The sequence below is a fragment of the Equus asinus genome, chromosome 7, assembly GCF_041296235.1.
Source record: "Equus asinus isolate D_3611 breed Donkey chromosome 7, EquAss-T2T_v2, whole genome shotgun sequence".
NCBI lineage: Eukaryota > Metazoa > Chordata > Mammalia > Perissodactyla > Equidae > Equus > Equus asinus.
This window is the reverse complement of record NC_091796.1, coordinates 8,341,132-8,474,451: the sequence shown is the minus strand read 5'-3', so window position 1 is coordinate 8,474,451 and position 133,320 is coordinate 8,341,132. Positions and strand designations below refer to the sequence as shown.

The 133,320-nt window shown below is 40.0% G+C and overlaps 1 protein-coding gene across 7 annotated transcripts; it reads left to right on the top strand.

The window, feature by feature from the left end:
* The first annotated feature begins 41,393 nt into the window (after window positions 1-41,393).
* SOCS6 (suppressor of cytokine signaling 6) lies at window positions 41,394-81,930 on the top strand. 7 transcript variants are annotated; one of them, XM_070512871.1, is made up of 4 exons: window positions 41,394-41,710; window positions 46,966-47,151; window positions 67,784-67,869; window positions 76,287-81,930. In XM_070512871.1, the coding sequence occupies exon 4, from the start codon at window positions 76,412-76,414 to the stop codon at window positions 78,017-78,019; it is 1,608 nt and encodes a 535-aa protein (XP_070368972.1). In that variant the 5' UTR covers window positions 41,394-41,710; window positions 46,966-47,151; window positions 67,784-67,869; window positions 76,287-76,411; the 3' UTR covers window positions 78,020-81,930. The 7 variants fall into 7 exon arrangements, with proteins under 7 accessions (XP_070368972.1, XP_044630797.2, XP_044630798.2 ...); XM_044774863.2 differs by lacking the exon at window positions 41,394-41,710 and adding an exon at window positions 42,058-42,276; XM_044774862.2 differs by lacking the exon at window positions 67,784-67,869 and having other exon boundaries at window positions 41,395-41,710.
* The last annotated feature ends 51,390 nt before the right edge of the window (window positions 81,931-133,320 follow it).

The following is a 133,320-nucleotide window of genomic DNA, read 5'->3' as shown; positions in this document are numbered from 1 at the left end:
CTGAAGAGCAAAGCTCAGTTTCATTATCAAGGGAATTATACCAGTATCATTAATCACAGATATACAGCTTGAATTGTTTTTGAACATCAGTAGAATTTCAAGACTATATTGAAGTTTTAATAATTAATCAGAAATATGCAATGTTAATGAAGCCCAGTATACTCTGTATGACTTGTTATAACACAGCATGGGCATAGAAAAGCATGCATCACACTATTTAAATGAGACCACAGAGTTGGGGAAAAACCCACTACTTGCTAAGGCGACATCTTCTCTCTTAATTTCAAGCAGGTTTGCATCATATTTTTGAAAGCAGAGTAAAGTCAAAGGTAGGATTAGCCACAGAGAGCTATTAAGTACATACTCAAATTATTATAAAGTGTCTTCAAAGTAATATTATTAATATCAATAGTGATATCCTTTAATTTTATTTATGTTAAACTATGAAAAACTATTTTCATTTGTGAGAATATTTTTTGAAAGATACATGTCAAGATTTTAACTATCTTATATATTTGAAATAACAGTCATTATGTATTTATCAATTCATTCATTTAAATTATGTTTTTGAAGAGATACAAAGTCAAGTTACTGCCTCTGCCCCAATGGAACTCAGACTTCAGTAAAATCTAAGATTGTACCTCTATCCCTCATATGTGTTTATCTTTTTTATGCAATCTTTGAATATAATTATTTGCCTGAGAAAGCACCTGATTTTAGATTGAGATGTAATATTCGCAAATTTTGTCACGATGGTACTCATCTGGTTTAGTCTCCGCATCCTGCCTTAATGAACAAGCCCTATGATATGTTATCTAGTTAAATAACATGTTCAACCACTGTTTACAGAGTATACACAGGGTTATAGAAAGAGTTAAAGCACTTTTCAAGATCAGTAAAGCCAAATAAGAATTTCTTGGTCACATTGCATCATTGATCAAATTTATCAGATGATCTACCCGATGAGGTAACTGAGCCACAGAGAGAAGGAAGAGTCTTCTCTTCCATTTGTATCTATTCATTTTAATTAGTTTGTGATTATTGTGGTTGCAGTAGGAACTTTTAGGAACTTGTTATTGCTAGTAGCAGTAATTGAATCTAATTAAGTTTTACATAAACATACACAATAATCGTGCCAACAGGTGAGAAAGATTTATTTTGGATACTTTAAAGATTGTACTTCTTTTGCAATCATAAATTTCTCGCATTTGTAGATGACAGATTGATGTGCAGGCTGCCCAGCCGTAATTGCATACCCAATAGTGGGGTATTAGGATTTCTAGAAGATTACGGAACGATTATTAAATTCACAGAAAGGCTCTCCATTTTGACAACACTTGTTTTTAACAATAACTATGACTTAAAGTGAATATATGTGTGAGGTCCATGCCTCAATCCCTCATTTAATCCTATAGGAAGTTGTTTATACACGAAGACGATGAGTTAAAAAGCTAAGACATTTGTCTAGGATCACACAGCTAATAAGTGACACAGTTTCCTTCTTCCCATAGCAGCATCTGAGAGCTGGTTTTCCTTAGAACAGTTTTATTTTCCCACAGTTTCAAGGGGACACTGTACAAAGTTAAAACTATGTAAAAATCTGGAACCTGCCAGGAGCAAGAGAATCTCTTGGTTCAAAGCCTGATGTTGAGCCACATGTTGAGATCCTGTGTGCCCAAAAGAACTCATGGCTTCATACCTGGCATCACCAGAGGCAGGAACCATTCATCTGTACTGGTAACCATCATGACGGTGTGCAATCCAGACTCACACCAGTCTTTCCACAGATATTCCCTCAATACTCTCAAGTTCTGAAGGTAACTCTCCTATGCCCAATTCCCTCTTCAGCAGTCAACTTAATCTCTGCTAAGGTTTCAACTGATATTGTTAGGTGTGGTTATTATTAGCTCACGAAAGGAGCTCCTCCGAGGTCTAGAAGGTCCAGAAGCTAGGTAAGCTTTTGATGTATCTCCAGCTTCAACCAGTGTACTTAACTCACAGTAGAATGTGTTGAAAGGATGAATAAATAAATGAGTAAGTGAATGAATGCAAGTATGTCACAAAGACAAAGGAAAAGTTATTATTTGGAATTTACTCTAAGTTTCGCTTGACAACCAAGATTAAAGAGAAATACCATCTGCTACTCCTCATCTCTTTTGGTCATTTGTTCGTTTTTTTCTGCTAGAGCTCTAAGACAGAGACCCACTCCCGACTCTCTCTCTTTTGCCCATTCCAACAGACACACCTTCCTACTAATTAGGGAGTTAGTACAAAAATCGGCACATCACTTCTAATCAGTGGTGGGCTGGCAAGTGCTGAACAACCGGCTGGGGGTAGCAAAAGGCACAGTGAGGGTCAGTGCAGACTGCTGCAGACTCCTGAGAGAACTGAAGAGCGTAAAATTTTAGAACTGAAAGACCTTTGGAAGTTACCGAATCCATGCTGTCTCTGTTTTACAAGAAAAACCTGAGATCTGCAAAAGTAACTCCTCAAAGTGGCAGAGTTAGTGGCAGAGCTAAGACTGAAAACCAGGTCCCCAATTCCTCATCCTTATGCGTGGTTCCCAAAAGTTGGTCCACAGATATTGCTCACTGGAGTCCTCTTTCCACAGCATATCAAAAACGATAAGTGTGTTCACTAATTTTCACTTATTTTAGCAATTCTATCCCTCATGAATAACATAAAATCCAGGTGACCCATTCTCTTCACATCTGAAAATATTCTAATTCCACACCACTGTGTAGCATGCCTATCATTAGTCTTTTTTTTTCTTTTGGTGAGGAAGATTAGCCCTGAGCTAACATCTGTTGCCAATCTTCTTCTTTTTTTGCTTGAGGAAGACTCACCCTGAGCTAATATCCAAGTTGATCTTCCTCTATTTAGTATGTGGGTCGCCACCACAACATGGCTGACAAGTGGTGTAGGTCCACGCCAGAGATCTGCACCCATGAACCTGGGCTGCCAAATGGGAGCGTGCCAAACTTAACCACTACACAATGGGGCTGGCCCCCCATTAGTCTTTTAATTAAAGTCAATACTAGGTCTGAGGTGGAAATCAATTGCCAAGATGGAAAAGGAATAAAAATATGTCAGTGTCTGGTAATAATATCTTTCCTTGACTTTAAGTAATCTGAGCATAAGCCCACCCATGGTATTTTTCAAGACTCTAAGGCAGTTTTTACCTGGAAACCAGAGAAAGTAAGAATCAGACTCTACCTATCAGAAGTAGGTATGAGAGTCCCCCAAATTCTCTCATTACCTTCCCTGGCAATCAGTTACAGATTCAGGAGAGAAAGGCAGGTATTTACTCTTGCTATTTATGTCAACATTCTTTCTGGTCAGAAGCTCATCGACTCATTCAAAAAGAACAGATAATTGAAGTTAAAAAATCTGAATTCAAGATCTAGCTCTGCCATCTCTGAGCTGGGGAAGTCAACATCTCTGGACCTCCATTTCCATCTGGATTGTGGAAATGATACGAACACTCCTTATTTTTCAGTTTTATGGAAATCAAAAGTGGTGATGCATGAGAAAGATGTGGTAAATACATTGCTTTAGTGTTTACCATTATACCTTCCAGAGAAGAAAAGTAATGTGTTTAAAACAGGCCTTCCTTTAGAGAATAAGTCAAAACAGCTTCATTGATAACCTGCCTGTGAAGTATACTAATTTCCAGTGTTGAGAATTGATCATCACAGAGAAGATAAGCAAAATATGATATACCCACCTGAATTGAAGATCAACTTTAGCTCAATTCACTCTCCTTTGGTCAAATACAGGCAAATAGTAGTAACCTCCTTAAATGTTTCTGAACTTCTCAAAGATCTTACAAAAATAACTTTATGAAGAATAAGACTTAATCACTGTATATTTTAATAGCCTGTCCTTATTTTCTCTATTCTAGGACCAAAATGCCCAAATGCCTAGCTAATAAGTATGCCATATATATTTTCATGAATATCAATGCTGATGAGTCTGTTAAAAAAAAAGATACTTTCTTTTTACCAAATGGAAGAATCACATAAATCATTGTGGCAAATGCTGTTGGGAGCCACCCTCCCTGCTCCGTGTCCCTCCTACCCTTCCTTGCGTTGTATCAGGGAGATGAGACCCCTCAGTCCTGGGTGGGGGTGGAGGCTGGACGTCCATTGGTCATTCTGCTGGCCAAGGCTGGCCAGGAGAGGGGATCTATAGAGGCCTCATTCTAAAATAGGACATGAGAAAGAATGTGCTCTTCACTGTCCATCAGCCTCAGAAGACTTTCTCATGAGCACATGATGTTTGAAGCTGCTGCACCCAACTTGTGACCATGGGGAGTGGCAGGAGGTGGCTCAGTGCTGTGAGGAAGGCAGAGCAGGAAGATAAAATCTTTTCCCTCCACAATGTCTTGAGCCTCCCTCCAGCCTGCTGCTTACGGAAGAGTTTCCCCTTGCCTTTTGAGCTGGGTGTTCTGTTCCTTTCAGGCAACACCTTCACAGCTGATACTTGATACGGCCAACAACCAATTAGTCAATTGATTGATTTTTGGAGTTGAGTACCAGAATGCTCAGAGTCTAATTTAATGATAAATCATTACCCTCTTCTGGTCCTACCTCTAACAGAACATCAAATTAACATTAAGGATGGTGGGGGGTTTTCCCTCAGTTCAGTCTAGACAGACATACACCTAGAACCTTCACCATTCAGATAAGTAGAAGTAATAAGAAGCTTTTCTCTTCTCCAGTCTGCCAAGTATTCCCTGCCTCCTCTAAACTCTTCAGTCCTTTACAGGCAACTTGGGTACTGAAGTGCTGCTGACTACCCTACTCCTTCCTGAAGAGGGAAATGAGGTGCTGCATATCTCAGTGCCCTGAGGGGAGGCCTCCTCCTTCTCTGTGCCAACTCTCATTTCCCATGCCAGCCACAGCCCTGCTCATATTGATAAAGTTAATTTGTATATCAGGACCCACAGAATGGAGGCCGCCCCAGAGGCCCGGTCCACATGACAAATCTAAACCCAAGTCAAGAAACAAATGTCGAGGAAACCTAACATACACCAAACCCAATCCTCCAATTCAGCTTTAGGTAGCTTACCGCACTGTATAAAACAGGACCTCCTCGCCCATCACACCCTGTTTCCACACGCCTCTTCCAACGCTCTATAGAACCCGCTCTTCAGGAACAGTGCTCCGCTGCTTGTGACACACTGTACTGCCCCATCCATGGACTGTGTTCCCTTGAATAAAGGACATCAAACTTGTTACTAAATTGCTTTAGTTTTTTCATTTGACACTATTCATCTTTGCCTTGTTTCAGGTGGAAATCCTGAGTGGATCTGGCATCTGGCTGACACTCTTATCACTTTCACTCCGTGTGCATGAAACTGCAACTTTGCCTCCTTTATCTGGATTTGATTTCTGCTCAGACCCTGAAAACCGATTGACCAGGGTAGCTAAAGGAATTTGAATTTAATCTAAATGGGATGAAAAGCCATTGGCTGGTTTTAAACAGAAAACCTGGCACAGAGGAGCAGCTGATTCCCAGCGTGCCTCTCTCCCCATCCAGCTGGTTCCAATCACTTGCCTAACAAGTCTCTCTGGGCCTTGGGGTTTGTGACTCCTGGTGTAGGAAGCAGCCGGGCTGGGAAGTCAACCCTCAGTGAAATGCTAGCTCTGAAGCTCACTGATGGGAATTAACCTGGGCAACATGACTTACTGTCTTTCAGCCACAGTCCCATTTAAGTCAGGTGGGGACGGAAAGGAAGTAGAGGCAGAGGAAGGGAACCAAAGCACAGCATCTTCCACTCCCATTCCTAATAAAAAGTGAGTGGGAGAACTAGTTAAAAGAAAAGGCAAAACACACCAGCAGTGATCAAAAAGAGCACAATTTCAAGACAAAAGGTCGCAGTTCAGTTAATAAGCAAATCCTAGAGAAATTTCCACCAGTCATCAAGAGTCAGTAGAAGTATCATGAATAGATCTCCATTACAAGAAATATATTCTGGGGATATTTTATCTTTCTTCTGCTGTGTGTGTATATGTACGTGAGTGACTGTTGGGAGGAATTCATAAAATGGTGGAGGAGGGGGAGGGGGCTGCTCAGCCTGAAGCAGAGGGTGAAGAGTGTTGTGCTGGATTGGAGGAACTATCTGAATCCTGGGCAAATCTCCCCACGGGCACAGAGTACATCCTGCTTGCTCTCCCTGGGTTAAAGGAACAATTGGGTAGGACATTTAACAAAATCTGAACAGAGAGAGTCAAACTCTGTAAGTTCAATTTGTAAAGCATTCCATTGGCCATCTTAAATGACTGACTGGTTGGAAAACAAAATTGAATCTGAGATAAAAATCTCTTTGAAGGGCACGTTCAATAAATGAATGAAGGTATTTGGCAAGGGACTATTCCTATCTGAACATTTATAGCCATTTCAACAACTGCTCTTTCATTAGAATAAACAAGAAATTATTCTCTATTCATTAAAGCTTTATTTTATTGCTTATACAACAAGAGTGTCATTACTCAATGGTAAGATTTTATAACAAGGAAAAAGTGACAGTACATCCTGCATACTTTTCAAAGGTGTGCCTCTGTTAGTAAAAACTGGCTAGGGTGTGGTGGAGTCCACAGTCCACATGAAGTTAAAGGCTTATAAAAATAAAAGCATTAGAGGACAGCTCACTCACAGACAAGGGAAAACTCACAAAAGAGTGCACTGCTTACTCTGACGTTCGGATGGGAGCCAGAAACAAACAAACAAAAAATAGTCTTATTGAAAGTTTTGAAGTCATTCTTTTTAAAAAGGTTTTTTTTTCTGTTTAACAATGATATGTTTCTTTACACAAATTTGTAGGGCATTACAATGCAAGGCAAAACATCGGCCAAGCTTGAAGGAATTCCAAATAATACAATTGCCTGGATTTGTGTGAAGACCGATAATTAACAGTTAATATCAAACAAATGATATTGTTCCCTAACTTGGGCACACAGCAAAACGTAATGGAATCTGGCTCATAATTGTCAGAAGAAATGCCCTATTTACCTTTCCCACATCCAGAAACAAAAGATCCACACATGATTTAACTCTGCTCACAAATAAAGTAGTTGGTGCTTTATTTCATGGTTTACTCAAATTATTTTCCTCAAAATTTAATTACAGTGGTGCACAAGACGAGGTCTGCAGCATAAGAGTCACTCCCTTTCACCCTAGCAGAGAACTTTTTTAAAAAAGACTATCACAGGAATTTCTGACAACGTTTTGGAGGAAAAAAATGCGACATTTTTTGAGTAGCAGTGGAATGTTTTTTTAGTGGGTGGAAACAGTAACAATAGATACTCAGAAACATAATACTTTATTTTTTTTATTTAATGGACAATGCTTTTCAAACATATTGCAGTTTATCTATAGAAAAATCAATGTACAGAAAAGTGAAATGTATTGCTAGTTTTCAGAATCATAAAAATCAAAAACATAAGAAACTTTACATGGACAATGTAAGTATTAAACATTCTAATGCAAAGAAGTATTCTTTAAATAATCATTGTGTTAAGGTGGTTGGGTAATTAGTGCTTTTTTTTGTTTTTTACAAATATTTTGATAGATGGATACATATGCAAAAGAACAAATTTATAGAAATGGTTTTCCATATGTATATTTTAAGTATGGCAGTGCATTTAAAACAGAATCACTGATTCAACTGAAAGCTGTGTTGCATCATGCATAGTCTACTTGCTTAGGATCAGAGGTAGGTTATTGATATAATTATCAATATCTACTAGATGGCCACAGTACTCTACAAAACAAGTACTCAGACATTTTTATGCCAAAAATGCATTAAATGAAAAAAACCCCATGTATTCCAAGCTTACCATTTCCTTTGTGTAACACCCACCTTCCTATAATGTCATACAGGAAGACTTCTGCAGAATTCCTTTCATTTGGCCACGAAGCATTTGCTGTAATTCTTATTATAGCCAGTATTCCAATATTCCGATGAGAAGGGAACGCAGAAATTAGAGAGTGGTCAGTGGTTTCAAGTCTAGCTGGACATCAGAACTACATTGGAAACTGTTTTTGAAAATGTTTACAAAGCCGTGAAAAGTATAGAGCTGTAAGAATTAAAAATTCGAAGTGTCTATTTCTTTCCTACTCCCCACAGACCATTTCCTAGAGATAACTGCTGTCAACAGGCCAATGTTTATCTTTCCAAATATGGTGTACGCCTATATAAACACACAGGAGGTATATGCAGGTAGAATGCATGCAAACTAATTTTTAGATAACTTGACTCATATTATACATATCTCCATTCTGCAACTTTCTTTTTAAACATTTGTTTCCTCACTTCATCTACAGCAAAGACTACAGGTTTATTCATTGAATGCACTGAAGCAGAGGGCTTCTGGACTACAGATTTCTGGCACAGCCAAGAGCATATCAGGCCGGGTCTTGGCAAGAAGCAGATGGCACCCTCTCCCCTGTACCGGAAGGAGGAGGAGAAGTAAAAGTCTTCATTATGAAAAGTGTGTCCCCAGTTCCTTTCCCCAGAACACAGGCAGCCATGTCTTCCCTTGTGAGGAAACTGACCAGCCAAAACAGAAAACACAAACAAAAAAACAAAAACCAAACCTTCAAGGTAGACCGTGCCTCAATATCCCTACATGATACTCACAAGACTAAACGCACTGCCCAAACACACAGAGCCTCCAAACAAGACTGAAAGAGCCTCATTTTAAAATAGGAACAGACCATGAGGGATCACTAAACGTTTAAAGAAACCCAGACCTGAAAGATCAAGAACAAAACAAAGAACAAAGAAACAAAGAACAAAGAAACTTGCAGGGAACAGAGAAAGCTCAGGAAGCAGAGGAGAAATTAGAGAGAGAGTCTCAAAGTTACATGAGAATATATTTCTTCTGTGAAACAAGAACTGATCCTGTAAAATTAATTTTATAAAGAACTGATCTATGAAACAAGAACAGATTCACAAAACAAAACAGCTCTGGGAAATTAATATTATGATAGCAGAAAACACACAGTAGAAGGATAGGAAGATAAAGTTGAGAATCTCTCTCAGAAAATTAAAAGGCAAGAGATAAAAAATAGGAGAGGGGCTGGCCCGGTGGCACAGGGGTTAAGTTCTCACGTTCTGCTTCTCGGTGGCCCGGAGTTCCCCGGCTTGAATCCACAGTGTGGACATGGCACCGCTTGGCAAAAGCCATGCTGTGGTAGGCATCCCACGTATAAAGTAGAGGAAGATGGGCATCGATGTTAGCTCAGGGCCTGTCTTCCTCAGCAAAAAGAGGAGGATTGGCAGTAGTTAGCTCAGGGCTAATCTTCCTCAAAAAAAAAAAAAAATAGAGAAAAACTATGAAAAAGTAAGGTCAAAACAGAGATCAACATTCAACTGGTAGGAGCTCCAGAAACAGGAAACAGAAAAGAGAGAGAAATATCACAGATATGAGAACATCCCCCCAAACCAAAAGGTAAGAATGTTTAGAATTATGGGCCCTACTAAGGGCATACTGCAATGAATGGGAATAGACCAACATCAAAGAATATCTTTGTGAAATTTCAAACTACAGGGATAAAAAGAAAACCCTAAATGCTCCTAGAAGGAAAAAAACTGGTCACATGTAAAGGAGGGGGAATTCAAATAGCTTGAAGACTGTGAGGCCATACCCTCACACTTTTGAGGAAAAATTCCAACCTGGAATTATAAACCTACTCAAAACTCAACTAAAAATGAAAGAATGATGGTTAATTTTATGTGTCAACTTGACAGGGCTAAAGGATGCCCAGATAGCCGGCCCTAATGATTGTTTAGACATAGTATGTTCAAGACCCTTATTTACTGGCATTTTATTTTTCTTCTGAAGTAGGGACATGTATTGCTTAAAATGATAATTAGTTTTTCATTCTCCTAAACAAGAAGGAAGTTGCAAAATCAAGTAAACAAATGTTTCTTGAAGACAGTCTATGCAAAATTTTGTGTATGTGTTTACCTGACAGAAATGAAATTAGATAGCAAATATTACACAGTTTTACACAATTAAAAGTTAGAAAGATATAAGCTAATTATCTTAACAGTAAGATCAAAAGTGAAAATCGATACTGTTTCTTGGTACTACCAATATAGTTATTCAAAATTGTATATAGATAAGGCTATTTATATTTTATAGATAAAGAAATTTAGTAAGACTCAACTAATTCAAATAAAACAATTACTTTCAAAATTATAAATTATATATTGTATGTATGTATGTATCTATTTTAATTACTAGATTACCAGTTTATTATAGAAAGATATAACTCAAGAGCAGCCTGATGGAAGAGATGCATAGGGTAAGGTATGCCCTTTCTGAGTACCACTCTCCCCAAATCTCCATGTGTTCACCAACCCAGAAGCTCCAAATACATATTTTAAAAGGTGTTCATGGAATAAAGGAAAGCTTTGTTGATAGTAGACAGTTATGGAGTTGTTTTGACTTTGTATGTAGTTGCATATATGTATGTATTCAGGGTTGCCAGTTTTAGCAAACAAAAATACAGAGCACACAGTTAAATTTGAATTTCAGATAAACAATGAATGCTTTTAGTATAACTATGTCCCAAATATTGTATGAATACGTACATGCAAAATTATTTGTTGTTTTCCTGAAATTGAAATTTAATGGGGCCTCCTATATTTCATCTGGCAACCCTGGTGGTATGGCTATTAGTAAAACTGGTTACCATACAAGCAATCCCTACTTTTTACTTTAGTACATTTATGAAAATCACATCAGAAAACTGTAAAATAAAGATCATTTTAATCTTACTAAATGTAAGTTTCTACTTAGCCCGAAATCACCATTTGTATTATCAGATACCACTGTACATTGGCCAATTAAAATGCAAATGGAGGCCATTTGTCATGATGAATATACTTCAGAGATGGATAAAACTCATGAATAACTGATTAATGGTGAAAAATGATATGTGGGTTTAATGGCCCTGTTAGATAAGTTAATCAGTGAAATTGGAAGCAGGAAAAGGAATAAATGGTTGTATAATTATAGGATGCTCTGTGGATTATACAACAGTAAGCCATCTCCTTAGGGGAATTTGGTACACACAGGACTATTTCTAGGAAGTATTGGGGCACAGATAATCATATTAAGTGTTTCCTTCTCTTCCTAACCATCAATTTTGTCCAGCTGAAATCTAGTTAAATAAATTTCAAAGCCTCCCTAGAGGAAAAAGAAAAGCCACAAAAAAGGCAGAGGGAGAATAGTTTCCTCTTTTGCTTTAGAAATTTGGGGAGAAAGGATAGAGTGAGTGTATGTGCTGATCAATTTAGCAGTAACCACTGGGGAGAGGAGGCAAAAAAAAATTGAACAAACCTCTATTTTCTCCTTTACTTCTCCAACAATGGACCCCTCTAAGACAAAGGACTGATGCTATCCATGGCCTAGGGATGGCTTCAAACATGAAATCAAGAAACTGTAAAATATGGCCAGCTATCATGTATAACTGAGATGTCAGAAGTTCCAGGAGTTACAGATTTTAGGCAGCAAGAGGCAAGCCATTTGGTACTTAAAAATAATAGACATATCTTGACTGTCAACAGTGTGCAAAAGAATCATCCCCAAGATATGCCATCCATCAATTCCTGAAATGCACTTGTTCTCATGGCTTGTTGATGTTGTCTCCTAACCATCTCCCCCTTCACTCTACACCTGGCTTCAGACACAGCAAGCACCCGCAGCCCTTATCTGGAGTCCAACCTTTTGAAGCCAGTCACACTTCCCACACCTTCCTTCTAATTCACCGCCCACAGCATTGAGAACCGAGAGCTGGCCTTCCTTCCCATTTTTCACTATTCTTCTCCATAAGAATTAATTTTGCTCTGGCCTGTGGCTCTACGACACAGAGGTCAATGGATTATATGAAAGTTTTGTTCTGAGTAAATATCAGAATGTAACAACTTGTCTTGTATTTTTGATATATTGGTTATCAATTTTCAAGTTTGAGAGATAATCTTATACTTAAATGGTGTTAAATTTATGTAAGTAAAGTCTACTTTCTTTCCGTTGATAGAGCAAAAGTAAAAGATTAATGATTTGAAGAGAAGTCAAAGTACAGAAAAAGCAGAGCCTACAAGCAGGTTAGGAGCTGTAATGAAGTCACAGGTGACTAGTGTGAACACAGTTGATCACACTTGATCCTAAAGCTAAAGTGAGTATCAAATCAGATTTATATAACATATACCACATAACTGATATTTTTCCCTAATGAGACTGGGTTTTTTGCTCGTTCAGAAAGAATCCATTTTATTAAAAACTTGGAATTGTTTTTACTTAAGATAAACTTATGACAGTAGTTTCTCTGACGTAATCTCATTTGCAAGGGAGGTGCCTAAGGAGCAGAGTACTCAGGCATGATTCACACATTATTGCCTAAGAGACCAGCAAGCACAAAGACATCTCTGTGCCTCTCTTAGAACTAATATTTTGTACAAACATATTCATAGATTTTGTGTTTGTTTTACTTTAACAAATTGTTTCTAAAAATATTTGCTCCTTTTGTCACACCGATGCTACAGTTCCTCAGAATACCCTTCTCACCTTCACAAGTTGTTCTATCATTGTAGGTTGCACATGAATAAATCATTTCTTTCCTTCATTGGCTTCCAATACAATTTCCTGAAGCCCATTATTGAATGAAGGGGTCTATATTTTTTTAATACCGGCACTTTAATATTGACTTGACAATAATTAGTCTAGATTTCTCAGTAAACAAAATCGGACATATGTAACACAAAAGATTTACATGGAAATTTCAAATAAGAGCAGATCACAAAAATTATATCTAGCCTGAAATGCCACTATCAATAATAATCCCTTTACAACCCTCTCACTCACTTTTCACGTTATCTTATTAATTTTTTCAACCATTTATTGTTAAATTTTAAAACACAAATTTGAAATAATAGTATGATAAACCACCACACTGCAAATATTATGACATTTTACCTCAATTTCAACATGTAGCTCCTAAAAAAGGGTATTCTCCTGCATAATCACGATATTATCACACATGGGAAAATTAACAATAGTTCCCTAATACCCAGTCTATTTTCAAATTTCCCGCAAAAACTTTTTACAGCCGCTTTTATTCTAGCTTTTATTTTCAAATGAATGTAATATTTGTGCTAATTGAAAGTTCTGTGCCAATTTTGTATGTAAATATATAAATATATGTTCTGTTTTGTTTCGGTATAAAGGTTTGATTAGATTCCATATGCATATTTGCAGCCATTTTACAGGTGATGTGTGTAATTTGTGTTGCATCCCATCAAGAAGTACAAAATGCCAGGTCACTAGAAGGCACTTCAGACAGGCAGAGTCAGATCTCTCTATGGGGGTACTTCCAAACTTGGTGATTAAGAAGTAGAGTGAGTCATTTGTAACTCAGTAAATGTGCTCCTAAAAATCATCGGCTAAGCAAAATTACGAAATATAAACCACAGGGTTTATGGGGAAAACTGGTTTAGAGGCATGAACCACAAAAACTTCATCAGCGACACACTAAAAAAAAAGAGAAACCCAATAAAAATGGTAGCACAGTTTTACACATGTTAAATGGTGAAGAAATACATAAACACTATATAAACATTGCACTTTCTCCTGAAACGACCTGAAGTTTGCACGTGGGTGTCAGGAGGATGACTCTTGTAGATGAAATCACACATAATAAGCAAGTGTGAATTTTGTGCTATGCTCAAATTGTTCCATAATATATTAATCACATTGGAACTAAACCGTGGTTTCAAAACAAGTGCTAAGCAGAATGTAATCTGTGGGTTGATGTTTTGACACCATACACATATCCTTTTTCTCACCAACCTCGCTCTTCCTGGTTTCAGCATCCATTGATTATCTCTGCCTGAGTCAAAGATTTCAATGGCAGTTGCAAAGTGGTGACTTTCTGATTGCATCAATCCTTGTACGTTTGTAAACTAACATTGATCTGCACAAAGAACTTTTCCTCTTCTATACAGAGGACGATCTGTGCTACCCCTGCGGACTATGCACAAGTTTAATTCTTCTTTTCTGGCTATCCTTCAAATGTTTTAAAGTCATGATTTTAGATTTCCTCAGTCTTCTTGTCTCCCAAGCTTTAGTTGTTTCTCATATCACATGCTTTGGAATTCCTTTGCCATTCTGGTCACTTTCTTTTGAATAAGCTCCAATTTGCATACAGAAAACATAATTTCCAAGTGGGATCTGATTGAGTGGATTGAGACAATTTTCACTCTGGACATTATAGTTCTAGTAATGCAGACCAAGGTCAGCATGGTTTTGCTAAGGTCACATCTTATTGTTGATTCATATTTTCACTAAAATTGTTGAGCTAAATTTCCTTCAACCTCACTTGTTCTTTTTTTTTTTTTAAGACCAAGTATCAAGAACATATTGGGTTAAATTCCATCTTAGCAAATTCAACCCAATTCTCCAGATCTTTCTACACAGTTTCTTATACTAGCTATAAATCTAAGGGCTCTACATTTTCATCCATGTCATTCACAAATTTGATCAGCAAAGGGCCAAGGACAAAGCTTGCCCTTGATTATGACCATTTGACATTTCTTGATTATGATCATCCATCCAGAGCTCAATCTATCAAACTGTCCTTGCCTCTAGCTAACATTTCTCTGTCTAATCCTCAAAAATATCATATGAGAGACCTTGTGAAATGCCTTGCTGAGGCCCAAATACCCATCCACAGCATGCCCCTTAATTACCCCTTTAGTCACACTGTCTAAAAAAGAAATAAGGTTAGTGTGACATCACTTGTTTTCAGCGAAACCACACCATAGCCTTATGATCCTGGCTTTCTTTCCAAGGAGTTCACAAACTGCTGAATATCAAGCAACTCATTCATCAACGGAACAAAAGATGTTTTAAAAAAGTAAACATGAAATAAGTTTAGGGAGAATGATCTTGAAGTTCAGATAAAATATTAAGTTGTAATGCTTGCTTATTTAAAATTTTCTTAATTTTCACTGTGCTCTGACCATGGATGAATTTTGTATAAGCATAAAAATATAATAAATGGCAATACGTGTTGTTAATTTTAAAAGAAATCCTCTTGTTATGTTTTTGATGTACTGTAATTAGTTTAATTGTTATACATTTTTAAGAAGTTATTATTTTCAAGGATTTGCAATTTAAAGGAAAAAGATGTTGAAGTCAGTCGTATTCTCCAAACCTGCTTTTAAAATTTTAACATTATTAGTTTGTAACACTGGCTGTGCAGCCTCGTTAAATAACATTTCTACATTACTAGCTTTATGTGATGTTTGACAGGCCTATAAATCTATCTAAACAGAGAGAGGAGGAATCAGTCAACAGGGTCCAACTAAAGGGCTCATCAGTGGTTTCATGGCAGACAATCTGGAAAACAGATTGGTCTGTGTGAAAATTTTAGCACTGCAAGTTACATTCTTGAGTGAAAATTCATGTAGTAGAGTCAACGTAATACTACTTCATAAAATTAAAATATCAGTGAGGAAAAGGCCAATGACTATTTATGTATAGCCTTAGAATACTAAAGACATGCTTCTGGCAATAAATTTTCCTCGACCTAAAACAACGCCATCTTTGTCTTTGAATTCATGTAGGAAAATCAGCTAAAATGTCTCTTGTAAGTTAGAGCTGTTGACAACCAACAGAGTGAGGCACGTGGTCAAAATGTTAGAGACATATAATATACTCACACTGATGCAATTAAATGTTTGTTCTGTTTATTTGAAGATATTCAGACAGTTAAAGACCTAACATCCATGCTTAGGGTATCAGGAATTAAAAGTAAATATATAAATAACTCTAATATGGACTGGAATGCTAGGAATTTAACCCAAGAAAATTAATATGCTTGATATTATCACAATATGTGAAAAGATTTCAATGTTACAAACCAGAAAATATTGAAATCAACTTCTATCAGTTCGAAAGGAATGAAAAATCAATCCTATTTAAAAGAGGCTAATTTAATTATTTTGTTTTCCTGAAAAGGATATTAGCACTTTACCTTTCATTTATTTATTGCAATTCCACCAGGAATCTAAATGTTACTTGTAATTTTCAGCTTGTGTTGAAATAGCAATCTTTTTTCCCCAAAATGTCCAATAATTGTTGCATTAAGCAAAGAATACAACTCATAAGGCAAATGATTCCTTCCTTTCCCTCCACATTGAAAACAGAATGGAAATTGCCTCTTTTTCAGTGATTTTTTAAAAAATCTTGGTAATTACTACAGTTTGGGTATTATTATTTATCATGCTAGCCTATATTTTAGGGAATTATGGAATATATATCATACAAATGAAATCGATTTGTTAGGAGTAAATTATACAAAATGTATTTTACTATGGAAAGTTTAATGTTAACTCCAGATGACCTTCCCATGAATTTATTTATTTCTCTCCTTTTCCCTCACCCCATCTAAACAAACTCTATGTTAATTACAAACTAGGCTCTGGCTCAGGAAATGACTGACCACGCTTTTCATCTATTTGGACAGGACTATAAAATAAGTGGAACAGAACATTGTCCAGGTTCTGTGCCAATTACTTTTAAAATAAACATCTTTTAACTAAAATGAACACTGGGCCAATATATGTATTTGATTTAGAAAATGATTTTTAAAATTAGAAGAAAGTCTTGGCTTAGTTTCTATAATGGTCTAATATGACCCAAATCCATTATCCTCTTCAGATTGATGAGTTCCATTGTGGATGGCATTTAATTAAATAAGATAACGCATGTTCTTATTAATATGAATGTTCTTATTTATCTCTTAAGAGGGAGTTCACGTAGTAAAGAAAGTCACATTTTGATGGTTACATTAAATAATATTTTTCAGGCTGGTGAATATAAAAGGCTTTTGAAGTATAATTGTTTTCCAAATAATTATTGTGCTATACTCAGTTAATTACACAAGCTGACAAATTAAGATTCTACCTTTGCTCCTTTCCATTTCTTTATGAAATAAACAAAGTTCTTATGATTCTTAGAAATGTTGGTCATGTTTATTATATTTATCTATACAAAAATAAACTTTTTTCCTTTTCTAATATAAAAATATTTAGGTACAATCCACAACATTACATGATTCACAAAAGCAAAGACATTCACAGAAAGGAAAGTCCTGACATAATTTGTTCCGAACGTTATTTTCTAACGTGTCACATTTTCTATCAGATATGGGTATCAGACTGTGAATATACTCTATGCATTAGGGTCTTAACTTTGAAGAATAAATTCCATAACAAGAAAGAAAATAGGAACGTAGCCACTTCTAGAATATCAAAAAAGAAAAGACTAACTAGGACCCTTTGTTTCTCACACACAAAGGACATGGTTGACATAATAATGAATTTCAGATATGTGAAAAAAAAGTCTATAAGAAGAATATGGAAAATTTTTCTGAGATGGCAACGGCTGTCACTATCAGAAATGAGCTCACGTGGAGGGATTTTTATTGGCCTACTGAAAGAAGGTCTTTACCTTCCACTGATAAAACACTGGAATGAAAGGAGGGTGCTTACGTGAGTAGTTTCATAAAAGAATAGATAACCCCCATTTTCTGACCAGTTTAGACATCCATAAACTAAAGAGGAAAAAGGAGAGAGAAAAAGAATGGGATTAATACAGATAAATGAGATGCACAGGTCATTTAAAATTTATAAGTTAATGATTTTTAAAACGTTTTCACAAAACCAATAACTATCAGACAATAGTTTGAGAGAACAAAATAGCTAATTTGAATTTTAGTTTAATTTCCAAATCTTAGCCTCTGTGAGGATGCTAATGACCTCAAAGCAGGCATCCAGATTGACATTAATTAGTTAATTATGTTCTCAAAAAGAATAGGATTTCAGTGGTATTTCTAAGATATTTTACAAGGTAATGAGGCTCTGGAATCATAGTTGTAATGGCATTAATAAAGAAGAAAGATAAATAACAGAAAGTATTTTATCATCTAATGTACATATAGGAAGCTAAAAGAACGGTGCTATAAATATGTGAGGGTTTTACCAGAGACGCAGAACCACTATATGTATTATTTTACAAATATTGATACAAAGATTGACCTTACACAATCATGGGAACTGGTTAGGCAGGCTCTGTAAGGCTGTGGTCTTTCTGTCTCGTGTTTGACCTTCAGTCTGCAGGCCATGGGCAGGTCTGGAAGGCAGTGAAAGTGGAGGAGAGTAAGAGAAACTGGAACCCATAAGCATGAGCTGGAGCCCACAAGGACAGACTGGAACCTGGTGAGTCTCTCATCACTGCCAATGCTAGTGATGCGGTGTCCTGCAGGGAAAGCTGGCACTTTTCATCTTAGAGCTAAACTCACACCTGGCCCAGGCATCAGAGAAGCGAAGGAAGGACATGGGGGTGACAGAGCAGCTGCAAGCCAGGTACTGCCCACACCAATGAGGTGAGTCAGCAGGAAAGTGACAAGATGAGTGAGTTGCCCACAATACCTGTGCTTCTCCACTGATCTTCCCAGCATCAGAGTAACACAACTCCTACTTCACTTCCCCTTTTCAAATGTCTTTGTGGCCTGCCATAACTAGAAATATACAGGGACAAGAATTCCAGGAAATGTTGCCCAGCCTAGCCAAGTTAGCATATTGCCAGGCCACCAGAGTATGCTTAGGGATTATCCAGAAAATCAAATGACAGCATGGTTCTAAAATGTATGCTCCAGCAAAACTCCTCCAAGCTACAAACCTGAATTGCATCCATTTTCAAGCTGTGTAAAGAAGAGGTGCCATATCAATCAGAGTGCTGGCAGAAACAGAAGGCAGACCCAAAACGTTTAACCAAAGAAGGCTTAAGAAAAGGACAGTACAGAGCAGTGGGCAGAATTAAGGAAACTAACAAGGGATAATGACACCCCAGAACCAGCAACCCAAAGTGGCCGGAAGTGGCAAGAGGAGGGAACAGCACCAGTGGGAGAGGGAGTGGCAGTGGAGAGGCCTCTCAATGAGACCCAGAGCCAAGGCAGGCAGCCTCTGTCCAAACTGCAGCCCCGCAAGGAGGGAGCAAGGGGCACAAGCACTCTGAATTCTCTCTGTTCCAGATCTCCGCTCACATACCATTTCCTAACTTTGCTGGACCCAAATGGACACCAGTGGGCAAGGAAGCCCAAGCGATGCTGCCATAGAGGGCAATCTCCTAGGACAAGCACAGGCCAGAGAAGGGTGGAGAATGGAACTGATTGGAAAACAGAGAAGCAGCAGCACACATGATCAATCTAAACCAAATTGGCTCTTTCATAAGTACACGTTTTTCCTTTTTTGTTTATTTATTTATTTATTATTATTTTTTTTTTTTGAGGAAGATTAGCCCCAAGCTAACTACTACCAATCCTCCTCTTTTTGCTGAGGAAGAGTGGCCCTGAGCTAACATTCATGCCCATCTTCCTCTACTTTATACGTGGGACGCCTACCACACACAGTATGGCTTTTGACAAGCGGTGCCATGTCCGCGCCCGGGATCCAAACCGGCAAACCCCCGGCCTCCGAGAAGTGGAATGTGTGAACTTAACCGCAGCACCACTGGCGGGACCCCTTTTTTTAAATGACATTTGCTGATCCTAGTGAAGAAGTTGCCAGTCAATAATAGAAGTGTGTAAAGATTACTAAGGGTAACAAATTTCTGGGAAATACTAAATTATTCAAAAGGTAATTGTTCCTAAGGGTCTGTCTCTCTACCCATCACGGTGTTTTTATTTGCTATTTAATGTCATACTCCTTCGGGCACCAGGACACTTGCAAAGCAAGTGCAGACCCTCACAGGTGCCCCCCCCCCACTTGCTGCGTGTGCAGCTCACCAACTGTTGGGTCCCCCCTTCCACCCCAAGTCTCTCCATCCTCCAGCATCAAACCAATGTGCCTTACCTGCATTTCAGGGAAGTCGAGGCAGCATCTCTCCTGCCCAAGGGTCTGCTACCCTACCCAAGGGTATTGCAACGTCTGCTCAGGTACCAGAAACGAGAGAGGGCAAGAGCCTCACCCCACCACTCAACCAGTTTGAGCCACAGCGCTGCCAGCCCAAGCTGGGGCGGCTTCCGCCACGCCCCACGCCAAGATGCTGTGCGCATGTGCTTCTGGCCCAGACCCAGCCGACTTCGGCGCCAAGGTGGACCCTAGGTTGGTATCAGGCAGGGGCGAACTGGTGGGCCCCATGGCCAGGGCGAGTAGAGCAGGTGACTTAGAACCTGACCGGAGGAGTCGGTGGGAGATGGACCACCTGTGAGTTGAGGCTCCAAGCCCCCTAGAGCATGCTCCTTTGTCCCATGGGGCTTCACTTACAAAACTCAAATTCAAAGAGAATGCGATTCAGAACTCCATGACGGAGCATTAACCCACAGTCGTGGGACCCTTCTAACTGTGGGACCCTGGGCAACCACGCTGGTTCCAAACCGGTGAAGCCAGCCCTCGGTAGGGCTTTACACTAATTTTTTTTCTAGAAGTTCTCTCAGGGTTGAAATGAAGCCAATTTCCTGAAGAGATCCCTTGTGTCTGGAACATCTTGCAAATATTCATGAAATGAGACATAATTGTTGAATTGTTGGGTGTCTTGGACCTTGAGATAAAGATTTTTTTGTTTTTATTTTTTTCTAATTTGATGATGGAGTTTTCTATTTATCAATGAGACATTAAGTGATGTTTCCTTATAATCTGGTGATGTTTCTGACATAGGATGAGACAGATTGTATCTTGAAAGACCCTCGGGATTCTTGTAAACCTAGGGCGGCTTTGATAGCCAGTTGGAAGCTATTTTACAGAGCTACAGTTTTAATTCCCACTCTAAAACAAACAAAAAACACTATTTCACTTCTTTCCAAAGATGTTAAGATTTTAAACTGTTACTCTGACACTGATAAAGTGAATTACTACTCTTGGACAAGTATTTGGCTCTTTTTTAAAGAAAGCCTAAAAATAGAAGATCCCATGTAAGCGTTTCTACAACCTACCTGAGTTTCTCATAGCTGAGCTATTGGTATTAATTAATTAGAACTGAATGTCAATTTCAACGTGTGTATTTCCACTGATCTGATAAACTAAAAGGAATTGTCAAAGTTTTGCCTACCATTCTTTCATTTTTAGTTAAAAAAATTAACGGGAAAGCTCTGATTTTGCCTTATAAAGTATGAATTAGTGTAAAATAATTTGAAATTTTTCTTTCCTATCTTGGAGTAATTACTGTGGAAATACTTCATTCTTGTAACAGTCTTGAATTACAAGATGGAATTTTTTAGAAAGTATACCAGGTGATTGATTTAAAAGCCTTTGATGTAAGAGACTAAAAGGTATAAATAAGAGTAGGGAGCAAAATGACTTTCAGATTCTTCTATCCCCTGATTTAAAATAAAATAAAATAAAAATTCAACCAAAATATTTTGAGACAATGGGTCATTCTAAATGGGCAATGTTAATGTTAAAATATTTCATCATAGTATTTCTGAAAACTAGCTGTTATCTAAACCTGCATTTGTATTTCTTAATTTTTGCTATATGTATCCTCACCTCCTCTTTCAAAATAAGAAGGTACACCAAAGTGTATAATAAATAAGAAGCAGTAATTAAGCTCTAGAAAATACAAAGAGAATTTATTTTATCTCACAGAAAATGTCTGAGTTTTGTGTTGCTTTACAAATGTTCAAGGGTAAAAGTTTTTGCCATGTTAAAGCATGGATTTAAAATTTGAGACTTCTGTTACTTGTTGATAGGACAAAGCAGAAGTAAAACTGTTCAGGGGTATTTTGGCCCTTCCCTCAGGAAGGCCCTGGGACAACTTTGGGCCAAGGTTGGAAGAATCTTCTATTTAGATCTTGTCTAGTTCTTCAACTTTCACGTGGGGGGGGGGGGGGGGGGGGGGGGGGGGGGCAGGGCAGGGGGGCTGGCCTCCTCTCAACCTGTCTAAAAGTTAAGCTTATTTGTCTACACCAACTGGCAATAAAGACTTACATACACTCCAGCCGTTTGTCAGGAATAAAATGTTTATCCTACTGCCACTCAGTACTTAGCGGCGACTCAGTTGAGAGATATTACATATAGTCAGTAACCTGTCAGGGATCCGAGTCCTCTGGAAAGAAAAGCTAAGTCCTTGGACTGCTATTGTTTGCTCCACCATCCCCGTGGAATTGTTTTCAAACAAAACTGAACCTGAAAATACTCAATGACAGAAGGAAATCTGAATCACACTGATGTTTCCTTAATAGCTCCCTAGGTCTTTTGTTGCTTTCTCTTTTTAAGTTAAACCCTGGAGTTGCCAGATTTTTCCTGCATTTATGCATACTCAGCAATACTTTAAAGGAGACTCTGTTAGAAAACTATTCCAGATCTCAGTCAAAATTTCTCGTTAACTTTTTTAATAGATATTGGTTTGCTATTACAATGAAGTATACATAGATGCCAATGAGAACGTAATATTCTGTCAACTTGCAAAAACAGAAATCAGTTTAAGAGGCAAAGTGTTTATTTGGGATCAAAGAACTGCAATTCGGGGAGCAGAGATTCAGGTCGAAATCCAAATAGTGTCCCGATTACAGGAGAGGGGCTCAGGGTTTTTATGGGAAAGGGAAGAAGCGTGAGTTGTATTAAGGAAGAGTTTATTGGTGCTAGATGAGGTAATGCAAGGTTTGTATTTCATAGATTGGCTTGAGATTCGGTCATCAGGCAAAAAGCTAGACTTTTACTTCATTGACTGGCTAGCAATTTGGTCATCAGCAAAGTCCAATTTCATCAGTCCTTACAAGCAGAATATTCTTGTCCTTACAGACTTCTTGGAAGGTTGGCAGTTTGGTCCAGTTTGGAAGATAAAGAAAACAAGACGTGCGAGTCGCTTCCTCTGAAATGACTGCTCCAACTCTATTTCAATATGGCTCCACTCACGTCATCTCTCACCATTCAATTCGGTATTTATTGATAGGCATTCATTTATTTCCTTAAGTAGTGAAGAACCGTCTTTAGCCAAGTGCTTTTCCTAAGCTGATGCACAGTCTCTTCTATTTCTGGGTCTCATGTGAAGTCACACTTTTTCATGATGACAATCTAGGGGTAATAAAAAGAGTGGAAAGAGGAGCATAGGTATTTATCTTGTTTTGATAATTATTTAACTTAGCATTTATCTTGTTTTGATAATTATTGATATATGGTGTTTTTTGATATATGTGATAATTATTAACATATAAATAATGTTATTTTATTAATATAAAAGTTAACTCCACCTTCCGGTTATTCCCAACTCCTCTTAATCAAAAGTTTAGGAATGAGATAATAGTGAAAACTGGCTTGCTCCCCGCCTTTTTCATGTAATTGTTGCATCATTTCTTCCCTACAAAATATGGTTACCATGGACATGGTAAGGTGATCATTCTGAGGTCAACAGTAAAGAGAAAATGGGAGAGAGAGATTAGCACAAGAACATGGTCAGAGGGTGCAATTTCCTTTTATGAGGACACGGGGTTAAGAAATTAAGTAACATATATTTCGAACCCCTCTCACAAGTGGATGTTGAATGTTATTTTCCTAAAATGTTATAAACTTCATTAGATTATTTAAATTAAACTTCCAGTCTATTACAAATTAAATGTTAATAATTCAGGTTAATATTAATAAAAAGAGAGGTAAATCAGGGCAAAAGAAAATGTTCCCTGCACAAAAAGAAAAATTTTAATGAAAAGAGGACACAAGAATCTTTATTATAAAATATTCAGTTATTATCAGCTTCTAAATAAGTGCAAATACGTGGAAAGGCCTATGGTCAAAAAGTAATAATCAGTACTTTCTGCTCAATTTTGCTGTGAATCTAAAACTGCTCTAAAAATAAATCCTGAAAAAATAAAATAAAATACTGAACTTGGGCATATTCACATACTATTGGCCACTTAGAAATCCTATTCATCCCCATGCTGAAGTCATGCCTCCCTTTCTTTATGAGGTAGAGGCACAGTGTGCAATGGTTAAGGAGGGGTGCTAAACTGGACGATGTGAGTTCAAACCCTGGCTTCACCACTTTTAGCTGTGTGACACTGGGCAAGTTATTTAACCTCTCTGCGACTTAGTTTTCTCATTTGTAAAGTGGAGTGTACCAGTATCTACTATTGCATAACACATCACCCCAAAACTTAGTGGTTGAAAACAATAAACATATTATCTCACAATTTCTTTGGGCCAAAAATTCTGAAACAGCTTCATTGGGTGGTTCTGGTTTGGGGTCTCTTGCAAAGTTGCTGTCAAGATGTGAGCTGGGTTGCAGTCATTAAAGACTTGTCTGGGGCTGAGGCTTCCGAGATGGCTCACTCATGTGGTGCTGGTTTTTGGCTGGAGGCCTCAGTTGCTGCCCACTTGGGCTTCTTCGGGTTGCTTGAGTCTCCTCACAAGATGGTGATGCTTTAGCAAGAATCCCCCTACCCTTCATGTCTCTTAGGAATTTTCCATCCACTGAACCCCCTTCACTCTGCTTGTTGGCTATAAAACCCCAGCTGTCTTTACTGCATTCAGAGTTAAGCTCAATCCCTCGTCCCTATTGCGATAGTCTTGACACGGATCACAATAAAGTCTCTCTTGCCATTTTAGCAAGTATTAGAATAATTTTTTCTTTAACACACTCCAGGGCAGAGTCCTTTGTAAGTTACCTAGTTCCAGCTCATGTCTACAGGTCCACAAAGCCCAGAAGTGTCTCCTGCATCCTTGGCCTGACACACTCTGGGGGTGCAGGCCCATCTCTTGGTTCTGCTGCTGAGTTAGGACATGTAGATTCTCCAGTATTTTCTGCTCAGGGAGTCTGACATCACCCTCCACAGCTCAAATACCAAGGGCACAGGTCAAGCTCTCTGGTTTTCTTGAAGCTTCCTTTCACTTGGCTTAAAATGAGGAAGAAACAACTCCTTCTCCCCATTGGTGGAGAATGGGACATACAGGCTTTTCTCTTTGTACCCTGAAGCTAGGTAGGTTGGCTAATTCAGGCAGAACAGGTTTGGGAGCCACTCCTTTTGCAAGTCTGGCATAGATTAGCACTTAGCATAAGGGTACCTAGCACCTATTGTGCCCAACCTCCACCAAAACTCTGAGCCAAGGGACATTAAAATGGATCATGAGGGGAAAGCCAGTGACTGAAAACACTTCTACAGTACTCCTTTCAAAGGGAGTGCCTTTTGATCTCAAGTCCCTTGGTGGGCCACTGCCAAGATGTGACTCTGGATAGGAAATTTATACCTACCAATTCCAAAGGTGTTTGTTATTGTGATGCAACAAGACATTTGAATGACCAGTATTTTTCCTTGCCTTTGCACAAATCTCGCACTTTTCAAATATGTCTGCTGTTAATTGAAAAGAGTAAAATGGGATCTATATAAATTATACTCAATCTAAATGCTTTCATAATCACTGATGGTGGCCTTGTGTGTCGTGACTTACATTCTCTATATTTGTCTTGGGTTGCTTGCTCAATGATGTAACACCACATTCCTACAGTTCCTGTGTCTGCCCCTTACAGCAGTCTTTCTCTGATGAGATAAATCTCACTTTCTGCAATTTAAGATATTTTGTAATTTGTGACTGGTTTCATTCTCAAGAATGTATCTGAACAGTAAATTCTAAGACAACGACCCTAAAATAATTGTCGTCAATCCAGCAGTTTTTAACTTTTGAAGGGGATCAGTATATGCCACCTCAAAATATACCACTTTGGCATATTGATTATTTCGAGCTGAAGGCAATTGAGAAATAGCAGACCCCGGAAGAACTCTCTGCCCTCCTCCTTTCTGCCTCAGAGCAGAGCATCCATTTCCCTCTGTAAGGGTGACATAACTTTCTATTTGTAAAGGTGTTCCCCTCTCCAGGAAAACTGAGATGAGTCTGCATAACAAACCTTGCTAAACAACCCTTAATTACCATACATTTCTTAGTCACAATTTATTGCCCCTAGGGCCCAAACCCCCTCTCCTTGTTTAGTCACTTCTCTACAATTTATTGCCCTTTCTTAAAAGTCTAACTGCTTCTTTGGGTTTTCACTTCTTTTCTGTAAAGCCCTTGTGAACATAAAAATATTAACATCAATAAAAAAAGTATACCTTTTCTCCTGTTAATTAGTCTTTTGTCAGTTTAATTTGCATGCTCCAGTAAAAGAATTTAAAAGTTTGGAAGAGAAGCTTTTTCTTTGTTACACTTTGGGTTAATATCCTCTTAAAAATAACTGGAAAAATAAAAGATTTAGTAAAGAATTAGGCTTTTATTGATGGAGTTCAGGACATGCTACCCCACAATATGGCACCTTGACATAGTGATATTTCAAGTTGAAGGAATTTGAGAAACAGCTCAGGCAAGGAAGGAATCTACGAGTTTCCCCTGAAGCAGATCATAAAACCTAGGAAAGACTTTCTGACCTACATCTGAAGTGGGTCAGAGGTGCCCTTCCTAAATGCAGAGAAAAGGAATGTCCCTATCTCCAAAGACAAGGGGACAAGCAAAAACTCTGGTAACGTTCCCCCCGTTTACTACATTTAACTTGAACACTTTGTCCTATCATATCTTTCCATGACTTTCCACTATTTATCATATCTAGCATGAAAACACTCGGGTTTAACCATTTCTTCAGGTCTTCATTCCCTTTTGAAGGTTCTTCCTGTGTCACATAAAACTTACATTAAATATATTTGCATGCCTCTTTTTTGGTTTAAAGTGAGTCACAATAGTCAGCCCAGATTCATGGGGGGAGAACACACAGAAGAAGTGTCAAAGAACTTCTGGATATGTTTTATTTTTTAATTCTTTTTAGATTGGCACCTGAGCTAACATCTGCTGCTAATCTTTTTTCTTCTTCTCCTCCCTAAAGCCGCCCCCCCCCACCCCAGTACATAGTTGTAGATTCTAGTTGTGAATGCCTCTGGTTGTACTATGTAGGATGCCACCTCAGCATGGCCTGATGAGCGGTGCTGTGTCCGCGCCCAGCGGCCGAACTGGCGAAACCCTGGGCCACTGAAGCAGAACACCCAAACTCAACCACTTGGCCATGGGGCCGGCCCCTGGATGTGTTTTACAATCAACAAAACTGCTTTAATTTGCTCTTAAATTAGTTGTACTCACCTGTTAAACTCTTAACCCCAACCAAATCCATTCACCTTGACTCTAGTCCAAATTGCCATGGCCCCTCACCTGGCTCCTAACTCTTTTTTTTTTTCCCTAGTTCCAACCTTGTCCTACTAAAATCCATTCTCCATTCAGCAATGAGAGAGATCTTTTAAAAACGTAAATTAGTTTGCATCATCTCCTGATTAAAATATATGTTATTTCTCATTACTCTTAGGAGAAAACTGAAACTCCTTACCTATAAGGCTTGAAATGATTTGGTCCCTGCTCCCACTTCGACTTCATCTCCTATCTGCCCATTATTTTCACCATGTTCCAGCCATACCAGTCTTTCTTTCTTCCTCAAATGCGCCAAATTCTGTTACACCTCAGAGATTTTCCTAGAATTCTTCCCTGCCTAGATCTTTGCATTGCTGTCTCATCCTCATCTTTCAAGTTTCAGAGCAAAGATCACTTCCTGGATTAACTCACATAAGTGCCACCAACCCCTTCCCCAGTTGGTATCTACTCCATTACCCTATTTATTTCCTTTGTAGCACATTTATAATCTAGACTTTTTTGTTCATTTGCTTAGTTATTTGATATTGACTCTTCCCTCCCCCTCTGCCCCCATTCTCATTAAATTAATCCCTTGAAGGGCAGGCACCTTATGTACCCTGTTCATTCCTTCATCCACTGCAGCAAGAACTATTCCTGGAATACAGTGGATACTCGATAAATAATTGTTGAAATATCTCCCGCACCTAGAACTATGCCTGGAACATAGCATACGTCATGGAACATAGATTCTCCATAAATACTCCTTGGATATTGAATGAATGGAAGCTGCAGCCTTGCTCCACACATCTCAGCAGTCTACCTGATCGGATTTCTGCCTGCTTGAACGAGATAGCGTTGTAAGTTACCTGTATTCATTTCCTAGAGCTGCTGTGACAAAGTACCACCAAGTGGTGGCTTCAAACAACAGACATTTACTGTCTCACAGTTCTGGAGGCTACAAGTCTGACATCCAGGTGCTGGCTGGGCCACGCTCCCTCTGAAGACTCTTGGGGAGAATCCTTCCTTGCCTCTTCCAGCTTCTGGTGGTTGTCAGCAATTCTTGGCATTCCTTCGTTTGCAGCTGCAGCACTCCAATCTCTGCCCTCCATCTTCACATGGCCTTCTCCCTGTGTGTCTTTGCCAAATTTTCCTCTTGTAAGGATCAGTGAGTGGATTAGTGTCCACCCTAATGCAGTATGACCTCATTTTAAGTTGTTTACATCTGCAAAGACTCTATTTCCAAATAAGGTCACGTTCACAGGTATGGAGGTTAGGACTCCAACGTATGTTTTAGGGGATACACTTCAACCTACAGCAGTGCCTAACATAACACTTATACTAGGGGCCCCAAAGGGAAAATTTCCTTTCGACTTTGACTTTTCTGTGACCCCTCCTTTAGTTTCCCTGCTTAGACTGGAAGCCAGCCCTGAGTCTGGGCATTTCACATATCTGAGGCTCTGATCCACCCTAAGTTCTCCCAAGCCCTTCCTCCTGGGGGCTGAGGCCTGATATGTTGATAGTCTGACTGAACCCTCTGATTCCCAGCTGCTACTCCTGCCTCAAGAGCCTACCACCAGAACAGCTTTCATGTGACATATATCATACTAGATCACTAGAAAGTTTTAATATTCCTTCTAGTTCTATTATTTAATTGTAATAATAAGCTTTTTTGTTGGGTACAGGAGCTAATCTGAGAATCTGAGGGCCATTTATAACGTTTGCCTTTTTCTTTAGAAACATTGAATTTATAATCTAAATTACAAATAAACTCTTAGAATGGAATTGCATAGGTAAATTGGGGAGCACTTAGATATGAAGAGTTAAAAATGATGCAAGAATCAAATAACAACATGACAGTAATATATAGATCACAGGGTTATAAACACTGAGGACATCTAAGAGTGCCATTGCTTCTAGGGAGGTATTCATACTTTAATAACTCCAAATCTAAAGGAACAAAGTTGTAGTATAGAATTTTAGTTAGTGCCATAGGAGGTGCAGTATTTTTTCTTTTTGTATGGATTGTCAGGGCTTCCTAGTGATGTGGAATAAGGCTGCCCCAGCTAGAGAAGCCCAAGGTGACCTGGCCTACATGCCAAACTATACGACCCAGTGGACTTTTTTTATGGTATGAATTAGGACCGCCCCAGGGAGAGAAGCCCGGGGCATCCTCACCTGCATGCCGATCTATATGGCCAGATTCGTATCTAAAGTTATATGACCGCACAATAACCAGACCCCATCTGCACTGAAATCATTTAATGACTTTTTACATCATCTTTTTCTTTTTTTTTTTTTCCAGTAAAAATAAGTCACGTACCCATGCCTTATAAAATTAGCCCTAACCCTCAACTCAGGGCAGCAGCAGGAGCTCTGCCTGCCCATGGGTCCTGTCCCCATGCCAGCAGGGGCAGCAGCAGGAGCTCTGACTGCCCGTGGGTCTTGTCCCCACGCACCAGCTCTGACTGCCCATGGGTCCTGTTCCCATGCGGCAGCAGCAGAAGCTCTGCCTGCCCATGGGTCCTGTCCCCATGCTATTCCACACTATTCTCTAAATAAAAGAGCACTACTGCCAGATCTTGAGAGTCTAAGAAATCTTTCTTTCGACTCCTCGGCTCACCGACCCCGCATCATTTATGGTGGCCCGTACGGGGATCTCGCTTCATCGGCTTGTGAGTTCGAGTTCTGGTAAGTGCCCTTTTCTTCCTTGTGCCTTTCTCTTTTTCAAGGATGGATCTAAATTCACTTCTCCATTGGGAACTTTCTTGGATGGCTGTATGAATCCACATTTGCTGCCCATGGCTACTCTATGGGGCAAATTGTGGCATTCAGCTTGAAGAGATTCAGTACCTTAAGCCTCAGGGTGATGGAGAATGAATTAATCCATTCCTTCCTGACTCTATCTCTAATAGACAAATTTTACGTGGGCGCGGGTCGGCCACTTAAGTCATTAGGACGGCCGCCAATCTCCAAGACTCCCGTGGAAGGTTTCTTTTCCTAAGGCTGGATTGGGATCCCTCCCTCTGGCACCTGACCACGCTCTGAACTGCGAGGAAAGTCCCACTCGGGACTCCAGTTCAAGGGAAGTACCAAACTCTAACCTTTGGTGGAGTATGGGAACCCCTTCTTGGGAGAATGGCTCCAGGATGCAATTGGGTAGAATGTCCCCCAGACTGGCGGAAAATTCCTCACTGTCTTTCTCTTTCTCACTGTCTTTGTCCTTTTTCTCTCCTGGGGACCATTCGCCAGGCACCTATTACTGTCAGGCAGAATAGGGAAGATGTTCAAGGGATGCCCCCATCATCCCTTGCTACAGGAACTCCATTGGGGGGATTTTCAAGGTAATGGCTCCCTTTCTCTGGGACCATTCACCAGGCACCTATTCCTGCCAGGCAGAATAGGGAAGATGTTCAAGGGATGCCCCCATCATCCCTTGCTACAGGAACCCCAATGGGGGGATTTTCAAGGTAATGGCCCCTTTTCTTTCTCCTTTTCTCTCGGGGACCATTCACCAGGCCTATGCTGTCAGGCAGAATAGGCACCAGGCACCTGTTACTGCCAGGCATAACAGGGAAGGTATACAAGGGATGCAATGCCGGGGGACGCCCCCATCACCCCTTGCTATAGGAACCCCACAGTAGGAACAACGGGTAGGACGCTGCCCTAGGTTCAGGGGGGATTTTTCATGGTAATGGACCCGTTTCTTTTGTCTCTCTTGGAGTTACAATGGCCATTTTCATCTCCTTTTGAGCTTTGCGACTGGGAAACAAAGAAATCTTTAAAGAGTAAAAGGCTCCAACCCTGGGAGCCCCAACTTTGGGTTTCTGGGCCTGATCACCCCAGCAACCCTAAGTGGGGGTGCCCTCTCTTGACAGTTGACTCATTGAGTATTTTAGTCACCTACTGAGTCGGTTATGAGGGTAGGAGACCTGTGATTTATTCTGTGAACTGTCGTGCTAGCGTAGTGTGCCCCAGCACGGGAACTGTTGTGTGACTCTTATCTTGATAACCCTCTGGAAGAGGCCATGAGGGTGAGGTCTGATCTCTTCTTTTCCTTTCTTTGTCTGTTTTGCTCATCATCTCTTCTGTTGTCACCAAGTCGAGGTTAAGTTCAGGCTAGACCTGAGCAGAACCTTGACCTTTTGTAAAATTGGAAAAATAAGCCTTTTGCCAGGGATTTAACTCTCAAACCTGTCTCTGGGAGCCCCAGCCTCCAGCCAGTTCCAGGCCTTTGCCTCCTGCTTCCCTACCTCAACTTTGCTGGCTCAGAGACAAAGTGCCCAGCCTGAGTGGGACTTGACTAAATCTTATAACTATGTCAACACCCGCAATCAGCCTCTGCACACCCGCAATCAGCCTCTGCACGCTTTCTCCAGCTGCTGTCAGTCAGACACTGGCTTTACCGCCACGGGGAAGGCTCCTAAGCATCCCCAGAGACCCACAGTGTGGATGCGTTCTAACTCCATCTGGGAGAAAATTTGAGGGGTTTCTCTGTGCCTTTGTGATGCAGTTGGACAGGTAGATCAACCTGGAATGTAATTTGAGTTACAATCCAGTTTCTGGGAAATCAAGAGCAACTGTCCTTAGAAAATCCTTGCAAGACTGGAAATACAGCTCTAGAGGCAATTCAGATTCCACCTAGTTCCTTTATCTCGAAAAGAATTATCATCTCCCCTCTCCAGGAACTACTATCTAGCCCATCACTAATTCCTAAGACTGAAGAAAAAAAAAAAAAAAGAAAAAAAGAAAGAAAGAGGAGGGGAGAGGCAAAACGGCCATAAGCGTGCCCTTGCAAAAAATCTAGCATCTTGAATATCTTCTCCACAAATATTGGTAAAAAACAATAGCTGTAACAATAGCTGTGCAGTCTCTGTGTACGTGTGTCTATGTGTACGTTATATGTGTGATATTTTACCTCCGGATGGTGTTACCAAAATTAAGAGCTCTGTTTAATTGGCTTCAAGTAAGCGCTTACATAAATTCTAAATGTAGTAGAAATTAATCCAATGTCTTTCAAGTTAACTTGATGTGAATTAACCTTTGGTAAATGAAAGCTTGTTTAAGTTTGTTGGTTTGATTGAAAATAGTCTCCTTGTCAGAGTTGTCAGTATTTGCCTATGATGCAGGCATGCAGCCTGGGTTTACTAGTCAAATAAGTTCACATTGTCTGTTAAATTCGTCAGCAAAATAATAGCTTTAAATGATGACCAGTTTTGTCTAATGTCTCATGAAGTTTTTGTGGGTACAATAACTGTTTTATGGTCTGTATACTTGAAAAAAAAAAAAACAGCCTCCAAATTGTTTTGATAACAATCTTGAGTTTTGCCAAGTTAAGTTAAATGATAAAAATCTGAGCATCTGGGTCATTTTTGGATTGGATAGCACACAAGCATTACAGCTAAACTTATCTAAGTTATCTACTTTTGGCTTCTTATTGCAGAGAGGCTAAAAGTCTTTGGGTCTGTTATTGTAAAGCAGCGTGTTTCTAGAAATTATGAAGTGTTTAGAATGCTGGTATAAAAGACAATTGGTAATTGCTTACCTTTTTTGTGTTTACTATGGTCTGTCAAGGGTTAAAAGTTCTTATTAACCTATATAATTAAAGCTACTGGAAATTAATAAGGAAAACAGCTCTGTATTCAAGGAAAGTTAAAATGTATGTTTTCAGTAAAGAGGGTATAAAGAATGGAAGTATTTTTGTTTGATGGGTTAAGAAAAGACAAGTTTGTCCTAAAAGTACTAGAAAGGAAAAAAGAAAGATTTTGGGACAAATTCTGAAGGCAAAAAGAAAGTTGTAGAAGGTTTGTGAAGGAGAAATTCTGAAAGGAGTTTTCTGCCTGGTCAAGTAGACTAAGATTAGAGTAAATCCAATTAAGTGAATGAGTTTTAATGTTAAAAATAAGCTGGTACAGAAATTAAAATTTGGTTTTCTCTCAAAGCATAATTTTCTTGAACTTTTGGCCTGCTCTAACTCTACCTAAAAGACAGAAAATCTATGTTTTGTTAAAATAATTTCCTATATTCAGAAAGAAAGAGGTCTCTTCTAAAATTTTTTGACGGTGTTGTTTGCTCTTGACTGTCTCTGTTGTCACTTTGAATGGATGCCTGAGCATTGTTTAGCAGTGAGCGTTGTTTCCTATTTGAACAAGCATTTTAAAAACTTTTGATATTTTTGACAAGCTTCTCCCTCAAAAATATTCAAGTCCTGAATGAAGGCTTTCTTTTGACCTGGTAGATGGAAGAAGAATTTCTCTGAGGATTTTCAGAGGGCCCCTGAGACTTCTCAAAGAAATTTGCTCTCTTCCTATAAGGAGGAAAATACTAAATTAATTAGATTTATTTGGTTTATTAAATTACATGGGAAGCATTGTCAAATAAGCGATGATAAACTTTCTTATGTGGTATTACGTGGGTGAATGTTATTAATATACGTGTCTTAACATTATATAGCATTCCTAAAATTCTAATCTGTTCTGGTTGTCAGTCATAATGCCAGTTATTATCTTAAAGTGTTATATGTCACAGAAATAGCCAAGTTTCTTTGTCAATTGCCCTTTTGAGTCTTTTGTCCATTTGCAGATAGTTGCTGTTTTACTCTGATGCTTTTTGCTTTTGCAAATATGTTTCATCTCCAGAGAAATTCCTGGAAAGGATTCTGACACAAGGGTTCTAAACTACAGGTTTCTGATAAACTTTCAGATTGTAAAACTGAATTGGGTAAGAAATTACAGAATTCTAACAGAAACTAAGCTCATAGATCTGCTAACAGAAGATTAAGCTCAAGAACTGATTATACAGGACTGTGTGAACTGGTGAGGATGATTATAATTTTTTTGACTTCTGTTTGAAATATTGCTGATGTTTTGTTTTGTTTTCTCATGTTTAAGGAAATCTTTCTTTCTTTTCTCTTATGCTAACTATGACTTACAGCAATTTAGTGAAATACATTTATGAGCAAAACTGAAACATTTATCTTTTTCTCCCTACCTGATCCCTCCAGAATTAAGAATTAAGAAACTCTGTGAGTGAGCATGGTTATTTCGTGGCAATATAGTTATTTGCATAGTTCAATAAGAACCTATTCTCCTTATAACAGGATACATTGGTTATATTACCAAGGCTTTGACTGGAATGTCATATTTGAAACATACAGGCTCAGATATGACAACACAGCTTTTCAGGAACAAAGATTGGACATTCTGGAATATAGCCACTTGGAAACATGGGCCTGGTACCTTGTTTACAGAGATTCTGGCAATCTTACCCGGTAAGTAAGGAAGCTTGCTTATCTGGCGGGTGCAAGGAACCTCAGAATATTTTGGGGGACCTCGAGAAGAGAGGAGTCCACCCAAATCTGGAGGTACTGCAGGCAAAATCTGATGGCAAGTCCTTGGCTTGGCTTTTCTGGCCTCGAGAGGCCTTTACAGTTCAATCTGAGATTCCTCATAAAAATTCCAGCAGAGCAGATTTAAAAAGCCTGTATAATCAATTGGTATTCTTGCTGCACTTATGTAAATAATTGGCAGACCAGTTCATCTTAATTTGGCTATCTTTTATAAAAATGAGGGTGATTTTAGAGAGAAAAAATTACGTTTCAGTAGAAGCTATAGTACGCATTCATGGATATTAGATTCTAGCTCTTCTCTTCTGCAAGATTCATCTGTTACTAATCACAGTGTCTCCTTGTGGCCATCCATCTCTGATACCTGGGGATTCCCTGGCCACAAGCAAACCTTTTCCTTCAACACTACTGCCCAAATACTAACTAGATTTGCCTTGTCACAGGTGGATCATAAAGGACAAGTTCCAAAGGTAAAGTCCCCAACTTATTGATACACACAGGATGGACTATATCAAATTTGGGACGAATATATTTGGCTCACTCCTGCTAGTGATCAACTCAGTAAAAGTCCACTCTATGTTGGGAACAAACCAATCACACCTGTGATACATGGCCTAATAGCACCCGACCTATGGGAAAATTCCCTGTCATATGTGTTCTCATATCATAACCTTAAAAAATACTGATTGGTTTGAGACTGACTGGGATAGACGGCCCAGCACGCGTTGGTTAGCCCCTAATGGCACTCAGTGGCTACGTGGCTCCAACTTATGGCCTTGGCTGCCACCTGGATGGACTGGACAATGTACCCTAGGCTTCGTCTGGATGCAAGGTAGAACTACATTTACTATATCTCCTCCTGCTAACCTACCCAGCCTGCAACAGCGCTGGACCTGCTCTGTCTTCCACTGGTATGACCATCTTTCCTCAATTTTCCTTCCCCAATTAGGAATTGAAAGTGTCATCTTGCACATGGAAGTCCTAAACAAATTTACTATGAAGGCATTAAATGATACACAACATAGCCTTTCGCTGCTCGATTTAGAAGTATCCCAAATGCGTAAGGCAGTCCTCCAAAACCGAATGGCACTGGATGTCTTGACAGCAGCACAGGGGGGCACCTGTGCCATTATAAAAACTGAATGTTGTGTCTATATTCCTGACTACCATCAAAATATCTCCGGCTTCCTATCTGATATGAGCCACCAAATTAAGTCCATGTCTGACCCTCCCCTATCTCTAAACGATTGGTTTAACTCCTGGTCAGGACCAGGTTTCTAGACTACTATCAAAACCTTATTCATTAGGTTAAATATATTGCTAGTATTTCCTATTATGATTTGTTTGTTTCATTGTTTGTCTTCCGCATGTCAACAAAGTTTCACCTCCTGGACCACCTCTCGTCAAATGATTCTCTCGTCTCCAGAGGATCTGTACACCTTGTCAGGCTTGGACTCCACGGGTGCAGCCTTCCGGTCCACTGAACTTCCTACCTATACCTATGGCCCCATTTAGGGACAGCTCTACGACCTTGTACAGCCGGAAGTAGTTACAGAAGACTGACCGTCGTCCATATTCCCAAAAGATTTAGGGGCCAAATGGGTTCAGGGGGGTTTATGATGTGGAATAAGGCTGCCCCAGCTAGAGAAGCCCAAGGTGACCTGGCCTACATGCCAAACTATACGACCCAGTGGACTTTTTTTATGGTATGAATTAGGACCGCCCCAGGGAGAGAAGCCCGGGGCATCCTCACCTGCATGCCGATCTATATGGCCAGATTCGTATCTAAAGTTATATGACCGCACAATAACCAGACCCCATCTGCACTGAAATCATTTAATGACTTTTTACATCATCTTTTTCTTTTTTTTTTTTCCAGTAAAAATAAGTCACGTACCCATGCCTTATAAAATTAGCCCTAACCCTCAACTCAGGGCAGCAGCAGGAGCTCTGCCTGCCCATGGGTCCTGTCCCCATGCCAGCAGGGGCAGCAGCAGGAGCTCTGACTGCCCGTGGGTCTTGTCCCCACGCACCAGCTCTGACTGCCCATGGGTCCTGTTCCCACGCGGCAGCAGCAGAAGCTCTGCCTGCCCATGGGTCCTGTCCCCATGCTATTCCACACTATTCTCTAAATAAAAGAGCACTACTGCCAGATCTTGAGAGTCTAAGAAATCTTTCTTTCGACTCCTCGGCTCACCGACCCCGCATCACTAGTGCTTTAGAATCACAAACATGAGTGGAAGCTCACCTTTCTGGAAATGCTGACCCTACTATGGACTTCCAGCTTTTGAATTCAGTGAGCTAACAACTTAGTCCATTTGGTTATAGAGAAGGGATTCTTTAAGAAACTGGATTCTACTCAGCTAGCCGTGTCACTCGGAGGGGAAGTCGTGATGGCAGTTCAAGATGACCCTGCAGCCCTGCGCTGGCCATAGGGTATCTGGCTCTGCCTTTTGTGGGGAAAAATTCCGATACATTCTTCCATTGTTGGGTTAAGGGTGTTGTGAGGGGATTGTATACGGAGTTATTCTCTACTATAGGACATACCTTCTAAGTTTCCACAAGAGGCAAATAAATGCCATCGATACCTCGCAATAATGGGTATTTGCTAGATTTTTTTGCACTAAATCAATAGGGTTACCTTGCATAGTGAAAGACTCCTAAGCAGTCATTGGGGCCCTGGATCCTGGAAGTGGAGAGGGCAGGCAACAGTGAGGTTTTTCGTTTAATTGTCTACAAATAGGAGTCTTTGATCTGAAACAGAGGATAATGTTAAGCTGAGCCTGAAGTACCAGGGACTCTTATCATGTAGGAGCAATATTTTGCTGAAGTGCTACTTTCTGACTAAACAATCAGATACCTACAAACTTTCTTCCAGCCTTTAAAGCCCCTCCAAACCCACTGTTCTGGGAGGCAGGCCTCATTCCTTTGACTTAAGTATGCTCCCAGCTTGCAGAATTTAGCTGCTGATGGAAATAGCACATTTTCCCTTAATAATTATGCTCTGGAAAGCAGGTATTTGTCACTTCCCAAAGGACAAAGCAGCCACCCCGATATCTTGAAGTGGATCTATAAAAGGGTTTTGAAAGCCCATTTATCACCACCAGGCTATTCTAAATAGATGGAGAGAGGAATGGAATATTTGTATTTATTCATCAAACATTTTTTGAGTCCCTATAGTGTGAAAAAACCTTCATTCAAGGCACTAGTACACTCAATATTAAGATGAATAAGACAAAGCATCTGCATTCGGAGGAGAGTGAGAATTGTTACCGTTCAGGGTAGAGTGTGAACTGCGCTCTAAAAGAGGTTGAACCCAACGTGGGGTTCCTAAATAGGATGACATCATTTCTGACAGGGTGGATCTGAACCTTGACCGGCACTGGGTAAGATTTTCAATATATAGAAGTACTCAAAGGTGGGAGGTGAGATGGAAGAATGCTCCAGTGAGAGAGAAAAGCATGAGTTAAGGCACAGGGCTGGGACTGTCTGGAGATGGAGACACCCAGCTTGGCCCAGCAAAGCATGATATAAGGAAACAGTGGATGTGAGGCTGGAGAAGTAGGTTGGGTCCCACTCTCAGAGAGCTTGGAATGCCAGGTAACTGAGTCACTATTTTACACTCTAGGTGGAAGGCAGGGAGAACACAGAATTTATTATCTGAATTGGCACAATTTTGAAATAAAAGGAGGCACTGTTAACATTTGTGCCAGAAGAACAGTTATAACCTGGTACTGTCCTGAGCAAACTGGGGCCAGTGGTCACACTAGTAATTGGAAAACTCTGCACAGAGAATCTTTGATTGGGAGGAGACTGGAGTGACTTCACTACAGAGAACAGGCCCACGAGGTGGGAGTGGAGGGGCGGGCAGGCCTAGGAGTAACTGTGTTAGTTCCCTAGGGCTGCCACAACAAAGCATCACAAACTGAGTGCTTCACACAATAGAAATATATTCTGTCATGGTTCTGGAGGCTAGAAGTACAAAATCAAGGTGTCGGCAGGGCCACGCTCTCACTGAAGCCTCTAGGGGAGGGCCCTTCCTCGCCTCTTTCTGGCTTCAGATGTTGGCGGCAGTCGTTGGCATTCCTTGCCCTGTGGACACATCACAGCCATCTCTGCCTTCCTGGCGTTCTCCCTGTATGTCTCTACATGGCCTTCCCTCTGCTTGTCCATCTCTGTGTCTCTTCTCCTCTTATAAAGACACCAATCATATTGGCTTAAGGTCCAAACATATTCCAGGATGCCCTCATACCAACTTAACTACATCTGCAAAGACCCCACTTCCAAACAAGGTCACATTCTGCGGTTCCGGGAAGGACATGAGTCTCTGGGGGAACACTCTTGAACCCTGTACAAGTACCAAACAGGGCTCTTTGCAGGAGTGGAGGATAGCTCGTGATCCTCAAAGACAGAAAGGCAGGAGGCAGCAGAAAGGCCATGGGAAGTGGAGAGTGTGGAATTTTCCTCAACTGGGCAGCTTTCCCCCAGGGGCCCAGAGGGTGCTTTTCACACTGAGGATGTAACTGAAATGTCAGGATGAGGTTGGAAAGCTGCCTACTGTATCCCATCCTGCTTCCTCCCAATTTTCTCAAGTCTGGGCTCCTCTATTTTCCCCTTCTGGAAGAAGGGACCACATTTAATACTAGATATCAAACCAGTCTTGGAATTGAGAGACAGCAGTTCAAGTCATGACTCAGCTCTTTTTCACTCTGTCACCTCGGGCAGGTCATATGATCTTTCAGAGTCTGTCTCGTCCTCTGTAAAATGAGGTTGTTGAGGATGATCAATAAAGGTCCCTCTGTTTCTGTAAGCTGTGACTTTAGGAGGATGAGGTGAACTAGGCTCCCCGCCCCTGTTAAGAGGCTAGACTTTCAGCGGGACTCTTTGCCATCACCATCTTTTAGCAAGTGTATCTATCAGACAGTGTTTGTGGTTGCAAACAACAGAAATTGGTTATCTTGAGCAAAACAGGCATTTATTAGAAGGCTATCAGGGGCTGGCACCAGGAACCATCTGCTCCAGGTACCCCACTAGGGTGGATCCGATCCTTCCTCTGCCATGCACCCTCTTTGTTTGTATCTCTAGCTCAAGGGTCAGAGTCCTGGGCAAGAGGCTAATTAGCAGTCAGTCCTGGGCACACCTCTCAGGTTGGCTGGGTATAGGCAGAGCAAAGATAAGATTTCCCCCAAAGGGAGACTGAATTGCTGATAGAGGGAAGGGTTGGGTGACGGACAGCCACGAAGACAACACCTGCCTACAGCCAATAAGTTTGGAATTCAGCCAAGAATGGAGATTTTAATAGTATATTTAGCCACTAGTATCTCTGCACTAAAGTTGCTGCTGGATTATTAATATTGCTATCACTATTATTTTAATTTAGTGGTTCAGAGCTCATATTCTGGAGTCAGAGAGACTTACGTCTGAATTGCAGCTCAGCCTCATAGTAGCTGTGTGACTTTGGGAAAGTTATTTCCTACTTATTCCTCGTCTGTAATATGGGGATGATGATAATACTGACCTTATAGATAGATTATTGCCAAAACTAAAAGAGATAATATATACAAAAGGGCTTAATGCAGTGTCTGGCCCATAAAATATACATTACCTAGTAATAATCATTATGGACCAGGCACCAAGTGAAGTGGTTTTCATGTATTATTTCATGTAATATTCACAACTATTTGATATAGTTAGGATCAAAACCCACTCTCCCACCCGTCTCCCTTTCACAAAAGTAGAAACTGATGTTACAACAGAGAAACTTCCTTAAGGTCACACAATAATATGAATTGTCAAAGCTGAGATGCCAGACCAGCTCTGCCAGACTCAGAAGCCCAGGGGCTTGGTGGTGTCTCCTGGAGGAGTCAGCTCAGCCCAGTGCTGCTTAGAGCTCAGCAGCCCCACTGCACAGCCTCCAGCTCCCGCTCTGCTTGAGGTCAGGTGAGGAGACACCTGGCCCTGACACGCCAACCTATCCCTTGAATTCTCCTCTGAGGGGGGGTCAACACAAGGGGGGAGGGGTTGAAAAGTTTGCTTCTTTTCTGATTACTCCTTGTTATTACTACTAACCTCTCTGACCATTCTCTCTCACTCTACATTCACTACGATTAGATATTTGAGAACCGGGTTGCATTTAAATCAGGTTAACAATAATGATAGGGGTGTACTGATAAATTCGAATAGGAACTTAAGACAGCCGTGGTCTGGAGAATCACACACAAGAAATGACATCAACCTTACATAAACTATACTCAGGCATAAAAACCTATGGAATCACCGGAATCCAATTTTTAAATTATTAATCTACAGTTTTTCTTTAGATGAGCTTTTTTTTAGCTGAGTATTGTATATCAGACTTTTATATGAATTAAAATCAATTATTTTTTTAACAGCTTTATTGAGATAGAAATTCACACTCAAACAGCTTTCTTTTTTTTCTTTTTTTCCTAGCCTTATTTTTTTGGTTCCTTTTTTTTGGGGGGGGGGGGAGGAAGATTAGCCCTGAGCTAACATCCGTTGCCAATCTTCCTCTTTTCTTTTTTTGTCCTCCCAAAGCCCCAGTACACAGTTGTATATCCTAGCTACAGGTCATTCTAGTTCCTCCATGTGAGATGTGCCACGGCATGGCTCGCTGAGCAGCGTGCAGAGTGGCGCCCAGGTCCTAAGCGGTGAACCCAAGCCAACAAAGGGGAACGCAGGAACTTAACCACTCAGCCACAGGCTGGCCCCCTGGGTTCCTTTTTAAAACGACTATACTATTCAAAAAACAACTTTTACAGTCAACAATAATTCTTGTTAGATTTTAATGATACTTATCTTTAATCGCTTTTTACCCAAAGACAAACATTTTCCTCTTGATTCTGACAAAAATCAAATTTGCTATACGTTAGCAGCACATTCAGCCAATTTCCAAAGAAATGAGTCAAGTCCCCAACACGCAACTTTGCATCACACTACCTTAGAATTCAGCGGCACGAACAATAGTGAACTGTTACTCGGATAAAACCCCACTAAAAAGGACTAGATGGAAAGTAGATGGCTTGAAACAAATAAGTTTTCTTCTAACAAGCCGATTTTACGATCAAGCTAGAGGAAGCGTGGGGAAGGGCCTCCGCGCTGGGGTCCCGCTCCGGCGGGGGTGCTCACGGTCCTCGGTCTCGCCCTCCCTGCGGGGAGGAGGCAGGGGGTCCCCGCGCCAGGTGAGCGGCCCCGGGCCGTGTGGGGCCGCCGCCCGGCCGCACGGGGAGGGGGGCGGCGGTGCCGGGGGCCGAGATTTTCCTCCCCGCGTTAGCCGGGGCCACCCGAAGACAGAAGCACAAGACGAAGCACCAGCCCCGAGGCGCGGCCGGCCGCGGGCTCGGGCGGAGGGGCGCCGGGCCCGGACCCCTATCCAACGCCCGAACGCCCCGCCTGCGCCCCTCGCCGCCGCGGCCGCAGACCTCCGCGCGCCCCGACCCGGCGCGCCCCCGCCCCCGCGCGCCCCTGCGCGGCCCGCCCCCCGCGCCCGGGGGCCCCCCCCCCGCCCCCCGCGCGCCCCCGCCCGGGGCCCCGCCGGCGCCGCGGGCCGAGCGGTGGGCGCGGGAGGGCCGCGCGGCTTGTCGGCAGCCGCTCCCCCCGCGGCCAAGGCGCGGCGGCGCGCCCCTCCTGGAGCAGGAGGAGGAGGAAGAGGAGGAGGAAGGAGGCGGGAGGAGGAGTTGCGGGAGAGGAGGGCCGCGCGCCGCAGTCGCGCCGGCGCTGGGCGAGGAAGCGGAGCGGGCCGCCGCCGGTGAGCGTCTGCGGGGCCGAGGCGGGGGCCGGGGCTGCTCTCGGCCTCCCGCGCCTCCGCCTCCCGGGGAACTGGCCGCGGGGGCCCGGCGCCTCGAGCGGCGGAGGCGGGTCCGGCGCGGGGGCCCGGAGGCCGCCCGGCGCCCCTGCAGCCGAGGGTCCGGCGGGGCGCGGGCGCGGGCGGGGGCCGGGGGCCGGGCCGGGGAGGGCCGAGGCCTGCTTCCGCCGCCCGCCCGCCCGACCCCTCGGCCTCCAGGCCTCCGCGCGCCGCGCCCGGCCGCCGCCTTTGTTGCCCGCGGCCCGCCGGGGAGAGGCCGGGGCTCGGCGAGGCCTGGGGCGGCGGCGCGGGGCCTGCGCGTCTCCTCGGCCCACCGCCCGGCCGCTCGGCCCCTCCTCGGGCTCGGCGCTCGGGGCCCGGGGCCGGAGGGCGCGCTCGGGAGGGCCCAGGCCGCGTCGGGCCGCCGCCGACCCGGGAGGTCGCGGGGGGCCGGGAGCCTGGCTCGCTCCCGGTGAAGGCGCTTCTGGCTGTTCACGTCCTTCCATGGGTGAGGGGATTGTGGGTTTCGCGCTGCCCCTGCGACCGAGACGGGCCTTGATGTTTAATTTGCTTCAGGAGTTGGCAACTTCAGGGACACCATGGTGGCTCGTCATGTAGCAGAGCTAGTGACATTTCTCGGTGGCAGGTCCTGGCGCAAAACTTGGAATGTGTGCAGTGATCTGTATGCCACCTTACCATTGAGTCGGAATGTGAAACTTGGGGTCCCTATTCCCACGTTTTGGAATTAAGGGCCAGGTAGGGATATGTGGTGGAACTCAGGTTCCCAGGAATGACATGCATAATGTAGGATTCAGTTCTACAAATGTTTGTTGAACGTCTCCCCCTGCTAGGGCGATGTGCTGCTGTGTATGAAGACGGAGAACATAGTAATCACGACGATAACGTGAATGAGACGCAAAACGTTTCCCAAGTACGTTTTTAATTGACTGTGTTCCTGGGAATAAAGATATATTTGTAATCAAACAAGAGTAAACAGGCATCTACTTCAGGATGAAATATTGTCGCGTCTTCTCAACCATAGTAGGCATTAATTTAATTTGACTTTTTTTTAACGTCCCAACTGCCACAACATGAAATCCACTTAGCTTACTTGAATGAATGAATTTTAGAAGGAATATTTAGTGCTGTGGAGAGTCGGAGTTATTTACCAAGTTGCACAGAGAAAACCATTTGAAGTAGCCTGTGATACTTGCCCTGTGCTAATTTCGCCTCTGTCCTGTGTCACCTAGCGTGGATATGGTGAGTGTCAGAGTCTGTCCCAGCTCTAGACAAAATGTGGCCTCAACCCTTTGGTTCCAGCACCCTCCCTCATGTTTTCTTGTTGCCTTTCGGGAAGCTGGCCCATTGACCGTGGACTTCGTAAAGAAGAACATTATCTGGGGTTTGGCAAGTGCTTTCCACTGTTTGGTCTGGGTAAGGATCAGCCAGGATATTCACCTGAACCTTTACCCCTTTTAGGACTCCCTTCAGCATCTCTTTTGAAACACTGTTTCCCTTTATGATGATCTTTAGAATCTTCTGAATTGGTGGGAAGTCCCTGGCACTGCCCATTTCCGCTTCTTTTAGTGGGAAGATAGGCAGGCCTTAAGCATGGCCTCCACAGGACCCAGGGGCACACCCTCAGGTGTCACCTGGCGCCTTCCCTTAGGAGCACCTTGCAGGGAACGGCAGAGGAGGGGTTGGGTGCCACTGACCAGGGGCTGGGAGGAAAAGCTCTGCTGCTGCCCTGACTGGATTCCGAGTCATTTTGTGGTCCTGCACGTTCTTTGCGTGGCTCTCTTTTTAGGGAAGGGAAGCAAGTATCTTAAGTCTGCCTCATTATGTAACTTCACTACTCAGAGAAAGTTCTGGTAGTTTTCTCCATTTTGGTCAGTTTTCAGGAAACTTTTGTTACTAGTAGTATGTTTTATTTTGCTCATAGCAGTAATTGTGTGATCTTGTTTAAAAGTCATAATATACTCCCAGGAAAGAAAATGTTACATCCTTTTCTGAATTGGTGGCAATTACTGTTATTGTTCTCTGAAAAATATGCAGAAACGTCAAATGGGTCGATACACAGCACAGAAATATGTTGAAGTTTGTAGTCAAATACTCCATGTTATTTATGAGGTCGTATAACTAATGGATGTGTATATAGTCAGGCACCACAGAAAGACATTTCAGGCAGCGATTGACCGCGTGTACGACAGTGGTCCCATTAGATTAGTACCATATAGCCTAGGTGTGTAGTAGGCTGTACCATCTAGGATTGTGTAAGTATACTCTATGGTGTTCGCACAACGACGAAATTGCCTAAGGACGCATTTCTCAGAACTATCCCTGTCGGTAAGATGGTGACTGTCTTAGTAAGTGTAGGCAGGTAAGCGACCTACAGCTAAGATCATCTTTTGCTATTTTCTGTTTGTTGCATCTTTTATGGAAAGTGAAGATTGTCTAATTTAGTTCTCTTGTCCTCATCCCTAACTTCCAATTTTGAAAATGGCACATCTGTGGTGCCTGAGTACTTTTGTAAAATTATTCCTTTTACTAGGGAGAAATTTATAATACTAATATATGTCATAAAAGGGGGAATTTTCTTGTATGACTAGATTGATCGAAAGAATTGACCAGGTAGTAAAAACAGAAACAGCGGTGGGACATGTTTTAAATTGGGAGTGAGATTGTCATTAATTTTATTGTGGTTAATTTCTTATGTACCGCACGTTGGTTTAGCTACTAAGTGGCGAAGGCTTTAGAACTGACGGCACGTTTTACTGTCAACTGACTTCAAGGTCTTTGATGATCCATACGAACGTTAAATTTTACTTAGTTGAGACAGTTGTTTTTAGTTGGCTGTTTCAAGAATAGACATACTTAGATAAAGTCATTGAAGATTTCACTTCTCACGTTGCGCTCAGAGGACGTTTTGGAGGTGTTAGATCTTTAGGAAAGAGTGTATCTTACTAGTATGTGACCTTGAACACATTTTAGATTCCCTTTGAGTCCTGTTCCTCATGTGCAGCTAAAGAGGGGATAATAGTCCATCTGACAGTTATGTTGAGTATATGTTTTGTTTGAAGTAAAATCCACAGTCTTTACCGTTGGCCTCAAGATTGCTGCCTAGTTCTTCAGCTGGTCTTGAACAGCCATCTCTCTGCCTTACCAGAGAGTTATGCTCCAGCCTTTCTGTTCCTCAACATCCCAGGCTGCTTCTGGCTTCCTCATCTTTGACACAGTAGTTCTATTTGCCTAGAATGTTCTTCAGTAGCTCCTTGTCCGGTTGGTTCATTCTCAGATCTTAATGCCCAGGGTCACCACCTCAGAGAAGCCTTGCCTGACTAGTCTTCCTTATAGCTCCTTCAGTAATCCCGTCTTATCAATTTGTATGTTTCCATCATAACATTTATTACAGTCTGTAATTGTTTACTTGTTTCTCGTCTATCTCCCCACATAAGTTTCATGTGGGCAGGGTGTGGTCTGTGGTCTTTCTCTTTCTTCTCCCTAACATTCCCACGGGGGCCTGACCACTGAATAGGGATGTCGTGTACAGAAAGTGCTTGTAGTTTTTACATCGTTATCTACACATTAAAGACAAAGATATGCTGTGTAGATCTTAGAAATCCGTTGCTTAGTTATCCCTATCGGAGCTGATCTGCTCAGCTGAATAAATTATTAGCACTAATAAGGCCAAAGTTCTTGTACTGCACGGCCCAAATAGCACCACAGAGAGAGAATTGTCTCTACCTGTAGGGCCATAACGTGTATCTGAGTTCACACACATACCCAACTGGCTGACCGCAAAGATGCACGGGCCTTCATCACCTCTGGAAGTGTAGTTATTAATAGTGTGTGGAGAGTAGCTACTCGAAAGCACATTTCCCTTGATGTTAGCTTACATAGCTTAGTAAGGTAAAAACCTCAGTTCTCTGGGACATTCTGGCATCCTTGATTATCTGATGTAGAATTAAACAGGAGGGAAAAACTCATTTGAAGTTAGACAAGCCAGAGACCTGGGTGACGCCCATCACAACTGGTGAAGGCAGTCTTTCCTAGGGATGCAAATCTAGGTTTGAAGTTCAGCACTGTGATTTTGTAGGGTAGGTTTGTAGAATAAACTGTCTTATTTGCCTTATCTATAAAATAATAATAGTGCCTTTCTCAACATCGGTGTGAAAATTTAATAAGATAATGCATGTAAATGTATGAGTTCAGTACCTGGAATATATCAAGTGCTAATAGTAATAATTAGTTTAAAATACACTGTGATTAGTTGAAAAGAGTATTCTGGTCAGTCAGCAGCGTGTATGTAAGACTTGGTTGTTCTTGTTTAGGAAGCCCTGTATGGGGAAAGGGTGAGAGACCAAAGGGACAAGGAAAACGGGAATACAAGAGGAAGGAGAATGGGAGTCTGTGGAAGTGTTAACGGTGGGGCTGCTAGAATTGTGAGGATTGCGATGGCTGCAGTGTGAGCAGCCACTGGATTCTTGGTGCTGGCTCGTTGCAGTTGGTTGGTGGGAGATCTGGAACAGAAAAGGTGCTTCACTTGACCTTCTGCAAGGCCTTGCCCTCTTGTTTTCATACTGTTTGTTTTAATGTTATTTTGTCACTCTTAACAGCCATCACACTGAAATTTTTTCTTAAAATTATTAAAAGGGCACCACACTTGGACACTATGTTCGGGGCACGGTGACTATTCCATTGTCCCTGGAGCAGACTCTTGAGTAATAGAGGAGAAAGAAGAGAAGACCGAAGTGCTCTGAAGGCCTGGGAGACAGACAGTTACCTGAGCATCAGGAAGCCGTGAAGGTGTCGCTGTGCCATCCTGAAATTTTCCAACAGGTAAATTCAGTCATCGGAAGAGGCATCTGTCTATATACAGCAGTTTAATGACACTTGAGATTATATTTAATATACATGGTTGTGTTTAAAGTATCTCTTTTAAGAAGGCAGAGGAATAGGTGGCTCCCATTAGATAAGATTTCCATCAAAAACAGTTTTAAGGGTTTAATGTTATTCTTTAGAACTATTTAGAAAGTATTCACCAAGTGGTCTGGATAGCCTCTTCTTTGATGCTGCTTATGGTTGTACTTGTCATGATAGACATTATTCTGGCCACACCAGTGACATGCTGGATGGGCGAAGCAACAGGGTTGATATGCTTTTAAAGGAAGATGAGTTCTCACTGGTAGACTTGTTACTTTATCTGATTTTCCTTTCAGTGTTTATAATTATGAAGGTGTTTGCTATTAAAGTTTAATTTTGGTTTTTAAAGGAAATATTGTCATCCTTTGGTCAATAGTCATTTTTGTCTATTGGCATTGCTTTTTTTTTTTTTTTTAAAGGTTGGCACCTAACATCTGTTGCCAATCTTCTTTCTTTTTTTCTTCTTCTTGCCAAAGACCCCCCACCCCACCCCAGTACATAGTTGTGTATTCTTGTTGTGAGTGCCTCTGGTTGTGCTATGTGGGATGCCCCCTCAGCATGGCTTGATGAGCGGTGCCTAGGATCTGAACCGGTGAAACCCTGGGCCATCGAAGCGGAGTGTTTGAACTTAATGACTTGGCCAGGGGGCCGGCCCCCCTGACTTTGCTTTTAAAGTAACAGATACATATATACTTAGAGAATAACATTATTACCAAATATCACAGTCTGTCAGAATATGTAAGCATGTACTAAACATAGAATTATATTAGGATTTTAGTGGTTTTATACGTTTGCAGAATTACTGCATTTTAGAATTAGATCTTTTTGATTATTGACCAGCTTTGTCCTTATCCAGGTGATGAGAAAATGGAGACTAAGAGTGGTTCCATAAGCTGCCCAGAGTCACACACCTCATCACTAGCAGATTTCAGAATGCAGTCTGATGTATGCACCTCTTCTTGCCGTTGATGGTTTCATTTCCTTATGAGAGCTGGGGAGTTTGAATTTGTGTGTCTTCATGGAGGATTTCACAGTTGAATCGGCTTTTGGAGGGTGACCCATATTTTATTGGGAAGAGCTATAGGCAGCAGGGACAGTGCCTCAAACAGGCTGAACAGCAGGAGCTATACCATCCATCTAGAGATTCTTTTCTCCTCTTTCCTAAGTGCAGTTACCTGTTTTCTTTTTCTTAGTTTACCTCCTAGAAAGGTGAAGAGTTTGTGTTTTTCTTTTTGGGACTTTGCATGTCAGAAAATGTCTATATTCTAAATAATTTGATTTATAGTCTGTGTATAGAATTCTAGGTTAATGTTAATGTCAGGATAAAGCAGATTATGCTGCAGTGACAGATTAACTGAAATCTCAGTGCATAAATAAAGGGTTATTTCTTGCTTTCGCCAAGTCTGCTGCAGGCCTGCTGCAGGCTCCTCTGGCATCTTCCTTTGGATCCAGTCTGCTTTCACCTGCACTTCCCCAGCACATCACTCCATGGCTCTAAGTTACTACAGTAAATGCAAAAGAGAGCTGAGAGCTCACAAGCTGGCACTTAAATATTTGGCCAGAGGTGACACATGTCACTTTTGCTCAATGTCCATTGGCCAGAACCGGTCATGTGGCCCTGCACGGATGCGGAGAAATGTGGAGGTGCACAAGAAGAGTCACTGACTGTAAATGTGTGCCATACTGGAAGTAAATTTTCTCTTGAAATTTTGAAGGCGTTGCCCCACCAGCTTCCAGCTTTCCGTGTTACTATTAAGTCGATTGCCATCTGTTTCCTGATCATTTGCATGTAATTTTTTTCTCTTTCTGGAAGCTTTATAGTACTTTTGTATTATCTCCTAAATTTTAAAATTTCATGTACCTGATGATTATTTTTTCTTCTTTGGGTGTACTGAGCATTTCATGGATCCTTTTAGTCTGTAAACTTGTGTTCTTCAGTTCTGGGAAAATTTTAAAATTTCTTCCCCTTCATTTTTTTTTTTTTTTTCCTGGCTGAAGCTCTTCTTTGTTGGATGTTGGACCCCCTGCATTGATATATTAATTTTTTTTAGTTTTTTCCTCAATTTTTCAAGTCAATTTTTTGGGGGGCTTCTTTTCTTGGGAGAAAATTTCCTTGGGAGAAAATTTCCTCAGGTTTTCTTCTATGAATTTTTAATTTTGATTCTAAGAGTTTTGTTTTCTAACTGTTCTCCTACCACTTTGTAAAATAAATCGCATCTGACTCTTCTTTCCGATTGGTGATACCTTTTCTTAGCCTTGCTTTTTGTTGCCTTCCCTTCCACAGGCTTGGATTTCAGCTTTCTCCAGTCTGGTTAAGCCAGTTAACACTGTTCTCATCTGCTGTCGTTTGCTTCCCAGTTCTCGTTGTCCTTGTGTTTTTTGAGGATAGAGGAGATAAAGAAGTACGTTTCATCAGTGGCTCATCCAAAGTTTTTTTGTTCTTTTTAATAGTTTTTGTTTGTTTTGCTATCATCAGTGAATATTAAAGCCTTTTACTCTGAGGGAAACCCACATCTAATTTTGCTTTAAATAAAGGTTTTCAGTTAGTGCTGTCATGAAGCCCCTCTATGTCACCGAGTTCTGTGTAACTTAATTATGAAATGCCTGCTGATCTGTAGTGGGTAACATGAGTTATTTTAAGTTAGGTTATTTTAAAAGCATCAAGAGATCCCATGTTTAGCCACCTATAGTAAGTTGCTTTTGACAATTAAGTTGTTATTTTATGATGCATATAAGCTTTTCCATTTTGTAAGATTTGTATGATTTGCTTAATAGGGGTATATTACTAATTTGAATAATTATCCCTCTGCAGGATCCCCTTTATCTTAAATGCTTAATGAATGAGGTTTATGTTTGCTGTTAGTATACATTTAATAAATCTTATGTGGATTACTTTTTGTATCCCAAATCTGCTATTCTTAATTTGGGTGTACTTAAAGAAAATGAAGAAAAGACTATTTTAACTGAAAGCTCATATTCTCTAATGCAAACTGAGTGAAAAAATCTTACGTGTTCTCTGCAAAAGCATTTGAATAATTGACAAATTGCTTTTTAAATTGGAGCTTTTGTGTTAAGACTTAACACTGAGAGCCATCAAAGCAATTGTATTACTTTTCAGTTTTTGTGTGCATGTTGCTTTTAGAAGCTAAAAATTTTTGCTTTAGCAGTTCAATATATTTAAGAGATTTTATGTATAAACAAATTAGTTTAAATTTTGAAGACTGAAAAGTAATGAAGGAAATTCGTCATTGTACTATTTGCTATAGCACCCCTGCTCCAGAATAAAAACCAAAACAGATCTTTGGACCGTACTTAATTGTTAGTAGTTTGTCACAAATTCTCAAAGGATAGTATCTACTCTGTAGTTTAACCAGTGAGGTCCTACTTGCTGATAGGCAGTGAAAGTGGTAGGATTGTTTAGGGAATTTGCCATGTTTTTAGCTAAAACCTTAGTAAGTGCTCAGAAAGGTATAAAAATGTATACATTAGAAATTTAATACATACATACATAAAGACAGTGATGAATTAGTATATAAATGTACTACTTTTTAAATCCAACATGTTAAAATCTGAATTAAAAAATTAAAGAGTAGGTTTATTTCATTAATCAATTCTTATCAGCCAGCTCTATTAACATTTCAAATGATTAAATTTATGAACATTTGTTTCATATTCAATTTAATAGGAATGTATTGAACACAGTTTTAGGAAAAGATGCTTATAAATATTCACGTAAATCTTCTCTGCAGGTTAAATTTCTAAGTCTCTGCATATTTTATTTTCATTGAATCAGGTAGTTTTAGAGCTGGACATGCTTTAGAGATCAGCCTCTATTTTATATGGGAACACTGAGACTCAGAAGATTCACGCAGTGTCACACAGCAAACTTAGTGCTACCCTATATTTTTGTGTCAGTAGCCTACAAAGTGGGACTGAATCACTTGAAAATTTATTAGAGCTTTTGCTGTAATTAGAAGTTTATTTTTAATTTATAAAATTTTAAATTTTATGGCAACTTTAAGTCCATTTTTCTTATCTTTAAATTTCTTTATCCACCTTTGTAGCCATGCAAATATTTATATTGCTTTCTAAAATAAAGCTTATTGTGCTGAGATCTAGAGGCTCTAAAGGAAGTCGAAGCAATTCTGCGACATTTGCTATGTTTAATTTATTTGTATTTGCATGTTGTTGTCAGGAACTGTGAAGAGTTGGAGATTTTTCCCTATGTGCAAGCTAATAAGTTAGCCTGAAATAGTTTCATGGTTACTGCCAGAAGACATGAGAGTCCTGGGCCGGAGATAAAGGACTTTATTATTCAGGGTAGTATTAGCAGCCAGTGTCAGCATTTGTGCTAGTTCCCTGAGCACCAGTGCCATGTTGAGAAAAGACTGTAGGGGGCCGAAGGAGAAATCAAGGAAACTAATTAGTAGGCTATTGCAGTAATGCAGGTGAGATAGGACAGTAGCTTGGACCAGTGTGGTGGTAAAAAGTGATGGGATTCTCTGTATATTTTGAAGATGGCTGAGATTGGGATCTTGTGACATACTGAATGTGGAGTATGAGAGAATGAGAGGAGCCATGGATGATTCCACAGCTTTTGATCTGAGCAGTTGGAAGAATGGAGTAGCCATAAACAAAAGTGGGAAAGACTGCAAGTAGAGCAAGTCTGGGGTAGCGTGAAAGAGATCCAAGTTTTGTTTTGAACTTGTTAAGTCTCGGATATCTATAAGACACAAAGTGGCAATGTCAAGACAGGGAATTGACTACAACTAGGCTAAATTAAGAGAAATTTGAGGGTGGATGACACATGGATGTTATTTAAAGCATGAGGATGAGTGAAGTCATTGAAGGGCATAAGTGTAGCTGGAAAAGAAATGAGCAACATCTGGGTGCTGGGGTACTCCAACATTAAGAGACTGGAGGCAGAGTAGTATGAGAAGGAGTGATCAGCTGTGTCCAGCGCTGTTGATAGAGCATCTTAGATGAGCGCTGAGAATTGATGCTGGATTTGCAGTGTGGACGTCATTAGTGAACTTGACGAGCAGTTTCTGTGTAGTGGTAGAGCAGGCCTCTGGTGTGAGTTTAAGAGAAAGTGGGAGAAAGGGAATTGTGGACTGCAAGTATGCATGATTCTCCCAAGGTGTTTTGTTGTAGAAGGGATTAAAGAGAGAGAACCATCACTGGTGGGAAAAGTGTGCTCAAGACAAGTTTATGAGAAGTGACATTTTTAGGAGTGACCCAGTAGAGAGGGAAATTGTTGGGAAGTGAAGGAGGTCAAGTACGCAAGTGGAGTGGTGCCTTTAGAAAGGTGCGTAGATCTGTAGAGTAACTGGATGGAAATAAATATGGAAAGTGGGTAGATGTAGTGTTGAAATCTGAAGTTTTCTTCTGATTTTAATTTAATTTTCTCAGTGAAATAGGAAGATGGGGGAGTAAGTGTTATAGCTGTGAGGAAATATGTGAAATGGTCGGCAAGGAAAGTGAGAGTGAAGGGACCAGGGAGATGTGGCTTGATTTCTGGGTGATGGTAAGGCTCCATCTGAGGTTCATGGTCATAGCTATAAGTGAGACCAATCAGAGTGGTTATGTGTTCCTCCAGCCGCCTTCCCCTGTAAGGAGCAGGCGTGGTGTAGGCAGAATTGGCTTTAACTAATGTTGTGGTTTTGCCAAGAGAGTTATTCAGAGTGACAGTGCGGGAAGGGAATTGAGAATATATGCTAGGAAATTATTATGACTAATCATGCAATGTCAACTAAGTATAGAGGGAAGAGGGTCGTTGAAAAGCTGGCGGGGTTATTGCTCTTCAGTCATTTAGACTGAATATTTCAGGCCAGTCCCCGACTACATATACACCAAACAAAATGAAATGTCAGATTTGCAAAATTTATTTGGGTATAGTGAGGAGAGGAGGAGGCTGTTTAGGTTCTAATAAAACAAAAATAATGCAATATTCTTATCTGTTGATTTATTTTTTTGTTTGGCGGTCATGGTGTACCTGGAAGCCAAGAAAAGGCCTTGCATTTTGCTTTAACCTGATGGATTTACTCAGCCAGTCCCTTTGAAAAAGTAACTTAAGAAAAAGCAGGCTCACAGACTTTATTCTTATAAAAACACTCCATGTTTATTGTAGAGTATTTTGAAAATAAATATTGAAAATCATATTTACAAAGACTTCTGCAATCCAGTTGACAGTTATGCTGTGTTTCTTTCTGGCCTGGTTTTCCTCCCTATTCTTTCTACATAATCAAGACCACGCTTTACATACGATTTTGTTTCCTGTGTTTTTGCATTTAACAAATGAACAATATGAACTTTTCCCTCATGTTATTTATAACTCTGTATAAATATCAGTTTTAGTGGTTCCCTAAATTTCCATTGTGTAGATGTGCCAGAATTTTGTTTACAGTTCTCATACTGTGGAAATTAAAATGTCTCTGATTTTTAAAATTTGAATTGACTTTTTTTCATTTATAATAATACAAGGGCCATTGTTATGCTTTAGTTTCACGTTATTTCTTGAAGATTTATAAAAATAGCATTTTTCGGTCAAAGACTGAATATTTTTAAGAGTTGCCTATAGCATGTTATCTTTTACAACTATATTAAGACATTTCAAGTAATGAATATCATCATTAGAAAATCTTTGCTGATTTGACTTGTGAAAAATCATTACTATTTTAATTTGTATTTCTTTGATTATTATGACGGTCAGTATTTTTCTGTGAATATGTTGGGCCCATTGGTTATCCATCTGAAAAAATGCAAATTAATCCCTCCCTTATACGTAAATCAATACTAGATTAATCAAGGACTTACATGTGAAATTCAAAACTTCGATACTTCTATAGGAGATACAGGAGAATTTATGCTTTAGTATCAGAAAGACTTCTTGAGACAATAGAAGAGGCAAACAATAGACTAACAAATTCAACTAAAGTAAGATGAGAAACTTCTGTTTCTCGAGGTACCACAAAAAGCATAAAAAGTCCAGGCACAAGTATTATACAGCTGTAGAAGAAAGAAAGTCCATGGTCTGTGTGAACTGACGCAGAGTGATGTCTCGGGGTCTGAAATGTGTCTGCCCTATCACAGATCTTTTCATTATCTGTATTTATTTATTTATTTATTTTCTTTTTCTTTTTTTTTTTAATTGAGTTAATGATAGGTTACAATCTTGTGAAATTTCCGTTGTACAGTAATGTTTGTCATTCGTGTTGTAGGTGCACCACTTCACCCTTTGTGCTCACCCCCCACCCCACCTTTCCCTGGTATCCACTAAACTGTTCTTAGTCCATAATTTTAAATTCCTCATATGGGTGGAGTCATACACAGATTGTCCTTCTCTAGCTGGCTTATTTCACTTAACATAATTCTCTCAAGGTCCATCCATGTTATTGCAAATGGAATGATTTTGTTTTGTTTTACAGCTGAGTAGTATTCCATTGTATATATGTACCACATCTTCTTTATCTATTCGTCTGTTGATGGGCACTTAGGTTGCTTCCATGTCTTGGCTATTGTAAATAATGCCGCAATGAACATTGCGGTGCATAGGACTTTTGGGATTGCTGACTTCAAGCTCTTTGGATAAATACCCAGTAATGGGATGGCTGGATCGTATGGTAGTTCTATTTTTAATTTTTTGAGGAATCTCCATACTGTTTTCCATAGTGGCTGCACCTTCATGATCTGTATTTAGCCATGCATTTTAATCATTTTTCCCACAATAAGGAAAAAAGAAAAGAGTTTAAAAGCCAACCCATTTTACATTGCCTTCAGCAATGTATGAGAGTTCCAGTTTCTCTACATTCTTGCCAACATTGGGTCTTGTCATTCTAGTGGGTGTGTAGTGGTATCTCATTGTCGTTTCAATTTCATATTTTCCTAATGACTAGTAATATTAAGTGCCTTTTCATGTGCTTTTTAGCCATTTTAGTAAAAGGTTTATTTGGCTCTTTTTGCCATTTTAGAAATCAGATTGTACTATTTTTCAGTTGTGGGAGTTCTTTATGTATTCTGGGTGCAAATCTTTTCTCAGATATAGGATATGTAAATTTTTGCTCCCAGTCTGTAGCTTTTCTTTCTCTCAATGATGTGTTTTGGAGCACAAAAGTTTGTAATTTTTATGAAATCCCAGAGTTCAGTGGTTTTCATGAATAAGTTTCTCAGTTGTTTTTGCTGTTAGTTTATCTCCATAGTGATGGAATGGTTGCTTTTGACAGTTTGGCCAGCTTTTTAGTTGCTTTTGTCAGCTCCCTCATTCCATCATGCCAGAAGTAAACCCCCCTTGGTATGTCCTTTTTTTAATTCCCATTTTCAGATGGGGAAACTGAGGCTTGATGCCCAGGGTCATTAGAAATGGTGCCTGGGATTTGCAGTCAGGCAGTGTTGCTCCAGAGTCTGTGCTTTTAATCACTAGGCTCTGTCCTCCCCTGCCCCATCTAATGTTAGTACAATCAGAGAAGATGGTAGTTTCTGGATCATGTACCAAGGGTTAGCCTTGGGTCTGTTACTTGGCAACTTCCTTTGTTACTTTGGGCAAATTGTTAAACTTTCTAAGATTTAGTTTGCTCTTTCATAAAATGGAGATAAAGATAGTTCCTTCCAAACAGACTTCTTATTATAAGGATTCAAGAAGGCTGATGTATGTATTTTAGTACGTAGTAACCTCCCATTGGGTGGCGGTTGTGTTGGTATTAGTAATAGGATAGAATAGTGGCAGAAGCAGTAGTGACGAGAAACCTCCCTTCTTCCTCTTCGTATGATCTTTCCTCTGAATGATGATAGCATCCTCAACATGCTGCTTTTACAGCCATTCTCATAGTCTTCTGCAAATATTTGCTTACTCAAGTTCGGTACTAGAATCCAAGGTCCTGAGGGTGAGGATTTTATCTTTCATCTCTGTGTTTTTACTATGACTTGCAGTTATCTCCTTATACCTTTCAAGGAACGGCAGTGTTTTATCTGTGTCAAGACAAGAATGTGACCTGGAGTGATGAAAAAGGCAGGAGAGGGAGGCAGAGAAAGAGGTGGGCATAAGTTAAGGAAACTTAGGGGCATTGTAGTGGGTGGTGAGAAGCACTTGGTGTGTGGGGTGAACTCAGGGGTGCCACGGTGGCTAGGTGTCAGTGATTTGACTGGATGAGGGGTTTATGCCTGGTGTCCACAGGGAGCAGAGCTGCCAGAAGAGTCTCGAGTTGTGAATAGGGAAGCAAAAGACTGAAATATGAGAATGACTTCCTATGAAATGTGAAGTATGACGGAACGAGGGAAGATGTGAAGGGCAAGACTGTATTGTGAGATGAGAACCTAGGAAGAATCGGGAATAGTTTGGGAAGGTTTAGGGAGGTGGATTAGGAAAAGCTGCTGAGACCTTTGACCCTGAGAGCGACAGAGTCCTGCTTTTCATGATATCAGGTGGCGGAAACACACATTCTTTTCCTAGGCTGTCTTATTTTCTTTTGTTAAGTGTTGAGTGGGCTAGTTGTTTTATAGTAAAGTAAAACCTGCTTGATTGTTACAGAAAGATCTAATATGGAAAATATGTCTGTTGGGCTTCCTAATCCCTTTTTCCTATTCACTAGAGGTGTAATCACCGATACTTGGATATTCTTTGAGACATTTGCTGTAAAGCTTAGGCGTATAAATGTATACACAAATGGGATCATATTTACATTTTGTTGTGTAGTTTGCCTTTTTCCAACAATGTATCTTAAATCTCTTTCTTTATCTACATAATATTCCATTATATTGATAGATTATAATTTATTAAACTAGTCCACTGATTTTTGATGTATATTATTATTGTTATTTCCTAATATTTAGGTTAATTCCACATTTTTACCAAAATGCATTATGCATGAAAGTCTTGTGTAGTGATTAAGTGGGCTCATTCTTTAGAATCAGTTGTGTGATTTTAGGCAAACTCCTTAATCTCTGCCTCAGCTCCCGTGTCTATGCAATGGGAATGTTACTATTGTTATGTTGTTACTCCTACTGTTAGCTACAGTATATATAGCCTAATACATGCTAGCATTGTTGTAAGGATATCACGTATATTAACACATTTAAACCTCACAACTAACTTGAGTGGCTGATACTTTTATTTCTAAGATCATACAACTGTTAAATGGTTGAGCCAGGATATACATGAACTCTTGCATTCTGGTTCAGAGGAGTGCCTCCCACTGTTATACTGCTTTGTGTGTAGTCCTGAATTTACAGGGTTATAAAGATTAAATAAGACATAGTATATTCAGAAGGCTTAAAACCAAGGCCCAGCAGATATTAGGCCAATATGTGGCCTGTCTTTACCAATAATAGGCCAGGACTAAGTACGTGATCAAGTAATGTTAGCTTTTTTTTTTAGTGCTGTGAGAATCATTTTCCGTATGTTCTTGTTTTGGGCATAAGTATATATCAAAAAGATAAATTCCTAATGGCATAGTTACTTGGTTAAAGCATATGTGAATTTGAAATTTTGATAAATATTTTCAAATAATCTTCCACAAATTTTACCCCAATTTACACTTCAGCAATTAGTTATGAGTGCTCAGTTTCCCATGCCTTTGCCAACGTTGTTATTGATTTAACTTTTCAAACTAGTAGGTGAAAAGGTATTATCTTGTTTTGTTTTGAGTTTCCTTTCTAGTGAATTTTTAAAGTTGAGATAGAGTTTACATTGAAACTCACCCTTAGAGTGTAGTCTGTTGAGTTTTAACAAATGCCATTAGTCATGTAACCACCACCACAATCGAGATACAGAACAGTTCCCATCACCCCGATTTCCTTTAATTTCTCTGTGATGAATGAATTGAGAGTCTGCTAGGGTGTTGGTTGGCCACTTGAATTTGTTTTCTCGCTCTTTGGCTCACCTGATTTCTTGCTTGTTTTCTTGCCTTTCTTCCTTGTTTTCTTGCCTTTCTTCCTTGTTGTCGTTCTTTGTGTGTGAACTGTCCCTTTGTATCTTTTGCCCATTTGCTTATAAGATCACTTGCCTTTCTCTTACTGATTTCTAAGAGCACTGTCTGTGTTACAGATATTGATCCTTTGTCGTATGTGTTTGCATTGGTCCTTCAGTTTATCTTTTGGCTTATTTATTCCATTCTTTTGGCTGTTCAGAAATTTTAAATTTTGCATTGTTGGATTTGTCAATTTTCTATTACGGATTCAAGGTTTTATTTTATGCATAGAAAGACTTTCTGCACTGCAAGGTTTTTTTAAAGACTTTTCTCCAACTTTTTTTTTTTAAGGTTTCCCTATATGATACTTCTGGAATTTATTTTTATGTAAGAAATAAAGTAAAACTCTTGCTTTCCCCACCAGTCCCAAATGGTAAGCCAGTCTACTCATCATCATTTCTTGAATAATCTGTCTTTCTCCCAAAAGTTTAACATCTCTTAGTCACATACCCTTTTCATATATGTCTTCGTCTGTCTAGTCTTTTTTCCCTTCCAGTTTTAAGCTGTTACAGTATGTTTTATATCTTACGTAAGTCATTCTCCCTCATTTGTCCTTTAGAATTTTTCTTACTCTTTTGATTGTTTATATGTCAAAGTTAACTTCAATATCATTTTGTCAGGGTTTCTTGCAAAAACATAATTGATATTTTCTTGGGATCTTGTGTTAATATTTTGACAGGATTAAAACTGTTTTATCTAAGCATAAGATGTGTCTTTCTGTATATTTATATCTGTACGATCCCCTGAGGAGTTTTAAAGTTTTTCATGTCATTCTGGACATTTTAAAAATTAATTTCATCTTTTTTGAAACTATTATAAATAGAACCTAGACTTTTATTATATTTTCTACTAGCTTTTGGAATATAGAATTACTAGTTTTTTTTGAGGAAGATTAGCTCTGAGCTAACATCTGCTGCCAATCCTCCTCTTTTTTGCTGAGGAAGACTGGCCCTGAGCTAACATCCATGCCCATATTCCTCTACTTTATCTGTGGCACACCTGCCACAGCATGGCTTGACAAGCGGTGCTGGGTCCGCACCCGGGATCCAAACTGATGAACCCCGGGCCACTGAAGCAGAACATGCGAACTTAACTGCTGCACCAGCAGGCCAGCCCCACGAATTACTAGTGTTTTTTCAATTGAGGTAACACTGGCTCATAACATTATATAAATCTCAGGTGTACATGATTATATTTCGCTTTCCGTGTAGACTACATCCTGTTCACCACCCAAAGACTAATTACCATCCATCACTGTACACGTGTGCCCTTTTACCCCTTTCAACCGCCCTCCTCCTCCTCCTTTCCCCTCTGGTAACCACCAGTCTGTTCTCTATCTGTGTGTGTGTGTGTGTGTGTGTGTGTGGTTTTTATCTTCCATATATGAGTGAAATCACACGGTATTTGGCCTTGTCTGTCTGACTTATTTCGATTAGCATAATAGCCTCAAGGTCCATCCGTGTTGTCACAAATGGCAAGATTTCATCTTTTTTTTTTTTTATTAAGGTTATAAAGTTAACATCCTTGTGAAGTTGCAGTTGTACATTATTGTTAGTCATGTTGTAGGTACACCACTTCACCCCTAGTACCCTACCCCCACCCCCCTTTCCCCTGGCAACCACCGATCAGTTCTCTTTGTCCATATGTTAACTACCACCTATGAGTGGAATCATACAGAGTTCGTCTTTCTCTCTCTGGCTTATTTCACTCAACATAATACTCTCAAGGTCTATCCATGTTATTGTGAATGGGACAACTTTGTCCTTTTTTATGGCTGAGTGGTATTCCATTGTATATATATACCACAACTTCTTTATCCAATCATCAGTTGCTGGGCACTTAGGTTGGTTCCACGACTTGGCTATTGTGAATAATGCTGCGATGAAGATAGGGGTGCATGGAGCTTCTGAAATTGCTGATTTCAGGTTCTTAGGATATATACCCAGTAGTGGGATGGCTGAGTCATAAGGTATTTCTATTCTTAACTTTTTGAGGAATCTGCATACTGTTTTCCATAGTGGCTGCACTAGTTTGCATTCCCACCAACAGTGTATGAGGGTTCCCTTTTCTCCACAGCCTCTCCAACATTTGTCACTCTTGGTTTTGGATATTTTTGCCATTCTAACAGGTGTAAGGTGATATCTTAGTGTAGTTTTGATTTGCATTTCCCTGATGATTAGTGATGATGAGCACCTTTTCATGTGTCTATTGGCCATCCGTATGTCTTCTTTGGAGAATGTCTGTTCATGTCCCCTGCCCATTTTGTAATTGGGTTATTTGATTTTTTATTGTTGAGTTGTGTGAGTTCTTTGTATATTATGGAGATTAACCCTTTGTCGGATAAATAACTTGTGAATATTTTTTCCCAATTAGTGGGCTGTTTTTTTGTTTCAATCCTGTTTTCCCTTGCCTTGAAGAAGCTCCTTAGCCTGATGAAGTCCCAGTTATTTATTCTTTCTATTGTTTCCCTCGTGTGAAGGGTTATGGTGTCCGAAAAGATTCTTTTGAAGCTGATGTCAAAGAGTGTACTGCCTATATTCTCTTCTAGAAGATTTATTGTTTCAGGCCTAACCTTTAGGTCTTTGATCGATTTTGAGTTTATTTTAGTAAATGGTGAAAAAGAATGGTTGATTTTCATTCTTTTACATGTGGCTGTCCAGTTTTCCCAGCACCATTTGTTGAAGAGACTTTCTTTCCTCCATTGTAGGCCCTCAGCTCCTTTGTCAAAGATTAGCTGTCCATGGATGTGTGGTTTTATTTCTGGGCTTTCAATTCCATTCCATTGACCTGTGCACCTGTTTTTGTACCAGTACCATGCTGTTTTGATTACTGTGGCTTTGTAGTATGTTTTGAAGTCAGGGATTGTGATGCCTCCAGCTTTGTTCTTCTTTCTCAGGATTGCTTTAGCAATTCGGGGTCTTTTGTTGCCCCATATGAATTTTAGGATTGTTTGTTCAATTTCTGTAAAGAATGACAATGGAATTCTGATTGGGATAGTGTTGAATCTGTAGATTGCTTTAGGTAATATGGACATTTTAACTATGCTTATTCTTCCAATCCATGTGCATGGAATATCTTTCCATCTTTTTATGTTGTCATCGATTTCTTTCAAGAAGGTCTTGTAGTTTTCGTTGTATAGATGTTTCACTTCCTTGGTTAAATTTATCCCAAGGTATTTTATTCTTTTTGTTGCGATCATGAATGGGATTGAGTTCTTGAGATCTTTTTCTGTTAGTTCGTTGTTAGCATATAGAAATGCTACTGATTTATGTATGTTGATTTTATACCCTGCAACTTTGCTGTAGTTGTTGATTGTTTCTAATAGTTTTTGTATGGATTCTTTGGGGTTTTCTATATATAAGATCATGTCGTCTACAAACAGTGAGAGTTTTACTTCTTCGTTGCCTGTTTGGATTCTTTTTATTTCTTTTTCCTGCCGAATAGCTCTGGCCAACACCTCCAGTACTATGTTGAATAAGAGTGGTGAAAGTGGGCACCCTTGTCTTGTTCCTGTTCTGATTTTGTCCGTTGAGTATGATGTTGGAAGATTTCATCTTTTTTATGGCTGAGTAGTATTCCATTGTATGTATATACTGCATCTTCTTTATCCATTCATCTGCTGATTGACACTTAGATTGTTTTCAAGTCTTGGCTCTTGTGAACAGTGCTGCAATGAATGTAATCTTCTCGAATTAGTGTTTTGCTGTTCTTTGGATAAACACCCAAAGTGAAAGAGTTCCATCATGTGGTAGTTCTATTCTTAATCTTTTGAGGGATCTCCGTACTGTTTTCCATAGTGGCTGTACCAATTTACATTCCCACCAGCAGTGTCTGAGGGTTCTCTTTTCTCCACGTCCTCCCCAACACTTGTTGTTTCTTGTCTTTTTAATAATAGCAGTTCTGACAGGCGTGAGGTGATACTCGTTGTGCTTTTGATTTGCATTACGCTAATAATTAGTGATGAACATCTTTTCATGTGCCTGTTGGCCACATATATATCTTTGGAAAAATGTCTGTTCAGGGGCTGGCCCTGTAGCTGGGTGGTTAAGTTCACGTGCTGTGCTTTGGAGGCCCAGGGATTTCACTGGTTTGGATTCTGGGCATGGACCTAGCGACATAGCATTGCTCATCAAGGCACGCTGAGGCAGCATCCCATGTGCCACAACTAAAAGTACCCACAACTAAAATATACAACTATGTACTGGGGGCTTTGAGGAGAAGAAGGAAAAATTAAAAAAAAAAATGTTCAGATCCTCTGCCTATTTTTTAATTGGGTTTGTTTTCTTGTTGTTGAGTTGTATGAGTTCTTTATATATTTTGGATATTACCCCTTATCGGTTGTAAGATTTGCAAATATCTTCTCCCAATTGTTCAGTTTTCTTTTCGTTTTGTTGATGGCTTCCTTTGCTGTGCAGAAGCTTTTTAGTTTGATGTAGTACCATTTGTTTGTTTTTGTTTTTATTTCCCTTTTCTGGTCAGACTTGGTATTTGAAAATATGTTGCTAAGGCTGACGTTGAAGAGTGTACTGCCTGTGTTTTCTTCTAGAAGTTTTATGGTTTCAGATCTTACATTCAAGTCTTTAATCCAGTTTGAGTTAATTTTTTGTGTAAAGTATAAGATAATGATCTACTTTAATCTTTTTTCCATGTGGCTGTCGGGTTTTCCTAACCCCACTTATTGAAGAGACTTTGCTTTCTCCATTGTATATTCTTGGCTCCTTTGTCAAAAATTAGCTGTCCATAGATGTGTGGGTTTATTCCTGGGCTGTCAATTCTGTTCCACTGATCTGTGTGTCTGTTTTTGTGCCAATACTATGCTGTTTTGATTACTGTAGCTTTCTATATTTTGAAATCAGAGAGTGTGATACCTCCAGCTTTGTTCTGTTTTCTTGGGATTGCTTTGGTTTACTAGTGATTTTTACATATAGATTTTGCCAGCAGTCACTTGACTGAGTTCTTCTTTTTCCTGATAGTTGTTGACCTACATCTGTTGTATTCCCAGGTTTTCATTCAATCATGTCATCTGTCAATAGTGACAGTTTGTCTCCTCTTTTTCAATATTTATACTTTTTTTTACTCGTCTAATTAATTGGCTAATATGTTGAAGATAATGCTAATTTATAGTACTGATAATTGGCATCCTTGTTGCTGGCTTTCAGCATTTCTTCATTGTTCTTTTGGCTCTTAGTTTTGTTATATACATCATGTTAAATGTCCATCTGTCTCTATTTTGCAAAGAGATTTTTGGGGTGGGGGTCAGGAATTGATGTTACTTTTTTTTCAGGTCTTTTTTATGATTTATAGCTATGATCATATGATTTTGCTCCTTTGCTCTATGGCAAATTATATTAATAAATTTACAAATTAACAGTCATGCTGGCGATCTCGAGATGTATCTTATCTGGTTCAATCATTTCCCCCACCACTCCCAGTGTTTGCTGATATTCAAGATGTGTATTTCAGTGTTTGTAAGTGAGGTCGGTGCTTTTTGTTTTTTTTTAGCGTGTTATCATTGTCCAGTTGTGTTACCAATGTTCTTTTGGCTTTAAAAATGAATTGGGAGCTTTCTTTTTTCCTCTGCCCCAAACTAGTTTAGTGAGTGTTGGACTTAAGTTTATGGACTTGTCGCTTTTTCTTCCTGAGGGAAGAGAAGGCCATGCTAGCTCTTTGATGACTTGCTTGTTCTCTGACAGCTTTTAGCCTCTTTTGGATTCCTGCCTCTTGTAATGGCAATCTTGGTAATAAATTTTTTGCCATAAACTTATCCATTTCATCTGAGTTTCTGGTTAATTTTTATAGTTTTCAAAGTGCTGTTAACGTATTTTGGTCTCTTATGGATATGTAATTATTGTTCTCTCCATTTCTAAATTTTTATAAACGGATTTTCCTTTTTCCTTGGTTATGACAGTTAGTTGTTTAACAATTAAGTTTTTTGTTGTTTAATCAAAGAATCAACTCTTACAATGTTTACTACTACTACTTTTTATTTTCTAATTCATTTGTGTCTTTATCTTTGTTTTTTTCTGCTTTTTCTTTTTCTTTTTTTGTTCTAATTGCTGACTTCTGGAATTGAGTGCATAGTTTGTCTCTTTTAATTCCTTCCTATTGGGTTTTGTAAATGTTTAAGGCTTTGAAGCTTTTCGTGAGCGCAGCTTTAGGGTCTGTAGTCGCACAGGTTTTGGTCTGTAGCATTGTCGTTATGTTGGTTTATAAACAGTAGGCCACTTCTTGTCTCTTTGAGATCTCCTCTTTGATTCAAGAGTGATTTAAGGACGTTTGATGATTTTACTTATTTAAAAATTTGTTTTGTTTTTTCTATTTAGTGTTGTTGCCTTGTGGTCATTGAATGAGATTTTTCTGATTTTTAAATTTATTGAGATTTTCATTGTGGCCTAATATATTGTCACATCGAGTACCTATTCCATAGATTCTTGAAAAGGAGCTGTATCGTCACTTTTTAGAGTACAGAATCCCACATATCTAATAGGTAAAGTAATTTAAATTGCTATATTCTTCATTTTTGTTTATTTCATTTTCTTGGGCTGAAAGAGACATTTTATTTTTTATTTTAGTTATTTGTTTTATTGAGGTAAAGTTGGTTTATAACATTGTATAAATTTCAGGGATGCATCATTGTATTTTGACTTCGGTATGGACTGCATTGTGTTCACCACCAAAAGTCTGCTTTCCATCCATCACCTGCAAATATCTCACTTTACCCCTTCACCCTTTCTCCACCCCGAATGAGACATTCTAATGTTGTTCCATTTTGTGTGTAATTTTTTGGCAATTTTATCTGCTTTGTGGATTATCCCTTGTGTGATGTGCCCATTTTAATTTTGTGTGACCAATTTTCCTTAAATGTAAACATTGTCTTATATCACTGTTGTTACTCTAGCTTTCTCGTATTGTCAGTATATACGTTTTATCACTTTTTTTCTGTTAGAGGATTTTTTTCTGAAACAATTAGGATTGGTATTTGTCAGTTAATTGAAAAATGGCTCCGAAGTACAGACCTCATGTGCTTTTAAACATTTTATTTTACATTAAAACAAATAAATGTGCACTCTTTCATTAGTTTCTAAATGTCTTTTCTTTAGATATCCATTGACTGAACTCTATCAATCTGAATTATGTAATCAGTATCCTGACATAATGTTTCACCTGTGATTTCCAGTTTGGTACTTCTTTTAAGTAGAATTAGAAGTCAGTCACATTTGAAGGCAATCTTTGTACAATGGCTAGATTTTTTTAGAAGTGATGTTTTCCTAGTCTTTTTAGAGTGATTTTGCTTATACTTAATTTCACAGGAAATTTTTTTAGCCATCTGTATTTATTTAGTGTTTACAAATCAATTAACTGTTTTTGTGGAAACAACTTTTAAAAAATACTTACTGGGGCTGGCCCAGTGGTGCAGTGGTTAAGTTCACACGTTCTGCTTCAGTGGCTGAGGGTTCACCAGTTCGGATCCCCAGGTGTGGACATGGCACTACTTGGCAAGCCATGCTGTGGCAGAGGTCCCACATGTAAAGTAGAGGAAGATGGGCATGGATGTAAGCTCAGGGCCAGTCTGCCTCAGCAAAAAAAAAAATAGAGAGAAGGATTGGTGGCAGATGTTAGCTCAGGGCTGATCTTCCTAAAAAAAACCTTATTTGTTTACATGTTTAAATCATGCAGTGAATTTAAATTCAGAGAAGTTTGTATGAACATCAGCCTTGCTCAGGAACTATTTTAAGGACTGAGGATATAACAAGTGACCAAGAGTGATATGTTCCTGATCTCAAGTAGAGTACAGCTAAATATAATTCAACTGATAGAATAAGAAAATCACAGAATGCTGAAGGAAGAAGAGGGTAGTTGGAAAGTGGAGGCTAATAGAGATTTTGTGGTGTTCAGAAACTTTCTGAGACAATTGGTTTTAGTGTGTTGTTTCATATAACATATGACTGGATTTTTAAAAACTATATCTGAAAATCTTTTTCTTCTAATAGTTGAGTTTGTCTCATTCATATTTATTGGCTTAACAAACATTGGAACCTAAATTCCATCATATTTCATGTTATATTGGCCATGGCCTTTATTTTGTTTTTTATCATATGGTCTATTCCTTTCCCTCCTTTCTACTTCTCCCTTTCTGGAGAGTCTTTAGTATCTGTTCTTTATTTTTCCTTTTTTATGAAGGTAATGGCAAGTAGTATACTGACAGATTCAGGAAGAGTAGAGCAGAATCCAAGGAACTGAAATGGAAATGTAAGAGCATGAACCAAGGCGTCCCTGGAAACTGACGGTTCAACCCCTAGTGCAGAGAGTTACAAGGGGAAACTCCTTATCTTCCTAGCCTTCTGTATGGATGTTTTGCTTATATTAAAAGTTTTTCTCTTTGTCCTTTTAAACTGTCTTCACAGGTGGTTTAAGCTAACACTTCTCAGAGTGTGGTCTGTGAATCCCTTTTCATAATAATGCTAAAACATTATTTGCTGTTTTCACGGAGGATGCAAAAGCAATGGTGGATAAAATTGATGGTGCCTTACCACAAACAAGGCAGTCGCACCAACTGTAATAGTATTAAACTTTCATAGAAGTCATGTTATTTACCTCCAAGTACTTGTAGGAAAATGAAATTCCAGTTACATTTAAGAATGTCATTGATGAAGCAGTAAAAATTATTATTATTATTATTTTTTTTGCTGTGGAAGATTTACTCTGAGCTGACATCTGTTGCCAGTCTTCCTCTTTTTGCTTGAGGAAGATTGGCCCTGAGCTAACATCTGTGCCAGTCTTCCTCTATTTTTTTATATGTGGATCACCACCTCATTTTGGGCACCGAGGGGTGGTGTAGGTCTGTGTTCGGGAACTGAATTTGGGCTGCCAAAGCAGAGCACACTGAACTTGACCACTAGGCCACAGGGCCAGCTGCTGATTTTATTAAACCTTGACCCTGACTACAAATCTTTTCCGAATTTTTATGGTGAAGTGGAAGTGTGTAGAAAGCTCCTTCTACCACAAACTGAAGAAAGGAAGTTGTCTCGAGGAAGTGCATGTGCCGTGGTTGGAGCCACTGGCTAAGATAGCTGCTTTTTCACAAAACCCCACTTTTACCTAAAAGAACAATTGACAGACTATGGTTTTTCAACGTGGGTTTTTAGTACATGTTTTCTCATAATTGACCACAGTAAGCCTATTACTTACTGACAGTATTGTTGCCAATGATAAATTCAAGCTTTCAAGCAAAAATTAGAATTGTGGAAAACTTCTATCTGCCTCTGTTAGCTTAGCTGCTTCCCAATGCTTATAGACTTTTCTGATGAGATAAGTAGTGATCTTAACAAATGTAATTTTTGATACTGTATAATGAAATAAATAATACAGGATACAAAATCCTGCATGGATAAAAGATTCATTCAGAATGCAAGCTAGACCAATGAAATATGATGCAGTAGAGTAAAAAATTCTTGAGATGGTTTCAGATTTTACAGTGCAACTGACTTTTAAGAAACTATCACTTGTTGATTTTTTGTATAGTATCACAAGGAGAAAATCCAGTTATGTGAAAAAGTTATCAAATAAAATATCTCCCCCTTTTCCAGCTGTGTTTACGTCTGCAGGAGGCTGGATTTCCTCTCACACTTTAACTGAGACAACATCTTGTAACAGATCGAATGCAGATGCAGACGTGAGTGCCCAGCTGTCTTCAGTCGGACAGAAAAGATTTACAGTAATGTCAAACAGTGCCACTTTTCTAACTGAATTTTTATTGGTTGAGGAAGTGTACTCGGTTTTCATGAAAATGTTATTTATGTTAACATATATTGAGTATATTGTCATTTTGCAATGAATTAATAAATATTTTTAAATCTGTTTTAATGTCTCATAGGGTGAATTTCAATACTATAACCCACATAGACAGAGCTTTTTGTGATTTTCAGTAGACTTTAAGAGGATGAAGAGGCCTTTAGACCAGAAAGTTTGGGAACCACAGACGTAAGCACTAGACCGACTGGCCGGGCAGCTTATTATAGGGGAAGAACAAGCTCCCGTGTCAGCAGCCAGGTTCAAATTCTGGATCTGCTATTTCCTGGTGGCAAACTATTTAACTTTGTTGGGCAAGTTTAATGTGACTGAGACCTAGTTTCCTCACTTGTAAAATGGCAATGATAAAACTGTTTTGTTCATTGAAGGTTAAGTAGTTTTCCGATGTTGTCTGTTATATTTTTTTTAGTTGTTACAAGGACAGGCATGACTACCTCCAATCATTTCTTAAAAAAGAGGTTGTGAAGGGGCCAGCCAGGTGGTATAGTGGTTAAATTTGTGTACTCCACTTTGGTGGCCCGGGGTTCATGGATTTGGATCCTGGACACAGACCTACGCACTGCTCATCAAGCCATGCTGTGGCAGTGTCCCACACACAAAAAATAGACAAAGATTGGCACAGATGTTAGCTGCTGGTCAATCTTTCTCACCAAAAAAAAAAAAAAGAGATTGTGAAAGTATTTGAAGATGTTGTCTTCTGCCCACATGGATAAAGTATTCATGTCTAAAACCTTTTCCCTTGAACCTTTATACACATTTTCAAGTGTACGTGTCAACTTAAGATTTTACAATGAGAAAAGCAGTAACTAATGCAGAACATTTACTTAGGCATGATGAGACAGATGGCAATCCTATAAAAAGATGGCATATATTTTTGGAAGTGCAAACAGAAAAACTGATACTCTTAAAAATTCCAGAGTAATCTTTGCCTAGAAAATGAAGAGAAGAGATAAAAGACCGTATGGCCTAATAGAACTTTTTATAGTTTCTAATGTCTAGGATTGAATTTTGTTTATTTAATGTTAGCATTGAGTTGCATATGGATTGGTAGTTGAGAAAGGATTAATTAGCAGGTAGATGACGCCCAAGTAGTTTTACTGTGGTTGTCAGTCTCTTGTTTTCTATGAAATGGTTGTGATAGTGGGGAGCAGAACCACTTGAACCCTAAATTTAACGAGGTTAATTCAAGCGTGAATGCATATCACCTCAGAATCAGTCACTGATCCTGCTGTCGGGCAATTATATGCATCAAGTTGCCGTCATTGTGGAGCAGTGTTCTCATTCATTTCACTTGGTGTTCATTGAACAAATATTTATTGAGTGCTGCATTTGGGCCAGGTATGAGCTAGATGCTGCGTCTAAAGTGTTGAGAAAAAATTGACATAGTCTCTGCTTTCATGGAGATTTTAGTGTGCTTGGGTGATAGGCATTAATCAAATAATTATACAGACAGATTTAAGTATCCATCCCAGATGAAAATTCCAGGCAGGAGAGGGATGCAGTATTCTGAGATCCTGTAATTGGGGGATTTCACCCAGTCAGGAAGAGCAGGGTACGGTTCCCTGAGGAACTGACAGATGAGCTTAGGTGTGAAGCACTTAGTCAAAGAGGAGAGGGAAAAAAACGTTTCAATCAAAGGGGCAGTACATTAAAAAGTTCTCTCTTGAGCAAGGATATGGTGAATACGAATGCTTTCAGTGTGACTAGACCAGAAATCACCAAGTGAAGAATGACCAGCCCCTGTAGGACCTTATTAACCATGTTAAGGAGTTTTGTGACTTTATCCTCAGTAATGGTAAATTATGGCTTGAGGTGGGGAGTGAGGGAGGCGAAAGTGGGTCGGTGTCCGATCACTGTGCCGGAGTAGGTTTGCATGTCTACCGTCCACTTACTCTTGGTACGGAGCACCTGCTACGCCTTGGCGTGGTCCTAGACTCTTGGGAGACAACAGTGAAGAAGACAGAGGTAAAATCTCTGCCTTCGTTAAGTTATGTTCTTTAACGTAAAGAGGGGGGGAAAGGCAAAGAACGTAATAAGAAGGTTCTATTGTATGCTAGGAAAAATAATACAACACAGTGAGAGGGTTTGGGTTGCAGCTTAAATGGCGTGGTCAAGGGAGGTCTCATTGCGAAGGCGACCATTGAGCGGAGGCCAGAAGGAAATGGGGAGATTCATGTGTCATGTTTGCAGCCAGCACAAGGCCCTAAATGGCAGCACGTTTGTAGTACCCTCAGAGCATCAAGGAGGCAGTGGAGAGGGCAGGGGGAGAATAGTGTGAAGATAGGAGTCACATCATGTAGGGCCTTACAGACCGCTGCAAAGACTTATGTCTTTGACTGAGTGAAGTGGAAAGCTGTTTCGCATTTTACTCTTCCTGCCGTTTGAGGATCGGACTTGAGAAAGACCAGAGTGCGTGTGAGAAGGAGAAGAGGCTTTCTCTCAGTCTCAGAACAGGATTCGCTCAGTCCAGCCATTGTTCACAGAAATTTACTAGGCACGTGGTCTACTGGGGAGACTTGAAAGTCCCCTCCTGGAGCTACACATGGTTCCAAGTGATTGTTTCAACATCTTACATTTCATTACGAACTTTACCTAATAGGATGATTTTATGGTCCATCTGTTTTTTAGATAAGGCAATTTGAGACCTCCTGGGTTTTTTCTTTTTCTTTTTTGTCATCGAAGTTACATTCCTGGTAGGTTTGTGTTTACATTCCTAGTAGGTTTGTGTATGTGTGTCAGATAGGATGATGTGTGGGCTCAAAACTGGGATGTGCATGTATAAACTAGACCATGTTGATATTCAAAACCTTTTAATTCTTCTCGTTGCACTTAGAATCACACCCAAATACCTTGATGTGGCCAACTGGTGCCCCACTCTGCCTTCACTCCCTAGACTTTAGGCACATTGGGCTTCTCTGTTTGCCTCTACAGTTTCCCATCTCAGGGCCTTTACACGTACCCTTTCCCTCAGTCTAGAAAGTTGTTCTCACTTCAGCCTTCCTTTGTGTGACTGGCTTATTCTCTTTATTCCAGCCTTGGCCTAAATACTGGCCTGTCAGAGAGGGCTTGGAGAGGGGTCTTACGTGTTCATGGAATCTAAAGTAGAAACCCCAGTATTCTCTGATCGCCTCCCTTTCCTTCATGGTGTCTGTTCCAATTACTAATTATCATGCCCTTCTTGGTTTACCTGTGTCGTGTCTGCCCTGCCCAGATGGCCTCTCCCAGGGAATAGTGAGCACCAGGATGCCAAGGGCCACAGGGCTTTGTTACCGTCAAGGTGCATTCTTCCCACTTACGAAGTTTTCTGTGAAGACACACTTTTTTGTGGGTCAAGACTCCTTTGAGGATCTGATGATAGTAATGGACAGAGAAAAGAACATAGACAAAATATTTGGTCTATGAGTTCAGGGGGTTCAAAGAGCCGCTAAGACCTGCTCATGCATTTTACCCACACCCTGGCATGCAGCGGGTTAGAGTGGAACTAGGAAGCAGAATTAGGAATCACCATACCTTCCCTTATCCTGTGTGTTTATTTACAGTCTAGTCTGATTTATAGCTTTTAGTCATTGGTCATGTTCCGAGTTGACTGCGTAAGAATGCTGTATCAGATAGTGTCTGTCCAGCTGTTTCCCACTGTTTCTTTGCCCTGTCTTGGAGCTCACAGATTTCATCTCTTAGTTTTGCATCAAACATCTTAAATCCTCTTGAATCTAGTAGAGTATCTTACCAGTGGAGGGGAAAAGGGGCAGTAGAGGGCTTTATGAAAAATAACTTACGAGCAGAAAGGACAGTCTGTAGCACCCACTGTAACATTCACATACTTAGTACAACCTAGTATTTTTTTCAGATCCTGGTGACAGCATTGTCCGTATGTAGATAATTCAGTGGCTGTTGTACTTTTTACCCATCGTCAACTTTTCAAAATCAAAGATAATTTTTCTTTTTAGATGTACTTATGCAAATACATGGTACTAAGTATTTGGGGTGGGGAGGATTGTTTAATACATTTACTTCCTTCTCTTTACCAGTATTTATTTGGTAGAATTTCCTTGGACCCTTTACATGCCTGAACACATACCATGTGAAAGTATGGAAACAGAGTCTGTGTGGTAGAGTTTGCTAACTGATAGGCAGGTAGGTGTTTCCCATGTGGCCTTTTTAGGTGGAATTGCCAAATCCTTGATCATTTGTAATAATGACTTTGATTTTATGGGAGAGAGATTGCTTCATTTTGATGAGGAGATTTAGCCAGTTTCGCACAGTGTGGATTTTCCTGTCCATTTATTTACTTGATAGTCAAGGAATATTTACTTGGTATCAAAGAATTTAAGCAATATATATTAAATATCTAATGGTAGTTCCTGGTTAGGAATATAAAAATGAATAAAGACATGGTCTCTAACTTCAAGTATTACAATCTGGGGAGCTAAGATATGGATAGAACAGAAGCAATTCTAAGTCACTGTGTGACATACTGTTAAAGGAGTACAAATTGAGTCTTCTGAGTCCAGAGAAGGGAGAGAGAACTCCCTTCTGGCTGGATGATCAGAGCAGATTTTAGAAAGAAGTATATTTTTTTAAGGAATTCCCTGAAAGATAGATTAGGAAAGAGGAGGAGAACATTTTTCAGGAGGAGGGAATAGCATAAGCCAGGCACAGAGGTAGAAAAACGAAAGCCTTGGTGATTAGGATAGAAAATGACCTGACATTTACACCATTCCTAGAACCTTAGCTGGGCCTGACCCTCCAGGTCAAGCTTGAGGTTGATTTCTGTGCTTGGGTTTGAGAGATCTTGGGGTAACACTCCAGACAGATCATATATAAGCCCTTCCGGATGTTGATCCATTGATCTAGTTTATTAAGAATTTGGTTTTTTGTTATTATTGTAAACAATACTTTCTTTGCAATATCTCTGTTATTGGGGCTAAACATGTTTGTTTTCTCTTGAATTCACATCTTTTTGTCTTATGGATTTTGGTAATTAAGTTTTCTTAATCTCTGTGAAATTGACACCAGTTTTTTTTGTGCACAGAATTGGATTCATTGCTAGTGAGCCAGAAAATTATCACTTAACGCAGGGAGGTTTTGTTAGTCTTCGGGTCGCCATTTTCAGCCTGTTAAGACGAATAAATGAGCTTTCTACTACTATGAACGATTGTACGTAAAAGTTCTCTCTGATTAAGAGAAGTTAAGGACCTTTTGGTATACTTAGGTTGTCCTGCTTTTCTTACGTTCACAAAAGAATTTGACAGATGAGATCTCAGTCCCTTTGTGGTGTCTTTTGAACTGAAGTTTTATTCTTTATCTTTTGTACCCTGTTTAAGAAATTTTATTCTTATCTCAAAGTCTTATATTTTATTCTAACTAAACTTAGATTTTCACAATTAGATCTTTAATCTACTTATAATTTATTTTCATTGACATTGTGAGGTGTGGAATCCAATGTTATTATTTTTCCAGATTTATAACCAATTGTCTTAGTACCATCAATTAAATACTGTCCTTTTCCCATTGGTTTGCCTTCTTTCATATGTCAGGTTTCCATACACACATGGGTCTGCTTTTGTGTGTGATACTGTTTCTTTATTTATAGAAATTTCTACAAATATTTCCATGGTGCACTTTTGTAATATTTTAAAATTATTTTATATTAGTCTGGCATATCGTTTAGCTGCAGCAGAATTTATAACTGACTTTCAAACATTTAAAAAACTTCATCCTATTCTGAAGGAGTATGAACATGGAATGTGCAGATTTTCATGAAGTTCTTTTCGCCTTCCTAAAATATTTCTGTAGAAAGGCAAATTGATATGAAGTGAATATGTAAATGCTAAGTGTGGTAAGTTATGGTAAGTCATTGCTTGACAGCTTCAGGAATAGCCACATGGGAGTTACATAGTTTGTTGGGGTCTAGGGTACAGTGGCCGGGCTCGGACTTGCTCATCCACAAGGCCCAGAGATTGGGCTCACATGATGCAAACACGTTTACTTTTTAACAGATTTTTACCAAAAAGGCACTTTGCTCATTTTTACTTACTATTTATTTATTACTATGATACAGGATATTGTCTCCTGTTTCTGTTGATTCTTTTTCTTGTTGACTTTTAAAAATTTCAACATGATTTTATACATATTGTTATTCCCATATACATAGATTGTTTTACTTTACTTATATTTCATAACAGCTGCTTTCTAATGGAAGGTAGAAATTCATCTTAATCATATATCAACAAAATATCTAAATTCCATTGTGTGATGGTTTTACATTTACAAATGTACCCATCACAAACAGAGTGCGTGGATTCTTATTCTTGTCAAGAGATTAGATATTGGGATCCTGTCTACTCAAAAGGAGTGACTTGCCAGCTAAAGTATATTGTCACTATATTCTCTATTTCATGTTTGTGGATGGCCATACAAAACAAAACAAAAATGTTAATAACTTAAATATTACATCTTTAAACTTAGGTAGAAGATAATGCTACTTGGATAGTGAGTTCATCTAATATATAACTTAATATAATGTTTAAAAGTAACTGGTGCCTTGGGGCTGGCCTGGCGGCTCAGTGGTTAAATTTGCACGTTCCGCTTCAGTGGCCTGGGGTTGGCTGGTTCGAATCCTGGGTGCGGACATGGCACTGCTTGGCAAGCCCACATATAAAGTAGAGGAAGATGGGCGTGGATGTTAGCTCAGGGCTAGTCTTCCTCAGCAAAAAGAGGAGGATTGGCAGCAGGTGTTAGCTCAGGGCTAATCTTCCTCAAAAAAAAAGTAACTGGTGCCCAAATATTTGTACTTATTTTTTACAACTTGCTCAAAAACATAGTATGTGACAGTAAGACTTTTAAAATTGCTTCTTCCTTTATGGGGGTGATATCGCTGATCCCCTAATAGGTTGTCTGATCTGAGTAGTTTTTACTAAAAATGATTTCATGCAGATTCTATCTGCACAGTAACCAAATCCTATCTAGAACTAAAGTAAACATTTGGAAGCTCTCTCTCAACTCCCACCATGTGTTAATTGCTATAGTACTAATGGGTTTGTGTTACAGTTGTTATGATGTGCACATTACCACACAGTGCTGGTATGTAGTAGGGGCTTAGTAAATGCCCAGTGAATTAATGAATGTCATCATGCTTACTTAGGCTGTTGCCGGGAAACTGAGTGGTGCTAAACTTATGGGTGGAGAGATCAAATCTTGCTCTCAGTTTTATTAGCATTTTTCTCAAAGCTTATCATCTTGTTATGGCACTATACTTTGATGGTTGCAGAAACTGCAGAACTTGGCCATAGAGGAGATGAAACATTATGCATAGGTTAAACAATGTCTTTGCAAAGCAGTTGTTACTGTGATCAATTAATATGACTTTGGGTGTCAGAATTCTTTTGTATGAAATGATGTTCAGAAAGTCTTTGCAGAATTGAAATCCTATCATTTCAGTGATGAAACAGTATACAAAGAAGTTTAGAAAGTATATTTTTGGATACAGAAGTAAAAATTTGCCATGGGAAATTACAGAAAAAAGAGGAAGAAATAATAATTCTGGAAGTATGCTTCATAATCTTCTTCCACATAGACCTACACTAGACATATCTAGTTTGTACGGGTGTGCCCTAGAGGTGGGAGTGTTTCAAGATGCGAGCATTCAGCTTCTCTTTCGTCTGTGCTGGGCACTGGGAATGGGGAGGTGGATGGGCTCAAGGAGCTCTTGGGTATAGAGGGACATTTTTAGACTTTTTACAGATAATTTATCACAGATTATGCAATTCTTTTTATTTATTTTACAGATGTTTAAATATTTAAAAACATGTATAAGTTGTTGAGGAATCACCCAGGTTCGTTATTCCTCGAGTTTGATGTGGTGCCTCTTTATTGAGTGTTCGCTGTCTGGGGGACACAGACTCGTGCTGGGCAGAGTCAGGGAGCGGTGTGCATTGGTGCTGAAGAGGAGTGTGGGTCTGCTGGAGGAGGCAGGAAAGACAGGAGCGCTGACCCATCATTAAGGAGAAAACCAAAGCAAAGTGGAGAAAGAAAAGAGGGAGGTTAGAGTTTGTTCTTGGAGCATTACCAAAGATTTCTCAAATGCTGGTTATGTAGCAGGCAGTGATCTACGACTCTGCTGGGTGAGACGGAAAAAATCCTGTCCTAATGGAGCTTACCTTCCTATGAAGATACTCAGGTGTCCTTGTTCAGAAGCTAAAGGGTTAAAACTGAGTAAGATAAAACTTTTGTGGAAATGCATTTTAATATGACTTTTTTTTAATTTATTTTTTATTTTAGAAAATGGCTCCAAAGGGTAAATGAAGCTGGAAAAATACATAGATGCAGCATTGCAGCCTCTCCAGATGTTTGAGAATAATATTTCAGAGAGAAATTGATCCCCTTGGATTAGGTAACTAGTCATAATGAAGAAAATTAGTCTTAAAACCTTCCGGAAGTCTTTCAACTTGAATAAAAGTAAAGAAGAAACGGATTTCATGGTAGTACAACAACCATCACTAGCAAGTGATTTTGGAAAAGATGATTCCTTATTTGGTAGCTGCTATGGTAAAGATATGGCAAGCTGTGATATCAACAGTGAAGATGAAAAAGGTGGCAAAAATAGATCCAAAAGTGAAAGCCTCATGGGTACGTTAAAAAGACGGCTCTCTGCCAAACAGAAGCAGAAAGGCAAGGGCAGCACGGCCTCTGGGAGCTCTGCCGACGAGGACACCTTCTCCTCCTCCTCAGCACCCATCGTCTTTAAAGATGTGAGAGCTCAAAGGCCGATGAGGTCCACTTCCCTCCGCAACCATCACTACAGCCCCACGCCGTGGCCTCTTCGACCTACCAACTCTGAGGAGACGTGTATCAAAATGGAGGTGAGAGTCAAAGCCTTGGTTCACTCGTCCAGTCCAAGCCCAGCACTGAATGGTGTTCGGAAGGATTTTCACGACCTTCAGTCTGAAACTGTGTGCCAAGAACAAAGTAGCTCCCTGAAGAGTTCGGAATCTCAGAATGGAGACTTGCATCTTCACCTTGATGAACATGTGCCTGTAGTTATTGGACTTATGCCTCAGGACTACATTCAGTATACTGTGCCTTTAGATGAGGGGATGTACCCTTTGGAAGGATCACGTAGCTATTGTCTGGACAGTTCTTCTCCCATGGAAGTCTCTGCAGTCCCTCCTCAAGTGGGAGGGAACTCCTTCTCTGAAGACGAGAATCAGGTGGACCAGGACCTAGTCGTGGCCCAGGAGATCTTTGTGGATCAGTCGGTGAATGGCTTGTTGATTGGCACCACGGGAGTCATGTTGCAGAGCCCAAGAGCAAGTCATGATGACGTCCCTCCACTCTCACCATTGCTACCTCCAATGCAGACTAATCAAATCCAAAGGAACTTCAGTGGGCTCACTGGCGCGGATGCCCACGTGGCTGAAAGTATGCGCTGTCATTTGAATTTTGATCCTAACTCTGCCCCTGGGGTTGCAAGAGTTTATGACTCAGTGCAGAGTAGTGGTCCCATGGTTGTGACAAGCCTTACTGAGGAGCTGAAAAAACTTGCAAAGCAAGGATGGTACTGGGGACCAATCACACGCTGGGAGGCAGAAGGGAAGCTAGCGAATGTGCCAGATGGTTCTTTTCTTGTTCGGGATAGTTCTGATGACCGTTATCTTTTAAGCTTGAGCTTTCGCTCCCATGGCAAAACACTTCACACTAGAATTGAACACTCAAACGGTAGGTTTAGCTTTTATGAACAACCAGATGTGGAAGGACATACGTCTATAGTTGATCTAATTGAGCATTCAATCAGGGACTCTGAAAATGGAGCTTTTTGTTATTCAAGGTCTCGGTTGCCTGGCTCTGCGACGTACCCCGTCAGGCTGACCCATCCCGTGTCGCGGTTCATGCAGGTGCGCTCCCTGCAGTACCTGTGTCGGTTTGTCATACGTCAGTACACCAGAATAGACTTGATTCAGAAACTGCCTTTGCCAAACAAAATGAAGGATTATTTACAGGAGAAGCACTACTGAAAGATGATGAGAACCCTGCATCTTGCACTTTGGGAATAAGAAAAAGAGATTGAAATAACAGTTTACAAACTTTAATTGCTATCAGTTCTTTTGCTGCCATACTATTTCAGTTTTATGTGTAAAAGAGTAATCAGTTTGTTTAGGGGTGGGGAAGTGTTGGCAAGGTGTCTTGGGTTTATTTTGGTTTTTTAAAAAGAGAAGTCTTGAGGTTTTAGAAGTGTGCATTATCTTTCATCAATGTGCAGAATAATCACAATGTGAATTATCAGATTCTCCTTAACCCCCCCTCCCCAAGTCCTTTGCTGCTATCCACTGTGATTTTTATGCATTAAAAGCACATTTCATGTGTATTCAACCCTAAGTAAAGTTGAATGAAACTTAGAGTGAAAATTGTTATGTCTCTTTAAATGGCCCATTTTCAAAGATAGTGTTGGGTAAACGTACCCTTATGATAAAACACAGAATTTACGCATACACTGAAAATGATTTGTAATCTCATACTTTAGAAAGATTTATTTAGAATTATGAATCAACATAATCTTGGGTAATGGAATGCAAATCTGCATTGTATCTTTTACAACACTCATTTCTAAATTATTTTTAAAGTTGTGCTGTTTTTTTGGTTATGTAAAGTTGAATTTTTCTGTTGCTTTCATTTTCATCTTGTGGTTTGTCTATTTTAATAAATGGCCTTACATTAAAAAATCATAAAGAAATGAATACCATCAGTTTAGAAATTGTTGCCTTTTCCGTCATTAAACTCTGGTAAAAATTGGCATAACATGTAAAGACCTATGGAACTAGAACTATTATTAAAGAAATACTAGATGATCATAGTTTCCTGTGATAGCAATTTTTTTGTGTTATCTGTACTTTTCTTTGGTAAAATGTTTTATCTGTGATTTCTTTAGCTTAGTCAGTGTTTTTTCTTGGGTGAACTTGTAGAACTGATTTTCGTAAGTGGACTAGATTGTCTTGCAACATTGAAGTTTATCTAAGTTTTAAATTGATTTGAATAGAAAGACAACATGATTTTAAAGTTGGATTTATATAATTCTTTATGTAGTCACTGTTAGGATGTGCTAGATTCGACCCTTCCTTCCCCCTACTAGAAAAACAAAAACCAAAACCCAGAAAAACCCGATTACTTTAGTTGAAAAATTGTGGAAATTGTGGAGCATCGTGTAAGAAAAATATTAAAATCATATCATGTATATGGAAGTCTTATTGCCTACCATATATACTTCCATTTAAAAATAGGCTTTCTATTTGTTTCTTTTTAATTTAGCTAAGTCTTAAGTAAATTGGCATCATTAGTATCTTTTTGAGTCAGTCCTTGGGGGGGATTCGCTAAGAACTTTTTAGTTATTTTGAATGCAGTGTTTACTCACTGCACTGTTCTTTAGTGTAGTTTTGGGATTACCCCAACCAGAAAATGTTTCCAGCTACACAACTTTAAAGGGAAATGTTTCCATCACAGATGAAAGAGGTAATTTAAGACATTTCTTCCTTTGCAGCTCAGTTTTCCTATCTCTTACCTCCATTTAAAAACAAGAGTAAGGTCTTAGGTCAAAATTAGTTGACATTCAGACATATCAGTGTCCCCGTGTTTTTCTCTGTTTTTTTTAGGGTCAGAACTGAGAATTACCAAGAAAAGGCACAATGCCATATCATGTTATGGTATTTTGACTTAAAGGGGGAAAGGTACTTAATTTTGGTGGAATGTTGATTGTACCTTGTCACAAAGACTCCTCTTTCATTTTCTGATATGTTTTCACCTACTAAGATGGCATATGGAGTATACTGTAATAATATAATTTAAGTATTCACTATAAGCTATTTGGATTAAGAACTATTACAGAGTTGTAAACTTATCAAAGTAATGCAAGACATTTAAACTATTTTTTTGCAAAACTATTTATTTTTAAACAATTTAAAATATATCTAGGGTGAGTTAAAAGTCCCTGTGCATCTATATTAGATGGCAGGTGTCGTCACAGAGTCACTGTGTATTAATAATAAATGTTGAAGTGGCTTCTCCGTGTTTCTAGAAGCATTTACATGTACTCTTTGTGAGGTCATGGTGCACAGAGGTCTTTGGACTGCCCTGAATCCCGTCTTACCATGTCGCTATAGCCTGTTCCCCACGTTTTCCCCATGATACCATGTGTTTAAGATCTAGCCATTTAGTTTCAAGTTAAGGTTATTCTGATTTTCATCTAAGTGTTTTTAAAATTGTATTTTCTGTTTTTATGGAGGGGCAAGTCTTGATACTGTTCTAATTCAGCCAATTTTATGTGCTTTTGTATATTCGTAATATAAAATACTTTAAAAGTAAAATGCCCTATTCTAATTCAATTTGAAATTGCTAAGGTCTGATAGCATATGGTAAAAGTAAAAGTATTTGCCAAGAAATTATTTACAAACAAAGTGAGCAGTATTCTAGTATTTCCTGCTTTTTTGTAGAGAGCTCCATTTGGCATAGGCAACACAACGTAATGTGGAAGATTGGCCTTATAGGAGACTACAACAGTCTGGGTGAAAATGGAAAGGGGAAAAGAGAGAAAATCTTCATCCTGTAGTTTGGTCTAGGTACAATTTGGGTAAATTTCTGAATTCTATTGAATAGTGGCTTAGATGACATGGACATAATCTGTAAGTGAGTTTTAAATATGTGCTTCTAAAAATCTGAGCTCAAGGCAAGAAAAAGAAAACAGGAAAACTGTATCCTTTTGCCATAATAAATGAATCAGAGTTGATTTTATCAAATATTTCATCACAAAACATGATGGAAGCCAGAAGCTATTTTCAGGCTTACTAGGACACTATTATGCATTTTTATAAATAATAAAGCATAGAAAGTACTTGAAAAATGTGTCACTCTTTCTCTTTCAAAGGAAAACTGTTCTCTTTCTGCTTGGTGCAATAATCTGAAAATTTCGAAGGTCAAAAATATTATATCACAGGAAATGATCATAGAACTAAAAATAGTTTTTAAGGAAACCAGCTACACAGGGCAGCCATCTTGCTGTTGAAGAAAATCATGTGCCAAAGGCTAAATCGTTGGCGTTTAGGAAATAAAACAAAGTATACATTATAATTTCTGAGCCAGTATTATTGAAACAGGATAAAAGTTACTAAAATCTTAAATAGGTTATATATAATGTCTCTGCTAGTGCTACAGGTCTAAATATCTTAACAATGCTTTCAGAAATGCCAGTTTTAATCATTGTACATTTCACATTGTATATGAGAGATAATTGCTTTATGAATGATTCAAAATAATATTTTAAAACTTAATGGCTTTTCATTGGATGTGAGGTCTTAATTTGAAAATGAAATCACACTACCAGCAATAGACAAGTTTTGTTGAAAACTCTAATAAGGAACAATCGCCAGTTCCATACAAACTTTAAAATTCTAAAATGAAGTATTGGTACGCTAGTAATCACAAATCTGGTTTCTTTTAATACTTTTTTAATCCTGTAAAGAAAGTTTTTTATAAACATCCTTTTTATTAATCAGATATAATGTGGCGAATGTGTAGTTGCTGTTTCTGAAAAGTGATCCAAACTCTACATCCAGAGATGATGAAAAATTCTTACAGAATTTTGTATTAAGTATACATGTTCGGTTAATGACATTTTATAGTCGTTGGAGTGCCATGAAATTAATACTTGCAATCCAGATTGCTGTAGTTTACACTTTTTCTGTATGTTTCAAATCAGGTGTGTACCATTTGTACTGAGAACACCACAGAATGAATTATCCAAAGTCCTTTGATTTTAATATGTGTTTCGGTTTGTAAACAAATTACAGTAATTTCTTGCACATTTTTGGAAATTAATTGTATAAGAATTTATGTATCTGCTTCTAGATACGGTGTGTAAATAAAACTTTCGTTCACAAGATCTGCCTTGTAGTCTGTTTAATAGCCAGCTTCGGGGGCCGCCCGTGGCCTAGTGGTTAAGTTCACGTGCTCCGCTGCGGCGGCCCAGGGTTTCGCTGGTTTAGATCTAAACCATGTCGCTGCGCGCAGACATGGCACAACTCATCAGGCCATGTTGAGGCGGTGTCCCATGTACTACACCTAGAAGGACCCACAACTAAAATACACAACTGTATACTGGGGGGATTTGGGGAGAAAAAGCAGAAAGAAAAAAGATTTGCAACAGTTGTTAGCTCAGGTACCAATCTTTAAAATAAAAAAAATACCCAGCTGCAGAGTGGTTTTAATTAGCATGAGATTAACTAGATAATTTCTGAATGTGTCATAAACTGGGCAGAGACTAGATGGTAGGGCCCAGCAAATTTTAGTAAAAAAGGAAAAGTGAAATTGTGTCACTCGTGGGAGACATGAAACAGATTGGGAATCAGCCAATGTTGCTAATATCCTAAAGCCTTCAACATAAAGGCTGGAGTGAGTTGGCAGAACATTTACTAAACAAAGACTAATTAAAATTAACACTAATTAAAACCTTACTAAAAGAAGGTTAGGCTGAGTGATAAAATGTGTGGGTTGAGACATTTTTAAAAACATGTCGCTTAATAGTGTTTCATAGAAATTGAACCAGCTTATCAAAGTGCATTGTGTAGAAGTCATGTTGAAATCCTTTCATAGGTAAGAATGATTTCTCATATCCACTGAATTTAATTATATGCTTTTGAAGTTCTTAAACACCACATTGGGTTAAACGTTTAAAATTTTGTTTTATTTTTAACAGGCCTTTTTTTTATCCTAGCTAATTCAAAGATAAATTTTTAAACGACCTTATTCAGAATGTATCACAAATTTTGGCTTTCATAGAATCCAGATAATGTGATGTTCTAACCCCATTTTGCAGATCTGGTATCATTTGACAGCATTGACTTTAATATCTTACATAATCTGCTGATGGTGGTGCTAATGAAATATGAAATTGGGACGAGAATGGTCACGCCTCAGGAATTGTGTAAAAGGCTAGACTTTACAAACTTAGACCATAGCCGGATAAACAGCTTTTTAGTCTCATCTAACCCTTCCCGAGGGTCATTCATTCAGAAGATGGAGCGGAAGGGAGTGCGTCAAGGCTGGGCTGGATTCCCTGTAGGTGCCTGTGGCTGGGAAAGCCCCGCCCTGAGGAGGGAGAGGCCTCAGTACACACACACACACACACACAAACACACGCTCTGAATCAGGTTAAAGACTTGCCGCCACAATAGGAGATAATTTATTGAGAACATGGGGTCGACCTCAGAACTTCCGTAATTTATCATTAGGCTGACCATAGGCAATTTCTTTGACTCCCAATTTTTTTAACTCGCAGGTTTTACTTATACTTTATACTAGGCTTTCAACCATCTCAATAAAAAAATATTTTAACCTTTATTTCACTTGCATTTGGTTCTTACTGTCTGCTATTTTAACCCCCAGTCTAGTTTTTTTTCCTTTCAAATCTTTAACTTCATTTAAACTTCATTATTTAGAAAAAAACAACTTTAATTCTTTCAGCTTTTTCATATTCCAATTTCCACTGTTAAGGGTTTTCTAACTTTCTGAAATATTTTTTAAAATGTTGACTCGTTTTCTTCCTCCTCTTTTTTCATTACTTGTCTTGCCGATGGATGTTTTTCACCAGCCACTTTGTTCCCTGACTCCTGTCTGTCCCCTTCCTCCCACACCTCCGTCTCCAGAGGAGAGTCCCTGACCCGTGACCTGGCGAAGAACCCAGTAGTAGTGAGCGTGCATTTCTGAGCACAGCTGACTTCGAGCTAGACTCCTGGAGTTACTTTTGTCATTGGCTGCCTTTTCCCTACTTAATACCAGGCAGCCCGCCACCTCATCTAGAAGAGTCAGAGGAGGGTCCTCTTGGGAAAAGCTCTCTCAGAGTGTAAAAGCTGAGGAGAGGCTGGCCAGAGTAGAGATTATTTTTATTGGGTTTGTGAACAGGGCCAGTGGCCTTGCCTAGAGGTCATTTTGGGTTGTCAAATCCTGTTCTTGGTAACTGGCTTGCAAGTAAGAGTAAATTTTGAATTGAAAAGGAAATTTACTTTTTGATCATGAGACACATTTCCCCGCACCAAGAAAGTTCTAGTAAAGCACAGATCTTTTGTAGGAGGCTGACATTTTCTGGTCTCTAACTTGGTTCTGCGGGTCTAATAGTCACTAGGACTTGGTAACATCAGCCTACGTCACACGTGAATTTATAAAATTTTCTCTTATATGGGATTTCATCCTAGAATCCCACTAAAGAGAACCTCTCTTGCCTTATCTAAATAGTCTGCCCTCTGGCCCTGCGCCATTCCCAACAGTTTTATGAGGTGGCATCTCTGACCCTCTCTATTCAGAACTGTCACTCTGAGGCCACCTGTTCACCTAATGCCTTTGCTACAGCCCATTTGTCTCTCCTCACTGTAGTCCTTGACAATCTTGTTTTCCTGCAAATGGTGAGCACTTTGGGGCCCAGAGAATTACCAGCCTAATAGTGGCAGTTGGGTGTGACAATTGTCTAGAAAACCAATAGATGTGTATCTTTAAACACAGAAGAATCCATTGCTCTGCAATAGATGGGTTCTTCTGGAATTTAGTTAGTGGAATCAACAGATGAAACTAGAGAGCTGGGTTTTACATCATCCCCTAATAATAATAGCCAATGAATTGTGCTAATATATATACTGCTAGTAGCTAACGTGTATTTCACATCCTCAGAACAGCCCTGTGCAAGGCAAGCACCTTATTGTCATAAAAAAGTAAACCGAGGCACGGAGGTTAACCTCTCCAAGATCACAAAAAAAGTAAGTGACAGAACCAGGGTACAAACTCGGGCAGTCTGGTTCCAAAATCCATGTTCTCATCCAATCTGATATATTTCCTCTAATTCAGGGTTTTCTGTTATTTGGAGTATTTATTTCTGTGATTGTCAGGGGAAAGAACTTTAGGATAAGCAGATGACTTCCAGGGGACTACTCTGTAGCTTAAACAAGAGATATTCTATCTAAGCAATGACAGCAACCATTTGTGGAGGGTGAGTGGTGGTGGATCTGATGGGCTTCATCGTCTGTTGCTTTCCCTTGTATGGCCTTGTAAAGGTTCACTTAAAACTGCCTGATCCACTAATAGAGGAACGAGATTTGGTGGAGTTGAATCGTGACTCTTCAGAGGAGTTTTCCACATGTTTGGTGCATAAGAAAGTGTTAATTCTGCTTTTTGCTCGTGATCAGATTGCCTGAGACATTCATCGTGCCCTGTTTTCCTAAGAGCCATGGTTTTATGCGTTATAGCAGACAAAAGACTCCCCCTCTTCTCTTGGGTTCCCGTGCCCATGTGCAGCCTATTCTCTTCCACCTCCTTTCATTTTGTATTAAGTGCACCCTGAACAAGTACTTCCTTCTGGAAGCAGTTCTAGCTGTACTTCCAGAACTCTGTGTTTTAGCTTCTCTGCCTGCACCTCAACAGATAGAAAAACGAACCACCTATGCTCATATGGTGGTTGCTACGATAAATCTAAGCGAAATTCCCCTCCCTTCTTCTGTTCTGGGAAATGACCATTTATCTTATACCCAGCTCAGTATCATTAAAGAAGAAATATTTTTGTTATAAACTTAGAATAGTTGTCCTAAACCCTATGATTATATGAACATATGATTAGCCTGAAAAGTTTAGAGAATTAGGACAATTACATGAAAATGAAAGTAGTTGAATCCTATTTAAAATACATTTTAATGTTTCTCGTCGTGCAAAGCTGAGGACAATAAATTCCCTCTCCTTTTGTTTAACCAAAATGTTTTTATTTGACCCTTCTTTTGAAAGATATTTTCACTCGATATAGAATTCTGGGCTGACTTTTTCTTTTCCTCTTTTAAGCACTTTAAAAATATCATTTCATAGGGCTGACCCATGGCATAGTGGTTAAGTTTGGTGAGCTCTGCTTTGGCGGCCCTGGTTGGCAGGTTCAGATCCCAGGCATGGACCTACATCATTCATCAGCCATGCTGTGGCGGCGACCCACATATAAAGTGGAAGAATATTGGCACAGAGGTTAGCTCAGGGATAATCTTCCTCAAGCAAAAAAAAAAAAAAATCATTTCATTGTTTTCTGGATCGTGTTGTTGCTGATGGGAAATAAGCTGTCATTTGTATTACTGTTCCTCTGTAAATTATGTGTAATCCTCTCACCCCCAGCAGATTGTAAGATTTTTCTCTTTCTCTTTATTATTTTATATTTTAATTTTTCTCTATATCTTTATTTTTCGGTAATCTCTGATTAAAATATGCTGACATGTGGGTCTCTTTGTATTTATCCTGCTTGGGATTTATTGTGCTTCTTGGATCTATAAGTCATGTTTTCCACCAACTTTAGGGAATTTTTGGTTATTATTTCTTTAAATACTTTATCTAATGCTTTCTTGCTCTCCTCTCCCTGTAGGATTCCAATTTCATATGTGTTAGAGTGTTTGATATTGTCTCAAATTTCATTGAGCCTCTTTATTTTTTCAACCATCTTTGTCTCAGCTCTTCAGATTGCATAATTTCTATTGATCTGGCTTCGAGTTAGTTAGTCCTCCCATCTGCAGTCTCCAGTTTGTGGTTAAGCTTATCTAATAAATTTTTAATTTCACATATTGTACTCTTTGATTCTAGAGAGTTTCCGTTTTGTTCTCTTTGGTAGTTTCCATTTTTTAGCTGAGATTTTCCATCTGGGTCCATTTCTATTGTCTGTTTTTGCCTAGTTTGGGGTCCTTTGACACTTTTTTTTTTTTGAAGCATTACTGATGATTTTTGATTGGACGCTAAATACTGTAGATGTAAAGTTTTAGAAACTCTAGGTTGTTATTACCCTCCTCCAAAGAGGGTTGTTTTCTTCTGGAAAGTCAGCTAGAAAATTGGTAGATCATCTTGATTCTTTTGAAACTTCATTGTGAGCACTGTTAAGTCTGCTCTATATAATATTTTTCTTTTACTCTTATAACATAGTCATTGCTCCTGGGGTACAGCCACTCTGGGGTCTCAGTTTCCAGCTTCAGTGTTCACCAAGACCACTCTACCTGAACTACAACCTCTGTGTCCCCAGAATTTCTCAGCTGCTAAAGTCTCTGTTTGGCTCTCTAGCCACCCGGCTGCAGGTTTTTCCAGGGCCCTTTTTTTCTTCTTCTTCTTTATGAAAGTTTGCCCCATGCATGAAAACTTTTAGAGTCAGACAGTGACTTAAGGGGAATTTGTGTGAAGATCTTTGGTCTTTTGCCCTGTGACACCTTCCTTCCTTTGGTTTTGCCTCTGAAGTCCAAAATACTTTGAAAGCTCCAAATACTGACTGTTGTCTCTTTACCTGATAAGACTGCTACCTGTAGCTTGGACACTTCCTATGTGCTGCATTTTGGAAAATGTGCTCGGGGAAATGCCAGGTACATGTGGACCTCACTTCCTGTGTTCTCCTGTCCTGAGCATTGTAGTCTGCCAAAATTGGTTGCTCTCCAGTGCCTTCTTCCTGTTTTCCACATAGCTGTTTTTGGTGAAACGGTTAATCAGATACAAGATGGTTTGTCATGGCCAGAACTGGAAGTCACCGTCTGATATACTGCATGTTGATTTGTTTACATGTTTATTGTCTGTCTATCACCCTGCTCCCTCATCCCCCCACTAGATTGTAAACTCTATGAGGACAGGCATTTTGTTCAGTTCATATCCCCTGATCTAGAATGAGGCCAATACGTAAAAGGTGTTCAATACGTGTTTATTCTATTCAATAGTCAATCACTGAAGCTCAGAGCAAGGAAAAAAAACCTAACAAATAGCAGGCAAAATAAAATTCAGAGTGACCAAATGGTAGCCCCTTTGTGAGAGGTAAATTTTATTATGCTTTGTATAGCTTCAAAAAACACAGTAGAACTTGCCTCAAATAAAGTTGTCTTCTGTGGGGAGCTGAGATTAGTCGTCACATTCTGTAATGGGGCTGACTCCAAGACACAAGACTGCATCCTAGTAGGAAAATCTGTGTTAGTCAGCTTGGGCTGCTATAACAAAATACCACAGGCTGGGTGGCTTAAACAGTAGGAATTTATTTCTCACAGTTCTGGAGACTAGAAGTCCAAGATCAAGGTTGCCAGCAAGGTCCATGTCTGGTGAGGCCTCTCTCCTTGAATGCTGATGCCCACCTTCTTGCTGTGTCCTTACATGGCCCTTCTTCCATGTGTGCATGTGGAGAGAGAGAGGAAGCAAGCTCTCTGGTGTCTTTTCTTGTAAGGATACTAATCCGGTTATGGGAGCCCCACCCTCATTAACTCATCTAAACCTACTTACCCATCTCTAAATACCATCACAGTAGGGGTTAAGACTTCAATGTATGAATTTTAGGGAGACACAAACAGTCTATAATAGTTGGGGTGGCTCAGATCTCAGCTGGTAGCTGGGAAACCCATTTCTCCAGGTTTTTAACCCAAAGTTCCTTGCCCCATTTGTGTAGCCCTAGAGTCCTTTCTCCATGGGACCCTTACTTTCTTTAGGTGTTGTATACTTAAATTGAATATAGTATCCAGAAAAGATTATATGCTTGCAGAGCCATTTAAAGACATGTCTCAATGTCAGCTCTGAGTTATTGTGTTCCTATTTTTACTAAATAATTCACCTTTGTTAACAGTATGGTATGGTTCAGTGTTAATGAAGTCATCCATTCATCAATTCATTCACTCAGTATTTATTGAGCTCCTAATATGTGCCAGGAGAGTGAAAGTAATTATAAGTGAGAGGAGTGTCAAGAAAAGATAGGGTTCGATGAGACCCAGTCTGATCTTGGGGGAGTGGTGATTATCAGGGAACAGAATGTAGTTTATTTGATCTTCCAGGAGAGAATGCCCTTATTTCTGCAAATCATAGGTTATAATTTTATGGTTTGGTGAGTGGGTCTCAGGACTTAAACCAGGAATTCCATGCTGTCCTGACCCTCTCTTTCACTTGTAGTCTCTGGATGTCAGCTTCATTTTCAAGTTTTTCCATGTGGCAAGGGATCTAGCTGCTGGCAGCCCTGGGAACACATTGTTAGAGTTTTGAAATCAGCGGAGAAAAGGAGTTTCTTTCCTCTAAGTTCCAGCAGAGATCCTAACCAAGACTCCAAATTGCTTAAACTGGATCACATGTTTATTCTTGACCCAGTCACTGTGGCCAGAATAATGGAGTTCTCAGATGGGTCCAGCTGGTCATATGGCTACTCCTGTGGTCAGGAAACAAGAGTCTGTTCCAAAAAGACCTGCTCCCTTCCTACTCATAGTGGGGAAGGTGGTATCTGAAACTTTCATTCAAGGTAGATATGTTAATGTATAAAGAAAATGTGAAATAAAGTAAAAAATTTTAAATATGTATAAAAATGTGGGCACTTTCCCACTAGTAGTTTTATATTAAATATGATCACATTATAAGAGGCATATTTAAATATTGTGGCAGATCTTTCACATTCTTTTTCCTGAGGTAACTAAGTAAGGTTACCTACTATAGGCTTAATTAGATTTAATTGTAGAATAATGAAATTATCTGACCAACTCATCCCTATCAGGTAATAAAGTGGAATGCAGACATGGGGGACAGTGTACTGGTGTTGACCATTTCTTGGAAAATTAGGTGAAAACACTTGAAATCTTGTGCTACATGATTTTTTTTTAAACTCGCTAATTATGGATCCATTAATGACTGATTAAAATTCATTGATTGAAAAGTTCCCTTTCTCTGCTCACTCTGAGAGATCCCACCTCTGGTCAGAAATTGTTTCCTTACAGTTTTCTCCAACTACCATTTATTGACTTGTTGATTATATCAATTGATGCACCCCGAGATTTGACAGAGATGAGAGAAAATGTAAAAATTGTATCAGAATAAAGCCTTTTCTAATTGTTTGGGCCAAAGGATGATATAAAGTGAGAAGAAAAAGGAAAACACTATTCAGAATTCTTAATTAAAAACTTCAATGATTTTTAAGGAGCATTAAGATGAGGAGCAGAGAGAGAGGAGGTTATCTGAATTTTACTACTGGTTTTACTACGTTTTAATTTTAATAAATATTGCCTAAACTAAAACATTTTTAAAAATTCGAAAGTATCTTAATTAAGAATAACTCGGGGGCCAGCCCCGTGGCCGAGGGGTTAAGTTTGTGCTCTGTTTCCACGGCCCAGGGTTTCGCCACTTCAGATCCTGGCGCTGACATGGCACCGCTCATCAGGCCATGCTGAGGCGGTGTCCCAGTTGCCACAACCAGCGGGATCTACAGCTAGAAGATACACCTATGTACTGGGGAGATTTGGGGAGAAGAAGAAGAAGGAAAAAAAAAAGAATAACTAGGATTAACAATCTTCAATAGCTAATAATTTTCAGATATACGAATTGCCGAGTGGATACAAGATTCTTTTGGCATAAAATTTTCTACATCATCTACATTTCCTATTTTCATTTTTTTCCCCTAAAAATGTTGTCTGCAGTGGTATAAAGATTCTGCTGTGCCCAGAGCATTTACTCTATAGAACCGTATCAGGTATTACCTGTACCTTCTGACCCGCTTATGAAAATAAGGAAGTCTTTGTCTTACTGAACTATTTAAAAGGATAACTTTTATTATAACAAGGTTAAAAACTTAGAATTGCCTAATGGACAGAACTTAAATTTTTTTCCCATTTTTGTAATGATACTTCTCATGGTGTGAGGATCCTATAACTGTATTTGGGTTGTTTAAAAATCCTAGAAAGACCCCATCCATAAACAAGAGGACTTTTCTTCCCTTTCATTGTCAGTGGCTGAATCTACTTTGGATTGAAAACATCCTGTCATTAATTTGCTCTTACTCTGCTCTTGCCACCCCCATCCCAGGAGTCTTCCGACCTTAACCCAGCCTTTTTTTCTTTCCACAAATAGCATTTTTACTAATTCTGTATTGCACTTATGCGTGATGTTCCAGTATCTACCAAGATACCCTTTTCAAAAACAAGAACTGATTTTTTGGGGTAGAGATTCAACACTAAAATATTTCCTTCGGTCTTGGCATATGAGTAGATTAGAGGTAAAAGGAAATTTAAGTTGCTGAAACTATTCCGTTAAAGGTTAAAATCTACAACGACTTTCCTTCCTTGTGTACAGCACCGCTTTCCTGATGGATCTCCAAACGAAGCCATTTTAAAGGAAAAAATACACCAAGGACGAGGTGAAAATATACACCAGTAATTTTCTCTGCTGTGACCTTGGGGCTTTCAATAAAATATGCTCGCGTGTCCCTAAATAATTTGCAAAATGATTTTTTCATGGCTTTGATCACTTTCCGAGCTGAGCTCTTGGTTTACCGAGACAATGGCCTCATTTTTGCATGAGAGTGCTTCTTCAGGAACCAACAAGATTGTGAAACCAAACTTTGATCTATATCCTTTGATTATGGGAAAAATACGAATGTAATTCACTTGTTAGAAACCACGTCATTTTTGGAGCCTTCAGTTGGGAAGTGCCGCTAAGGCGTGATATGTAGAGATTTATATTCATGCCTTCGATGATGGTTGACGATTGGTTTTGATTGCTTTAAAAAGTGATTTACTTTTCTATGTTTTTTTCCTTACTACTTCTGAGGAAATAGTTTTTCACTGTTTAGAATTTAAAGACAATTGGTGGAATCCAGAAATTCGGCAAATGCCAACCAGAAAGGGAAATCTGAATTTGAGTTTTTAGAACAATTGGAACCAGATATTAATTTTTTTCCTTTCTGCTTTGTATATTGAAATACTTACACGTTTATCTTGCTTCTAGTCATTTGTGGCTTCTCAAACTATCTACATGTGCTGTGTGATAGGAAGATTAAATGTGAATTCTGCATTTCACTAAATTAATAATTTAATTAATATGAGCTATTAGCTCAAGGGCATTCAAGAGTTCATCTAATGCATTAAATATGTAACATTTAAATCCTACTAAATCTTGAACCTTCATCATTAACTGATAGAATCTTGGATTTTAACCTGGTCGTTAAACTGTTTCAGTTGAAAGGCTTTCTCTATAGGAACTGGGTGAGAAGGCTGAAGCAGGGTGGGAATCTATTTCTATTGTTCTCAGAGGAAGTTAAAATGCAAGAGGCCTAAATGTTCAAATAACTGTAAACTCTTAGTAAAACTCTGGGTAAAAGAAATAAATGTACTTTTTTTTCAGTTTTCATTTCCTTGTTACAGCCCTAGGGTAAAAATTCAATTTTAATACCATAATGTTTGTTTCCGAGCTTGTGGTAGAAATGAATATACTTTGACCCAGAGGTTGAATATATATTAAGGTAATCTGTTTGAATTTTAGTATGAATTTATAACTGCATTCCTCACCAACTTACAGTTTAGTAAGTTTTATTTTTCAACTAAATAGATTACAAGATAAAGTTCTGGAGCAAATTTCCTAATAGCCTAGGTTTTCTGTGATACTGAATAAGATACGATATGTTTATAGCTCTCATTTTAGCAATTAATCACAAACTGCTTAACTCTTCACTGTATAACTGTCTGGTCTCCACAAAGAGATTATGAAAACTTGGAAAGTAGGGTTATAACATTGCCATAATATCCAGTGTCTAGGACTTGATGACTTTCTCTAAAATTTTACTAAAATTAATAATAATTTTCATTAGCATGTCCATATGCCAAAATTGTTCACAATAAAGATAAGGATGATTAGAAAATCGTTGAAGTCTTTCCTTTCCTCCAAATTTAAAAAGGAAAATAATCATCATTGATGATTATCTTTGAATGTTCTAGACTCTAGAGAAATTTAGGTTATTGAACATGAGAATCACAAAGAGGCTATTGAACCACCTTTACCGCTGTCTCTAGGGTCAGAGGAGGATGTGATACAGAAGAAAGAAATAGCTAGAGCTTTTTGTTTCTGGTCCTGAGGGATGATAAGTAAAAAAGGAGAGAATGAGAAAGCCAGAGACTGTATGTCTCTCTAACCCTTGGGTCCCACACTTCCGAGAAGAGTTGCTGCTTTAGAAGAGCAGTCTTCAGGTTGGGTTAAGTATGTGAAAGTCTAGAGGTAAAGTACATGAAAACTATTCTAAAACTACGCAGGCATGGATAGTTTTAGGGAATCATTTACCAAATCCTCACGTACCATGTCTACTCTTTTCTAAAAGTGGTCTGCTTGAGAGCATGCTTGTGGTGGAGGTGTCGTTCTGGTTAACTCCCCCTTCACAATTATCTTTCCCTGCTACTCCATTGCTACAAGATGCCATATAGACCGCTCTCCACACCACCCTCAATCAAATCTCAACATCGTTTTGGAGACAGGGGAAGAAGATTTCCAACCCAGCATACTATACAGAGCTTAAGCATTAAACGAATGTGAGAGGGGAATAAAAACATTTTAAAACATGCAAGCTAAAGAAAAAAAAAATCGTGCACCTTTTCTCAGTGAGCTTCTGGAGCATGTGCTCCAACAAAATGAGGGAGTAGACCAAGAGACAGGTGATCCTCAACCTAGGAGAAATGTGAAGGGAATCATGGAAGTGATACTAAAAGAATATCTCCAGGTCAAGATTAGAGAGCAATTAATCCACGTTCCAATAAGAGGGCATAAGGCCAAGGAGGGTTGTTTTCCGGAAAAGAGAAAAAATTGATAGATTATCTGCTGTGTTAAAATGTACTGAGAAATGATTTCCAATTCTAATAAAAACTTCAAAGATGATTGATATATAGAAAATTAAGTGAGTGAAAGAAAGGTGACAAATATTAACTGCATTTATACAAGAAAGAAGAAATAATCATAGCATAGTATTTATTTTAGTTATAAACGTATTTACTTGCTAATATTGACATAAACACTTGGATAATGATTTAACCAAAAATTGTGATATAACTCTATTGGGATAATGGGGGAAGGAGGGATGTGTATGTGTGTGAATATGTGGGCACATAAAAGAGTTAGATCATTATCTTTATCTCAATGTTAATTCTTAAATTAAACAAGAAAATCCAGAAATAGTAGTATACACTGATAACGGAGCAAAAAAAGACTTTGGAACTGGGACAGCGAGTAGTGTGTGCGGTTGGAAGATTCTCCAAAGATGCCCATGTCCTCATCCCCTGAACATATGAAATTCTGAGTAACATGGCAAAAGGGACTTTGCAGATGTAATTTAATTAAGGATTTTGAGACTGGGAGATTATCCTGGATTATCTAAGTGGGCAATTTAATCACAGGAATCTTTGACAACAGATAACTGGTCCTGGCTGAAGTCAGAGGAGGAGAGAGAGAGAGGAGAGGTGACCACAGTAGAGGCAAGAGAGATGTCAGGCAGGAGAGGTGCCTGACACTGGCTGGAAGGTGAAGGGACAGGGCCATGACCCCAGGAATGTAGGTGGCCTTTAGAAGTTGGGAACAACCCTCATCAAAGAAACAGGGACCTCAGTTCTACAACCTCAAGGAACTAAATTCTGTCGACAACCTGAATGAGCGGAGGCTCTGGGGAGCCTCCAGAGAGGAATTCAGCCCCGTGGACGCAAAGGTTTTAGCTCAAGCAGACCTGTGCCACACTGTGATCTACACAACTGTAAGATAACAAATTTGCGTTGTTTGAAGCCATGAAGTTTGTGATATTTGTTACAGCAACCAATAGAAAACTAATACAGTGGGGAAGAGATACTTTATTTAAGTTTTGTGGAACTATTTTACTTTAAACATGAATAAATTTGTTTTAAATGTATAAAAATTGTAAAACTTTAGTAAAATAAGAATTGATAGTTATTTTCTTAGTGTGACTGTTAAACCAACAGTCAGCCTCTTTCTGGCTTCTCTTCCATTACGCATATTATGTATGAATTTTGGTGGCTTCTGAGATCCATGAAATCGAGCAAAGGCCCCTGATTTTCAGTCCATTGGGTGCTCCCAGGCGTCTAAGCCCACGTCTGTAGAGTTGTGGTGGTTTAAAATCATGGCTGCAAAGTTTTTGGCACTCCCACTATTCGGAGGTGGGGGTTATGTGCCCTTCCCTTTTATCTGGGCTGGCTTGTGACTGCTTCAACCAGCAGACAGTAGAAGTGACACTAGGTGACATCTGGGCCTAGATTATAAAAGACCAGGCTGCTCTGCCTTGTTCACTCCTGGAGTCCTGAGCCATCAGGTCCAATGTCTGGTTACACTGACATTGCCGTGCTGAGAGGTCACACGTGGTGCTCCACTCAACAGACCCAGCTACGCTGGTTCTTCAGCCATCCTTGACCAGGCACGTGTGCATGAAGGCATCCAGGGCCCCTCCAGGCTGGTCCATCTGCCAGCTGAATACCAGAGTCATCTTTGCCAGACTCACATAGAACAGAAGAATCACCCAGCTGACCCCTACCCAAATTCCAGACCCACAAAATCATGAGATATACTAAAATGGTTTCTGTCTTAAGTCAACAACAATTTAAAGTTCTGGTATAGTTTGTTAAGTAACAATAGAAGACTCTAACAATATTTTACTAGAAGGCAATATCTGATGGTTCCATACCCTCAACATCAAATTTGGCCTTGCAGATCTTGGCTGAAACTCCAAAACCCATGGTGCTCTGTGTTTGACTTGGGGCCAACGAGCCAGCCTGCAACCAAGCCCTCCACCTGCAAAAGCCTCCGACCCTCGGTCTCACGGAATCTAGCGATCTCCCCAGGAAGGACCACATTCTTCCCTTAGTCTCAGAGCAAAACTCATTTCCCTAACGCATCTCACAAATCAAAGTTATCCCTTCTCTAGGCAAGGTAATCAGAACTCAAGGTCTTTAAGACCAACTTTCTGGCTTAAAAAAGAAAAGAGGGAAATTTCTCATGTATCCATGTCAGGAAAAACACCACCACCAATAATCAACCAACTCCCCACCCCCGTAAAACAAGATATCTTGTTTAGTGGCGGTCCGGAAGGGCTGTTTAAATGTTACCAATTAAAAAAATTTATTGATTTCTTACTGTACTGCAGCCAGAGAATGAGAATTTTATATTGTGTAATTTTTAGAATCTGCTGAGATGTTCTTAATGTTTTAAGATATGATCAATTCTTTAAATCTTCCAAACGTTTATATTAAATATATATGTGAATATATTTTTTAAAAACACCTGTTAATTATATTATCGAATTCTTCTAATAATAATAAAGAATTACATAGTATTTACTCTGGGTAAAGTACTGTTCTAGAAGCTTCAGACAAATTAACTCTTCATCCATTTATTTTTAATCTATAATATCTTTAAATTTAAAGTGGGTTACTCATAGACAATATATAGTTGGGTCTTGTTTTTTGATTCACTCTGACAATCTCTGTCTTTTAATTGGGGTATTTAGACCATTGACTTTCAAAGTGATTATTGATATAGTTGGATTAATATCTACCATGTTTGTTATTCTTTTCTAATTGTTACCCTTGTATTTGTTCCTGTTTTATTGTCCACTCTTTTTCTGCCTTTTGTAGTTTTAACTGAATGTTTTATAGATTCCATTTTTTCTCCATTTGTAGCAAATCAAACTTTTTTTAGTGGTTGCCCAAGAGTTTGCAATATACTCTTACAACTAACCCAAGTCCACATTTAAATAACACTGTATTGTTTCATAGATAGTGTGAGTACATTATAATAACAAAATGATCTTCACTCCTTCCTCCCATCCCTCGGATCATCGTTGTTATTCATTGTACTTATATATAAGCATACATAGGCGTATATATAATATATATAAGCATACATATAAGGTATATACATAAGCCTACCTAATTGAATACATTGTGGCTATTATTATTTTGAACAAACTGTTATCTGTTAGGTCATTTAAGAAAGTTTTTATTTTACCTCCACTTATTCCTTCTTTGATGCTCTTCCTTTCTTTATGTAGCTCTGAGTTTCTGGTAACCTATATGATTTTCCTTCTTTCTAAAGAACTTCTTTTAACATTTCTTTCAAGGCTGGTTTGCTAGTAGCAAATTCCCTCAATGTTTGTTTGTCTGAGAAAGTCTTTATTTCTTCTTCACTTTTGAAGGATAATTTTGAAGGGTACAGAATTCTAGGCTGGTGGGGTTTTTCTCTCAAACTTTAAATATTTCCCTCCGGTCTCTTCTTGCTTGCATGGTTTCTGAGATGTCAGATGTGATTTTTATCTTTGTTCCTCTACAGTTAAGGTATTTTTTCCCCTCTGGTTTCTTTCAGGATTTTTTCTTTATCTGTAATTTAAAAATGATAGGCCTAGGTATAGTTTTTTGGCATTTATCCTGTTTGGTGTGCTCTGAGCTCCCTCAGATAAATTAACACTTAAGTCAGGTAAGAACGCTTTGCAGTTGGTGCTGTTACTGCTCCCACAGCAAGTTTGATCAGTCAGCTTGAGGCAGTGAGAGTTAAATCACACAGCCAGGATGTGGCAGGGCAGGTGTTTGCACTGAGGCAGTATTATTTATATTCTAAAGGCCCTATGGTTTATGTAGACTTTATTTCAAGCCACCTCACATCATCCAGAAGGAGTTGTAGCATGCCTTATTAACAAATGAAAATAAAATGCTGGGCCAGCCCTGTGACCTGGTGGTTGAGTTCGGCACACTCCGCTTTGGCAGTCTGGGTTCACAGGTTTGGATCCCGGGTGTGGACCTACATCACTCGTCAGCCATGCTGTGGTGGTGCCCCACATATAAAATACAGGAAAGATTGGCACAGATGTAAGCTCAGGGTTAATCTTACTCAGCAAAAAAAAAAGAAAGAAAAAAGAAAAAAATTCTGACTGAACTTCAGATAACTCCCAAATAATACTTAATATATTTCTAAAATATTTCTTCCCCCTCTGCTACTCCTAGTTATTCCAGTTTTGTGTACTTTGTAGATATTTGAAAATCTCTCTGACTTTTAAGTATTCTTGTGTATTCCTTTGTATTGGTGCGTTCCTTATATTTTTTTCTCCTTTTTTGTTATTTTTATTCCAGATGTTTAGGAGTCAAAAAATGATGAGGATGCCTTAATTACAATGCTCTGAATGAGCTGGTTTGACTTGCCTTTGTAATCTGTGTTCTCTCTGTATCCTAGCCTCGTTTCTGGGATGTGCAAGGAACTGAGTGACTCATTTGGATCACCTGCTGCATCATCAGGAAACAGCGCCTGAGGGACAGAGGCTAGACTGGGATTTAAGATAGCTGGCTTACTGGCTGTCTCCAAGTGGGGCTACATTTTGACCATGGTTCATAGGTAATCACTTAATTTCATGTTATTTGTTTCTTTTCCTCCCTAAAATGGTAGTAATTATCCTTTATCCCTCCTCCTCCCTGCCAGGATATTGAAAAGATTAATAATTATTGAAAACAAAATGAAATTATCAATCTCTCCAGAGATGTTTGCTATATAAATATAAGGAATGATTCTCATGATTTCCTTGGTCTTTATAGCTGTGCCTGTAAGGTAAGTAATCACTTTCTCAATGAAGGGGGCGTTTTGAAATTCCTCCCAGAAAAGTCTGGCATTCATTCTAAATTGACCCAGAGGCTGAGTAAACCTGGAATTGTTCCAGCTGGTTCTTACTCTGCCAGGTAAATATTTCCATGAACTAACAAGTGGCTTGAGACTGGTTATTCATGGATTTGGCTGTTATTGTTGCATTGTTTTTCAGTTACTTTTGTGTTATATTTTTAGAACCTGTATAATTTCGTAGGTCCCAGTGCTTAATCTGAGTCAGTATGTGTTCTTTCAGATGCAGAATACTACAGCTGTGTAGAACAATCTATCTGTTCAGAAAGGACATTTATTATAAACTTACTAAGATATTTAGAGGTAAGTGTTTCTGGATTGGTTGGTGACTTAAAATCATGGGAGGCCCATGCTTGTTCTTTCCTTCTACTCCAACATCTGTGGCATGTTTAGTTTTTGTCCTTAGGTTTCAGGCTTCCTGGTCACCAAATGGTTCACGGACAGCAAGTCCTTCCACGGCTTTGTATGAGTGCAGATGTAGGGGGTCTGTCAAGATGGCAAGAGAAAGCTCCTCTCACATGTCTGTCTCCTTTCATCCAGCAACAAAAATCTTTCCCAGGAGTCCCTCCACTTGCATCTGTTTGGGCAGAAGTGGGTCTCATGGCCTCTCTGAGCTGCAAGGGTGGCTGGGAAAAGGAGTATCTCCCTTTTTCACCATCTACAATGGGAGGTGGGCAAGGAGATGAGTTGATGAATCACCAACCAAAGTGTTGGTCACAACTAACAAGCTCTTTTCTTTCTTTCCCTTCTACTGCATTCACAGAAAGCACTGCCTTCTATCAGCCTCCCACACTCTTGAGAATGGACTCTACAAACTTGCCAATGTGAGAGTTGATGCTTCCCATCTAGGATGGAAGAATTGGGTTCAGAAGTTTGTCACACTATTTTTGAAAGGTAATCAGCTCCTGCATGTGAGTGGACGGAATAGGTCTATTTAAATTGTTTTCAAGTTTTCCCTGTAAAGCAGCACAAAACTGCAAGCTGAGGAATGGAGGGGGAAAACGTTGCAGTGGCATTGATCTAGTTCTCATAACTGCCTTGTGAAGGAGGCAGGCAACCGTTCATACTGCTGATTTTATAAGTGAGGGATGAACAATTAAAGGAGTAGCAGTTCTAATTCTAGGAACTGGGTGTGAACAATTTCATTTCTAGGCTCTGAATGACCAAAGGTGTCTGGACTATAAGTTTTCTGTCCAAAACACGTTTGGTATAGGTCCACTGATAGCTGGAATTTATGTGAAATACATGGATCTCTCCTTGTAAGTCATTGCTTCTCTGATTTCCTTGCTTATACATTGAAATTTTTTTGTTTTTTGCTCTAAATAGTTGGAGAATGGCATAGGATGACCTTGTAGTCAGGCAATATACAATACAATCAACTCCAACAATTAATTCTAGAATAGTTTCCCATTGATAGGAATGTAGGAAACGTACACTGGCATCATTATCATGGACATTTCTCTTTGTTTTTATTGTAGTCAATACAGTGTTGAATTCAGTTGCTCACCTTGGAAGAGAGTGTGAGGAAGTTTGACTATCCTTTAGTTTTATCTTTATCACCAAAATGATAGGACCCAAAATCCGTCTTCCTCCAAGTGAGGTCAGGTTGTTGCCGTGGAGCAGGGCGGCAACCAGCACGTCTTTGTGAAGATGATCTCCTTTATCTGAAAACAAAGGAACAACTTGGTATGAATAAAACCCAAAGAATTTTGCATAATTTTGGTGTTTCTTGATCCATACTCTCTACTTGGGATAGATTTAGCTGAGAGTAATAGAAACTTTGATACTGCTTGAACAAATAAGGGGTTTATTTTTTTCCATAAAAAGTGTGGCAGTGATCATTTCAGGGTCCAGTGCAGCTGCTCCAGGGCCAGGCTCATCTTAACTTTCTGCTTTGCTGTCCTTCATGTGTAACTCCTGAGCATCTCAGAATTATGTCAGCATTCCAGGAATGAGGAAGACAGATGAAGGAGTGAGGATAAGTTTCTATTATCAGGACTTGGACCATTTCCAGAACCCCTAGTAAACATACATCTTGTTGCTGTGAACCATCTCCCACCACTACCTTTAGCTGCAAGAGAGTCTGGTGACTGTAGTTTTTCACTTGGGCTCATTGCCATTCCTGTGAAAATTGAGATTCTCTTAATGAGGACGAAATAGAGAACTGACATTGCCTAGACAACCAGCAGTGTCAGCCTCACCCATCATACTCGGGCAGATTATGGTATCTACATTTCATCTGTTAGTCCTTACTTTCAACATCTATTGCCATACTAAATGTGAGTCAAAATGATTAGATGAGGAAAACAAATCTACTGTTTTATTTTCTTTTTCAAGTAAGCAATAGGCACCTTCTCATTCGTGTTTACTTTTGAGCAGAATTGAAGTTTGCTTTCTTAAGTGCACAATTTTACATATATTGCTGTTTCTTGGTGAAGAAGTAAAGGTTCATTTGGATGATAAGGTGAGTTTTGGAGGGGCAAATTCATTCGGTTGTCAGAGGGGTCTGGGATTCATCCTGGGACTGCTGTGTTCCCTGCACAGTGCCTGAGCATCTGGCTTCCCCTTTGGAACCAGCCCCTCAGCCCTCTCTAGACCTGGAAAGGATCAGAGCTTAGGGCTAAGGAGCAGCTTCTGAGTCATCGGGTGGCTCATTTTGTGCTGTGCCCGCCCCAGCTGTATGGCTGGATCTGTAGGAACACTCTTGATGGTGTCGTAGGCAACACATCAACAGTGTATTTAAACAGAGCTGAGAAATGCTGCCTACACAGCCCAATTGCATCATGAGTCCAAGGTTCTTATTCTAGGAAGTAAAGTGTAACAGGCATTCCAAACCTACAGACTCATTATGGGGTCAGCCTTTTGCAACCATGATACTAATTTGAACATTTTTTCTCCTAACTCCTTCTCCTCTATTCTTTTCTTCTTTTTCTCTATTTAGGTTTTATCTTAGAAAACTTGTTTGAATTTTCAAGTTGTTAAGGCTTAAAGAAGTCACCTTTTCTAACTTCCCACCTGTAGGAATCCTAGAGGACCTCATCTGGGCTTTTTGTGCAGACATCTAAGACAAGACTCTCCTGGTCTCACAGACCAGGCAGTTCTAAAGAACATATCAGGAGGTATTGCTTGTATGAAGCTGATATCTCCTGTTAGATTTCATAATCTCACACCAGCAATGAAACTCCAAAATCCTATTTGACAAAATGACAAAAAAGATTATTGCACTGACCGGATATGACATTGCCAGGTCTTCTCTTCTGTGTAAGCTTTGTTGATTCAGAATCGAGAGATAGTTTATAAGTCTCTATTAGGAAATTTGGAGGGAGAGTATATATGAAACACAGCAACAGTTCTATATAAAAGCTGAATAATGTGGTGGGGTGTGACAGAGAAAGAAACTGAACAATGTTATTTGCCATTCTGATTGTCATCTTTAAAATTAAAATGTTGAGGATATATCTTTGCAAGGATCTTTGGTCATATTCCTCTCAATTTTTAGGAAGACTGTAAAACGATTTTATCTTCTTGCCTCCTCCCCCCTCCTTCCATCCTTTTCTCCCTTTTCTTCTTTCCTTCTTTCTAAGGCTTATAACTAGGAGAGTTTCAAGGAGAGGTTAATCAATTTGGTTTGGCATGATGAGAGAAGGCATCATGAGGGAGGTGAGGCTTGAATTAATCTTGAAGAGTGTTTGGTCAGATGGGATGGGAGAGACTGAATGAAGACAGATGGACCAATGCAAGAATTTTTCCCAAGTCTGCTAGAGTCACTCGGTCATGATTATGCAGGCTGCTGTTTTGCAAAGGAAATACACAGCCCACAGGCAGCCATTACTGTTCACACTTCCTTATCCTCTACTTTGTGGAAGACAAAGCATTTACTAACGCTGATGCAGAGTTCAAGTTAATTACTCAGAGATTCTCAACACTGTTCCCCAGGAGACAGACATTGCATATGACCTTCCCAAGCAAGATGGTCTCAAGGAGGCACCTTGGCTTCTGTGCCATTCTGCCTGTAATTTTGTCCCCTTCTCTCTTAAAGCAGACTGTAATACAAATGAGAGTGGAATTATAGGGGAAAACAAATAGAGGTGCCATATTTTTGTTTGATTTTGTCTTTTGGTGAGGAAGATTGGCCCTGAGCGAACATCTCTTGCTAATCTTCCTCTTTTTGCTTGAGGAAGATTGTTACTGAGCTAACACCTGTGCTAATGTTCCTCCATTTTGTATGTGGGATGCTGCCACAGCATGGCTCAACGAGCAGTGTACAGGTCTGCACCCAGGATCTGAACATGCAAATGCCAGGCTGCTGAAGCAAAGCATGCATATTTAATCACTACATCACCCAGCCAGCCCCCCATATTTGTTTTTGAAGAGTTGTCAGAACTGATTTTAACCAACCATCTAGATGACAGTAGCTGAGGATTGTCAAAAGGTTGAAGGCCACCTATAGAGTTCATCAAAGTCTGTTTATTCAGAGTTTACTGTAGTAAGGGAGTCAGCATTCCTTGTGTTGGGGGCTCAAAGGGGTTTGAAAGGACAGCGAGTTTTATGGAGTAAAAGGAGGAAGCCTCAAGCAGTCTTTGATTGGTCAATGTCCTATTTGGGGGGACTTCTCTTAGGGTGGGATTTTTGGAGGTGGTGGAGGGGCAGTAGAGTGCATGGGTGGGAAGCTTTCCCATTGGCTTTCAAACTGGTTACACAGCCTTTGATTGGTTCACTTGCAGCAGGTACATAACTGGACCTTCCCAGGCTGGTTAGGCTCGTAGGGGTTTTCTGATTTCAACCGAAAGAGTATCTGGTCCTCTGCTGTGAGTTCCCAGTCTCGCATAAGCCAATTCTGCAGTATCCTTACATTAAACTGTAAGCTCCCTTTACAGCTGTACCAGTGTGTAGTATATAGTGAGGAGTCAGTAAGTGTTTGTAGAATACACAATAAACATTTTTAAAAAGGGATTTTCTCCCAACATTTTATTTTAAAAACTTTCAAATATAAAAGTTGAAGGAATTGTACAGTGAACATCCATAAATCCACCACCTAGATTCTATAATTAAAATATTACTATATTTGCTTTATCAAATATCTATCCATGTATTTACCCCACAAGAGGAATTTTTATATGACACATTTGGTTAAGCTAATAAGAAAACAGTTTATAGCCTTACTTACATGAGGAGAGATCTAGTCCAAGAGAATAATGAGCCATTGTTCCAGAGATGTCTTAATTGCCCTTATAAATCACTATTGTTTGCCAAACATAGGTGGGGCTTGATCCAATATGAGGTTTTTAGTGTCCAAGGACTTTAGGAGTTAAGGTGTGGATACGCTAAAGTTTCATTTGTTGATAGTATTATTGAGCCAAGATTTACACACATCTTCAAAAAAAATTATTATTAAACTTGTAGGAAGAAATGCCAATTTAAGAAAACTATTAGAGATTTTAAGCTTAATGGAGCTACTACAATCAGTGTTTGTCATAAGATCTAAAAGTTCCGTGGAAGGCAGCTTAATTCACAAATGAAAGACGATTCTGTAGGTTAAATGAGGCAGGTAGAAGTTGAATATGCCTTCTCCATCAAATACTGTTAGGAGGCTGGTCATCAAAATATATTTGCTTATTTTTCCTCTGTTCTGTTTTTTTCCTGAGATTTAATATATTTCTGCACTGTTACTCTCTAGAGGCGTATGTGTGTGTACTATGGAAGGTCTAGCACACAGTGTCTGACTACGGAGGCAGAGGAGGTGTCAGACAGGAGTCAGTGCAGCCTTTAGAGTTAGATGCCTTGAGTTTGGGTCCAGCCTCTGTCCTTCGTTGTTGGGGCAAGTTACTTAGCTGCCCTGAGCCTTAATTTCTGCATCGTAAAACTAATGTAATCCACAGTGGTACTTACCTCGCAAGGTTGTGATAAAGACGAAATGAGCAACTGCATGTAAAGTGCCTGGCTCGTAGTGAAAATCAGTAAATACTAGTCATGATCACTTAAGTGGTGAAAATAATATATGTAGGAGGAAAATTAAAATATGCATATATTAATAGAATTGAATTTTAGTTTTGAACTCGAAGGAACCTCAAAAATCCTCTCTCCTTGTGGCCGACCTGGTGGCATAGTGGTTAAGTTTGCATGTTCTGCGTTGGCGGCCCGAGGTTTGCAGGTTCAGATCCTGGGCACAGACCTATTCACTGCTCATCAAGCCACACTGTGGCGGCATCCCACATGCAAAATAGAGGAAGATTGCCACAGATGTTAGCTCAGGGACAATCTTCCTCAAGCAAAAAGAGGAAGATTGGCAACAGATGTTAGCTCAGGGCCAATCTTCCTCACACACACTCACACACACACATCCTCTCCCTCATCTCCCCATCTTACAAATAGGAAACCTGAAATCCAGAGACATTAAATAATTTCCCCACAGTAACAGTTGGCATTATTGTGGAATAGGATGAAAACTAAGGCTCTTTGGTTCTCTAGTAAAGCTCTTTCCACTATACTAAGCAATCCTGATTTGAGGATGCTAAAGACAGCCTACTGCAGTGATAAGGCATGCAGTCCTTGGAGACACACAGACCTGAGTTCCCATGCAGGCTCCACCTCTTATTGTGTGACCTGGGTGAATTGCACCTGGGGTTTCTCTATAAGTGGGTTTCATAATCCTACTAGATGAGTCTTTTCTGAGATTAAATGAGATGATAGGAATAAAACACATTGCACAATGCTTTGGCATATAATAAATTCCTCATTATGGTAGCTGCAGTTAATGAGAAAGAGGAAAAGGAGGTGGAGAAAGAGAAGGAGGAGGAGTTAAAGGAGGAACACATGCCCTAATTCTCATAATAGATGCTGAAAAGCTTGAATCTTGAAAACGATCGATGGTCCTCCAGCATTTCTCTTGCTTCTGGGGTTCTTGACTTTGGTTAGGGCGAAAAGCGCACAGACGTGGTGCGGTTGATTCCGCTGCAGGATTTGCACCCACAGCCCTCCACCTCACCCCTGTGCATGTTGTTGCTTTTTCTTGATTCCCACTTGAGCTTAATTTTTGGGTTACTTGGATGCAAAATCATCGTCTCAGAAGGATGACTATTATGAAGCATTCTAAAGCCAGAATATATCTCAGCGGTCCTCGGTTTCCATGCTCTAGTTTTACATCTGATGAAAAGGTCATGTAACAGCAAACGATACAATGCTTCAGATAAATCACAGGTTAAGCAGGCTCTGGTCAGATGAAGTAAAGACTTCACCCCTGTGTGTGCCGATGATTCTGTAGGAGAACGCATTTAAAGTTCTCAGCAACAAGAATACAGAAAATATCTGGAAAATAATTCATTAGTTGGATTTGCCTATAATACTGATGCCTTTCAACTATCCTTTACTTTTGTCCCACCGGAATACAGCATTGCCCAATTGTGATGGGCGTCAGAGAATTCACAATATTTGATTCTAAATTTTTCACAGCAGGGAACATGTTTTCTAAATGCTTTGCAACCTTTGATATGTTATATTAGATAGCCGTATAAAATATAGGCCCTGAGTAATCTGCTTGCTCAAAGAGAATGAAATAACCTAAATTTGTTTTGAATTCAGGGAACTCTTAGCATAGACAGGCAAAGCGAACAGACCTTTAGAGTCCGCGAGGCAGTGAGATGTGGTGGTTAGGAGCACAGAGCTGCGGAAGGGTCTGTGATGATGGAAATATTCTCTATCTGCGCCATCCAACAGAAGCCATGGGCCAGGTGTGGCTATTGAGCACTTGAACTGTGCCTAGTGCAGTTGAAGAACTGGATTTGTGACTCTATTTGATTTTGGTTAATTTAAAATTTAAATATGGCCACCCGTGATTAGTGGCTACCATATTGGGCTGGGACATAGGGTGTAATAGTAGAACTTGGACACTGGAGCACACAGCCAGGGTTCGCATCCCAGCCTTGCCCTTGCTAATCTCTACTGCTCAGTTCCATGGTGTCCCCATCTGTAAGAGGTGAGTGAAGACCATGAGACAATATCAATATACAGAAGGTCATATATTGAGCCAATATATGGAATGAGTCAATATCTGGAAATGAATCAATATATTAAAAGTGTTTAGAAAAGTATCTGGAAAAAAATATACATGTACATGCTTATTATTATTATTACTTTTTTTTTTTTGAGGAAGTTTAGCCCTGAGCTAACATCTGCTGCCAATCCTCTTTTTGCTGAGGAAGACTGGCCCTGAGCTAACATCTGTGTGCATCTTCCTCTACTTTATATGTGGGACGCCTACCACAGCATGGCTTGCCAAGTGGTGCCATGTCCACACCCAGGATCCGAACTGGTGAATCCTGGGCCACCGAAGCGGAACGTGCAAACTTTACCACTGTGCCACCGGGCCGGCCCCTTATTATTACTTTTATGAGGAGGCTATGAGATTTATTTTAACTAACTAGATCATTAAATAATTGTTTGGCCTGATTTTCACCCTCTATTGACTTTCTGGGCCTTGACAGTTCTATCAGTTAAACAATGGGATTAGTCAATGCGTTCTCTCTGGTTCTGAGAATGAATATTCCTATGAATTGGCAGTTTTAGCTTATATAGACAACCGATATGAGAAAATTTGGCTTTTGGTTCTGCCGTAGATTTCTCTCTCCTGGTACGTTGTCTTCTATCCTCAGTTTTCACATCGGATAGATGAGGAAAGCTCTAACTCAATTCTCGGATGTATACATTTTACAGCCACATGGGGATATTAAATAACATTTAAATAAATGGTTGCATTTCAGGTGTTTGGAACACATTTCCTATTAATTGTCATAATTATAACGTAGCAACAGCTATTTCTTGAGTGATTTTTCTAGGCACTGGGCTAAGTGGTTTATATGCATTATTTCAGTTGGTCTTCAAAACAAGCTGATAGGATATTGTCACTGCAATTTTAAGGGGACAGGACAGAGAGCTTAGGCAGTTTGCTCCAGGTCACATAGCCAATGAGCAGCAGAGACAGAATTTGTTCTTTTTGACTTGGAAGCTGGTGTTCTGAAGTTTGTTGAATGACCTTCTCTTACAATATGAGAACACACTTGTTAACTCTTAGTGTGTTTGCCTACACGCTTTAAAAAATTCAGTAATTGAGAAATTAGTTTTAAACTTGGAAAAATTTTGAAAACAGGAAGCAAGATGGCTGTTGTAGGACGAGGAGATAAAAAATTCTGTTATGTCCTTTTTGGTGGAGAAGATTTAGTTAATTGGAATTTGCTCTGGAAGTTTCCTTGAGAAGTTTTCTTGCTCTAGGGTGTCTGATGCTGGTGCCAACACAAAGAATCTTTCCTGTGGAAATAAACCCCTGCTTATCTTGGTTAACAAGGAAAGAATTCTCTCGCTACTTGACAGCATTTCAATAACTTTTTTTAAAACTGCAAATCTGTAAATGTAAAAATGAGGGGGGTAAAATTAGTGGATAAATTGCTTAAGGTAAAACTGGCGCATTTTTTCGTTGTCTTTTGCCTAGAAAACGGTTTACAAGAGCTTTAGGGCTTCCCACACACTCCCAGTGCCATGTTTGCATGCTTCTCTTCCTTTGGTCGTCCTTACTGTCTTAACGTATTTCTTATTCAGGCAGTGAATGAATTCAGAGAGTACTGTGCATATGGTTACCTCGCCAACAACCGTCTCTTCGTTCTTCTTTCTGACAGAAGAGCCGTGTTGGTGGGATTGACCCCACCTGACGTCTAGGAATAGATTCATTGTTTTCAAACAAAAAGTGCTTACCATTGTTTTTTAAAAGTACATAACTGCCAAGCCCCAATTTTGCACAAAAAAGTGCATGCTGCGAGAGCTGGATAGAGCCTGAAGTATCTCACCTGAGATCTCTTGGAAAACCATGCCTGCACTTGGTCACATACGTTTAAAAAAAAGACCCACGAAAAGGAGCAATTTTCAATTCCCCCCCAAAATAATCAGCACTTAAAGCCTAGAATCCCTCCTATGTGGAATAAATACTCCTTTATCCTATATGCCTATCCTTGTTCTTTCAGGCAGGTGCTGAATGAGTGGCTCCCTTTTTCCCAGCAAGAAAACTAACTTAGCTTCGCTGCTTAGCTCTGGGCCTCGTTGCTTTATTCTCTGACATTGTCCTCCTGGATTCAGCGATTCATTTTGTTATGGTGCAAGACCTAAGTCTGCCGGATAAAGATCAACAGTTATTACTCCCTGAACTTTGAGTAAGCTACCAGGGTCTTAAATGAGCAAGCCTGTACCTCTAGAAACTACTGGAAGCTATCTTAGGAGCAAGAAGGAATCTAGTCAGGGGTCAAAGTTATCCAAAAAGCAGATGAGAGATGGAAAGAAATTGGGTCCTTGATGAGCAAACCTTACCTGAAGTCCAAATCTGGGCTTTTTCAGTCAAATGGACCAGTAATTTCTCTATTATTTAGGCGAGTTTGAGTTGCATTTTCCTTAGCTGATAATGGGAAACATCTTAACTGATGCAGAGGGTGTGGTACACAGGCTAGGAGGCGTAATGGCTCCTGGGCTCACACAGATAAATAAGATATATTCCTTGCCCTTAAAATCTAGGAGTTCATACCTTAAGAACCTTCTGTCCCCCATTTAATGCTTTCTTCCTTGTGATGCAATGGGCAGGATTATTTTTTATGATGCCATTAACATTTTTTTTAATATATATTTTGAATTGAGATATAGTTCACATGCCATAATATTCACCCCTTTAAGGTGAGCAATTCAGTGGTTTTGGTATATTCACCAGGTTGTAAAATCATCACTATCTAATTTCAGAAACTTTTCATCACCCCCAAAAGAAACCCCATATCTGTTAGCAGTCACTCCCCGTTCCATCTTCCGCCTAACCCCTGGCAACCACTAATGTATTTTCTTTCTCTATGGATTTGCCTATTCTGGATATTCTATATAAGCGGAATCAGGTAATAAGTGGACTTTTGTGACTTGCTGCTTTCACTTGGCATAATGTTTTCAAGGTATGAACCATGTTATAGCCTATATCAGTCCTTCACTCCTTCTTTTTAAATTAAAGTATAATTGACATACAACATTATATTAGTTTCAGGTGTACAACATGAATGATTCGATATTTTTATATATTGCAAAATGATCACCACAATAAGTCTGGTTAACCTCTGTCACGATACAGGGTTAAAGAATTTTTTTCTTGTGATGGGAACTTTTACGATTTACTCTCTTAGCAACTTTCAAATACACAATGCAGTATTATTAACAATCGTCGCCATGCTGTACATTTTCATCCCCAGGACTTATTTTATAACTTGAAGTTTGTACCTTTTGACCCCCTTTACCCATTTTGCCCCACCCCTACCCCGTACCTCTGGCAACCACCAATCTGCTCTCTGACCTTAGTGTTTTGTTTTTTTTATAGATTCCTCATATAAATGAGATTATATGGTATTTGTCTTTCTTTGTCTGACTCATTTCATTTAGCATAATGCCCTCAAGGTCCATCCATGTTGTTGCAAATGGCAAGATTTTGTTCTTTTTTTATGGCTGAACAATATTCCATAATATATATATATACACACACACCACGTTTTCTTTATTCATTCCTCCATTAATGGGCACTTAGGTTGTTTCCACATCTTGGTTATTGTCAATAATGCTGCGCTGAACAAGGGAGGACATATATCTTTTCACGTTTGTGTTTTCATTTTCTTCAGATAAATACCCAGAAGTGGAATTGCTGGATCATATGATAGGTCTATTTTTAATTTTTTGAGAAACCTTCATACTGTTTTCCATAGTGGCTGCACTAATTTACATTCCCACTAACAGTGCACGTGGGTTCCCTTTTCTCTACATCCTTACCAGCACTAGTTATTTCTTGTCTTTTTTATAATAGCTATTCTAACAGGTGTGAACTGACATCTCACTGTGGTTTTGATTTGCATTTCCTTGATGATTGGTGATGTTGAGCATCTTTTCACATACCCGTTGGCTATCTGTACGTCTTCTTTGGAAAAATGTCTATTCAGATCCTTTGCCCAGTTTTTAATCAGATTGTTTGTTTTTTGCTATTGAGTTGTATGAGATTCTTTACATATTTTGGATGTTAACCCCGTATCAAATATACAACTTGCAAATATTTTCTCCCATTTGGTAGGTTGCCTTTTCGTTTTGTTGACGGTTTCCTTCGCTGTGCCTTCATTTCTTTTCACAGCTGAATAATATTCTATTGAATGGATATATAACACTTCATTTACCAGTTCATTAGTTGAGGGACTTTTGAGTTGTTTCCACTTTTTGGCTATTATGAATAATGCTGCTATGAACATCACTTACAAATGTTTGTGTGGACATTTTCAATTACCTATGAGTGGAATTGCTAGGTCATATGGTAACTCTACATTTTGAGGAACTGCTAGACTGTTTTCCAAAGTGGCTATGCTGTTTTTCATTCCCACCAGTGATGTAGGAAGGGTCCAGTTTCTTCACATCCTTATCAACACTTGTTATCGTCCATCATTGTGATGATGCAATGCTAGTGGGTATGAAATGCTATCTCATCGTGGTTAATGGGCAGGATTTTGTGAGGATCCCTCCCTGAACTCAGCCAATATCCAGATGACATGCTGTAATCTTACCTCTGGGAAAGTGGTTGTGGTATCTTTTTTATTCTACTTCCACTATTTGGTCTGTTTCTATTTCTCATTCTTCCACTCTTGCTTATTGGAAAACCAAAAGATATAGAGATCAAAAGGAGATTCTTGACATAGTAGGTCTGGAGTGGGTTCTTTGGAATCTTTCTTTTTATAAGGCTTACCCAATAATTCTGATAAACAGCCAGGGTGTGGGACTGTTGCTCAGGATTGAAGCTCCCTTAGAGAAGCACTGTTCTGTGTCTGACCCACAGAAGATGCTAAATACACATTTATTAAATAAATGAATGAAACTTTAGGGTTATTGAGGATCATGATAGAAAGATCTAAAACTCTGGAGAAGCCCTTCTATTTTATTCACTAACAAACTGGTTATAAAGTGAGCAGAAAACATTTGTTCAAGTTGCATGGAACTTCAAAACATTGCATGAGGTCACCGAAGAAACTTCCATATTGAATGTTTCATCATATGCATGGGAAGCTGCTGGCCTTTCATTTCTAAAATCATGGCTCTGTGGTGTGGCACTTGGGGGCTCTCGGAGGACAGAGCTAAAGAATTGGAACCTAGATGTCATTTGTTGTCACCTGCTGCCTTTGAGATCTTATTAAAATAAGCTGAGGGGGCCAGCCCCATGGCCGAGTGGTTCAGTTTGCGCACTCTGCTTCAGGGGCCCAGGGTTCTTTGGGTCGGATCCTGGATGCAGACCTACACACCACTCATCAAGCCGTGCTGTGGTGGCATCCCACATAGAAGAACTAGAATGACCTACAACTAGGATATGAAACTATGTACTGGGGCTTTGGGGAGACAAAAAAAGAGGAAGATTGGCAGCAGATGTTAGCTCAGGGCCAATCTTCCTCACCAAAAAGTGTACCTTAAAAAAAAAAAAAAAGCTGAGAATCTCAATCTCAGTTTGTTAAAATCCTTTCCCAAGTTTTCTGCAAAGTCCTGAGGGCTTCATAATCTAGGCCCCTCTGGTTCCCAGGCTGTTCATTCTCTTCTTTCCCTGTCGCCCCACATAGAACGTGGCCTCTGTCTTTATTCTTTGCTTTATTTTTTGACAGTGTCCTCCTGGATTTGATGATTCATTTCCTGGGGGTACTAGGCCCAAGTGAGGCCCATTTCTTTGCCGCAGACTACTGAAGGTTTGGGGTGAAGTGTGGGTGCTTATATCACAGGAGGCATGGAGATTAAAAGTGAATATTACACGTTACTTACAAAGTCTCTCGGGCTTCCTACTGTTTGGGATTTCTCATGTCAGCTTTCTCCAGCCTTCTGTGTGTTGACCAGCTCTTCCTCTCTCTTCTTTTCCTTTTCCTCTTTCTCTTCAATTCATTCAAATTCCTCCTCCTTTCTTATGCAGAACAAGTTAGCTACCTATTTTTTTTCTCTTTCTTGGTTTTAACAGCTGCTCTCTGGGTAAACCTTTCATGTGCTGAACTTCATACTAAACAAATATACCACTCTCTGGCTAGTGATTAAAAACACAAGACCCCCCTCGCGCCACATACGCAGAGCTTTGTCCACTCCATAGGTAATTGGTAAGTGCTCAGGTTCCAGATTTCTCCATTTACATATAACATTCTGCTTTCAAAGATCACACAAATATACAAGTATATTCCAGACACTGAGAACCAAGACAGTTTGTGACTGGTTGCCTTGAAAATGCAAGTAGCTGGTGCTTCTGATAATCACACTCCCCAGTCACACCCCTTGTCCCCTGGAGCCTCTTACCTCCCAACGCCTATCAGTGAGTCAACATTCATCGCACGTCCCCCGTGACTGGCACTGTGTTGGATGCTGAACAAGATAGAACACTGAAATGACTCCTGTTCTCATGGAGTCTGTAGGTACTCATGTATAACAGACTGCAAACATCAACTTTGAAAAAGACAGACCAGAAAGAAATCTGACAGCATCTTGTGCATAGTAGCCTTTAATACAATAGAAACTTCCTCCAAAATCCTTACTGTAAAAAAGAGATTTGATCCCCTACTGGCCCCTAGGTAAACAGTGATGTGTAGTGTGTTTTTCCCATTATGACAGTAAAAGCCTTTAAATTGGGTGTTTCAGTTCTATCACAAAACTAAGAACTTAGACTTTTATGAATCTTGCTAAGCTCCTAATTGAGAATTTACTATTACAGTGGAACATCAAGGAGCTGTAACGTCAATAAAAATCTTTAAAAATATTCAGAGAATCAGAAACCAAAAAATATTAGCAATGTTGTTTGGATTATAGGAACCAGAAAGTGTAATTAGCCATAAGTGGAAATAAAGTACGTGAGATGACTATTACTGCTCAAGGAAAATATAAAACAAGAAGGTACAGAAAGCATATAAGGCACGTGTGCTTTTTAAAAATTATGTTACTGCAGTATCTAAAGTATGTTAGCTTATCTGTGGTGCCTTATAAATATAATAATGGCAAATGAGGCATTAAAAACACAAGAAACAAAACCCAAGTTATCTTTGCCTTCCCTGCCTCGTTTTATGATAGCTATGCCTTTTCTCCAAGATATTTGAAATCATCTTATGAAATTAAATTGTGACAATTAGAAAAAGCCTTGAGGAGGTGCTGAGAGAGATTCTGCCTATGCTGTAAGCTCCTTCGTCCATTCATGGTCCCAGGTATAGTTCAAATACAGAGGGGCATAGACAGGGTCGCTGTCTTATAGGAGCTAGTAGTTTCTTTAGACAAACAACACATCATTTCATAACAAGTCAAATCAAAGGCAGTAATTACACCAACAAGGGATACTTAGTTAGGCGAAGACGGGTTACATCCTGGTCTGTGAAAATGTGGAAGGCTCCGTGGAGGGAGCAGTAGGACTTGAGCCAGACAGGAAAATGGACAGGTTTGGGGACAGGTGTAGAGGAGGGAAGAGTCAGTTGAAGTGAAGACACAGTGTGAACAGAAGTAGGAGAGAGCAGGCGTTGTAAAGATCTGGGCATTGATTTCCTTTCCTGGGATAGAGGATTTGGGTTGGAATTATAGAGAAATACACGAGGAGTTGTAAATCAGATGGTAACGTATTGTGGAGAAACTTGAGGAAGTGGGGAAGGAGCGTGGGCTTTATCGTGTGGATCAGCGGTTCTCACCCTGGGAGTGAATTATGGTCATGAGGGAATTTTATAGAAATGCAGATTCTTAGGCCTCTAGCCGACTGCACCAGAAACTTGGTGAGTCCCAAGGCCCCAGAATCTGCAATCTTTAAAGTTCCTTAGCTGGTCCAGTCCACGGACCAAAGTGTGGGAATCACTGTTTTACATAATGGAGAAATATAGGAACTTTTCAAGACACTGAATTTGAAAATGGCATTCCAAGAAGCTTAATTTTACAGAAGTGAGTGTCCAGGATGACTTATTGAGGAAAAATACCTGAGCTGAGGGGATTAGCTGGAAGTTATCTACTTTCCCAGACCGTTCGTGAATGTTTTCCATTGATTATTTGTCAGACCCTCTACATGCCAGGCCCTGGGATAGATAATCTGCAGGTTTTCGACCTTGGTGCCTGTCAGAATTGCCTGGGCTTTCCTCGGAGGCCAGGACCAGGCTGCACTCCAGGCCGATTGCATTAGCTCTCTAGAGGAGGACGTTGCTGTTTCTAAATGTCCCCGGTGAATCCAGTGCAGCTCGTGCCGAGAACCTTTGCTTTAGAGGAAACAGGTGCAAAAGAAGTCGTACTCTTCCCTTTAACACTTGCACTCCAGGTGGGGAAATTAAACACATGCTGAAATAAGAGCTATGCTATCCTGCAACAGAATTCAGTCAGTGGGGGGAGATGGAATTCTGAGTTCTCCTCTGTGAATTTTGGTACACCTCATCTCCGGGTCAGGACACGTATCTGGGGCTCGGGGGAAGGAGAGGAATCTAAATGTAAACAGGAAAAATTGCTTCCCTAACCTCGCCCCACGCTGGGGGCCAAGTCGCATTCTGTGAGTGCTCTGCAGGGTCTTAACCCCTCATCTCTATACACCACGCCCTTCTTTGTGCTGTAGATCCAAACATCTACCTACATCTGTCTGCACATTTACAGCTGGCCACTGCTGGACAAAAACCTCTGGCTGGGTTGACTGGTGTTATTCTAAATTCATGACCACAAAAGTCAAGTGATGTTGCAATGCTGCCTGGAAGTCATCATTTTTTTTATTTTTTGAGGAAGATTAGCCCTGAGCTAACATCTGCTGCCAGTTCTCCTCTTTTTGCTGAGGAAGACTGGCCCTGAACTAACACCCGTACCCATCTTCCTCCACTTTATATGTGGGATGCCTACCACAGCATGGCTTGATAAGCGGTGCGAACCCTGGGCTGCCGAAGCACAGTGCGTGAACTTATAAACTCAATGGCACCAGGCCAGCCCCCGAAGTCATCCTTTTAAAACCTAAGTCAGGCCCTGTCACTCCTCTGCTCAAAATCCTGTGACAACTACCCATGTTTAACTCAGAGTAGAAGGGAAGTTCTTACAAAGCCTGCAAGGCCTACCTGTTTGCCCCCCTCCCCTGCTCCCTCCACACTCCAGGGGCTCCCTCTGCAGGGCTTGCATTGGCCATCCCTGCTCCTGGAGTGGATCCACAGGACCAGCTCCCTCATCCTGCAAGCCTTGCTCAAGTATCAACTTCTCCTGGAGGCCACTCACTCAAAATTGCTAACATCCCCTGGCGTTTCCACCCCCAACCCTGACTTGGTATTCTCAAGAGCACTTTCTTCTTCTAGCACTCCATACAGCTTACTTATTATGATGCTTATTAGCTGACTGGCTTGCTAAATAAAAGTTTTTAAGGCAGGAATTTTCATCTGTTGTGATCACAAGTGTATCCCCAGGGCAGAGAGTGGTGGTGGTACATAGTGGCCCCGGTATCTATCCAGCGAATGAATGGATCAGAGGGGAGGTGCTCCCTCTCCCTACTCTGATGAGTAGGGATCCCCTGAGACAGGCTGGGTCCAGGAAGCGGGTTAAGGAGCCCATGGGGCCAGGCCTGAGGGAGCCAGCTGGCAGGGGGCTCTGAGTGCAAGTGGTTCCTTTTCTGGGAACATCTACAACTGCCTGGAGGAAACTTCCCGGGCTGGAAGACATGAGTAGGTTATATACAATAGACAGGAATAAGTCCAATCGCTACGAGAGTTGAGATGGTCAACGAAGAGAGTAAGAAGTGGCTTCTGAATGAAGTCTGGAAAGGGAGGGGAGGACCAGGGAGCCCAAGAGTGGAGAGATTGCTGGTGAGGGTGGGTTGTGGGAAAAACTGGAGAAAAGTTGTGTAAATGTCAGGAACTAGTGCTGTATCATGGTGGTTGAGCACAGGGAGTTAGACTGCAGGTTTTTGGCTCAAATTCTGATTTTATTAGTCATCAGCTGTGTGGTCACAGGCAATTTTTTAGCTCCCTGCTCCTTCCTCATCTATGAAATAAGTATAATAACAGTACCTTCCTTATGGGGGTTCTACGAGGGTTCAGTGAGTTCATAGATATAAAGAACTTAGAACAAAGCCAAACACATTGTACATGCTCTGTACTTGTTGGGAAAAAGTGCTGAGAGGGGCCAGCCCTGATGGCCTAGTGGTTAAAATTCTGTGGGTGCACTCTGCTTCAGTGGCCTGGGCTCAGTTTGGACGTGGAACCATGCTGCTTGCCTGTCAGTAGCCATGCTGTGGACGCAGCTCACGCAGAAGAACTAGAAGGACTTACAACCAGAATATACAACTATGTGCTGGAGCTTCGGGGAGGGGGGAAAAAAGAAAGAGGAAGATTGGCAACAGATGTTAGCTCAGGGCAAATCTTGTAAAAGAAGAAAAAAATAAGTGCCACTAGGAGGAAGAATGGTGCTTTGGGTCAAAAGTACCTGGATACTTTGTTCACAGCTGATTTCACTTACAGGCATGTTTTTCTCTCATTTTCCTTCCCTTGTCCTCTTATGGGGTCAACTAAAATAAAAATGAAAAGAGTCAACCAAGCAGAGGAGATGGGTGTGGAAGGGCGAGGCCAAGTGGAGTTCTCTGTGGTAATTTCTTCTTTCCAACTCCCAGGGCATCATATCAAACCAGCCACCCCTCAAATTTGTTTTAAACTTAGAGAAGTTCTGGTAGGAGTAGGAGTTGAAATAAAGGACTTTATCATGAAAGAATAGGCTGGCTTTGATTAGAGGTTGGGAGGGAGGATAAAGTAAGGGAGAGACAAGAGCCAAAAGTGACTTTGAGGTGTTGAGTCTTCATGAAGGAGAATGAGATGCGTCCCTGTTGACACAGTAAGGAAATATTAGGGGCAAAGGACTTCATGTGGATAATGACAAGTTTGCTTTTAGATATATTAAGTATGGGATGTAAATGGGTGATGCAAATGGCCTGGGGTCAGTGTGAGATAAGAAACAGAGGGGACACAGCAGAAGATAATTGTCTCTTAAAGGTTCTCCCTGCCTCTGATCTCCTGCCTTCTAATTTATTCTCTGTGTTGGATCCAGCCTGACCTACTAAAACACGAATCTGGCCTGGTCACACCCATATTTATCTAGAAAATGTATTATTCTATCTGGCTTTATTTCTTTGGTGGACTACTTGCAGTTCCCAGAAGGTAGCAGTATGGCCGAACACTAGTTTCCTTCTTTTTCCTTTCTCTTTCCTTCTCCAGATAGAATGCCGGTTTATCAGGGAAGATGAATTTAATTACTTGCCAACGTGGTGAGTTCAGATGGATGTCACAAAAAAACTCCCCAGTGGGGTTAGTTGTGAGGATTAAATGAATCGAAGTAACATGATAACATAATGTGTATTCCATAAATTATAGTTTAGATTATTTATAGCTTTCCCAGATAAGATAGTCGCTCAATAGAAGAAACACGGCGTGGTCTTTGCTTCCTGGAAGAGTCAAGCCCAGCACTGTTTGGGTCACACTGAGGAGTCGACTGTCCGCATGTTACAATCGTGTTCAGAGGAAGTCTTGTGCATGGGCTCATCTACTTGCACACTTCAGCCTACGTCTGTGTCCCACTCAGAGCTCGAGCTTCTCTCTCCCTCGCGTCTTCCTGATCCACTGGGGACAAACCATCAAGAAGACCTTCTCACAGTGTCTTACTTTACCCGGAGATAGCGTGGGTCAGGCCTGGGCTATGAAGCTTAGACGTGGAATTAGTTCATCATGCAGGATTTCTTGTCTGAAATGCCCAGCAGAGGCATCTTTTATCTTTTGATAGTTACAACAGCTTCTGCCCTTACTTTGTCTTCATGACTCTGAAATCCCTCATGGCCTTGATTAGATTTGACAAGTCTATCATAAATATCCCTGGTTTGGACTTTGGTTGTCTTATGGACACATAAGTGAGACCACTTGGGGTTTTTCTGGTGGTAGAGGGAATCACAGAATGGAATGATGGAAGGGACATATTAGATTAATTAAATAGGGAGGCCATTAGCCTGAGGTGACTCGAGGCCCTGGTGGCCTACATAAGTAAACCAAAATCTAAGCCTGTAAATATCTCAGGGTTACAAAATCAAAACACTAAGGACGGCCAATCACAAACAACCAACTATGGGTTCGGCCCCATGGCCGAGTGGTTCAGTTCACGCACTCTGATTCAGCGGCCCAGGGTTTCCTCAGTTCAGATCCTGGGAGTGGACATGGCACCGCTCATCAGGCCATGCTGAGGTGGCATCCCACGTAGCACAACCAGAGGCACTCACAACTAGAATCTACAACTGTGTACTGGGGGGCTTTGGGGAGGAGGAGGAGGAGGAAGAAGAAAGATTGGCAACAGATGTTAGCTCGGGTGCTAATCTAAAAAAAAAAAAAACAGCCAACTAGGCTTTAAGCTATAACCAATCATTAATTTCCTTCTTTTGTTTCTGAACTTTCTCTATAGAAGCTTCTCCCCAGCTCCTGTCGGAGATGCGCTTATGACCACTTCTGGTTTGGCAGTGCCTGATTGAAATCAATTTTTGCTTAAATAAACTCTTAAAATTTTTAACATGCCTCAGTTTATTTTTTAACAGACATTAAAATTTCTCCAGTGTAACATCCTACCACACACATACACAATTACTGGAATGACAAACCTGCCAAAAGGTTATCAATCTCTGGCTAAGCATTCCTGTTCTATAAGCATGAAGATGTTAATTGCAATCCTATCTATAAGAGTAAAACATTGGAGGTAACCAAAATGTCTAGTACAGAAATAAGTCACTGTTATCCGACAAGTAGAAATTACATCTGTGGATGTTTGCGAAAATGTTGGTTATAATTTTAAATGAAAAAAGCAGAATATAAACTTGTATTTATATTATGCTTAAAACTAACTGTGGGGGCCGGCCCGGTGGCACAGCGGTTAAGTGTGCACGTTCCACTTTGGCAGCCCCGGGTTCGCCGGTTTGGATCTCTGGTGTGGACATGGCAGCGCTTGGCAAGCCATGCTGTGGTAGGCGTCCCACATATAAAGTAGAGGAAGATGGGCACGGATGTTAGCTCAGGGCCAGGCTTCCTCAACAAAAAGAGGAGGATTGGCAGCAGTTAGCTCAGGGCTAATCTTCCTCAAAAAAATCCAAAAAGACAACAAAAAAAAACTAACTGTGGACAAGAAGACAGAAAGATATGCAAAATAAGAACAATTGTTATGCTTGGGCCATGAGGGTGATTTTTCTTTTAAGTGTTTATAAATATTCTATAATTTTGCTTATTCAGTGTTCTTATGTCAAACTAATAAAAATAAGCAGCTGGTTTTACATTTTTCTTTTTCTGCTTGAAAACAGATAAAGTAAAAAGGAGGCTAATCTGTTGTGGAGGTAGTAATTTACAATGGCATGATCAAAAAAAATAAAGGTTTTGGCCATGATCAAAAAAAATAAGGTTTTAAGTTTATTTGGGGAAGCAAGCAAATATTCCATAGCTGCCCCTCCTTTTTGAAACCTTGTAGGTGTTTGTTGAATTTGTGTTTGCAATTTAATATGAGCTAGGGGATTGTATTCAAAAGGAATAGTTTTAAGAGAAACCACAGCTCAAGACAAAAACATTAGCCAATTCTTAGAACAAACCTAATTACATTTTCAGTTATATCCTGAAAAAAAGTACGTCCTGTGTCGTACTGCATCGTACAGTTGATTGGCAGTTTCCCCATCAGAGCAGCTTACTTTGGCTTCTTTTCGTATCTCTGTTTGCTTATTAGACACGCAGTCCGGTGTGTAGACACAGGGAGCCGTGCTCTTTCAGTGTGTGCCTTCTGTTGTCTGGAGACCCATAAAATCAGAGGGTTGGCAGGTGCAGCATTCTGCTCTTATTATTTGCCCAAGCTATTTGATAGGGCAACGGGTGCTGGTGCATTACAGCAGTTCATAAAGGACAATGTCTTCTATCTCAGGAGGCAGATTTTCAAATAGAGTGTTAGGATTTTGGATAAAAAAGGTCAACCACAGCAAACTCAATTTGAAATAGCCTTAAAAGCAATATTGCTGTCATGTGGAGTGAGGGGATAAGATATAATTTTAGCTTCTTTGACAATTTATGAAAATTAACATTGCAGTTTTAAAAACGAGCTGTAAATTAGCCATTAGGGTAGTAAGCACAAATAAATATGTTCTATTGGTATTTGACGAGCGAAAGATATATTCTAATTTAGAGGAGGAATATTGTTTTCCTCTGTCAACGTATCTGAAATTCATATGCTCTGGGTGTTTAATCAGTACATAGACGGTCTATTTAGGTGAGTGTATCAAATGAAAGGTAAGTCAAAATTTTTTAGTTCTACTCTAAATTGGTTGTAAACCTCAGGATCTAGGAAGAGTTGTACCAGACAATAATTTTGTACTTTTTCCCTTTAGAATAATTTAGCAGAATTTTATTAAAACCCTCTTGGCTGTCGGTTAGTTAGATAAATGAAAAGAGCTCCTAATCTTCAGGGTAAGGTAAATTTTTAATAAATAATTTTGCTTTTCTGTTTTGTTAAACTTTGCTCTCATCTTATGGCAAGTTGTCACTCCATTAGGTATCCAGTTTCTCTTGGCTTTGGCTCCCTTTCCCTCCTGGCGAGGTGACCAACTTGTGGCAATGGTGACTCTAGGATTTGATCCAGGTCAGCCGTGCCCAAAAGGGCTCTCCGTGTGCTGTCGGCTGGCAGAGGCAGCTGCCTGAAAGGATTTGAAGTCAAAATGGAATTCCAACAGGGTGAAGGGGACGGCACTGGGAAGAGAAAAGCAAAGAAGGAAATGTTTTGAAACTTTGCCAGTAGGCTTTTAAGGAAAATATTTTAATCAGGACTTTTTAATTAAAAAACAACAATCGAGTAGACTTAATATGAATTCATTCTCTAAAGAGAAAATGAATTAGATAATTAGGGAAATGCAAATGAAACAGCCCATCAAACTACCCAGATATCCCAACAAAAAGACGGTGCATGTTAAGTTGTACAAAACTGGGATTGTTTAAAAGGGCCACGGTTGATGATTAACCAAGACAATGTCCTTCTGGCTGAACTTAACTCTCCTGAGATTGTGGGCCTTTGCACTGCAGCAGCAGCACGCCAGCGCAGTGGGCAGAACAATCCCAACCAGACAGAGAAAGGCATCCACTCGCTCCAGCTCTCACACTGGTGACCAGCCCCTGCGTTTGGAGAATGGAAGATTTAACATGGGCTGCTAAGGACTTGAACCTGTCGTTTAGATTTCATGGAAAAAAAGGAAACATTCCTTCATTTTTACCTTTGCTTCTCAGACACTTTAATATTGCATCCGTGCCCTCCCTCCCTCCTGCTCTTACCCCCTCTCTGTCTTCACACACACACACACCTACTGCTTTTGATTTGCTGATTTTATCACTTCTAGACTTTACATCTGGGACTGCTCAAGTAATTACACTGCAGCGCAGCTGCAAGGGCTGCTGGGACTCCTTCCTTCCCGGGAAAGCCTCGCTGCTTAAGGGTCCTGTAGATGAGGCAGCCTGCAACAGGCTCCTAATGTCAGAAGAGTTGTTTAAAATGTTCCCGCCACGAATGTCCTCCCTGGCCTGTAGAGCTCTCTCGACAGCCCGATTCCTAGTGTGCAGGGAGGATGCATGAGCCTCAGGGACTGGAAGAACCCAGCCCCTCTTTGTGGGCTGTGCAACCACCTTTTGCTCGTCTCCTGCCAGATTTCTTCCCTGCTTCTCTGGCACTTCAAGTGTGTTTTGGGAGCAAATCTTGCACACAGACCCAGATTACTGTGTCTGATAAAAGCATGGGGATTAAGATGACTCTAGTTTTTTTTCCCCTGAAAGTCACTAATTTGGAAGTAGAAATATATCTATGTGTATCAAATAAGTATGGTCTGGAAGATGCATCGTGAAATGCTCCTGAGTGAGAAGAACCCTATGTATAACTGGAGAAAACTACAGATTCCATTAATCATAAGGTAGCAACAGGCCTGGCAGCTTGGAGGTAAATGGATTTCTTTGCGTGCGTTTGTCTCCTAGGGCCACTGTAATAACCTTCCACAAACTGGGTGCCTTCAAACAACTGAAATTTGTTCTCTCGCAGTTCTAGAGGCCAGAGTCCAAAATCAAAGTGTTGGCAGGGTGGGCTCTTTCCGGAGGCTCCCAGGGAGAAGCTGTTCCCTGCCTCTCTCCTGGCTTCTGCTGGTTGCCAGCAGTCCTTGGCTTGTAGACACATCACTCCAATTTCTGCTTCTGTTGTCACATGGTGTTCTCTTCTTTGTGTGTCTGTGTCCACATTTCCCTCTTCCCATAAGGACACCCGTCATTGTATTAAGGCCTGCCACACACTAGTGTGACCTTATCTTAACTTGATTACTTGGGCAACAACCCTATTTCCAAATAAGGTCCTATTCATTGGCATTAGGACTTGAACATAGCTTTTTGGAGGGCACAATTCCACCCAGTACACAGTGTTCCCCACACCTTTCTATATTTACACGTCCACTTTGCCTATCTCCATTCTCAGGTCAGTCCTGAGTCTTTCTCCTCTTGACACTTCCAGGCAGGCCTGCACTTTCTGGATCTTTCCTATCTGCCTTCCCTTCTTCTATTTCAGGTTAGCCTTACTGATTGTTTCCACCACGGTCATTCCCTCAGGGTCCTGATCTTTGCGACATGGGACGTGATTTTTAGTTGGCTTCTAGTGTGTGCCCCTTTGGATCAAAGCACAGTAGACCCTTGGAATTATTGACTTTGACAATTGTAATGTCAGCTATTAGAAAAAAAATGGGATGCACACGCCAGGATGCAATTGGTAGTTTGTGGGGCATGAATCTGAATTGCATGGTTCTGCGAAGCGTGTGGAGTCTCGTAGAGCTGGTGATGGGCCCGGCCTGCCTCCCAGCACCTGCCCGTCTGCCTAGCTCACTGGTTCTCTAATCACAGCTTGATCAATATTTATCCAATTATTTTGTATTTATTTTTTGGTGAGGAAGATTGTCCCTGAGCTAACACCTGTGCCAATCTTCCTCTATTTTATATGTGGGATGCCGCCGGAGCATGGCTTGATGAGTGCTATGTAGGTCCACATCTGGGATCCGAACCCCTGAACCTGGGGCCGCTGAAGCGGAGCACGTGTCTTAACCATTACATCACTGGGTGGGCCCCTCCAATTTTTTTTTTGATAACATTATCTAGCAAGTGAAAAAATATATGTTTGTAAAATATATGTGAGTGAATTGTAGTGTGAGGGGAAGATAATAGCTTAGACAAATATTTTTGTATACATATAGATGTGGAGATTCTTGAAGATCTCATATATTCCTCATGAATATCAAGGATCTATAATGGTTGCATGTGATGAGATGCAGTATGTTGTACTGCAGTGATTTTGAAACTATTATTTCTTATTTTCTGTAATTTTTTTATTTTTTAGCAGCAGTATTTTTTCCCAAAAATATTAACTAGAACTTCAATGTATAATGACAGAAAAACTGAATAGGTGGGTTCCTCAAGCAATTATACAGATTTATTGGTTTTTGATTGGATGAGCTAGAACCCTCTAAACTTAGCATTCAAAAAAGGAAGAGGCCTATGTAGCAGGACAGCCCTGACAGTCCACCCACTCTCCCACCCGGTGCTCCCTGGGTGCACGTACGGGGGGCATCTGTGCTCTTTGTCAGGGTTTGGCTGGATGTGAAGCTTAATGGCACCTTCGGGACCAGGGAACAGCCACTGTGGTCCCTGTCTGTCTAGTTCTGGGGAGAACAGAGGATGTGTGCAGTTAGGACGCCCTCCAGATAGGATGGCTGCCCCTGCCCGATGGCGATGGTCCATTGTGACCAGGGCTCCCCTTTTGTATTTCTCTCAGCGCCTGGTTAACTTCTGACAGACGCCATCTTCCTAATGTCAGATCTTCTCCTGTAAAAGTCTAGATGGGCCTTTATCTTACTCAGGGAGATCAAATTTGGTAATATTCAAGAAATCCATATTTTTCTTAGCCCATATGTGCTGACCTTGTGTTCAATTTACAATAAATTTTAAATCAAAACATACCATCTAGCTTAAATATAGCCATAAGAGTTTTATAGATACAAGAGAGAAAAATATCTCTTCATATATATGTTATTTATATATATTATTTTCATATAATACATGTATTATTTTTTGTCAACTTGGCCTGTCAGTTGGAGCGAGGTAAATCCTACATAGAGCACAGTGCTTCAGAGCAGGGTTTCTCAGCCTTGGCACAGCGACGTTTTGCAGGGATGACTGCTATGGGGTGTCCTGAGCATCTGAAGGTGCTTAGCAGCCTCCCTGTCTCCCAACTAGTTGCCAGTAGCACTCCCCTGCCTAGCTGTGATGTTCAAAATGTCTCCAGACGTTGCCAAGTGTCCCATGGGGGACCAAATCGCCTGTGGTCGAGAACCACTGCTCACCAGTGACCGCGGTTTTACCAAATTAACTATGTATATTCTAAGAGTTCTTATCACATGGATCTACTACTTTGCTGTTTAGTACCTAAAGATTCATGACTATAATATCTTTGTCATGGCTTTTTTTATCATTCCCAAATAACCCTTTGATCTTTTGTATTAAATTCCATTTTCTCTTTGATTAATATTGCTGTTCCTATGTCTTTCAGCCTCCCCTTGTCTGTGTACTAATCCTGAGTTGTGTTATGGAAAGACTGAGAATCCTGCATCCCATGATTTTCTGTGCTTAAGCAATGCACTTGTTGGACTATGAGAAGGACACAGTAAGTGTCGTATTCTTTCCAGTTGAATCCTTTACAAAGTTTTATCCTGCCAAAGAGAAAGAAGATTCTCTCTAATCCTGTGACTTGGACACTTGGCTTCTGGCTCAGTTTGCAAGGATAACCAGGAGGGTACAGATCGGTTCCACCCAGGTACAGCCCAGGCTAGTCCTACTTGCTTCCGATGTTTGTGATTATGGCCCAAAGCTTCCAAGAATATAGCCTCTAGAGATGAGCAGAGCTTCCTGGTACTGCAAATACTTCTGAAAAGCTCCTTTTGTTTCTGGAATGCAGCAGATAGGGTGTTCTCTGTAAACAAACCTTCACAGTCCTTGAGAAGAGAGCTGTACGTTACAGTTTAACTGTCACTATCTCTAACAGGAGGAGACAAATTCCTGAGGCTTGAAATTGAAAGACAATGGCAAACATTTGGTTAATTTACCATTGGGTAATGAATTAGAGGTGCCTTTCCTGGTCCCGCCTGCCCGCCAGAAGCCTCCACCCCCTCTTCCAGGACTGGTTGCCACCCACTCATCTGTCATCTTGCTCACTTGTCACCTACACAAAGCCTTTCTTTCTTCTCTGCAGGCAGTGCTAACGGCTTCCTCCTCTGGGTCCCCAGCCCTTTGTGTGTGCTATATTTAGAAGGACACAAATTGTTCTGTAATGATTTGTTTGTACGTCTGTCTCCCCAAGGAGGTGATGAGCTCCTTGGAGCCAGGGACTATGTCCTCATCATTTTTAGATGCCCATCTATTTTTGTTGAATAAATCTGTGAGTCTATTTTCAAATCTTTCTGAACTCTCTGTGATTCCCGTTGTCATCAACATAAACTCCAAACTTCAGTCCTCTTAAGTCCCTCAGCCTCGTCGCAGTGAACCAACATTTACAGCTCTCCCGAGTGTGTGGGGCTCTCTCTCTGCTCTCTACCCATAACGGCCCCTCTTGGAACGGATCTCTCCAGACACCAAACCATCCCTTTCCCTGCTCTGGGTTGACTCTTCCTCGTTCTCCAGCGCGGTTAGGAGCACATCCTCGGTGTCCCTACAGCCTTCTGTGCTTTCACCCACACTGTTGGGATGGACTACTGGCACGTCTCCTTTACCCCCTGGACTGAACGGTCCTGGAGCAGAGAGCCTGGGCCTCAGTAAATCTCTGCTGATTATGTTTCTTACAAAATCCGTGTAACGTTTTATGAAACTTTGTACTAAAGGAGAAAGAATACGTAATTAAAAATTAGAAAACTTGAGTGCTTGTCCAGGTTCTAGCAGAGGAAACTAGCATGTAAGTTTGCCTACCTGTTAGAGTGCTTTAGCAAAAAGTAGATATCAGCAAAGAAAAACAGGCCCTTGCCAGAAATAGGACCCAAAGTGCAAGGACGGTGAATAAAACGGACAAGTCAGCTTAGCAGCAACTGGGCTTGACAAGGTCCAGTGGAAAGAGAGCATCAACTCTTCATGCCACAGTAGTGCGACAACACAGGAACCAGAACGACAGGCCTGTGGCGGGGAAGGTGGGTTGACACCAAGATTGCCCCAGGGACAAAAGGAAAGAATCAGTTTTTGGTTTTGGATAAAAATAAGACATCAAGCCTGAGGTTTATTTATTTACGCACATGTCTGCTATTTATTCCCTGGTGAAGTTACTGGAACAAATCATGTCAGCCGTGTGGCCTTGCTGCAGGAAGGGAGACGGCAGGGCTCATGCTTTGGGAACTTGTGACATGACTGGGAAGTGACAGCTGCCAGCCCTGCTTGCCCTGGGTGTTGTCAACACTGACTACCTGTGTGAGAGATGGCAGGTCATTCAAAGTCTTTGAACCTCAGGGTCTTTCTCTGTCAAAATGAGGATATATATTTACCTTATGAATCTTAGATGATAATTAGCCTTGAAAATTTTCTAGATCTATAAAATTGTTTACACCTTCTGTCCATGGCCACTCACGGCATTGAACTTAGCCGTACGAAGGGAGGAATGTGTCTTCTGTCCTCTGTGCCGCTACTGAGCTATCCAACCTGGCTGTCACACACAGTGAATATTTTAACATGCAATGTATACTTTGACAAGTGTAGAGCCATTTCTCTTTAAATCTCTCTCTCTCTCATGGGTTAGATACCTCAAGCGTATATTTTGCCTGACTTCCTTCTGTTTTAGTGTATTCACTTATTAGAGATTTGCTACGTCTCTCATCTGTGTCAGGACTGAGGATAGGAAGTCCAGTGGAATGGTCCCTAGACACAGAATATGTCAGTGCTGTTTTGCTCATGGTAGTGGCCATGATTGAGGGCGATGTATGTCAGTTTAGGCAGGTGAGCATATTTTGAGGGCCTGGCCTTGTCCAGGCTTGGCATTCAAAAGTGGTGGCTCATTGACATGGCACAGGCTCTGGAGTCAGGCCACATTCTCTCCTTGCTCTGCCCCTCACCATCTGTGTGACCTTGAGCAAGTTACTTACTGCTTCTCCAAACCTCGGTTTACTCTCCGGAGGATGAGAATACCAAGCACCTGCCTCATAAGGTTGGTGCGGGGGGTCAACGCACCCGTGCATGCAAGCCTAAACACGGCGTGCATGCCACGAGTGCCAGTTATTATTTGTTCCCTTTTGAGCACTGATGTCAACTTGTAAAATGGGTGTTACTGTCCCGACTGTACATGTGAAGAGCATGAATTTCAGCCAGCTCTAGTAAATTCAGATTAAACTTTTCTTTAAGTGGCAGTAAGTCACAGCCACCACATTCCCTCTGGGTGAGCAGGCTCATGGCAGGCTTCTGGGGGAGGAGCAAGAGAGTAGGACTCTTCTGGAGAAGTTTCATAACTCTAACCAAGAAACGTCCCAGGGAATGACTGGACAGTGACGCAGAGACTCTGAATCCTTGAAGTTGTTGTTGCTCGTTTGTTAATTAAGCAACCCTGCAACCAACTGTCCTGCCTGTTATTATGCCACAGAATAGGGCTTTCTCTTATGAGAGATGATAGCATTTACTTGTTTTAAAGTTCTTTCCAACAGGAACTTCTGTTACTTGTAGCCAATAGGATATAAGTGGTCTTATCTCCACATGAGTGAGTCAAGATGTTGACTAATGCAGTTAAATCTTTGTGGGATTTTCAGACATTAGAACCATTGTTTTAGACCTGTGATAAAAGGTCTGCTAGGTAGTGAATTATGGCATTTTGGGTTTGGAAGGACTCTTAGAGATTATAAGTAAGAGTGTTTACAAATCTACACCTGTGACTGTCCCAGTTATCTATTTCTGCAGAACAAATCACCCCAAAACTTAATGATTTAAAACAACAAGAATCGTTTCATTGTTGTGATTGTCAGCTTTATGTGTCAACTTGGCTAAGTTATAGCGCTGAGTCATTCAGTCAAATACTAATGTAGATTGTTGCTGTGAAGGTATTTTATAGATGTGATTAACAACAACAGTCAGTTGAGTTTATGTAAAGGAGATTATCCTTGACAGTCTGGGTGGGTCTGATTCAATCAGTTGAAAGTCAGATTGAGGCTTCCCTGAGGAAGGAGAAATCCTGCCTGTGGACTGCAGATTTAGCTCTTGCCTGAGCTTCCTGCCTGCTGTTGCTGATTGATGTCTGTGCTACAGATTTCAGATTTGCTTAACTGGCTCCCACAATCATGAAGCTAATTCCTTACAATAAATATCCTTCTGGTTCTGGTTCTCTTCTGGTGGAATCCTGACTGACACAATTATTGTCTCTCACAATTCTGGGGGATTGACTGAGTTCAGCTGTTTGTGGTTTTCACTTGGGATCCCTCAAGCGTTTGCAGTTAGACAATGGCTGAGGCCAATATCGCCTTGAAGGTATTACTCATGTGTCTGACAGTTGGCTAGGACCTCAGCTCGGCATTGGCTGGAAAACCTATACATGGCCTTTCCATGTGGTCTGAGCTTGCTCCTAGCATGGCAGCTGGGTTCCAAGAGCGAGTGCCCCAAGAGAACAAGGTAAAAGAGTGTAGCTTTTTCTTTTTCTTTTATGACCTAGCGGTGAAAGTCACAGAGCCTCACTTTTGCCATACTTTATTGGTAAGAGAGCTATAAAGGTCCACCCAAGCTCAAGGGGAAGAACACAGACTCCATCACTTGGTGGGAGGAGAGTTAAGATCACACTGTAGAAGAACATGTGGAATGGGATATAATTTGGTAGCCTACTTTGGAAAACACAGTCTACCACAATGAGCAAATTTTCACCAATTCATGGTGAAATGAGAAAAATAAAGCCAAATTGATTCCATTTAGAAGACAGCCCTTGATTCTGAGCTTAAGTTTTGAAGTTGAAATGTCCTATATTGAATGAAGTGTAATTATTGTACTTGGCGATTCTTCTTCTAAATGTACTTACTGTGCAAAATAAAAAGCTGGTGAATTAGGGTCAGTCTCCAGGTTTTTGTGAAATTCTGAATCTGTCAATTTGATTGGGTCCACTTTTCTAGTCAGTGTTGTGAGGTCATTTGTAGAATTCCCCATAAAGGATCTTTCATTCTCAGAACACTCCTGATGACCTTGGGCTCTTCTTGTTGCTAAAGTCCTTACTAGTATAAAGTTCTTACTTGACTCCCTGCTGTAACTCGTATCTTTGATCTGGAATCTTCCCTCTCTATTGGCTTCAGAGCGTTCCTACATGTGATGACCCCTATCATCGCTGTACCATCGAGTCTTCCTTTTTCTAGGTTCGACAGTCTTAATTCCTATAAACAGTCTTTCTGTGATCCATGAGTAGATTGGGTTCTAGATGAGTTTCTGTATAACGGTGGCATTATCTCAGTCTTCTAGCATCTCAATAGTCCCAATTTGTTCATGTTGGGATTATGATCTTCAAGGTACTTGCTGGCTACAAATTTCTATATTCTACAATATTGTTTATACCCTGCTAGAAGCATTACAGTTTGTTAATGTTCTTCTTTACCAGGTGATTACAACAGAAAATGTGTTCTGAGCAATAAAGAATACAATGAGACTACCATGACCCTTAATAAATATACTATTCTTTTATTGATATATACTAAAACTTTTACTTAAAAAAAAAATCAGGTATGACGTAGAGATGGTAAACATTAAATATGTAGTTAATTTTAAATCCACATTTAAGAAAATATAAATTTCCAGTTTTCTTCAAGTTGTCCTTGTGCAATTGATTACTTTTACCTTAAATTTGCTCTTTACTTTTATTCCTATTTTCATTATTAATATTACTATTGTTATTACTATGACTGCTGCTAAACACTGCTAATAATACATTTCAATCACTAGGTTTTTGCTTGTCATTTTAGTGTCTCCAGGTATTGTCAGTTCTGGTGCTTTCCTCTGTAATTCTCATTTTCACTTCCTTTGCAAATTTGACATAGCCATCTTCTGAACCTTCTTCTGAGTCACTAACTGAAACATTGAACAGGGTGGGCTTGAATAGGGAACTCAGGATGACTTCTCCAGTTGATTAACCCTAACTCTGGGTGACTTTGTCCATGCAGCTATAAATGCCCCTTACTGCATCGCCATGCTAAAAGCCTTTCTTTCTGAAATTGAGACCTCCTAGGTTCCAGATCCCCCTGATGCTACCTCTTTTTTAAATGCCCAGGAGCAATAATGTGAGAACTGGCTGATTTGTTTTCAATAAGTTTGGATGGGCTTCTGATGATCTCTGCTTTCTTTCCTGTCACAAAGCATCTGTTTCATAATCTGTTTTAAAATTTTGCTAGGACTCAATTTCAAACCTAGTCATCTGTAGCTCCTGAGATCTGTGTTTACTACTTTATCCAAATAGGACCAAGAGTTGTTATCTCCATCTTCTGGGCCCATTTCTATGCTCCAATTTTCTCAAAGGTTCTCAAATTTCTCAAAGCATGGTTTAAAGTTGCATCTTTCAGGTCCTGGGAGTTAATTGTTCTGGACCTGGAAATCAGGGTGGTTAGATTCAATGCAGCAAGCCAGGGGCCTACAGAGAATTCCAGAGTTTGGACAACTTGAAATTATCAACAAATATTTAGCCACAAAATTGACCAACAAATATGAAACTGAAGTCATAGATGTTTGGGTGTACAAATGGAAAACCCCACTGAACATCTTCAAGAAGAAAAGGATCTTGCAATGACAAGGGTTTTGGGATAGGCTGAGGGGCCAACTGGAATTTTATTATTCCTGTGACTCCATGCATGCCCAGGCTGATATGGCCTTGGGAGACATAAACAAGACTTAAGTACCTCTAGTTTAAATTATGATAAATACTCTGAGATGACGTTGTCAAATTCATCCTAGTATTTCGTCATTTCATAGCCCCAGCCAGTTCTGAGTCAGTCATAACTAATTCCAGATTGATGAAAGCTTTACTGTGTTTTCAAACATTTAATTGATGAATTATCTTCAAGATGTTTCTTAAGGCATGTCAAGAATTTATCAGAGGTTTTACTTTTAGAAAAAAAAATGAGTCTAAAGGTTAAATCCTTTTTTTCCATGGATTGTATTTTGGCACTTGAGCCAGTTTTGTTATTTATAGGAAAAACATTGTCACCTATTCATAACAAAAAGGTGCTCTATCATACATCGCTTCACCAATATCACTTCTCTCTCTCTCTTTGGCCCTAGTCCAATATTCCGTATCATTTTTGTGTCCTCACATTAGAATATTGCTCTCTATGTACTTTCTTAACACATAGTGTTATTTTTAAATTCTTTTTTTTCTTTTTAAAGGTATATACTCTTCCATTTCTATTTTTCAGATAGAATAGCAGAGCAGTCTTATAGGACAGCTACTGCCAGGGACTCTTACTTGCATTTCCCTTGGCATGGGTCATAGAGCTGTTCACTCCTCCTCTGCCCCTACCCTTTTGTGGGCAGTCCATTCCATACAGACTCTCTTTTATTGCAGTTCTATTGCTCCAGAAGGTGGTCCTTTCAGAAGGACTTAAAGGCTCAAGGCAGGTACTTCCTCCCATGTGACCCACATCTGGTCCATAGAAGATGCTCGTGCATCCTTTACCTTGATCACCACCTCTGGGAGGACACACCGACTCCATCACTGTCTCAGTCTGTTCAGGCTGAGGCCTCTCCTTGGAGATGGTTCTGCCTCCCAGCCCCTTGTACTCTAGGCCTGTGTTGGGAGAGGAAGCCCCCATGATCTCCAAAATGCCTTAGGTATTCTCTCAGAAGACTGAGGCGTTCCCTACATCTCTCCTCTTTTCTTACAGAGCTCTCACCAGAATCACTCTCAACAGTCCATTTATGGCAATTTAAGCTTCTTCTAGCACGTTCTTCAGAACTCTTCCAGCCTCTACCCGTTACCTTCTTACAAAGCCACTTCCACATTTAAGTATTTGTTACAATAGCACCCTCACTTTTCAGTACTAATTTCTGTCTTAGTCTGTTCAGGCTGCTATAACAAAATACCATAAGCTGGATGGCTTATACACAACACTTATTTCTCACAGTTCTAGAGGCTGGGAAGTCCAAGATCAGGGTGCCGGCAGAGAGAGAGTCTGCTTCCTCATGGACAGCTGTCTTCCCACTGTAACTGCACCTGGTGGAGAGGACAAAAGAGTTCTCTGGGGTCTTTTTTATAAGGATGCTAAGTGCATTCATGAGGACTCCACTCCCATGACCTAGACCTCCAAATGTCCCACCTCCTAATCCTATCACCTTGGTGGTTAGATTTTAACAGGTGAATTTCAGGGGAGGGGTGGGACTTACAACTTGTCCTTGGATCTCACAGAGAAGCCTCTTCCCAACTCCTCCCCGATGTCAAAACCTCCATCCTTTCATACTCTCAATAAGGCCGGAATTTTGTTTTAACCATCTCCCTTTGAAAAGTTGCAGTCCTACTAAGTGGTTTGTTCTACAACTTATTTTAATACCCAATATATAGATCTATTACTTTCCTAGGGCTGCCATAACAAAGGACCATAAACTTGGTAGCTTAAAACAGTAGACATTTGTTGTCTCATTGTTGTGGAGTCCAGAAATTTGAAATCAAGGAGTTGGCAAGGGCGTGCTTCCCCTGAAGGCTACAGGGAAGGCTCTTTCCTGGTCTTTTCCTAGCTTCCGGCGACTCTTAGCATTCCTTGGTCTTCCTTGGCTTGTAGCTGCATCACCCCAATCTCTGCCTC

Coding starts and splice junctions, on each gene's coding strand:
- SOCS6 (XM_070512871.1), top strand. CDS start 76,412: ATGAAGAAAATTAGTCTTAAAACCTTCCGGAAGTCTTTCAACTTGAAT.